Below are 144179 nucleotides of genomic sequence, written 5' to 3'. Positions count from 1 at the left end.
TGTTTATTAGATAAGTTATCTTGGCTGATAGAGCTGTAATGACGGGCTTGCCTCGGTTGCACTCAAACATCGTAGTTTGACGACGACTCTTCCCCTGCGCTACGTTAGTGCTTGGCCCGGCATCTTCCACATTAGCTAAGGGATGCTTTGCGTTTAGGTGTTATTTGAGACTGGAAGAAATCCTATAGTAAACAAATTCCGCATAGCACAAGGTGCAAACAACCTTAGTGTTTCTGAGGTTTCCATTGGGAAGCTTCTTAACCTTTAGATGAGTGAGTTCTAAATATTACAGACGCTTCCACCAGAGTGAGTATTTTTTCAAAACGAAAGCTAGCTAGCTTTAGTTAGCTTCCGTTACCTAGCAACCTAGCATAATACTCGTAGCAATGCTACTACCTGCTAGTGTTACTTGTTAGCCTCCTAATTGTACAATTTGAAGCCATACTATTGCGTTTGTCATATAGTTTTTGTCTATCGGAAAATAGTCGGTTGGAATGTTCAGAATCCCACTTGTGACGGTACTCTGTGGGGCCCGCTTTTGAACGATCACATATGTGTGACGCTACTAATTAACGGGTTAAAAATACATTTTCCCTGAAGCAAACCAGGCGGCTTGATAGCGTGTTAGCACGTCGTCACGTTTGATGTGATCATTTCATACACAAGGCATACACACAGGTTCGAAGACTCGTTCTCGCCCCCTACAGTGGTAGGTATACATCCGCGCAAAAATATCAAGGTGAAAGTCATCATAGCTTGCGTAGTATAGACCCAGCTCCAAACCCAATTTTGAGAATAGATTAACGGCAATATCTTTTTTTATCGCGCGATAAGTCTCAAGTTAACGCAGCACGTTAACGCCGATTCCATATATTGGAATTAATGGCAATAAACTGGAAATGTGCAATATAGCAGGTTAGCTATATTAGTTAACTGGAAATTATAATCACATCACTGTTAAACTAAATTCTCAAAGCCTAAAGGATAGAATTTTATGCATTAGGTACACTGAAGGAATGTAAAGGGTACAAAAAGCTCACATGATTCCTTGACCATTGCCACATGCTGTATCCTTCTCGTGCACTGACTGGATGTTAATGTAGAGATCCTTGATCTCTCTCCTGATGGTCCAAACTGCTGCGGTTGACATGTCCTTAGCCAGCTAGGAAATGGGGAATGTATTACTTATTTTAGTCTTAATTTTGAGACTTTTACCGAAACAATCCTACAATTGTTTTTTTTTACAATCACATGCAAATTTACCATCAATACAGAAGTTTCGCACTTAGTCCTTTTGCTCCAGGAATGTATGTGATGCAAAGCAGTTAATATTTAGATAAAAACGCACACAAAAAGTATCTTAGTAAGTTGTGGGGCCTTAGCATAGATTCTACAAGTGTCTGGAAGTCTACAGGAGAGATGTCACACCAATAGGTATTCCCCAACTAGGTGCTTTATGGTGATGGACAGTGCTGTCGAACACTAACTGTCCAAAATCGGAATGATCAACTTGTTTTGGATTTGATGACTGAAGGTTATAGCATGATTCATTTTCATTTAACCATTCAATGACGTCTTGTGCCCTGTGGATGGGGTATTGTAATCCAGGAAGAGATGACAAAGGTTTGAGCGTAGTTTAAAGGTAATTAGCTGTTAGCTACCTCCTAGGACAACAAATGGACCCAACACATGCCTGTAAACAGCCCTACAAAGCATAAGAGCTACCCAATATTAGTGCCATCCATGCCCTAATAACAAACCCTTTTTCAAAGTCACTTATACCCCTTTTCCACCAACGCATTTTGGGTGTCGGTGCTTAATCGCGAACCAGTTCTTTCTCTTTCGACAGACTGGGAACCGGAAAAGTGGTTCGTAAGTGGTTCGCAAATAGCACCACTTCACTTCGGAGCTGGGTCAGATTGGGAACCAAGTAAGAGCTGCTTGGGGCAGGGTTACCGTGACCAACAAGACGAACAGAATCCTTTGACCGCCATTGCTAAGTTTTTACAATTCATATTTCAGCTAAACGGTACTAGTAAATCAGCATCTGAATTAAAATGTAACGAAAGGTGGGCAGTGTAGTTGCTGAAAATGCTTATTTTATTGATGAAACTGCTAATTTGTAAATTTGCTCAGACTTTTCGATAACCTGGCTAGCATCACAGTGCAGTGCAGACATGGTTGCTGCGTTTTATCATGATCCTATGAAATAAGTGAAATTAAAAACAAATGTTATGAGAAGGCTCCGTTATTGAACCAGCTCCGAACTGGCTCTAGCACCAGCTCCGAACTAGCTCCCGGTTCACTTTGGTGGAAAGGGGGTATTAGATATTTTTTCTCTTGTGATCTTTATCCTAAATTGAGGCCAACTGGCCTGCTCAGCATTGAAGAAATGTTTGTAAAACAGTCAATCAACAATAGGCAATATTGACCCATGTGTTGGTTGGATGGCTTGTTAATGGCCTGTCACATCAATGATTAAACTAACTGTCACTGGGAACAGGAAATAAAAAAAGAATCAACATGTCAGAATTTGATCAAAGAGGTCAGGCTACTGCTGAAATCTTCCCTCAAGTTCTCCCTTTCTGCCAAGACAGCCGCCAAGAGAGGGCTACCGTGCCATGGGCGTCAAGGTGCACTATGCCTTATTTTCCACAGAGCCCATCGTTGGCAGACGGGCTGGATGAGTGATGTAACAATAAGCTTCACTTTACGCCACACGTAAATCTTGCCTTTTCCCAAAATACGGGCTCAAAACGAACCATGCCTAGTGAGAACATTAATATGCATCTTACTAAAGTCATACATTTAATATTTTCCTACTTGAGGACTTGCTTGACATTTCCTTACTTGGCTACATTTGTGTGACCTTAGACAATTCTCTGTCTTTCTTCCTTTTCCTTATGCAGTACAATAAATCATCAATCTACACATATTGCAAACATGTTGTACTTGAACCTGCTATACATTTGCTGTAACACGTGCACTAATGTTCTACGGCATAACTTGATCTTTTTGGCTTTGACACTGGTGCGTCTTTACTCCCCCTCAGGGTTGTGAGATGAAGCTATGTTCATATGCTCATTGGAACATTGATGGGATGAGCAGTCATACAAATGTAATTATATTAGTGGTGGGCATAGATTTTTTTTTTTAATCTAGATTAATCTCACTAATTTTGGCGTTAATCTAGATTAAAATTGCTCATTTGAATTCCACCGAAAGTATTCAGAATATGTGTGCTACCCAAATAATTACTAAAAGTAAGTCTTTGAGAACGGGTTTCTCAAACCAGGTGGCACATTAGACCAGGGGCTCATCTCCTGTTTCTAAAATGCATCACAAACTGCTTGAGAAAGCTGTTCTACTATGATAATTGGTGATGAAAATAAATTATGTTCAATTAGATGTACTTGTGTTTATTAACTGTTTATTCGATTAGTTAGCTTGGCTGATAGAGCTGTGCTGACGGGCTTGCCTCGGTTGCACTCAAACATAGTAGTTTGACGACGACTCTTCTCCTGCGCTACATCAGTGCTTGGCCCATTAGCTAAGGGATGCTTTGCGTTTAGGTGGCATTTGAGACTGGAAGAACTCCTACAGTAAACTAATTCCGCATAGCACAAGGTGCAAACAACCTTAGTCTTGTCGACGTTTCCATTGGTAAGCTTCTTAAAAATACATTTCCCCTGAAGCAAACCCGGCGGCTTCCTAGCTGCATCCATGTTAGCACGTCACGTTTGATGTGATAATTTCATACACACAGGTTCAAAGACTCGTTGATTGACTTGTCCTTGATCAAAAATATCAAGGTGAAAGTCATCATAGCTTGCGTAGTATAGATCCAGCTCCTAACCCAACTTTGAGAATAGATTAACAGCAATATTTTTTTATCTCGCGATAAGAGTCTCACATTAACGCAGCACGTTAACGCCGATAACGGACCACTACTAGATTACATTCATGTGCTTTTTGGTCCGTTCCAACCATTCCAAAACAATGATAAGACTTTTATCACAAGTTCAACATTACCTAAATTTAGTTTTTGCTTGTGATTATGTTGCAGAAAGTACAGCATATAAGGGTAAATACAAGATTAACACAAGCCGGCCAACTAAACTATACTCAACTAAAACTAGTTGAGTAGTAAATTAGCACCGAAAAATATATACCGCACAACTAAAAACATTGGCAGCCTCAATTGTTTTTGTATGGAAACCTTTTAGAAATGTAGACGAACCCTGTACCTTTTCTATAAAATATTAATGAATAAATTGTGAGAAGAATGAGAAGTGAAAAATATGCTAGCAAGAGATTTAACTAAACTAAAGCCATCAAGGCTGCAAAGGTGAGTGAGTTAAAACAATAAGAGTGACAGTTGTTTCATATGACATTATCTATTAAACCCAGTGAGTTACCGGCATGCAGTTGTGAGATCAAAGAAATGCTGAGAGATGCTGAATAAAAAAATATGCTTTTATATTAATAGCCACATTTGTAGTACAATAATCCTCAACTATTACATACCTTATAGGGCAACACTCCAGCAACAAAGGCTCTCCCATGTATCTTGGAGATGGTTCCTCGCTCAGTCATGCTGATTGGAGTCAGTTCTTTCACTGGATTTATTTTTACCATCACTTCACCCCCACCTTTAGGATAGTATCCCCTATTTGAAATGTTAACATATTTTCATACTGTGTATAAACACATGAACAAACAGCACTGTCTGTTGAATACAAAAATAGTTGCAAAACAAAAAAAGAACTTTGTCAAATATGATACGGCTCTATGTTAATAGAGCAATATAAGAATTTGAGACAGCTCACCTCATTTTTACATCACAGTCAAAGTGTACTCCAAATCTTTCCACAATAGGTTTAAAAACCTGAAATGTACATGAACATTAAAAAACATTACTCATAGTTTGTATCAACTGACATATTTAATTACTGTCAAGTTCAAGGAATACTTGGAACATGTTCAGAGCTTTCAGAATACTGCTTTTGATTTTAAATATCTGTTGGCCTTTACAGAAGGTCAACAGTAAGGGTAAAGATAATTTAAATAACTTAATATTCCATATTTTAACATTCCCCATTTACACATGTGTAAATACACTTGACGTTAACGACAAACATCTTAGATACTTTGTATACATTATGTTTAGTTGTGTCAAATATATATTTTTGGCATATCAGTCCACTTGGTTTCATCCAAATATGGTATGTGGAGATACATGTTGCATACATATTTATGGACGTAAGCTAGCTATATTTGTTTCCACATTATAAAAGGGCAAAGTCAACTTTCAAACAGAGAAATGTTCTGAAAAAATTAAGCACAATTTGAAAGGTGCTAAATGGGTAATGCTAAGTCTGATTGTGTTCCATCTGTATTTACATTTATAGGGGAGTCAGATGGCTGAGCGGTTAGGAAATCTAGTTATCGATTCCTGGCCATGCCAAATGACGTTGTGTTCTTGGGCAAGGCACTTCACCCTACTTGCCTCGGGGGGGAATGTCCTTGTACTTCCTGTAAGTCGCTCTGGATAAGAGCGTCTGCTAAATGACTAAATGTAATGCAAGATCTCTATTTGACTGATATTTAAACTATTTGTACTATTGGTGCATAAATACAACTGGACTGTTGCAAGTTAGTCATATACATTTTGTGTATGCCAGGGTTTAATCATTGAAAATGCAATAATTAAAAAAAGTTAAAATTGGCATGGGCATAGTCTGTCTTGTGTGCTTGTGGTTTGTTTCCAATAGTCTTCCTGGGACAAATATGGATCTTTGAAAGCATCAAACAAAATTACTGTATTTCTACAGTATCACTATACCTTAATAGTGTAGTCAATTTGTGGGGCCATCTCTGCATTGGTGCCCCCCTTCAGACAGAGATGTAAGGGACCATCTGCATACAGGCCACATGGTAAAGACACCTGCAACAGCAGCCCAATACTCCTAAACTCAACAGCAAAAATAGAGGGCAAAGAAATAAGAAGAGTTTAACAGAAGCCGATACAAATTTCAGCATTATTGTTGACGTTAAAATTTCTTCACAATGGGATAATCTTAACAAATCAGACTGTTTTCATGTTGTGTACTTAGCCAAACAGCTTTTGTCAATTTTGTTTATTTTCATATTTCTTAAAGTGGGTATATGTATTGGTAAAATTATAGTAATGAAACCATTTCTGGCTTACCCTGCGGTATGGGTGTCTGCAATGTGACTCCCAGCCTTGATTTTTCCTGGGGTGAACACTACTTCTGTTGATCCAACAGTGCCTCCCTCTAACCTGCCCCCACAAATGTCCCTCACCAATTCCAATCCAGACAGATGCTGTGGTCTGGTGAAATGAAGATGGTGGTTACATTAACATTACATTTAGTCATTTAGCAGACGCTACTATCCAGAGCGACTTACATTAAGACATTCCCCGAGGCAAGTAGGGGTGAAGTGCCTTGCCCATGGACACATGAACAACATCATTTGGCATGGCCCGGGAATCGAACTGGCAACCTTCAGATTACTAGCCCGATTCACTAACCGCTTAGCCTCCTGACTCCCATGGTTAACAGTTAAAAGGTTCGACCAGTGGGCAAAAAATGGGTTGAGCTTCACATGTAATACAAGCAGGATCTTTGGTCGTAGTCAGTCCTTCACTAACCAATCAGCATTCGTTAGCAGAATGCTAGCGTGTTATGGGCAACAACGACTTACCCTGTAAGAAATCGAAAGGACATAAGTACTCGTTCATTCAACTTTTGACCTGTAATCCATGTTGAACATGCAATAACTACAATCAAATCTGAGATTTATCAACAGGGAGGGGGGGGGGGGGAGTACACCCAATGGAATAGCCTGAGGAGAACTTTACTGGTAGGTTAACTTTGGCACACAAATACGGCACAAAGAAAATTAGCATTACAATGAAGCGACACTGAATTAAATGACTTAAAACGGTACAGAAACCGTACACATGTGGAAGGTTAAGCGGACACATTTTATACTTCTACATCATTATAATCCAATATGCATTATTTACCTTAATCCTGGCGTGCTTCTACCTGCGCGGATCTTGTTGATTGTAATCGACGTGCCACTGATGCAACTCAATGACGCTGATACTCTTACAACTTGTCCGCCCTAAAAACACAAGCAAATACAAATAAAATGGCTAAATACTTGAACATATATTTATTGTATACAAATAATTCTTCATTTGAAATGAACGATACATACACCCTCCATGATACTTCCGTCAATTTCAGCCATTCTTGAACAGAACGGTATGTAACTTTTATCGAACACCGTGCTAAAATGTGATGACGTTTGCACCCTTCGTACACCGGCTGGTCCCTGTCCTTTCAGCAAACTACTCTGCAGGATTGAAAAACACGAACTACTCCACAGTGAACACGCACTACGGAGACGCAAATGAAACGATTATTCCCCAAATCTAAACAATGCCGTAATGTGGTTGAAATCCAACAAGACCGTGTCAATTGTATTCTTCTTCTTCTTTCCAGTCGGAACCACCATTGAGAGGTGCACTACCGCCACCTACTGTTCGGGTGTCAAGGTACTAAACATATCAAATATTATGGTATGGAAGCACAATGCAATTTCGGAAATGCATTGGCATTTTCAATTTATGTAAGTGTTATTTGAGACAATATTAAAATGAAAAAGCTTTGGTATTTTCACATGATATGGGCGTTCTATGACAATATTAACATTAAAATGGAATAACGGTTTGACATTTAATTTTAAAAGATGAACCCCTGTTTACAGTGGACTATATTCAAATGTTAATGCAAATGTCAAATTCAAATGCAATATAACCAATGTTTGCATTGTACTGACATCTTACTGACATGACTCTTCCAATCCACTGTCAGATAATCTTCCAAAACCAGATCAAAATACAGCTGCAAGCAGCAATGGCGGACTCCTCCTAACATTTCGAACCATTGAAAAATGTGTATTCTTCACAAATTGTCACTGTATAGAAAAATCCATGCTGCAGACTTACCAGTGAGAATAAAGGCAAATGTGTGAGATGAACTGATGTGGAGCACAAATCATCCAAGAAGCAGTACTTCTCTTGAGTGTTTTTTATTCAGATGATTAATCATTGGATTCAGGTCAAAAGTATATCACTTGAACTGGTTTCATCACTTAAGACACTAAAAGTCAGCAGCTTGGGACATGGAAAGGATTTAACATGTTTACTTTCATCAAAATAAAAAATGCTGGTTTGTCCTTTTTCATCGATATCCTCAAAAAAGCAGTCTGCAGAGATACTGTGGGGTGACTTGTCTCTTGTCTCTGGAGGGCTGTCAGGCAGGGGCAAGCAGGGCCTGCAGGCAGGCAGTCAGGGCCTGCAGGCAGGCAGTCAGGGCCTGCAGGCAGGCAGTCAGGGCAGGCCAGCTAGATGAAGCTGTCCTGGGGTCAGGGCTGAAGAGAAGCTGTCCAGCTAGAGGGGGGTAGTCCAGCAAGGGGTCTGTTTTTCTCTCAGTATCCTCTGTTGAACTCTGTTGAGCAGGCCTCTGCATGACCCTCCAGACTTGTAAAAGTGAAGAAAGATTCCATGTCAGTTGTGAAACATTAAGCTTTTTACATCTACACTTGACAATCTACAGTTTTGACTGTGAAATGCAGTGGCATTACTTAAACTTGAATCCAAATGTGTTGACCTGATGGAGACCCGGCCATGCAAAGTCACTCAATACATGGGTTCGATTCCAGGCTCTGGCAAGAGTATTTAGCTCTTAACTGGTCAATATACACATCTGACACAAGATCAGCTCGACCTTTGCCTGTAAACAGTGATTCTGACTGTCAGAGACCTTTAAATAGGCTGACTAAGTTAAACTAGCCTGTAGGGCTGTCCCGACTAAGATTTTCTTTGGTCGACCAAAACTCGACTAAAACGTCTGAAAATCGACTAATCGAACTTTGAAACGCAACAAAAAACAAAAAAAACTACGTACAAACATTTTCGCGATCTGGACATTGCAGATTCAGCCGTTAATAGCCTACTAATAATAAGACTCGTATCACCAGTCCTGTTGTAACCGAATGCCGATGGTATTTAGTATCTCTTACAATGTACTACAAATTATAAATATTGTTTGTTTAACATGCAAATCATCAGAGCGCGCTTATCACTGCCTGAAAACTTACAGCATGCGAACTTACGTAGAGTGGGGAACGTTGCAACAGAGTACAGATTTTGTCTTGGCCGGAGAAGATAATGTCATTCGATTTGGATGTGATTCTTATAATAGGCATATTCCTTTTTCAACCCAGCGCATGAGTCAAGTAGGGCTAGACCAACTTACGTTTTTCAGGTGGTAGGCTACATCATTTTCAACGTCGAACTATGAAAAATAAACCGTTGTTGGCAGAGTTTGCATTCAACGTTTTTCGAGTCACCCCGTAAATGTACTTTAATGAAATGCCGCCATACCACAGATGTCTTTGCCATTTTGACTAATAACACCGACAAAGCAGGCTGGCAGAGTTTGTATTTCTGCAGCCAATTGTGCTTGTGTCGTGTGCAAAATACCAAAACAAAACAAAGCGCAGATTAACGAAAGGGAAAACAGTGACACCTTTTCTTTTAAATTATATTTTTTGAGTTGGTTTTTATGTCTTAAATAATATAATCTACAATTTCTGTTGAACATTTCGTTAATTCAGCAATGATGACACAAGCGGGAATCAGATCTCACACTGCCATGTGGCAGCTCGGCTAAAACATTCTTAGTCGACCAAGAGCATATCGACCAGAAAATCGACTAGTCGACCAAGTGGGGACAGCCCTACTAGCCTGGCTAACGTAGGTCGCTTTCTCACTTTCTCAAATGACGAATGAAATAGGCTTGTTTTGAAAGATCCTATATACTGCTATCTTCAGCAGGCTCTTGTCTACAAAAAGCAGCCCTCCCTGACGTATTAGGAGTATAATTGAGTGAAATAAATATTGTTTACACACTGCCAGTGAGCGAGCCGAGTCTGTCTCTGGACAGACTGGACGCAGTCTCACTCCACTTGCACGTTTTCCACAAATCACAAAAATAATCAAAGCATCTGGCTAAAAGCACAATTCCCACATCTCCTTAAGGCTGCCCTCCTTGACATTTTGTATTAATTATATCACCTTTTTGATGAATTTGCCGAGATGCTAAATGATTCACTAATTACACAGAGGGAAAAAGCTAGCTACTTTTCGGGTTCGGTTTTCCGTCACTTCAAACTCACGATCTAAAGGTCTCAAAGTGCTCAAACCTTCACCATAATTCAAGAGTAGTGTGCTTTCACGAACCCAATCATTGATCTATCTTAAAATGTGTAAAAATAGGACTTACCGAACATGGTTGTGTAACCAGGGTGAAACAGCGTTTTTTTAGTTGTGTTGAAATGTCACCAATGCTGATTTAAATGTACCAGTATATGTTTAGGTACATTTGGTAACCTGTTCCTTTGTTGATGTGTTTTTGTACCTGTACTGTAGCTTTAAGAGAAGTCCGTGTTTTGTGACGTGTGTGTGGCGCCAAAGCTCAGAAGGCTTTTTACTGTCTGAGCGGAGGTATGTTGTTGTGTTTCTCGTCATATTTTAGCATATAGGTCGTTTTGTGTACAATGAAAATGTTTAATGTGTAACTAAGTGTGTTGTGAATTAAGTGTGTGAACATGTTACAGCGCTGTTTTGTTAGCTAGCACTTAGTAAATGCACTTTTTGAGAGTTTTTGTTGTGTACATGTGCGTCCGGGTATTACAGTGTTTCCTCTTTATTTGTTTGCTAGGAGGGAATGTTGGTCCCGACTACGACCGTTTATACTATTGACACGTTGGTTTCTTTGGCTCATACAGGTATGAATGTTTTATGTTCTTTATATTATCGATGCTGGTTATGTTTGTGTATATGCAGTGAAGTGCATCTAGTATGTTATTCTATTTATTTTCATATTATTTTATACGTCGGCAGAAGGCTTTTTACTGTCTGAGCGGAGGAGGGAATGTTGGTCCCGACTACGACCGTTTATACTATTGACACGTTGGTTTCTTTGGCTCATACAGAAGCGAATAAATGAGAGAAAGCCAGCCTCCTTTGTGGTCCAGTCTCCCATCCTTCCATTCATCCAACATTCACACCCCCCCAGAACACAACGCAGACGATTACGCCGTTAACGGATGTGCACTTCTATATATTAACACAAGAACTGTTGCACACCCGTTACATTGGTGCCGTGACCTTTCAAGGATTGGTTTAAAGGACGACATCACCTCGTTCGCCGAGGAAGCTGCTGCCACTGGCCCTTTGTGGTACTGAGGTATTTCCGTGGAGAGTGCTCAGGGTTTTATTTTATTTTGAATGGACAATTTATTTTTTTATATAGGCCTATCCACATGTGTCGATGCTGAACGAAGTAGGTGTTTGCACATTGTGGACTTTTTGTACCATCTCAGTGAACTGATTGAGTGCTAAAAAAAAAAAAAAAAAAAAAAAAAAAAAAAAAAAAGGGCAGTTACAGCACGTTCGTCAATTGTGAAATGTAAAGTACTGATTTGATGCTGTATATATGTTTGCCAATTGATATGCTCTTTTAGTACTGTCATTTCGTGCTCCCAATTTATCCATTGTGATTTCATTGAACAGTTTTTTTTCTTCCATTGTGTTGATAAGGTGGCATTTAATATGGCAGAGGGCAGAACATACTCACTGGGTAGTGGGGGTGATGATGCTGAGCGCGTTTCTTTTGAGTGCCAGTTTGGTGTGGGGAGGGGATTTTTGAATCAGCCCTCAGAAACCAGAACACCAGGGCCTGGAGTCACGGCGTTGGGCACCCCCCAGTTGACCTCAACTCGGTATGTAGACCGTGCCATGCCGAGCCACTTAAATCAGAACCCAGACTTAGGTTCGCTCATTACACAGTTAGCTGAAAAGCTGGGTGAGTCCATTACAGCTCAGCTACAGGCTGATAGGAGCACAAACAGCACAAGTATTCCTCTGCCAACAGAGACAACACTGCCTAATGTCAGTGTAGTGCTGCAATCAGCCGCAAAGGAGCCTCCCTTATTCAGGGGTGATGGCTCAGATAAATTTACAGTTCACGAGTGGGAAAATCTCATGACCCTGTATTTAAAGAGACGTGCCATCCCAGTTCACGAGCAATCCCAAGAGATCCTGGCAAAGCTTATGGGCAAAGCAGGAGATGTGGTGAGAGTAAAGCTGCGTAACACATCTATCGATCACGCTACAAATCCACATGTGATTTTTGATACTCTGAAACAACATTTCAGTGAACTATCATACTCAAGCATGCCCCTGTCAGATTTCTATAACACGCTGCCCACACCAGGTGAAGATGCTATGGAGTATTGGGTTAGGCTAAATAAAACGGTGGATGTAGCTGACGAGTGCTTGAAAAGGCAGGGTCGTAGCATTGATGACCCGGGCCATGAGGTCAGCATGATGTTTATCAAACACTGCCCAGACCAGTCTCTCTACAGTGTTTTCAAGTTCAAGTCTGCTGACAAATGGTCGGCCTGTGAAATTCAAGATAGGCTCGATGAGCACATGCAGGATAAGAAATCAAGATCTGCAGCTGCAAGACCACTAAAGCCTAGTGTTGTAGAGCACAGAGCTAATTCGTGCCACGTACCTATACTTGAAGAGGCACCTCTCTTGAACACTGCTGCTCCACCGAGACAGCCTCCAGCCCCTTTGACCACTGCTGGTGTCGACAATGATTGCATGAAGAGTTTGGTAAACCTGTTGGACCGGCTGGTCACAGTGCATACCCAAGTGCCTTCCAACCCCGGCACCCAAGCTGCCATGCCACGCTCTTCCCAGAGAGTGTGCAGGGTCTGTGGGGCTCCTAATCATTCCACTTTGTCACACTGTAATCACGAGAACCTGTGTTTACAGTGCTTGTGTCCCGGTCACTGGAAGAGGGACTGTCCTCAACGGACGAACCAGCACCGCTTTCAGCACAATGGCCGTGCTGGTAACCACAACCAGCAGCCTAACCAGCGCCGCTCTCAGCCTGATGATAGCGCTGGTGGCCAGTCTCAGCAGTTAAACTGTTAAACCCACACCTTGAGGGGCCCGGTGTGGGTTACGTAAATGGAACCCCTTCTGAAACCTGTGACCTAGCTCAGTTATATGAAGAGAGCTGTGCCAATGCACCTAAGGGTACAAAAATAGCCATTCAAGCTACCCAGAGAATCAAAGCTTTCGGAGAGCTGTTTTATGCTCCAGTCCTCGTCAACCACAGTGTGCAGCTTAAAGGCATGTGGGACTCTGGCTCTATGGTATGTAGCATCAGTGAGGAAGCAGTAGAGAAGCTCAGATGTGCTGATGTTTTGCCAGAGAAGCGGTACCCCGAAGAGAACATTGTCTTGATTGGTTGTGGTGGTCTGAAGACCCAGCCTGAGGGCTTTTATGACTTGGAGATGCAGCTGTATGGTGTTCCATGTATTGTATCCACTTTGGTTGTGTCTGGCCAGCAGGATGATCTCATATTGGGCTCGAATATCATCAAATATGTCACTCATGTCCTGAAAGGTGGTGACGAGTACTGGGATCTTGCATCTTTTCATGACCATCAATCTGACCCCGAGATCGGTCACTTCTTGTCCATGTTCACAAATGTCGAGCGCTGGAAGGGGAGCGCAGTCCCTGAAAAGATAGGAACGGTTAAGCTCACCCAGGCTGTGACCCTCCTACCCAAGCATGAACACTTGGTTTGGGGCAGACTCCCTGCTAAGTCGCCTATGTCACCTGGCAGCACTGTTGTCGTGGAGCAGACCAACTCAAAAGCCATGCCACGAGGTGTCCTAGTGGGTCGTCTTGTCACACCTCTCTGGGGTGATAGATGGGTGCCAATGACTGTTGTGAACCCATCTGACAAAGCGATTACACTGAAGAGGAATTGCAAGTTGGCTGATGTGTTCCCGTGCTTGGCAGTCGAGGATCTTGATGTTTTCCAGGGCTCACAGGCAGCTTCGGAGAAAGAGCAACCTGACACTGAGAAACGACAGCATGATGCTTCTTCCGGTGCTAGTCTTTCATCCCAGTCCGGCAAAAGTCTGTCAGAGTTGGGTCTAAGCGACGTCGATGTAGCCTCATGTCAGGTTAGCGAAGCTTGTAGGTCCCAGCTCAAGCAACTGATAACTGACTATCAAGACATCTTCTCCAAGCACTCGCTTGACTGCGGTGAGGTCAAGGGTTACGCACACCGCATCCGTCTCACTGACGATCGCCCGTTTCGCCTACCATACAGGAGAGTCCCTCCAGCCCACTATCAGAAGTTGAGGCAGGCTCTCACTGATATGGAGGAAAAGGGAATCATCAGAAAGTCCACAAGCGAATATGCGTCTCCTTTGGTGATGGTGTGGAAAAAGGATGGTGGGTTGCGGGTTTGCAATGACTTCAGGTGGTTGAATGTCAGAACCATAAAGGATGCACATCCCCTGCCTCACCAGTCAGACTGTCTCGCTGCCCTTGGTGGCAACTGCTTCTTTAGCACGATGGACCTCACCTCTGGCTTCTTCAACATTCCGATGCATGAAGACGACAAGAAGTACACAGCTTTCACGACTCCTCTCGGGCTGCATGAATACAACCGCATGCCACAAGGTCTGTGTAATAGCCCTGCTTCCTTCATGAGGGTGATGACTGGTATCTTTGGGGACATGAACTTCACAAAGCTTCTGTGTTATCTTGATGACCTTCTTGTCTTTGCCCCAACGGAGGAAGAGGCTCTGTCCAGACTCGAAGCAGTGTTTCAGAGGTTGCGGGCGAACAACCTGAAACTGGCTCCTAAAAAGTGCCACCTTCTGCAGAAGCAAGTCCGGTTCCTTGGCCACATCATCAACGGTGGGGGTGTGTCCGTCGATCCAGCCAAGGTGGAAGTAATCAACAGCATGCAGGTACAAGACCTCATGGATACAGATGGATGCACGCCTTCTGTTCGAAGACTCAGATCATTCCTCGGCATGGTGTTCTACTATCAACACTTTATCCCCAACCTGTCTTCCACTGCTAAGCCGCTGTTCGCACTTACAGCTGGTCAGAAGAGGCGAGGGAAGTCAGCTAAGGGTAGAAAGCCCCAATCGGCCTACCGTAAACTCACTGCTGCGGATTGGACAGAGGAATGTGTGAGCGCTTTTGAGCACATGAAGGCCAGGCTGTTGGACTGCGTCATGCTGGCTCATCCGGACTTCGATGAACCATTTATCTTGTCAACAGATGCGTCTTTGGATGGACTTGGTGCGGTACTCTCCCAAGTGCCCCGAGGAGAATCCAAGGCCAGACCGATTGCTTTTGCGAGCAAGACCCTCAGCGCATCACAGCGGAAATATCCAGCTCACAGGCTGGAGTTCATGGCCCTGAAGTGGAGTGTGTGTGAAAAGTTTAGTCACTGGCTGAAGGGTCATAGCTTCACCATTTGGACTGATAATAATCCACTTACTTACCTTCTAACAAAGCCGAAGCTAGACGCATGTGAGATCCGCTGGGTGTCTAAGCTGGCGTCGTACACCTTTGATCTCAAACACTTACCTGGGAAGAAAAATGTGGTGGCAGATGCCTTGAGTCGCGATCCCTTTGCGAGAACCATTGGCCAGAGGCTGCTCAAGGAGCCATATTCCACTCTGACTCAGGAAGCCGATGAGGTGGAAGGGGATTCTGTGCAGGATGTTTTCAGGCTCAGCTGCCAGTCTCAAACCCTCAGACTGGAAAACCATCCACTACCCAGGACGGGGTACGACACAGCCGAGATCAGAGCTCTCTGTCAGGCCCACTGTGCCTGGAATGACACGGCAGAGTCCAGGGCACTCTTCTTGACACAAAAAGTCCAACAACGCTCAAGTGGTCAAGATGCACTGCCCATGTTCTCTGCCCAGGAGCTACAGCTGGCTCAAGAGCAAGATCCAGTTATCTCCAGGGTGTTGCCCTTTGTTTCTGCCAGGAGACGACCGTCTAGGCGAGAAAGGCATGGTGCTGACTCGAAGGTCCTCAGATTGTTGAAGCAATGGGAAAGGCTGGAAGTCCATGATGGAGTTCTGTATCGGGTCTCAAGAGATCCAGTTTCCAAGCAGCGACGATCCCAATATGTGTTGCCTCAGAGTCTAAAGGACAAAGCACTGTCCGGCATCCATGATCTGGCAGGTCATCAGGGCCAGGATCGTACTCTTTCGCTTGCAAGACAGCGTTTCTATTGGCCTGATATGGAAAAGGATGTGAGGGCACATGTAAAATGCTGTCAGAGATGTGTGTTTGGGAAGTCACCGGAACCAGCTGCTCGCGCTCCTCTGGAGAGCATCAAGAGCTCAGCTCCAATGGAGTTAGTGTGCATGGATTTCTGGACTGCCGAAGACAGCAAGCAGCGGTCCGTTGATGTTTTGGTGGTCACCGACCACTACACCAAACTCGCTCATGCCTTCCCTTGTGCCGATCAAACGGCAAAGCAGGTCGCAAGGAAGCTTTGGGATAATGTGTTCTGTGTTTATGGTTTCCCGGCGAGGATACATTCCGACCAGGGCGCCAATTTCGAGAGCAACCTGATTGCGGAGCTCCTCCGTTTGGCTGGTGTTGCAAAATCCCACACGACAGCTTACCATCCGATGGGCAATGGGGGTACCGAGCGATTCAACCGCACCTTGGGCAACATGCTCCGAGCCCTTCCCCTAAAAGAAAAACAGCAATGGCCACAACAAGTCCAGACCCTCACGTTCGCATACAACGCCACCGTCCACGAGACGACGGGTTACGCTCCATTCTTCCTCATGTTTGGGCGTGTCCCTAGGCTGCCGGTGGACGTCATGTTCAGGCGGGTTCTGGACGACCCTGAAGTTGCTGACTACGACACATATGCAAAATCCCTGCTTTCTTGCTTGAAAAGTGCTATGGAGATCGCTCAGAAACATACTTCCTCTGAGCAGCAGCACCAGACCCGACAATACAACAAACGAGCCAAGGGCACCTTCCTGTCAGTGGGAGATCGTGTGTTGGTGTCAAATAAAGGGGGACGAGGAAAGAGGAAGTTAGCCGACAAATGGGAAGATGGAGTGTACACAGTGGTTGGAGTGAATCCAAGTATCCATGTCTACAAAATACAGGATGCCGTGGGACACACAAGAGTTGTGCACAGGAATCTCTTACTGGAAGTGAACTTCTTGCCTCTCCCTGGATTGGACCAAGCCGAGTCTGCTGATGCAACTGATCAGTCGTGGGCTGAAGAGGAGTCTGATAAGGAAGATCGCGTCTCTGATGATGATGAAATGGCTTCAGTGTCTGGAGAATTGACTCAGGGTGAACATGCCCAGGACGTGTCAGATTCCAGAGATGAAGAGGAGCTCTCAATCTCATCACTTGACGACTCACCTGAGTCCGAGTTGGCTGTTGCAGAAGAGCATGCTCAGCCTAGTCCAGCACTCTGTCCTGCTGCTGTTATCAATGACTGTCCATCCATCTCAGTCGCTCCACACAGAGACACAAGGCCAGCCCAGCATGCTGACACCTCAGGTTGCACTGACTCTCATGCACACGCTGAGGATGATGGCATTGTCAGAACACGTGCTGGAAGATTGGTGAAATCAGTGAACAGATTGATAGAATCTATGGTTCAGAAACCATTGTTTGAAAGGTCCAAGTTTTTTATGGACGGCCGTTCCCAGCTGTTTTAAAAGTTGGGCGTGACTAAGTGTTGAAAGTGCTTATGTGATACATTTTCAAAAGGGGCCAACTATGAGGTTTTATAAACCTGCAAATGTCTATGGACTATGTATTTTGGGCCAAATGCTGTGTGACGTACGAGGCGTCACATCAAACTAAGGGGAATCTAGAGATTTGATCAACCTCTTTCTTTCCTGAACCTTGTGTTAAGGTAGCTTTCAAGTTGACTATGTGGACAAGGTCCATTGTTCATTTGTGCCAGGTTGTGTCAGTGCTAGACTTTTTGTACGCCTGTGAAGACATCCTTAAATCAGGATGTTGGTGAATTTCAGGAGGGGTGTATGTAACCAGGGTGAAACAGCGTTTTTTTAGTTGTGTTGAAATGTCACCAATGCTGATTTAAATGTACCAGTATATGTTTAGGTACATTTGGTAACCTGTTCCTTTGTTGATGTGTTTTTGTACCTGTACTGTAGCTTTAAGAGAAGTCCGTGTTTTGTGACGTGTGTGTGGCGCCAAAGCTCAGAAGGCTTTTTACTGTCTGAGCGGAGGTATGTTGTTGTGTTTCTCGTCATATTTTAGCATATAGGTCGTTTTGTGTACAATGAAAATGTTTAATGTGTAACTAAGTGTGTTGTGAATTAAGTGTGTGAACATGTTACAGCGCTGTTTTGTTAGCTAGCACTTAGTAAATGCACTTTTTGAGAGTTTTTGTTGTGTACATGTGCGTCCGGGTATTACAGTGTTTCCTCTTTATTTGTTTGCTAGGAGGGAATGTTGGTCCCGACTACGACCGTTTATACTATTGACACGTTGGTTTCTTTGGCTCATACAGGTATGAATGTTTTATGTTCTTTATATTATCGATGCTGGTTATGTTTGTGTATATGCAGTGAAGTGCATCTAGTATGTTATTCTATTTATTTTCATATTATTTTATACGTCGGCAGAAGGCTTTTTACTGTCTGAGCGGAGGAGGGAATGTTGGTCCCGACTACGACCGTTTATACTATTGACACGTTGGTTTCTTTGGCTCATACAGAAGCGAATAAATGAGAGAAAGCCAGCCTCCTTTGTGGTCCAGTCTCCCATCCTTCCATTCATCCAACATTCACACCCCCCCAGAACACAACGCAGACGATTACGCCGTTAACGGATGTGCACTTCTATATATTAACACAAGAACTGTTGCACACCCGTTACAGTTGCATGAAAACAACAATGGCCGCCGAAAAATAATTTATATTCGTAACGGCGAGCGATTGGAAGCGAAATGAAACAGGAGCTAAAGACCAAGGGTGGGGGCTTGGTCAGTACACCGTTTCCAGAAAGGGTGTGCGTGCGTCGCGCAAGGCAATGTGTACATTTACATAAATACACCACTTTCAGACGTTTTGTATTACATTTCTCATTTCACTAGGGTGACCAGACGTCCTCTTTTACCCGGACATGTCCTCTTTTCGAGACCTAAAAAATGCGTCCGGCAGGGATTCCAAAAACGTCCGGGATTTTGTCTCGTCGGATATTTGTGTTTCTCTGAGTCTTTCACAAACTATTATTAGGCCCTTACAAGTTTTGGAAAGTGTCTCTTAAGTTCCACCTTCTTGCGTGAGCTCTGACTGTAGAGAAAACTGTCATTGGTCGACCGCCTTCTCAGTGTTGCCTGATGCACGATATCCTCCAAATAGGATCATTTTGAGCCTTTGGTACGATACTTAGCCATTTCCAATCTGGCAACACTGAGCACCTTGCGCCACCAGTTGCATTATTTACAATAGCACATGACATCTGCAGCCATGCCAAAACATAAATGTGTCTTGATTTTCTTATTTTAATATGTCGCCAAAAATATGTTACATTTATTGCTATTACATTTATTGCTTTAATAAATGGACAAGACCCCCCCCCCCCCCCCCCCCCCCCCCTTTGTGTCCTCTTTTTCACAAACTCAAATCTGGTCACCCTAATTTCACCCTATATAAAAACACACCTGCCTGCACACTATCCCAATCCATGCCGTTTACCTCCCTCCCAGCACAAATAACGCCAATGCAGAAATTCTGTAGCGGACCGCTGCGGACGTATGAGGTTTGGATGTCGACCAAAAATTGCCTCCCTCGCTATACTGTTTCCAGAATTTCTAAATGATGGTTTGAAGACCGCTTTCCAGAACCACAGTCAATTTACAATTTGGCCCAGTGATACAACAGGTCCCTCACTATTGCCACACGGCTAGTGGCCCATGTACGCCATAGGTGGCGCCATATATATCTATGGGTGGCGCTGTCAGGCCAAATTGTGTCCTAGGGCCAAATAGTATCCTACCTGACGTCACAATGCCGTTCTGAAGCAAGGATACCAATGTCATGGTTGCTATACTGGTTACTAAGTAGGAAGTTTTGTATTTAGGCTCATTTAAACCAGTTTATTCTACTCTACTATTTAAAGTTTTCCCTCGTTCGATAGCTGGTGCTAGCTAACTAGTTGTTTTCGTCAAAAAAATTACTTATTTAGCATCAATTTTAACAGACCGGGAAGCAACACATATTGTATTCTACCTGCGTGCGTTGCTGTCTCGGCAATGTCGAACGAATGAAAACTTTAAATAGTAGAGTAGAAAAAACTGGTTTAAATAAGCCTAAATACAAAACTTCCTACCAAGTAACCAGTATAGCAACCATGACGGTTTCCTGCTAGCACACGTAGATATCTCAGGAATTTAAGGTCGGCATAGCGATGGACGTGTCCTTGCTTCGGAACAGCATTGTGACGTCAGGTAGGACACTATTTGGCCCTAGGACACTATTAGGCCTGACAGCGCAATAAAACACGCCCAAAGTCTACGTAATTTCCCCAGCGCCCCATTTGTCCAAAATGCCTGTAAATTGGTAGACATGGCTTATTTCTCATGTTGAACAAAAAAGCCTCAAGGACCCATAATGTCAGACTTATGAATTTTCTTGTACTTTCCAAATTTGGTACAACCCTTCTCCTCATGAACCATAGATCCAATCGACTTGAAATGTGTTACAGATGTGTAGAATACATGTTTTTACATAGGGTGACATGGAATAATAAATGCAATACAAAATGGCTGAAAGGGGTGTATTTATGTAAATGTCCACATTGCCTCAATATCTTTGTGTCAATAAATCAAATATAATTTTGACTGATTGTCTTTCAAACCTAATAGGGTTCAAGACGACATCACTCTGAAGTACCATAAACAATTTCATCTTGGTATGTCAATATATGATTGAATTCAATTTAATTCTTCCACAGCACGCGCGCTCCAAATTCTCACAGACTCATCCTGGTTGAGAGGCAGTTAGAACCGAAACTGTACCGTACTGTAGCTAGTGGTATGTGCGAGTGGAGCGAGTGGTACGTGCCAATGGATAGTTGTACGTGCCAGTTCATGTACTGGTGCCTAGTGGTATGTGCCAGTGGAGCTAGTGGTATGTTACAGTAGCTAGCGGTACATGCCAGTGCCTTCGCTGGTAAATGACAGTAGCTAGTGGTACGTGACAGCGCCTCTACTGGCACCTAGTGGTACATGCCAGTGAAGCTAGTGGTATGTGAAAGTAGCTAGTGGTACATGCCAGGGACTCCACTGGTACATGACAGTAGCTAGTGGTACGTGACAGCGCCTCCACTGGTACATGACAGTTACTGTTCTGTTGATAGTGGTATGCAAGTGTCTCGTGGCAGTTGCACTGGGTGTCTTGCAGCTTTTGTTTACTGTCATGTAGCTTAACTGCCACGTGGCCATTTTAGAATAGGAGAACAGGCTATACACTTTAATTTTTTTAATATGTGTGGTGGCCTGCGGAAACCCGTGGATCTCGCAGCCGCTCTTTGTTGGCTATAAGCCACATAAGATCAAAAATCATTTTGCTGTCAAAATTAAGATCTTTGATGTTCTAAACTTTATTGTAATGTACAAAAAGTATACGATTACTTTTGAAAAACTGTTAATTTCAACGGTTTTTGGACATGTCAGCTAGCAATATTTTCAAGCCATGTCAAATCAAATGCTTAATTTGCCTGCTCTATTGAGTGCTGCAGCAGCCCATAACAACCAGAGGTGTCAAGTACTTTGTTACCTTACTTAAGTAGAAATTTGGGGTATCTATACTTTACTGAAGTAATTATTTTTCAGACGACTTTCTACTTCTGCTCTTTACATTTCGTTACTCCAATTTCAGTTTGGCTTGTTTTCATTCCGGCTTGTCATCGTTCAAAAAAACAAACACTGAAAAATAACCTATCCAGATAAATCGCACCATCCAGATAGAGTGAATTTGATTGTGGTTGGCTGAGAAGCATAATACCAATTCTGACACCCTATTGGTTTGTACACAAACCTTCGCTCCTGCACATGATGCAAATCATGTCACACTCCAGCAGGAAAATAGCAGACTATGTAGCAAGGAGGTTGGTAGCCAGGAAGACCAGACAACCCTTCTACATCCCTGGCCGTAACTGAAATATTTTTTTTAAATGGTTGGATGAAAAAACAACTTCCGAATGCACTGCAAGCTCTGCGCACCCAAGTACCACAGCTAATGGCTTTCAAAAACTCACCGTCTAATTTGAATAAAGGCTATTGATAACATGCCTCTGAAGTTTGACCTTTTGCACCATTACAATACTTATAGGCAACTAGTCATCATATCTTTCGCTCCATGAAACACATGTACATTTTAAGTAGTACACATGGTTCTTTAATGTATTTGCACTGTACTAAAATGGTTCAGCCCAATTTTTTCAACATTAACATTTCAATATAATATTATACTATAATGTTATAGTCATTATGGCCTTTGGAAAAAACTTTTTTGCGGCTTAAGCTTGTCCTTAATGGCATTTTTTTCCCCTTACATTACTACTTTTACTTTTATACTCTAAGTAGTTTTGAAACCAGTACTTTTATACTTTTACTTGAGTAAAAAGCTTGATTTGATACTTCAACTTCTACAAAAGTATTTTTAAACCCAAGTATCTATACTTCAACTTGAGTAATGAATGTGAATACTTTTGACACCTCTGATAACAACTGATCAATGAAATAACTTGCTGAGAAGTTATTAATGTAGCCTATACTTAAACTGACATTTAAATTCACAACGTCATTACGAACAAAAGGATTTTCTCCCTTATCACTTTTAACACAGGTTGACTTTAAAATGATGTAACTTTAGTTGTGATAAAGATATCCGAGTGATTAAAACAGATTTGTATCCAGGAGAGTTTGTAGTTTCCAATATGTATGATCCCCAGAAAGTACATTTGCAATCATAGGGTGTCATTTATTAACATGGTTCTTCATATGAAAATAATGAACTATTATTAACAACTATATGTACTCAGAGTATCGAAATGCAAATGTAGGCTACCTATATTGACTTCAGTTATTACAATTAATAATGTACGCCACTAGGAGGCGCTGATAACAACATAACGATGTGCATTACAGACATGGGAGAGTCTACAACGGTGGCTCATGTGCACGCTTAAATTCAGTTACTCTGAGTAAAATAAGTTGTTACTAATTCATTACGTGTGTACAGGTCTGCTTTACATTACAGTCACACCATTACACTATATGCAATATAATGTCTGAATCGATTACTTTGTATGGTGAGCTTGTAGTGAGACATCAAAAGTATAGTTTGGAGTCTGTTAGCATGAACAGTTAAACTTGTCTTTTAAAATAAAAGTTTATAGCCTGTGTAAAATGGCCGCGGGGCAGTTACATGACAGAAAAACAAAAGCTGGACAATCACAAAAAGAAGACCCCCAATGCAACTGCCACGAGACACTTGCGTACCACTATCAACAGAACAGTAACTGTCATATACCAGTGGAGGCGCTGTCACCTACCACTAGCTACTGTCATGTACCAGCAGACACACTGGCATGTACCACTAGCTACTTTCACGTACCACTAGCTCCATTGGCACATACCACTAGGCTGTTCGATACAGCGCAAAGCGGGACAGGTGGTCACCCTACTTGACACACACGCGAGCTTGGCGAGACGCACACAAATCCTTTCTGGAAATGGTGTGCTGACCAAGATAAATAGATACAACAGGGTTGAGCACAGTATTAATAACATTAAACATGATTCTAGGATTTTTATGATTCTTATCTATAAGGGTAGTAAAATTATCTGATTTGGCTACTCTTAACTCATTCTGATATTTAAAAAGGAAGTCTCTCAGCATCTCAAAGGAGATCTGTAGTTTGTCCTTTTTCCATTTCCTCTCGGCCCTTCTACATGCCTGTCTCAGAGTCCTAGTAGTATTATTCACCCATTGCTCAGGGATTGATTTTTGGCGTTTTGTTTTCATTGGAGCAATATCATCTAAGATTGTACCACAGATAGAATTAAGATTATATAGTAATTCATCTGGACTGAGTTCCGGTGCAGCAAGTTCAAGAGAGTGAGAAACTTCCTTAAGCGCTGCAGAAAAGATAGCAGAGATATCAGCAGTGATTCTCCGCACTTTACGAGCAGTTTTATGGAGACTTATGGTATTTAGTGCTAACGGCACATTGAAAATAATGGGATTATGGTCTGAAAAACTTTGTTCGCATATCTCAATATCACTCAACAGTATCCCATGGGACAATATTAGATCAAGAGTGTGCCTCTTTATATGTGTTGGTCTTGTAACCAATTGCTCTAAATCAAAAACGTCCATTAAATTAATGAAATCCTTAGTAAAATGAATTTAGGGGGCAACATACATGAATATTAAAATCTCCCACAATTAAAAATCTCTCAAAGTTTGGCATGATACCCCCCAGAAAGTATGAGAATTCCATTGTGAAGTCTTTATGTGGCTTTGGAGGCCTATAGACCACAGCAACATCTAATGGAGTATTAGAGTCAAGCACAAACAACTGCAGTTCAAAGCTGTTGTATGTAGTTCTTTGTATAGTACGACCTTGAAAGCAGTCTTTAAAAATTGTAGCCAAGCCGCCCCCTCTTTTTGCAACGCGGGGGGAATTGAAATATTTACACTTGGGTGGTAACAGCTCTGAAAACGGAGTTGAATCTCCCTTCGAAAGCCACGTTTCCGTGATAAATAAAAAGTCCAACGATCGGGCAGTAAAGAAGTCTCTGAGGATAAAAGTCTTATTTACCACCGACCTCGCGTTGATCAGAGCCATCTTTATCTGCACAGGACCTTTGATCTGTCGCGATGCCTTGCGCAGTGGCCGAAGAAGATGTGCCGAAACACCTCTACGGTTGAGGCGAGGTGAGAAGTGTAGATGTTGATCTTCCCTACTAGGTAGAGTCGGTATATTCCAAGCATATGCATCCCGCCTTGAATGCCACACGTAGGAGCGGTTCCTATCACCTTCTTTTGTGAGTCGATCGAGCTTAGTGTTCCATTTACTGCTTGCCCGCAGCCGGATCTTGAGCTTGACGGCCACACCGCCACGCTTACCTCGTCTTTTCTGACGCTTGTTTACCGGGACATAGTACGGTGGGAGGTATAGCCACGCCGGTAGATCCGCCAGCAATGGGGAGGCGAATAGCGCAATGGTGTTTGATCCTGTAGTGCTTCGGTGGAAATTCGCAGGTTTAAAAGTATTTGACGGTCATATACTAAGTGTACGACCAGTGCCAGAGTTTGGTCCGCATTGCCGGTAGTAAGTCGAACTTGTTTCCGGTGAGGGTTGGACTCCGCCAGGGCTGCCCTATGTCACCGATTCTGTTCAACCAGTCAGAATGCTCTCGATAGTGCATCTGTAGAAGTTAGTGAGGATGAGTCCATACCAAACTTCTTCAGTCTCCTCAGGAAGAAAAGGCGCTTATGGGCCGCTTTGACCACCTTGTCCGTGTGAACAGACCAGGTGAGGTCATTGCTGATGTTCACCCCGAGGAACTTGAAGCAGCTGACCTTCTCCACTTCCGATCCATTGATGAGTAGGGATGAGTGCATGCTCCTCCTCCTGCCGCCTCCTATAGTCCACAATCATCTCCTTGGTCTTGCTGATGTTATAAGAGAGGTTATTGTCCTGACACCATGATGTCAGGGTGTCAACCTCCTCTCTGTAGGCTGACTCGTCACTGTCAGAGATGAGGCCCACGATGGTTGTGTCGTCAGCAAACTTAACAAGGAGGTTGGAGCTGTGCGTTGCCACACAGTCGTGGGTGAACAAGGAGAACAGGAGAGAGCTGAGCACACAGCCCTGTGGGGTGCCTGAGTTGGTGATCAGTACGGATGAGGTGCGGTCACCGATTCTCACCACCTGTGGCCTCCCCGTCAGGAAGTGGAAGATCCACTTGCAGAGGGAGGTGCTTAGTCCCAGGTCCACAAGCTTCGAGACCAGTCTGGAGGGGATGATGGTGTTGAATGTAGAGCTGTAGTCAATGAACAGCATCCTCACATATGTATTCCCCTTGTCCAGGTGGGAGAGAGCGGTGTGCATAGTCAGAGCGATGGCATCGTCTCTAGACCTCTTGGACCGGTATGCAAACTGCATAGGGTCCAGTGTGGGGGGCAGCGAGGAGCCGATGAATGATTTGACTAGCCGCTCGAAGCACTTCATGATGACAGAGGTCAGTGCTATCAGGCGATAGTCGTTCAGACATGTGACCTTGGTGTTCTTGGGCACAGGGATAATGGTGGTCCTCTTGAAGCAGGTGGGGAGTACAGACAGGTTAAGGGAGAGGTTGAAGATGTCACTGACCGGGTATGTCAAAATAGGATTGAAGTAGAGCAGTTTCAACGTTGGCTGAATCTAACAACGCTTACCACAGGATAAACAGCTAACTTTTTTATACAGTTACTGAACATTACACTATTAAACACTGAGAATAGCTCAATGGGCTGGGATGTTGACCTGTAAAGTTTTATTTAGGATTCCTCCGGTAGGAGGGAACCTATTGTTTTTGTTAGTATTCCTATTATTATTATTTTTCTTCTCCGTTAAATGGCTCAATAGCTCAAAAGGTCCTGGACACGATTTTTTCCAATTTGGCCCAATGATTCAACAGGTTATTGTTGAATCATTACTCCCAGATGGCTAGTGGCCCATGTACGCCCATAGGTGGGGCTGTAAAACACGCCAAAAGTCTACGTGATTTCCCCAGCGCCCCATTACTCCAAAATGCCTGAACATTTTTATACATGCCTTATTTCTCATGGGGAACAAAAAAGCCTCAAGAACCCATAAGGTCCGCCATGATACATTTTGCTGTACAGTCCAAATTTGGTACAACCTTCAAAACCCTTCTCCTCATGAACCATAGATCCAATCGATTTGAAATTTGTTACAGATGTGTAGAATACATGTTTTTATAAATGGTCGAATTGAATAAGAAATGCAATACAATCCTACTTGACACACGCGCAAGCTTGGCGAGACGCACACACATCCTTTCTGGAAATGGTGTGCTGACCAAGCCCCCACCCTTGGTGTTTAGCTCCTGTTTAATTTCGCTTCCAATCGCAGCTCGCCGTTACGAATATAAATTATTTTTCGGCAGCCATTGTTATTTTCAACTGGAATCGCCTGATAGGCATGTTGGAGGCAGCCACGTTCAGCAAGTCCTATTTTTACACATTTTAAGCTAAAATCAATGATAGGGATCGTGAAAGTAGACTACTCTTGAATTATGGTGAAGGTTTGAGCACTTTGAGACGTTCAGATCATGAGTTTGAAGTGACGGAAAACCGAACTCGAAAAGTAGCTAGCTTTTTCCCTCTTTGTAATTAGTGAATCATGTAGCATCTCGGCGAATTCATCAAAAAGGTAGAGGAGAGCAGCTTTTAGGAGAACAAGCGATTCCCCAAAGACCTGTCGGCTCAGAATTTAGATTTGGGTCGTGAAAGTCTTTTTAATAAAGGCCCTTGCACACTGACTGCGAAATTCGTATCCGAAATGTTGTACACGCTAAAAAATAAATACGACCTCATGTTATGTCAATCGCGCTTGCACACTGCCTCCGAAACTTTTTCAAGTTTTATAAAAAAAAAGTTCTGATCCATAGCCAGCATTTTGATAAGTGATTTGACAATTCAGAGCCACCGTACAAGCGAACGACAAAATCCAGAATGGCGTCTGACAAGTTGATACACTTGGTCTCTCAGCACAGAGCACTGTATGACAAGAAAAATGCAGATTATAAAGACTCTGACTATAAAAATAGATTAATTCGTTATCAAAAGTGATATGGTCGTCCCAACCAGGGTGTATTCAATCAGTTGCTAGCATACTTGGACTTTTAATAGAATACATGCAATGCCCTGGTCACATAAATGACTGCAATAATCTACATAACATAATATCTGTTAGTTCAAGTTCAAGTATTTTATTGTCAGGTACACAGAACAACACAAGGTTAGACTGGGCACTGAAATTCTTCAGACAAGACAACGCAAATGTTTGTCTTGGTCTCGATTGAGTTGGTTGAATTGGGATTTACGTTCCTTTGCACAGTTTAGGAGGTTACAACGTTTTTGTGGCGGCATAGTGCCTTTAGTCGACGAAGGGTAATCTGTGCTTGCTACGTCACCACGTCAACACACGTTAGCAACGACGCATGGATACAACGTGATACAGAACGTTCTAGCATGCAAATTGGAGCTTGGATTACGAGTGAAAAATCCTACCCCCAAAAAATCCCAACCATTTGGCTTTGTTGAGAAAGCAATTTCGAGTGGAACTGCGATCTCGGATTTGTTATTTAGGTCGTCAAAGTCTTTGTAATTTGAGTGAGTGCGGGTCGCCCGTGAGACCGCCTAGCTTTTAGGCGGCAGCCATGCTAGAAAGCGTCATAGTAGTATTTTCGTAGCTAATTTTATAATTCAATTTTACACAAAAAAACTAAGAGGGAAATTTTATGACGATATGACTATTGTGAAGACAGCCAGGTGGTGAGATTTTAATGTAGGTTGCTGTAAAAACTTTGATTTGTTTGCTACGTGAGAGCCCCGTCAGCCTCCATTGACGATTGCGGCAGCAACAACAGTGTTGTCAACGAGTGTTGACACTCGTCGACAACAGTGTTGTCGATCTGCGTTTGATGAGTATTTTCTTAATTTCGTACCAGGGTCAATTCTACATCCAAATGGAGAGCAGTGTTTTAAAGATATGGCGATTGTGAAGACAGCCAGCGGGTGAGCATATTTTTGTTATTTGTGTAAAACTTGGAATTTGAGTGAGACCGCGTCTTGTTTTGACGTTAGCCTCTGAGTCACTGACTCAGCTCGCCCACTGGCAGTGTGTAGTAGTAGGCTACAGTATTGCCTTCAATGCCACAGCTATGGCTAAACTTTATTATGTCTTATTACACGGCTGTTCTTAATGCTGTTGAATGCTCCATTCACTTGAATGCGGCTTCCCAACGTTCTGTGGTGAACAATTTTCTCATATTTGACCGCTGCTATGCATATTTGACCGCTGTCAAGGGAAGTGGCCTTTTTCCCTCGGATTCACGTCTTTCGTAGCACTCCGCAAGTAGTCCGGTAACTTTTCAACCCCGTACTCTGTTGCTTAGCGACGTCAGCTGATTTGAAGCCTAAAGAATGTTCAAAGTCTATGAAGTTCAACGTCTTTGGGGAACTATTTCTCTGCTGATCAACAATACTCAACTCAACTTTCAACTTTATTTATCCTTCAAAAGGAAATAAGTGTGCAGCAGGGGTCAGAAACACATACACAAACACAGAACAGCGCCAAATGCCAACAACATTACACCACACAGAACACACAATACAGACACACCTTCCCCCAAACATACGAATGGTAACACATACATTGTAAAAAGACACACTGTGTTAAGTTATTTTTGTTGGCAAGTAGCCGTGTAATAAGCAGAACGCCAGTCATTATCGGGAAAATAAGCCCCTTCAGGGCGAAACAAAGCCCCTTCGCTTCGCGTCGGGGTGCTGTTTGCCCTATCGGGGCTTATTTTCCCGATAATGACCGGCGTTCTATACATTATCCCTTACAAAAGAAACGTTCTCATTTCCGGCGCTTTCAAACAATCAGTGAAGTGTGGATAGCAACAGCAGCTAGCTTGCCTCTGGCAAACTGCTTTTGAATTAGCCATGTCCCCCTAAATTAATATCAAACTTATTGACGTTTTGGGGGGCTTATTTTCAGTTAGCAGACGGTACTATTTGAATCGCAATTCCATCTGAAATACTGCCAGTGACAACGTTGTTACAGTAGCTTGTTTCAAAGGGAGTTTCTTGTGTCAAAGGGTGTTATTAATGAATTATGCAATATGAGTAGGCTAAATAATGAAAATATCACTAGGTGGGAAAACGGACCCACCCGCAACCGACGCAAGCAAGCACATCCTACAATTTCCCCAGAAATTGTACCCTCTCTAGTTGGCTTTTAGATTACATCATTCTGAAGGAGTACCATGTGCAATTTCATGCAATTTGACATTGAAATGTAGACAGTTTCTTAACGTTTGTCCCAAAGCTGACCAAAGGTAATACTGTGCCCTTTCTTTTCATGAAATCTCAACAGTTGGTGTGTAGCAGAGAGGATAGAGAGACTGACTTGTAACCTTTTGCTCATGAGTTCAAATCCCCATTCAGCCTATTGTTGTTGGCCAAACATGAAGTTGTTTTGCTTCTACATTGTAATTTTTTTTAATATTTTGCCATTTTGCCGAGGAACCCGCATTGCTGCTTGCAGCTATATTTAAAAAGCTATTATTCTGAGCCAGGTTGTCCTTTCCTGGTTCAGCCAACCAATCTCAGACAAAATGTAATTTGCTTAGTTATACGCTGGGAGAGGATTTTAAGACTGCGATTTGATGTGCTTTAATACTTTATACATATTGCCATGTATACAGATACTAGGAATTGGATTTGGTATTCTCCATGCAGGCTATAGCATCACAAATAGAACAAATATAGCTGCAAGCAGCGATCCGGGTTCCTCCGCAAAATATTATAAACATGTACACTGCAGAAGATCGAGAGTTGGACAACAAGAGAGCAAAACTACTTCATGTTTGGCCAACAACAATAGGCTTAATGGGGATTTGAACTCATGAGCATAAGGTTACAAGTCAGTCTCTATCCTCTCTGCTACACACCAACTGTTGAGATTGTGTGAATAGAAAGGACAGAGTATTAACTTTGCTCAGCTTTGGGACAAAGGTTAGGAATTTCAAGGTGAAATTGCATGAATTTCTGCAGGGTATTTCAGAATTATGTCATCCTGTTTAACTAAACTGATAATCAAAATGATGACAGGCCAAAATATAATGGCTGTATTCCAACCTACTACTTTATACTTTACAGGTCACCATCCCAGCCCTTTGAGCTATTCTCAGTGTTGAATATTGTCATGTTCAGTTACTGTGTTAAAAAGTAAGCTGTTTCTCCTGTGGTGAGCGTTGTTAGATTCAGCCAACGTTGAAACTGCTCCAATTCAATCATATTTTGACATACCACGGTGAAATTGTTTGTGGGACTTCAGAATGATGTCATCCTATTGAACTAAACAGATAATCAAAATGATGACAGGCCAAAAGATAATGGCTGGATTCCAACCTCCGACCTTATACTTTACAGGTCAGCATCCCAGCCCATTGAGCTATTCTCAGTGTTGAATATGGTCATGTTCAGTTACTGTATTAAAAAGTAAGCTGTTTCTCCTGTGGTAAGCGTTGTTAGATTCAGCCAAAGTTGAAACTGCTTATACATTTCCTATCAAAATGGGACAACAGGATGACTGGGTTGCTGCTGTAAAGAATAACTTACTTATAGTTTTTATAAAAGATTGTTTGGAGTGCCATAATTTGTCATTGAAGGGAATTTCAAATCATGCCTAGCATCAGTGGGGATGTGTCCTGGCTTAGGTTACTGAAATGAATTTGTGCAACAGACAAGGGATCCACCTGAGCAATCAATTTACTTAATTAGAGATAACCATTAGCGTTATCTCTGCCATGCGTAGACTACAAGTACATTAAGTCATTTTAGTAGACGCTCTTATCCAGAGCGACTTACAGTAAGTACAGGGATATTCTCCCCGAGGCAAGTAGGATGAAGTGCCTTGCCCAAGGACACAACGTCATTTGGCACGGGCGGGAATTGAACCAACAACCTTCTGATTAATAGCCCGACTCCCTAACGGCTCAGCCATCTGACCTCCAGTAGCTAGCTACTGTGCAGTGGTTTTGCAGTGGTTTACACAGTCTCGCTAAACAGACGATTGGAGTGTTGTGATGGGCTCAAATAAACACGCATTGCTATGTTTTACAACCGGAGGATTTATCGGAAGACTAGAAACCGTTTTGTCTGAATAAAAAATAAAAAACTATGCCTCTGACTGGTTTTGAACCTACAACCCTTTGCTTACCAGCACAACATCTCAGCCAATTGAGCAATTCCTAGGCATGGAATACACAAAGTTCAATAACTGGATAATAAAAGAAAGCTGTTTCTCCAATGGCGAGCATTGTTAGATTTGGTCCAAGTTCAAACAGCTGTAATTCAGTCATATTTTGACATATCAAGGTAAACCTTGCATGGTACTTCAGAGGCATGTCACCTTAAAGCCTATTAGGTTTGAAGATCCTTAAAAAATACATTTGATTTAGTGACACAAACATATTGAGGCAATGTGGACATTTACATATATACACCCCTTTCAGCCATTTTGTACTTGATTCAATTGCTTTAAGTAACATTTCTAAATACGTCAATGATACATATCTGTACCAAATTTCAAGTCAATTAGACCTTTGTTTCAAGAGAAGAGGAATTTTGAAGGTTTTCCAAAATTATCACTGTACAGGGAAATCCATCATGGCGGACCTTATCGGTCTTTGAGGCTTTTTTGTTCCTCATGAAAAATGAATCATGCACACCAAGTTTCAGAAGAATTGGAGCAATGGGGTGGAAATGCAATCACTTAGAAAATTGGACTTTTGGGCATGGCCTGTGGCGCCCCCTATGATCCGATGTGGCCCATATTTGGTGTGGGGGTACCCACTTGGATGTAGTATCAATGTGCCAAATTAGAAAATTTATGACAAGGGACTTTTTGAGATATTGGGGCGCAAGGAGAAGAAAAATAATAACAAATATAGCTGCAAGCAGCGATGCAGGTTCCTCCGCAAAATATTTTAAACATGTACAATTTAGAAGATCGAGAGTTGGACAACAAAAGAGCAAAACTGCTTCATGTTTGGCCAACAACAGGCTGAATGGGGATTTGAACTCATGAGCATAAGGTTACAAGTCAGTCTCTCTATCCTCTCTGCTACACACCAACTGTTGAGATTGTACGAATAGAAAGGGCAGAGTATTAGCTTTGGTCAGCTTTGGGACAAAGGTTAAGAAACGGTTGACATTTCAAGGTGAAATTGCTTGAAATTGTGCATTGTATTTCAGAATGATGTCTGCCTGTTTAACTAAACAGATAATCAAAATGATGACAGGCCAAAAGATAATGGCTGGATTCAAACCTACTACCTTATACTTTACAGGTCACCATCCCAGCCCATTGAGCTATTCTCAGTGTTGAATAGTGTCATGTTCAGTAACTGTATTAAAAAGTAAGCTGTTTCTCCTGTGGTAAGCGTTGTTAGATTCAGCCAAAGTTGAAACTGCTTGTAAATTTCCTATAAAAATGGGACAACGGGATGACTGGGTTGCAGCTGTAAAGAATAACTTACTTACAGTTTTTTAAAAAGGTTGTTTGGAGTGCCATAACTTGTCATGGAAGGGAATTTTAAATCATGCCTAGCATCAGTGGGGATGTGTCCTGGCTTAGGTTACTGAAATAAATTTGTGCAACAGACAAGGGATCCACCTGAACAATCAATTTACTTCATTAGAGATAACCATTAGCATTATCTCTACCATGCGTAGACTACAAGTACATTAAGTCATTTTAGCAGACGCTCTTATCCAGAGCGACTTACAGTAAGTACAGGGATATTCTCCCCGAGGTAAGTAGGATGAAGTGCCTTTCCCAAGGACACAACGTCATTTGGCACGGGCGGTAATCGAACCAACAACCTTCTTATTAATAGCCCAACTCCCTAACGGCTCAGCCATCCGACCTCCAGTAGCTAGCTACTGTGGTGAACCTGGCTTGTTTTGCAGTGGTTTACACAGTCTCGCTAAACAGACGATTGGAGTGTTGTGATGGGCTCAAATAAACACGCATTGCTATGTTTTACAACCGGAGGATTTATCGGAAGACTAGAAACCGTTTTGTCAGAATGAAAAATAAAAAACTATGCCTCTGACTGGTTTTGAACCTACAACCCTTTGCATACCAGCACAACATCTCAGCCAATTGAGCAATTCCCAGGCATGGAATACACAAAGTTCAATAACTGGATAGTAAAAAAAGCTGTTTCTCCAATGGCGAGCATTGTTAGATTTGGTCCAAGTTCAAACAGCTGTAATTCAGTCATATTTTGACATATCAAGGTAAAACTTTTTATGGTACTTCAGAGGCATGTCACCTTAAAGCCTATTAGGTTTGAACCATCCTTCAAAAATACATTTGATTCAGTGACACAAACATATTGAGGCAATGTGGACATTTACATAAATACACCCCTTTCAGCCATTTTGTACTTGATTCAATTGCCTTAAATAACATTTCTCAATACGTCAATGATATATATCTGTACCAAATGTCAAGTCAATTAGACCTTTGGTTCAAGAGAAGAGGAATTTTGAATGTTTTCCATAATTATCACTGTACATGAAAATCCATCATGGCAGACCTTATGGGTCTTTGAGGCTTTTTTGTTCCTCATGAAAAATGAGGCATGCACACCAAGTTTCAGAAGAATTGGAGCAATGGGTAGAAATGCCATCACTTTGAAAATTTAACTTTTGGGCGTGGTCTGTGGCGCCCCCTATGGTCCGATGTGGCCCATATTTGGTGTGGGGGTACCCACTTGAATGTAGTATCAATGTACCAAATTAGAAAATGTATGGCATGGGACTTTTTGAGATATTGGGGCGCAAGGAGAAGAAAAATAATAAGAAAAACAAGAATACCAACAATAACAATAGGTTCCCTCCTACCGGAGGAACCTAATAAGAATACCAACAATAACAATAGGTTCCCTCCTACCGGAGGAACCTAGTAATAAGAATACCAACAATAACAATAGGTTCCCTCCTACCGGAGGAACCTAATAATAATAAAACTAAAGAAAACAATAGGTTTCCTCCTGACGGAGTTACCCTAATAATAATACCAACAATTACAATAGGTTCCCTCCTACCGGAGGAACCCTAACAAGACAAAACAACAATACAAGGACAGATAGTACCAGTATGAGCAAAAATAAGAATGGAGGTAGTGCAACAATAGTAATGTTAAATCAAGTTAAATAAAGTCCCATAAAGTTCATTTTTAGGATTTATTTAGGAGGGCTATTGCTTGGGGGCTTGTTTGAGGGCTATACGAACTGTCAGTTGTGAAAAAGAGAGAGTGTTGATAGAGAGTCAAAAGCAATATTCCTTTTCCATTCTTGAATGCTAGCCGGCGCTACACTGGTGTCAGAAGTGGGATAACCATGACAACGAAACGAACACTCGATGAAGAATTATGGAAGATGGAGGAAGATGTCCAGCGGCTGTGGAACGAGCTCCTAACTCTCCAGCTGGCGGGAGAAGACGGTACATCAACAGCCCGACCCAGCAAGTGAGGATCAGCGCCGGGAGAGTCCACCCAACGCTACGACCGGAACGGCCTGCCGCGGCATGAGAAGAGCGGAAGAAGATCCGGGGCGGGAGAGTCTGCTCCCCGTTACAATCTCCGGAGTGGTTATTGGCAGATAGAGTTGGCACCCGAGGACAAGCCAAAAACGGCATTCACTATTGGTCAAGGGCTCTGGCATTTCCGGGTTATGCCGTTTGGCCTCTGCAATGCCCTGCCACCTTTGAGAGGTTAATGGAGCGGGTCCTGACAGATGTTCCCCGGAGCCAGTGTGTGGTCTACCTCGACGACTTGCTGGTCCACGCCACTGACTTTGGGAAGGCAGTGGAGAACCTCCATCGGGTCTCCAAAGAGATCCGGGGAGCCAGACTGCGCCTCAGCCCAAAGAAGTGTGACCTCTTGCGGCGAGAGGTCAAGTTTTTGGGCCATGTTGTCAAGGAAGAGGGCGTGGCCACCGACCCGGCAAAGGTGGAAACAGTGAGAAACTGGCCAGTACCTCGACACGTTGGAGAGGTGCGCAGCTTCCTGGGACTCACCTCGTCTTACAGTACGCTTTGTCCAGGGGTTCGCATCCATCGCCAGTCCCCTCCACAGCCTCACCGACAAGGGGCAGGAATTCATCTGGGACGATGATTGTGCGCTGGCATTTGCTCAACTTCGCGCCGCCTTGAGGGATGCCCCTGTTTTAGCGCTGCCAGATCCCAAACATAAGTTTATTGTCGATACCGACGCAAGTGATGTGGGGATTGGGGCAGTGCTGTCCCAGGAGGGACATGGTGGAGAGAGAGCCGTGGCTTACTACAGTCGGGCTTTGAACCGCCCAGAACGTAAATACTGTGTTACCCGGAGAGAACTTCTGGCGGTGGTCTCGGCACTTCATCATTTTCGACCCTACCTCTACAGTCAATCCTTTCTGCTGCAAACTGATCATGCCTCTCTGACCTGGCTGCTCAACTTCAAGGAACCGGAAGGACAGTTAGCCAGGTGGATGGAGGCACTGCAGAGCTACGACATGGAGATGCAGCATCGGGCGGGACGGCTGCACAGCAACACGGACGCCCTCTCCCGCCGCCCCTGTGAAGAAGCAGACTGCCGTCATTGTCAGTGCCAAGAAGAACGGGATCGCCTAACTCCCCGGGTGGCCACGACTCGAACGGATGAGACAGTAGAAGGGTGTCTGTCCGCAGTGAGTGACCCAGAGTGGCAGGCAGCGCAAGCAGACGACCCATCTTAGCTGCAGTGGGACTCGGTTGACACTGGAGTGCGCCCTCCTTGGCAAGATGTCTCCGCCGCATCTGTTGAGATCAAGGCTTAGTACTCACAGTGGGCTTCCCTAGCCCGGCGAAACAGACTGCTCTACCGGATTTGGCGGGCCCCGGGTCTCGGGGGCAGCACATGGCAGCAATTGGTGCCCAAGAACTGGCATCAGCGGGTGCTGAGAGCCGTCTATGGTTCCATGGGAGCAGGCCACTTTGGAGTGGCAAAGAGCCCCAACCGACTGCGGCAGCGGTTCTACTGGGCGGGGCTCAGGCAGGACACTGAACTGTTTGTGCATTGTTGTGATGCTTGCACCGCCAGGAAAGGACCTTCCGGGCGGTCACATGCTCCCCCGCAGCAGTACCAAGTAGGGGCACCCATGGAACGGATTGGGGTGGACTTCCTTGGACCTTTCCCTACCACTGATGCCGGAAACCATTACATCCTGGTGGCAATGGACTACTTTACCAAGTGGCCTGAGGCATATGCAGTCCCCGACCAGAGCGCCATTACAACAGCGGAGAAGCTGGTGTGTGAGATGTTCTGCCGGTTTGGGGCTCCACAAGAGCTTCACAGCGATCAGGGGCGAAATTTCGAGGCACAGGTGTTCGGGGAGGTTGTCAGCGGATGGGGGTGAATAAGACCAGGACAACACCCCTCTACCCACAGAGCGATGGGCTCGTCAAATGCTTTAATAGAACGCTGGTTGCACAACTAGCTATCGTCACTTTCCAACACCAACGCGACTGGGATCACCACCTGCCGATGGTCCTGTGGGCATACCGATCAGCAGTACAAGAGAGCACTGGGTGCACACCAGCTGCATTGATGTTTGGGAGAGAGCTGCGGATGCCGGTGGACCTGGCTTTTGGAACGCCCCCCAACACTGAACTGCCCACAATACCTGGGTACGAGTATCTGCGGGACCTGCAACAGCGCCTGGCCGTGGCGCACGACTACACTTGACAGCACCAGGCCGAGGCGGGAGTGCCCGCTGTCACGTTCTCACCTGTAGAGAAGGTCTGGGTCTATCAGCCAATACCAAAGAAGGGTGTCTCTCCTAAGCTCACGAGCCAGTGGGTGGGGCCCTGTGAAGTGTTGGAGTAGATTTCAGATGTAGTGTACCAGGTGAAACTGAACATCAGGAAGCGGATAGTGGTGTTGTATCGGGATCGGTTGGCACCTTACCGCCTCCTGGCTGAACGACATACTGTTGGGTACCAGCCCTGCTCACCCGACGCAGCTTCACCACCACCTAACACCCTGCCCATCCTACCTGACTTTGCAATTGTTGGTGGTGGGCAACAGACTGTCACTCCACAGGCACCAAGACTGAGGGCACAGCTTCCCCGTCGCTTTACTAACTTTGTTCTGAGTTAGCGTTTAGTTGCTGTGGACAGGCAACACGCTAGAGGCGGCCATCTAGCAACCATGCTCTTGGCACCCAGAATGCACCGCGGCAGGCAGAAATGCTAAGAATTATAAGGTTTTAGCGTGGTTACATAAGCATTGTTTACAGTTCTATTGTTGTGTTTATTCTGTTTTGATGTGTATAACGTGTTAATCTGTGTTTTGGATAGGTTGAGTGCTAACTCTGATGGTGAATGTTGGCTAGTTTGAGGGCTATACGAACTGTCCAATATGAAAAGGAGAAAGTGTTGATAGAGAGTCAAGATCAATATTCCTTTTCCATTCTTGAATGCTAGCCGGCGCTACACTGGTGTCAGAAGTGGGATGACCATAACAACGAAACGAACACTCGATGAAGAATTATGGAAGATGGAGGAAGATGTCCAGCGGCTGCGGAACGAGCTCCTAACTCTCCAGCTGGCGAATAATAAAGCGTCAGGAGCAATATTCCTTCTCCATTCTTGAATGCCAGCCGGTACTACAGTATGCTCATGAATATATAGATGAGCTGCGCGCTGATTGGTTAGTTTACAACGAGTGACGCTGCGGAGCAAAGCGCAACATGGCCAACAGTACACAGTGAAACATCAAAGGTGGAGACTTAATATAAAAACGTACATATAAATCTATTGTGTCTACACAACACGGTTTTCAACAGATTGACTAGACATCATTCGAACAGTCATCATTCGACAGTCGTCTCACATTCGGAAGTCGCTACTTTGCAGCGCCGAGTTAGGGACCGGGTAAAAATAACCCATACAATTTTGAAAAATTATGACATTTATAATATTTGTATGACTATAAAACCTCAAACAAACAGCAGAGCATTCCAACAATGTCTGACCTACTTCCACACCCTTTACTTTTTCAATAAACTTTTTAAATGATAGAAAATCGCTAATCTCTGAAAATAGCATGACATCCTTGCAAATCTCAAAAACTTTTCCAGACTTGGGTCAAAAAATCTCAAATATACACCAGATTATTATAATAGTGTCTGGCCTACTTCCACATCCTTTACTTTTTCAATAATGTTTTTAAAAAAATGATAGTAAATCGCTAATCTCTGAAAATAGCATGAAATCATTGATAATCTCAATAACTTTTTCAAACTTGTTTCAAAAAATCTCAAATATACACCTGATTATTATAATAGTGTCTTGCCTACTTCCACATTATTTACTTTTTCAATAATGTTTTTAAAAAAATGATAGTAAATCGCAAATCTCTGAAAATAGCATGAAATCCTTGCTAATCTCAATATCTTTTCCAGACTTGGGTCAAAAAATCTCGAATATACACCCGATTATTCCAATAGTGTCTGTCCTACTTCCACACCCTTTACTTTTTTAATAAAACCTTTTAAAAAATGATAGAAAATCGCTAATCTCTGAAAATAGCATGAAATCCTTGCTAATCTCAATAACTTTTTCAAACTTGTTTCAAAAAATCTCAAATATACACCTGATTATTATAATAGTGTCTGGCCTACTTCCACACTCTTTACTTTTTCAATAATGTGTTTTTAAAAATGATAGAAAATCGCTAAACTCTGAAAATAGCATGAAAACCTTGCTAATCTCAATATCTTTTCCAGATTTGGGTCAAAAAATCTCAAATATACACCAGATTATTCTAAGAGTGTCTGGCCTACTTCCACACCGTTTACCTTTTCAATAATGTTTTTTAAAAAATGATAGTAAATCGCTAATCTCTGAAAAAAGCATGAAATCATTGATAATCTCAATAACTTTTTCAAACTTGTTTAAAAAAATCTCAAATATACACCTGATTATTATAATAGTGTCTTGCCTACTTCCACACCCTTTACTTTTTCAATAATGTTTTTAAAAAAATGATAGAAAATCGCTAATCTCTGAAAATAGCATGAAATCCTTGCTAATCTCAATATATTTTCCAGACTTGGGTCAAAAAATCTCGAATATACACCCGATTATTCTAATAGTGTCTGTCCTACTTCCGCACCCTTTACTTTTTTAATAAAACCTTTTAAAAAATAATAGAAAATCGCTAATCTCTGAAAATAGAATGAAATCCTTGCTAATCTCAATAACTTTTATGGAACCCCATATATATTATGATTACAGCCTTTGCTTATTTTCATTGCCTGTTTCTTTTTTATCTTAAGCGTGCATTTAAACACAGTGGCACAAGTTGTGGCAATGAGTTTTGCCAAACAAAGAAAACCAGATCTCTGACAATAAAGGACAACACAACACCAGGCTTAGGTCTCAATCATGTCTCTCTCAGCTCTGAAAGCCGGAGGACCATCTTTTATAGGGCACAAGAATGTAAACATAGATTATGACAGTCAGACAGTAATGACGTTACGACAGTCTCAGAGAAAGAGATTCACTGCTCCCAACACCATGACAACTCTCAGACTAGAGAGTTCATATGGAGCTCTACTTGTAGTCATGACAAGGAACGTTTAGCCAGTACTTTCTTCTGACCCCGAACATCTATTAATCCTGACACATAGACACAATCTACTCTTATTAATAGCAAGCTTACATGAGAACTTACTAACTAGTATCCAATGACTAGTTCTATTGATAAGTGAATAATGTAAGCACATAGGAAATCCCAATTTCTTCATAACTCTTCTTTCATTGGCTCCCTTGCATAGACCTTGCGCGCGTGTGTGTGAGTGTTTGCGTCATCAACCCTGGTTGACCATATAGGTGTCAAGAAAATGGTCACCAGAGTTTGCGTCTCCATCATGATTACTCGTCTTCTATAACATTTCAGAGGGATTTCATGCTATTTTCAGAGTTTAACGATTTTCTATCATTTTTAAAACACATTATTGAAAAAGTAAAGGGTGTGGAAGTAGGCCAGACACTATTAGAATAATCTGGTGTGTATTTGAGATTTTTCTCAACAATTCCGGAAAAGTTATTTAGATTTGCAAGGATTTCATGCTATTTTCAGAGTTTAGCGATTTTCTATCATTTTTAAAAACACATTATTGAAAAAATAAAAGGTGTGGAAGTAGGCCAGACACTATTAGAATAATCTGGTGTGTATTTGAGATCTTTCTCAATAAATCTGGAAAAGATATTGATATTAGCAAGGATTTCATGCTATTTTCAGAGATTAGCGATTTACTATCATTTAAAAAAAATATATTATTGAAAAAGTAAAGGGTGTGGAAGTAGGCCAGACACTATTAGAATAATCTGGTGTATATTTGAGATTTTTGGACCCAAATCTGGAAAAGATATTGAGATTAGCAAGGATTTCATGCTATTTTCAGAGATTAGCGATTTACTATCATTTAAAAAAAATATATTATTGAAAAAGTAAAGGGTGTGGAAGTAGGCCAGACACTATTAGAATAATCTGGTGTATATTTGAGATTTTTGGACCCAAATCTGGAAAAGATATTGAGATTAGCAAGGATTTCATGCTATTTTCAGAGTTAAGCGATTTTCTATCATTTTTAAAAACACATTATTGAAAAAGTCAAGGGTGTGGAAGTAGGCCAGACACTATTGGAATAATCTGGTGTGTATTTGAGATTTTTCTCCATAAGTCTGGAAAAGTTATTGAAATTTGCAAGGATTTCATGCTATTTTCAGAGATTTGCGATTTACTATCATTTTTTTTAAAAACATTATTGAAAAAGTAAAGAATGTGGAAGTAGGCAAGACACTATTATAATAATCAGGTGTATATTTGAGATTTTTTGAAACAAGTTTGAAAAACGTTATTGAGATTATCAATGATTTCATGCTATTTTCAGAGATTAGCGATTTACTATCATTTTTTTAAAAACATTATTGAAAAAGTAAAGGATGTGGAAGTAGGCCAGACACTATTAGAATAATCAGGTGTATATTCGAGATTTTTTTAAACAAGTTTGAAAAAGATATTGAGATTAGCAAGGATTTCATGCTATTTTCAGAGATTAGCGATTTCTATCATTTTTTTTTATGTTTTATTGAAAAAGTAAAGGGTGTGGAAGTAGGCCAGACACTATTATAATAATAAGGTGTATATTCGAGATTTTTTTAAACAAGTTTGAAAAAGATATTGAGATTAGCAAGGATTTCATGCTATTTTCAGAGATTTGCGATTTACTATCATTTTTTTAAAAACATTATTGAAAAAGTAAAGGGTGTGGAAGTAGGCCAGACACTATTAGAATAATATGGTGTATATTTGAGATTTTTTGACCCAAGTCTGGAAATATTATTATGATTAGCAAGGATTTCATGCTATTTTCAGAGATTAGCGATTTTCTATCATTTTTTTTAATGTTTCATTGAAAAAGTAAAGGGTGTGGAAGTAGGCCAGACACTATTAGAATAATCAGGTGTATATTTGAGATTTTTTGACCCAAGTCTGGAAAAGATATTGAGATTAGCAAGGATTTCATGCTATTTTCAGAGATTAGCGATTTTCTATCATTTTTAAAAAAAAATTATTGAAAAAGTAAAGGGTGTGGAAGTAGGCCAGGCACTATTAGAATAATATGGTGTATATTTGAGATTTTTTGACCCAAGTCTGGAAAAAATATTGAGATTAGCAAGGATTTCATGTTATTTTCAGAGATTAGCGATTTACTATCATTTAAAAAAAAAATATAATTGAAAAAGTAAAGGGTGTGGAAGTAAGCCAGACACTATTAAAATAATCTGGTGTATATTTGAGATTTTTTGACGCAAATCTGGAAAAGATATTGAGATTAGCAAGGATTTCATGCTATTTTCAGAGATTAGCGATTTTCTATAATTTAAAAAAAAACATTACTGAAAAAGTAAAGGGTGTGGAAGTAGGCCAAACACTATTAGAATAATATGGTTTATATTCGAGATTTTTTGACCCAAGTCTGGAAATATTATTGAGATTAGCAAGGATTTCTTGCTACTTTCAGAGATTAGCGATTTTCTATAATTTTTTTTAAAACATTATTGAAAAAGTAAAGGGTGTGGAAGTAGGCCAGACACTATTATAATAATCAGGTGTATATTCGAGATTTTTTTAAACAAGTTTGAAAAAGATATTGAGATTAGCAAGGATTTCATGCTATTTTCAGAGATTAGCGATTTTCTATCATTTTTTAAAAGGTTTTATTAAAAAAGTAAAGGGTGTGGAAGTAGGCCAGACACTATTATAATAATCAGGTGTATATTCGAGATTTTTTTAAACAAGTTTGAAAAAGATATTTAGATTAGCAAGGATTTCATGTTATTTTCAGAGATTTGCGATTTACTATCATTTTTTTAAAAACATTATTGAAAAAGTAAAGGGTGTGGAAGTAGGCCAGACACTATTAGAATAATCTGGTGTGTATTTGAGATTTTTCTCAACAATTCCGGAAAGGTTATTTAGATTTGCAAGGATTTCATGCTATTTTCAGAGTTTAGCGATTTTCTATCATTTTTAAAAACACATTATTGAAAAAATAAAAGGTGTGGAAGTAGGCCAGACACTATTAGAATAATCTGGTGTGTATTTGAGATCTTTCTCAATAAATCTGGAAAAGATATTGAGATTAGCAAGGATTTCATGCTATTTTCAGAGATTAGCGATTTACTATCATTTAAAAAAAATATATTATTGAAAAAGTAAAGGGTGTGGAAGTAGGCCAGACACTATTAGAATAATATGGTGTATATTTGAGATTTTTTGACCCAAGTCTGGAAATATTATTGAGATTAGCAAGGATTTCATGCTATTTTCAGAGATTAGCGATTTTCTATCATTTTTTTTAATGTTTCATTGAAAAAGTCAAGGGTGTGGAAGTAGGCCAGACACTATTAGAATAATCAGGTGTATATTCGAGATTTTTTGACCCAAGTCTGGAAAAGATATTGAGATTACCAAGGATTTCATGCTATTTTCAGAGATTAGCGATTTTCTATCATTTTTTTAAAAGAATTATTGAAAAAGTAAAGGGTGTGGAAGTAGGCCAGGCACTATTAGAATAATATGGTGTGTATTTGAGATCTTTCTCAATAAATCTGGAAAAGATATTGAGATTAGCAAGGATTTCATGCTATTTTCAGAGATTAGCGATTTTCTATCATTTTTTTAAAAACATTACTGAAAAAGTAAAGGGTGTGGAAGTAGGCAAGACACTATTATAATAATCAGGTGTATATTTGAGATTTTTTGAAACAAGTTTGAAAAACGTTATTGAGATTATCAATGATTTCATGCTATTTTCAGAGATTAGCGATTTACTATCATTTTTTTAAAAACATTATTGAAAAAGTAAAGGGTGTGGAAGTAGGCCAGACACTATTAGAATAATATGGTGTATATTTGAGATTTTTTGACCCAAGTCTGGAAATATTATTGAGATTAGCAAGGATTTCATGCTATTTTCAGAGATTAGCGATTTTCTATCATTTTTTTTAATGTTTCATTGAAAAAGTAAAGGGTGTGGAAGTAGGCCAGACACTATTAGAATAATCAGGTGTATATTTGAGATTTTTTGACCCAAGTCTGGAAAAGATATTGAGATTAGCAAGGATTTCATGCTATTTTCAGAGATTAGCGATTTTCTATCATTTTTTAAAAAAAATTATTGAAAAAGTAAAGGGTGTGGAAGTAGGCCAGGCACTATTAGAATAATATGGTGTATATTTGAGATTTTTTGACCCAAGTCTGGAAAAAATATTGAGATTAGCAAGGATTTCATGTTATTTTCAGAGATTAGCGATTTACTATCATTTAAAAAAAAAATATAATTGAAAAAGTAAAGGGTGTGGAAGTAAGCCAGACACTATTAAAATAATCTGGTGTATATTTGAGATTTTTTGACCCAAATCTGGAAAAGATATTGAGATTAGCAAGGATTTCATGCTATTTTCAGAGATTAGCGATTTTCTATAATTTAAAAAAAAACATTACTGAAAAAGTAAAGGGTGTGGAAGTAGGCCAAACACTATTAGAATAATATGGTTTATATTCGAGATTTTTTGACCCAAGTCTGGAAATATTATTGAGATTAGCAAGGATTTCTTGCTACTTTCAGAGATTAGCGATTTTCTATAATTTTTTTTAAAACATTATTGAAAAAGTAAAGGGTGTGGAAGTAGGCCAGACACTATTATAATAATCAGGTGTATATTCGAGATTTTTTTAAACAAGTTTGAAAAAGATATTGAGATTAGCAAGGATTTCATGCTATTTTCAGAGATTAGCGATTTTCTATAATTTTTTAAAAGGTTTTATTAAAAAAGTAAAGGGTGTGGAAGTAGGCCAGACACTATTATAATAATCAGGTGTATATTCGAGATTTTTTTAAACAAGTTTGAAAAAGATATTTAGATTAGCAAGGATTTCATGTTATTTTCAGAGATTTGCGATTTACTATCATTTTTTTTAAAACATTATTGAAAAAGTAAAGGGTGTGGAAGTAGGCCAGACACTATTAGAATAATCTGGTGTGTATTTGAGATTTTTCTCAACAATTCCGGAAAGGTTATTTAGATTTGCAAGGATTTCATGCTATTTTCAGAGTTTAGCGATTTTCTATCATTTTTAAAAACACATTATTGAAAAAATAAAAGGTGTGGAAGTAGGCCAGACACTATTAGAATAATCTGGTGTGTATTTGAGATCTTTCTCAATAAATCTGGAAAAGATATTGAGATTAGCAAGGATTTCATGCTATTTTCAGAGATTAGCGATTTACTATCATTTAAAAAAAATATATTATTGAAAAAGTAAAGGGTGTGGAAGTAGGCCAGACACTATTAGAATAATATGGTGTATATTTGAGATTTTTTGACCCAAGTCTGGAAATATTATTGAGATTAGCAAGGATTTCATGCTATTTTCAGAGATTAGCGATTTTCTATCATTTTTTTTAATGTTTCATTGAAAAAGTCAAGGGTGTGGAAGTAGGCCAGACACTATTAGAATAATCAGGTGTATATTCGAGATTTTTTGACCCAAGTTTGGAAAAGATATTGAGATTACCAAGGATTTCATGCTATTTTCAGAGATTAGCGATTTTCTATCATTTTTTTAAAAGAATTATTGAAAAAGTAAAGGGTGTGGAAGTAGGCCAGGCACTATTAGAATAATATGGTGTGTATTTGAGATCTTTCTCAATAAATCTGGAAAAGATATTGAGATTAGCAAGGATTTCATGCTATTTTCAGAGATTAGCGATTTTCTATCATTTTTTTAAAAACATTACTGAAAAAGTAAAGGGTGTGGAAGTAGGCCAAACACTATTAGAATAATCTGGTGTATATTTGACATTTTTTGACCCAAATCTGGAAAAGATATTGAGATTAGCAAGGATTTCATGCTATTTTCAGAGTTTAGCGATTTTCTATCATTTTTAAAAACACATTATTGAAAAAGTAAAGGGTGTGGAAGTAGGCAAGATACTAATAGAATAATCTGGTGTATATTTGAGATTTTTTGACCCAAGTCTGGAAAAGATATTGAGATTAGCAAGGATTTCATGCTATTTTCAGAGATTAGCGATTTTCTATCATTTTTTTTAATGTTTTATTGAAAAAGTAAAGGGTGTGGAAGTAGGCCAGACACTATTATAATAATCAGGTGTATATTCGAGATTTTTTTAAACAAGTTTGAAAAAGATATTTAGATTAGCAAGGATTTTATGCTATTTTCAGAGATTAGCGATTTACTATCATTTTTTTAAAAGCGCTATTGAAAAAGTAAAGGAGGTGGAAGTAGGCCAGACACTATTATAATAATCAGGTGTATATTCGAGATTTTTTTAAACAAGTTTGAAAAGGTTATTGAGATTATCAATGATTTCATGCTATTTTCAGAGACTAGCGATTTTCTATCATTTAAAAGTTTTATTGAAAAAGTAAAGGGTGTGGAAGTAGGTCAGAAATTGTTGGAATGCTCTGCTGTTTGTTTGAGGTTTTATAGTCATACAAATATTATAAATGTCATCATTTTTCAAAATTGTATGGGTAATTTTCACCCGGTCCCTAACTCGGCGCTACAAAGTAGCGTCTTCCGAATGTGAGACGAATGTCGAATGTCGAATATGAAACTAACTTCACCTCGCTCTGAAACATACCACCAGAGCCTGTTTAAAGGTCACATGATATGCTGTTTTTGGATGCTTTTATATAGGCCTTAGTGGTTCCCTATTACTGTATCTGAAGTATCTTTCCCCAAATTCAGCCTTGGTGCATAAATACACCATAGTTTTCATGTCATGTGACCTTTAATAGGCGTGTTGTCAGGAGTGGATGTACTTCGAGTTGATTTAACTCATTCATATCAGCTTTTCTGGACCCGAAAAATTGAGGTTTACCACTTTAGTGTAAATCAACTCAGAGTTTAGGGTTAGGTTCACAGTTTGTTGAACCCGCTTTCTGGAATACCTCCCTGGCTTCCTTCCAAAAGTATGTATCTCTTGACGGCTTTGTGTATTATATCTTATACCTATACCTTATATATCTATAGCGAAAATAAAATTAAGATACTGGTTGTGCAGAGGCTCAGATGAAGGAACTAAAAAAAAGACTTTTGTTTTGATTTGCACATCCAAACACAGAGCAACTATTATGCTTTGTTCGTTTGCTAGCCATGATGTATCTCCAGGAGAAAACGATATTGCACTTGCCTTTGCACGATCGTAGCTCAGTTTCTCATGGGCGGGCCAGATTATCTGGGCGGGCAAAGCAGAGAGAGGGGAGGTAACCTTCCTCCTTGTGACATCACAAGGAGGAGATTTTCAAACAAAGAACACCCAGGGCTTGGGCTGTGTTCGAAATGTCTTAAAATGCGTCCTTCCTTCCTTCCTTCCTTTTAAGACAGCGAGGTCTGTTTGAAATGTCTTAAATCTTCTCTTCCTGTCTAATAAGATACCTTAAAATACGTCACATAACGGTCATTTTTTAAGAGAGCATCTGAACTGCCTTGCTGTCTTAATGGCGGCACGTATTACCCATAACTCTGTGCGCAGGGTTACCGTGAGCAACAAGTTAAACAGAATACTTTGACCGCCATTGCTCTAAGTTTTTACAATTCATATTTCAACTAAACGGTACTTATAAATCAGCATCTGAATGAAAATGTATTGAGAAATGGGCAGTGTAGTTGCTGAAAATATACTTATTATTATTGATAACACTCCTATTTGTAAATTTGCTCCGACTTTTCGATAACGTAGAGTAGCTAGCATCGCAGTGCAGTGCAGACACTAGCTAGTTGCTGCGTTTTATCATAATCCTATCAAATGAGTGAAATACACACACAAATGTTATGAGCTATTGAGCCTATGTCTAACACAAGTTTAAATACAGCTTAACTTGACTTAGTGTGACAATAAACTCAATGCAATTGACTGCCGTCTGACAAAGCGCGCTAGTGCGAGCACATAAGTACACGCAGCGCGATGACGTACATCCTGTCTAAATAGGCTGTTCGAAAACACCGGTTTTTAAGATACCTTACCCCAAAGAGAGCTGTTTCGTTAGACACCTGTCTAGTAAGACATCAAGGATTAAGACAGCTGTCTAAGTTTTCGAACACAGCCTTGGTTTACACCTATCGAAAATTCTAGCCACTGGGGGACCAAAGGCATTCTATAGGGGAACTCATTAATGTTAAATAACCTCCTAAAGTGAAGATTTCATGTCATGTGACCTTTAATAGGCGTGTTGTCATGAGTGGATGTACTTCGAGTTGATTCAACTCATTCATATCAGCTTTTCTGGACCCGAAAAATTGAGGTTTCCCACTTTAGTGTAAATCAACTCAGAGTTTAGGGTTAGGTTCACAGTTTTTTGAACCCGCTTTCTGGAATACCTCCCTGGTTTCCTTCCAAAAGTATGTATCTCTTGACGGCTTTGTGTATTATATCTTATACCTATACCTTATATATCTATAAGGTAAATATTGCACCAATAATATATTATAAATACAATTGTGACAAACTATGATGAATGTATGAGAATCATAGTTCAAGGCTCAAGTAGTTGTACCAATTGTTTGTATAGGGTGATTTCAGGTAATCACAATCAACAATTTTATTTTCAATTAGTGGTTAAACCCCTTCATTATGCTGCGATAGTATGCATTGTAACTTAATTTCCAGCCTTATCATTGAGAAATAGAATAGCTGCTGAACTTTCAATGTTTTTTTTCTGTACGGACTTCCTGTCAAGCCAGATCACACATACTCAGATGATGTCAGAGAAATAAAAACCACTGCATAGTGACTAGAAGTGTTGTATTTACAAGTCAAGATCAGCTTTAATGATTGGATGTCGATTTTGCACATACTAAATCATCAAAATGCTTAACTGTCACACTTTACCTGATGTCCCACCTTACCTGAACTCACCCTACTGCATGCAACCAGCCTACTAGTCTAGTATCATGCTTCCTACTTTTTTAGGGCAGCTTGAGTGTGAATTACATTACTTCCAGGGTTTCATTAAGACCCTAAATTAATATTAATTAGATATAAATGTATAAACTGTGGTTAATTTCCTTTCTGTTGAGGCTTTTCAAACCACTCACCAAATAAACCTTTTTTGTTTTCATATTCAAACTTTTGAATAAAGAATCTTTTATTTTTTATTATTTTATACAATTTCAATACTATTATAGAAAAAGAAACATCGCTACATCACTAGTTACCAAGAAACAAATCATAACCACCACTTTTGTACAAAAAGTCACCCATTTCTTCTTGCGCTCCAATTGGTGATTGGAGGGGGCGTACGTTGTTGTTCACTTCCGGCTGACAAGTGAGAGCAAAGATGGCCGCGGTTACCAGATGTTCGTTCACATTGGTTCGCCGTTTGGTAGGTTCACTTAAGCTATTCTAAATATTCCTCAATTGAAGTTTGACAAGCAAACTGAGATGCTACGTACACCGCCTGAGTATTGTGTGTTCTCCTAATACTTTACAGTCGCCACCAGTCTACCTTGTTTGCTAGCAAGGTACTGCTGTAGGTTACCTAGCAAGCTAACTACTAGCTAGGTACTGTAGGTAACCTTTCTTAGGCAGGACGTACAGCCTTTTGTAAAGTTTAGGCTCCCGTTCTTAAGCTGTGTAGTTTAACTATTTATCAGGGGTAAGATGTAGCAAGATGTACAAAAAACTAGAAACGGTACTTTCGGGAAATTGAGGTTGCAGCAGGGGCAGTTCTTTTTTTATTTTTTTTTACTATATTGATTCCCAACCTATTGTTTAAACTAATATCAAACATTTGGAGAGTTTTCATGTGTAATTCAAGTTGACACCTGAGATTTCTGTATGTTTTGAATACGTATGCATACTTATTGCATGGATTAAAAAGCATACATTTGTTGCTGCTCTTTTACACTGAGTGGAGTGTAGAATTAAACGATTCTCTTCTCGTTTCCATTAGTCCAAAAGGGAATGGTGATGGGCAATATGGCAGCCTCACCAGTCAATGGTGGCTGCTGATCTTTCAAATGGGGGAAGCTCATTTTCGGCCTATGTCATATACATTTTCCATTTATTTTGCTAGTTCACTGGCTAGTTCACCCCTTCGACACTAGCATAGCCTAGTCTATTGTATGAATAAGTGAAGGAACGATCTAACAAAACAATATTAAACTTGAAGGGAATGTGGGAATTAAGTTAAACTGAAACAACTAGGCCTAATGTGGTGTATGAAATGTATGACCAAAATTGGCTTGCAATTTCGCCTAGAAAATACAAAGAAACAGGTGGTTGCAGTTTGTCTTTCAACGAGTTGCAAAATCTGCGATGGGACTGACCTTGAACAGCTATCGGTGACTTTGTATAGTACAAAATCGCTGTCAATCAAAAGGAGATGCAGTCTTTCGACAGACCCTCCAATCATCACGCGGAAGCCCAGCGTCGAGTAGTTCGGATCATTTTAGTGATTCGGTTCTTTGAATCTCGTTCAGTAAAATGAGATTTTATTTTTTTCAAGTCAATCGTATATTTCAATGGGGGGGGGGGGGGGGGCTATACGTCTACTGCAAACACATCATATTCTCATGTAGGTGCATGACATGTGCACCAGTAGATACTATTTCAAAACAGTTTGTATGATTTGGTCATGTATTATCACACTAGCATTTAATTATCACGCCAAACAATTACACTGCCCTAAACTGTAAGTGTAAATGTAAAGTGAAAATAAAAAAAATCGGTCAGTGTGATGACTTGAGCGAATATCATTCACGTCCTACTAAAACAGCTGCCACGCGAAAGAGAAAGAGGAACTGTTTCCTCTACCAAAAAATACAATGCGGGTCACGTGAAAAAAGGATCCAAAGACTCATGAACGAATCATTCGTTTCCTCTAGGGGTGGAACGGTACACTCAAGTCACGGTTCGGTTCGTACCGCGGTTCAGACATCACGGTTCGGTACGAGTTCGGTACAATGGGGGAAAGGCAAAACAAAAATGCAGAAGCAGGGCTCCAGACTAACTACTGTACATGCAAGTCTTAGCTAAATGTATGATGCGCTTGTCGATCAGTCCTCCTACACCACGAAACGATAGGCTACTAGCTGAGCAACAGCGCAAACACAGGCAGGGTACAGTAGCAGCAACGCCGGCCCTGGTCCCTTACATATACAACAAAACAGGGACGTTGATGGAGCGCGAGTTGTCAGCTGCACCCTCCGTTTCACTAACGACTGATGAATGGACTTCTCGTGATACCGAAAGCTACCTCACGGTGACTGCTCATTTTATTGACTGAGTGGGAAATGAAAGCGTCAGTTCTACAGACACGGCCCCTGTATGAGCAGCACACAAGCACTCACCTAGCTGAGAAGCTACAGAAGGTCGTGGCAGAGTAGAAACTAGAGAGGCCTGGAAATTTGGAATTTATTGGGTGTGCACAACATCAGCACACATTAGCAACAACTCATAGAGACTACGCTCTGGATAAAGGCGTCTGCTAGACTAAATGCACGTTTTAGTTAGACAGCAATATCAGCGAGCCCTCAGCATTAGTACCGCAGCTAAAAGTCTAGGAAAGTTTAGGCTATTTTTCGCTATACTTACACTACGAACATTCATATTTAGCACTAGCGTTGCATAGGCTACGTCTTTAGTGCTGCTGCTAGCTATCTCTGACTCACTCAGGCACACTCGACTACACAGGTGGCGGCGCCAATCTGTTTCAGAGGTAAGGCGGGGCTACAGATTGTCCCTAAAGAACACGAATATCTTACAGTAGTTCCGCATTACATTAATTAATTGGCACGCGAGTTTTATTAATTTTTATACCGTATATTCTCCGTGCAATTTCACGAGCCGAACTGTGACGCCCGTACGGTTCGGTACGAATACATGTACCGGTCCACCCCTAGTTTCCTCTAGCTACAGAGCCTATGCAGGTCACGTGAAAAATGATCCAAAGACTCAAACCCGAAGACCGAGTCGGGAAATGAACGAATCATTTCTGTTTACTTGGACGAGCCTATGCAACAGTCCCGATGCGCGGCCATGAGAAAATGGACGAATCACTCTTTGAGAGGACTCGTTACTCCCGAGTCTTTGTAAGGATTCGTTCAAAATGAACGAATCGTTCACGAACGACACGTCACTAGCGTCCAAGCCAGCCCACTCCTCCATTCAATCCCAGAGACGCTGAGCGTCCAGGGCGCGACATAATCGCATCATTTATCCAATGACCGTGTAGTTTCGAAGAATTGGAAAAAAACTGTTCAAAGCAGCCCCATTGAAGTCCATGGAAGCTGAGCTTCAACAGGGAAATGCACTGTGGCGCTACGGGAATGTATGAGAAGGAAATCAGTCAGTCGACCTGCTAATATATGTAGCTGATTCTGAACAAACTCGTCTTCGATATGAACGTGTTTTTAATGCATTTAAAATGTTGACACAATAGTACATATTTGACCATGATTTTTTTTTTTTATTTTAGGGGAGCTGAGCTTCCCTTGCAGTCTTAAAGGTCACATGAAATGCTGTTTTTGGATTTGCTTTTATATAGGCCTTAGTAGTCCCCTAATACTGTATCTGAAGTCTCTTTCCAGAAAATGAACGTTATCCACATAACAACGAAGCGTACAACACTGCGTTACAGAATGTGTATTCACACACATACTTGATGCTATCTACCTTTACATTAGTTACAGTACCTCAGCTGATAGCTGCACAGCTAATGTTACAGCCAGATTCTAAGGGTAGCAAGCTAGGTAACCATATAGTAAACAACAAAATGATATAGCGGTAGTTGACTTACTTGTCCGAGGTTTGTAGCTGGACCAAGGAGTACTGATCCAGAATTTAATTTCAGACGGTCAGCAAGGCCAACTTTGTATTGGCAAAGGTGGTGGCTGAAAGTTTGGCGCAGACATGCAAAACTGAGGTTGTGTCGGCGCATTTCCAGAGAAAATAAAATTAAGATAGGCTACTGTTTGTGCAGAGGCTCCTTGTGATGAAGGAGCAGATTTTCAAACAGCGTTTGAGCCTTCATTTTCTCAAGCGCGGAGAAGAACACCCGGGGCTTGGTTTACTCTATCGAAAATTCTATCCACTGGGGGACCAAAGGCAGGCTAGAGGAACGCATATTAATGTTAAATCACCTCCTAAAGTGAAGTTTTCATGTCTTTAAAGAAATCGCCAATGAGCCTCACATAGTTTAAACAGTTGCATCAAAACGCAGACATTAGGTAATCCTGTATCAGAATCAGAAAAGATTTTATTTGCCTGTTCTATCTGTTCTATGCTCCCTAATGCAACCCTGTGAAATAGCCCTAGAATGAGGGATTTCTCTCTTTGATGGTATGCTCATAAATATTTAGAAGAGCTGCGTGCTAATTGGTTGGTTTACAACAAGCGAAGCTGCAGTGCAAAAACAAAACATAGCCAAACATGCATCGTGAATTTTATATTTACATGACAACACAGGTTATTTATTCGAATGAAACACTCAGGAAAATGAAATAACGTTAGCTGACCTATGCTAGATACAGGAGACGTGAGCATTGCTAATCACTGTGGGCGTCAAAATCATACTTACAGCTTGGAGTTGTGATGAGCATACGGTCGGAACAGCACCTCTTTTCAGTAGGGCTGTCCCCACTTGGTCGACTAGTCGATTTTCTGGTCGATATGCTCTTGGTCGACTAAGATTGTTTTAGCCGAGCTGCCACATGGCAGTGTGAGATCTGATTCCCGCTTGTGTCATCATTGCTGAATTAACTAAATGTTCAACAAAAATTGTAGATTATTTTATCCAAGACAAATAAACCAATTCGAAAAATATGTAATTTAAAAGAAAAGGTGTTACTGTTTTCCCGTTTCATTAATCTGCACTTTGTTTTGGTTCGGTGTTTGCACACGGCATGAGCACAATTGGCTGCAGAGCTAAAAACTCTGCCATAGCCTACTTTGTCGGTGTTATTAGTCAAAATGGCAAAGAAATATGTGGTATGGCAGCATTTCATTTAAGTACATTTACAAAGTACCGGGTGACTCGAGAAACGATGAATGCAACTGCCATCAACGGTTTATTTTTCATAGTTCGACGTTGAATATGATGTAGCCTACCACCTGAAAAACGTAAGTTGGTCTAGCCGTACTTCGCTCATGCTAACGCGCTGGGTTGAAAAATCAACATGCCTATTAAAAGAATCACATCCAAATCGAATGACATTTTCTCCGGCCAAGACAACATCTTTCTGTATTGCACCGTTCTCCACTCAGCTTCTAAGTTCGCATGCTGCAAGTTTTCAGGCAGTAATAAGCGCGCTCTGATGATTTGCGTGGTAAACAAACAATATTTATAATTTTTTTTACATTGTATGAGATACTAAATACCATCGGCATTTGGTTACAACAGGACTGGTGATACGAGTCTTATTATTAGTAGGCTATTAGCGGCTGAATCTGCAATGTCCAGCAGCCATCGAGTCAGATCGCGAAAATGGTTGTAGGTTTTTTTTATTTTATTTTTTCAAGTGTTTCAAAGTTCGATTAGACGATTTTCAGACGTCTTAGTCGAGTCTTGGTTGAGCAAAGAAAATCTTAGCCAGCCCTACTTTTCAGCAACAGCAGCTTAGCAAATCCTACTTTAAATTGACCAAGGTTTTCAAAACTGGTGGATTGTAATTCCGTTGGAAGTACACAGAGCAGCGCGCAGCTAAACTATTGTCTGAGATGTATGCGAATCCTGAGATTGGGGCGTGACGGTACAGACCAGAGTGAAATAGGGTAGATTTTTTTAAACCGACCATTTACAGCAGTAGTTTCAAATTGTAAGATTTGCCTAGGAAAAAGAGGTGTCAATTAGCCTGACGTTTTCATACTCATAATTCTAGTCAGAATATGATTCTGAAAACTCTCCGTTGGGCTGTGACTATGGGGCGTGTTTCAACCGAACTCGTAAAACCAATGCCTCTTCGCTCAATTGGATAGACCTACAACCATGTCAGCGAATATGTTCTCAAGAGCATGTTTCAAATAGGCTACAGCCAAACCCTTGTTCTCTTTTGATCAATAGTAATCGAGTTGATAAGCGTGTCTTCTAGGGCTGCCACTAACGACTATTTTTCTATCGATTAATCGAAACGATTAATTTTCCTCCAATTTTCCTTTTTTTTTTTTTACCATTTCAGTTCATTTTATTTTGAAAACAACAAACTGTATATGTCATTGACAAACAAACAAAAGCTTACAAATTAAAGTGCAAAACTGTAGGTTTAAACTATCAAATCCAACGTTAATTAAAATATTTAGAAAAGGTACATAACATATCCCAATTAACACGAACACACACCCCTTTTAAACCCAAAATTCCAAGGTGCTGGTTCTGGGCTGGTGCTTAGTTCGGTAATGATTCGATAGCAATACTCGCCAATTATCTAAGAACCAGGTAGTGTACATTTACCACACACTAGAGCCGGAGTAGGGCTAACGTCTTTAAATCACTTCATACGCCTCTATTGTCCTAGCAACGCGTCATGGTTACGGTTAACAAGTTAGCTAAATCACAAGAGAAAGGAAACTTCCGGAGCCGGCGATTGTCATGGTAACGCTCATAAAGTCATTGCGGTAAGCAAATTCTGATGCGAAATAAAACATGTGGGAACACAGCCTGTTACACCTGAATCTGGACAATTTGATCATACCTCTGCCTTCTACTATCGAGGGATGAGAGGCCAAACAGAAAAAAAGGCCTCAAATAACGTAAACTAGCAATAACGTAAACTTTATTATGTCTGTTGCTACGGAGGGCGGGTGAAGCAATGAACAACCTGAAAAGCTCAGAGTCTAATCAGTAGCTAGCTACCTCCACAGCAATAAAGTTGGTTACGTTTTAATAAAGGAGGTGGGACACAACTTTGTCTACCTTAAAGCAGACATAGAGCCTAGTCAGAGCCTCAAAGTCCCACATCACCGGTCCTGGATTTTAGTTTCATCGTCAGGTGAAATAGAAACGACTGGGTGCTCTCATGTATTGCTGGACCAGGACACTACTCACCCACAAAAAATCCTATATGAACACTTGCATCCCACCTTTACTGGCAGTACTGCAACTAAATCTGTGGAGGTCTTTCGTAGCCCAAACACAAAGTAGGATGCGGATTTCCTCCGTCAGCTTTTTGTCCACAAAATGAAATGAGTACACATACAATAGTGTTTTGGGTGGTCTCTTCAAGGCTAGGTTTTTCAGCTACATTCTTTTGTAGTACTCATCTGTTGGCAGGCGATGGAAACTGTACCATTTGTCACAAGAACAATCCCTTTTTGTTGTGGGTGTGTGTTCAACACACTGTCTTTGAAGCTACAGATTTAGCTAAATCTGGTTGTTAGCTGTAGTAAAGCCGCGAACAGCGCAACAGATAGCCTACCAGAGCTCCGCAATGACATTTTAAAACAATAATAATAACAATCAAATGACAACATATGTTTTAAAAAAAACAAGTTTTAGTTAAATTATAGTTGAAATTACTTTACAAAATTACTGTTGATGGCTGGCTGGGACTAACGTATAGCAAACCGCAACTTCCGCTACTCACCAGAAGTTGCACCCATAATCATTTCTACAGTAGACCCCCTGAGAATAATGTGGATAATGAATTGAAGCGTTTTTTGTATTTTTTTATTAAAGCAATGTCAGTATGTTGCCAGTCGAAACGAAATTAGCTTGCATAACACATCTAATACAGGAAGTAAATGCCCAGGTCCAGGTTCCCAGGACCACACGGAGCCGCTCACAAGGAGTGAATAACATACCTGCAAACTTGTCACTTTTCAGAAAAAAGCAGTTTTGAATGAAAAAAATGTCATCCACGTAAATCGTGCAGATCCAGAGTTTTTATTGGGGGGGGGGTACAATTTCCCATAAACGGGAGTTTCAAAAACCTACTGCAGTGTTTCCCACAGATTAGAAATCTAATTGTGGCGGGGAGGGGTGGGGGTTGTCAGACCGGGGGGGGGGTCGTAATAATTCCTTCGTTTATAATTCGTTACACAGTTAATTTGTTAATAATTTGTTACATTAAATATTAATCCAAAATGATTCAAACCTTCACAAATTAACAACAACTAACATATAATTTCTGCATTATGCATGTAGCAACGCTAGTGCTAAACAACTATTTAACTGGTCGGCTCCATGACGCTGAGTAAGTAGCTAGCTCCTGAGACTTCTCACCAAAAGAACGAAGGGGAAACTTCGAGTACTGTAAGTCGCTCTGGATAAGAGCGTCTGCTAAATGACTAAATGTAAATGTGAGTAAGGTACCTAGCGAAAAGTAGCCTCAACTTTCCTCGACTTTTAGCTACGGCACTAATGCTGAAGGCTCGCTGATATAGCTGTCGGTCTTACTAGAACGGCATATGTATGCATTGTTGCTAACGTGTGCTGACGTTGTGACTGTGTGCATATGTGGGAAAGACGCATGAGACGGAGGGAGAGCAGGGGAAAGGAAATGCAGCTGAACGAATACGCTGCGTGTTTTAACCTAAATAGCGATAAAAAAAAATGTTTTACGAAACGCAATGTGTGGCGGCCGGTGTTGATTCTGTGGCGCACCGCCACAAATTAGTCTGTGTGGGAAACACTGCTACTGCAGTCTTCACAATAAAGCATCTTTGGTGACACGTCAGGTGAGTCATTTGGCCCATCGCAATCAAGTGAACTGCAGCGTCTTCTTTGAAAAGGCTACAGTAGTCAGCTTGTCGGCTAGTCAGCTTGTCGGCTAGTCAGCTTGTCAGCTAACGCAAGATCAGCGAAATGTGTTGCAGTAGCCTACCTACAATGTTAGAGGTATTTATATTTGAAGGATTTTTGGCAAGGCTATCTCCTCCACTGCATTAGTATTGTTATCTGATTTTTTTATCTATATATTGTTGTAAGATTTGAGCCAAATGAAAACTAACACGTAATGAAACAAGACCAATTGGTGTCTGGTTTAATGAGTGATCGAAACACCTGCTCTGGCGGATCATTTAACGTTGATTTAATGCAGTCTGAGTTAGGCCGAATCCCAATACTCCCCCTTACCCCTTCCCCTTAGTTTTGCACGTTCCCGTGAGAGCTAGTGGTGTCCCAATACTCTTTTTGAGCTAGGGGTAGGGCTAAGACTAAGGGGTATACACCCCTTAAAACCAAGTAAGATTGGGAGCTTACTTGAAACCTAGGGCAATGTGAATACTGCGAGACTGGCAACAATGGCGGCCAGATCATCCAGAAAGTCCGATAAATATAATATTTTGGGCTTAATTAATTGAAAAAAAAATTATGAAAGTCTTGTTTTGTATGATACTCAGTCCTGAACATATATATTAATACCCATTTTCTTAATTGAAACGTTTCTAAAAATCGCAAGTTTGGTACGCAAATGTTACAGTGCAGAATTGCACATCAGTCCCGCATTTCTCTGACAAATATGTGTACAGTTTTAAGTAAACTTGAATTTCGTTTAATATCAGTGCATAACACTACTTGCTTTGGAGATTTTGATACGTGCTAGATGACGTACCTATAATCAAGTGGCGTCCCATTTCTTAGCGATATGTAGCCCTTACCCCTCAGTTTTGAGGGCCAAGGGCTAGGGGTAAACTAGGGGGAAGGGGGAGTATTGGGATTCGGCCTTAGCTTTAAACGTTTATGATCATGAAAAAGTAGCTTTGGTCCAGCCGGAAAATATTCAGGCAGTATCGCATATGCGACCAAAATTTGAACGGTTGCGAGTAAACATTTTCTTAGGTCGCACCGGTGCACCTAACCTCCTTCCATCCGCTGCCTCTCCAGGAAGGAAGCGTTTGTTTCTTCTTTGACGGAACTCACACTCATGGTTGGATCATATCGTGGTCTAAACTAATCAGAGACAGAGATGGGGCGGGTCTTTGCCTTTAATTGGCTGTGGTCCAGATATTCCTGTAGGCCTACACTGCTCCGTGCTGTGTGATTGAAATTACGACCTGAGCACCCGAGAATCAGTTATGGCAGACCTGAGCATTGTACGGCCCGCAGGCCACAACCGGCCCACAGGCCACAACCGGCCCACAGGCCACAACCGGCCCACAGGCTGTCCCAATCTGGCCGCGCGTGAGGTAAATAAAAAAATTACAAATAAATACATGTGTTGAGCGCTAGTAAATATGTTGTCCTGAAAGACTAGTGATCAGGCGATTTACATATGTGCGCTTGCGCAACCTCACCAACAGGAGAGTTAGCTGTTGGTTAGCCCCCTCGAAAATGAAAAACGAAAGGTTGATACAGAATGTAGAGTTTTTAACAAGACATGGACTTCCAAGTATCTGTTTACTGAGGTCAAAGTCAAAGCTGTGTTCTTAGTTCGCTAAGGTCGCTGTGTAGAAGGATTATAATTTGAATCGGCACTAAGGGACTAAAGAAAAAAACTAACATGGAACTTGAGAACTTGACAACTTCAGTGGGCGCTAGTTAAATTGCAGACCCGGATCATCACCTGTCAGCTGTCCTTCGCATATCCACCTCAGACATTCAGCCAGATTTCGATGCACTTGTTCAAACCCACTGGAATCCTCTCACAGAACAAAATGAACTGAAAAATAAGTATTGCTTTTTGTATAAAGTTGATCAATTGCATATCTTTAACATACTACAAAACAACTTTTCAGTGTTTGTGAAGATTAACTATTTACAAATAAAATGTAATGATTATTTTACTTTTTAGTGTTACTTCGATAGTCTTTTCCTAGTTGACCAACATGTAAAATATTTACAGAATATCCTTATTCTTCTGATAACCAGTAGCAGCTAATCAAAATATATACTTTACTGCTTTTACAATGGGGGAAAATTAATAGTAAGCAGCATTAAGTTCAAGTTATTGTTGATGCGGCCCTCCAACACATTTCAAGTTTCTTATGTGGCACCTTGTCAAAATGTATTGTCCACCCCTGCATTATGAAGCTAGGATTTTGATGCTAGGGAGAGTGTGGCAAACTGGTTTAGCCAAGGCCAAAGGGCAAGAAAGCCAAATTACAGGGGTTGGCCATCTGAAGGGCATGCGACAGCAAGGGGGGACCCGCTATAAGACTTTGAGCCATGAAATGTTAGGTCAGTAGCACTTTCTATTTTGACATTTTTTATTTCGCTTGTAATGTTTTAGTTTAGCAGCTCAGTGTAGCACTTAAAATATATATTTTTTTATATACAGTTTAATTGTGCTTCAAATAAAACCAATATTTACCTACACCTTATTCTTGTTTAACATCATTTACATAATATATATGAATGTATATGGAGCGTGATAAAAAGGTGTCCTTGAAATTGTGGCGACACAAGTAAAAATGTGGGTGCACCTACATTTTGTGCTGGTGCACCTAAGTAAAAAGGTTAGGCGCACCAGTGCAACTAAGGGAAAAAGTTAGTCTGGAGCCTGGGGCTGGGCGATATGGGTAAAAAATTATCGATATAGATATTTATATTTACATTCGATAACGATAATTAAACGATATACCACAGATCTGTAGTAGCTAAATAAGTCTCCTCCTCAACTTTTTACCTACACTCGGCATAAGGTTTAGGCAGAGCAGTGTGAGAGAAATGTTTGCGGCCAGGGAGCACGTACCTGGGGTCAAGTAACTTGAGCTTTTTAAAACCTTGCTTTTTATCAATAGCCTACTTATCAATACCTTGGCGCAAACTCACACTTTCTGCATGTTCCAACGAGTGATTTTGCTTCAGGTGGTAAAAAAGGTTTCATATATATTAGTATTAATCACATTGTGATTAATACTAATCACATTAATTAATACTACACAGTACTAGTCACAATGTGTACTTCTGTTTTTGGCTACCTGCAATGCTTTGGGGCTATCTTGTTGTTATTATCAGTGACCTATGCACTGTAAAGCTCTCTCTTGGGAGTCGCTTTGGATAAAAGCGTCTGCTAAATGAATACATGTAATGTAAATGTAAATGTATTATAATTGGGACCAAAACGCTGTTCTTGTATGTCCAGAGACGTTATAAGAAATCCGCTAAAAAGATTTACGGACCAAGCAAGCGGTTGCCTTGGAGATGTTGACAACATGGCGTCTGCACCAGATTTGTCGTGTTTGATTTGGGATTTTCCTACATGTTGTTATATTATATAAAAAACGAAAATGGACTTTCGAAAGATCTACCAACACCTTTGTAAGCAGAGATTTGTTAAAACGTTTGTTAACCGAGACCGTAAGTCGAGGTCAACAAGAAGTCCACATTTGCAGTTTGTCGTATTACCAAACTTAACCACCTGTTTGTTTACTGCACCAATTTGCACCGAACATTGCTCTGCTCTTTGTCGGATTTCAAAAAGGCAAACAACTTCCAAATAACTGAACAAGACTAACCCTTTTTATCAACAACATCTTCATTGGAAGTTGCTCCCTTGCCATGGCTATCGCTGCCACTGTTTTCGGCAATAAGACTAATTTTCCGCGGTTAATATTAGCTACTCCACTCGACGTGCTCGGTATATTTTAGTGAGCGTAGGCTACGATTTCTCCGCAACTTCCTGCTGCATCACAGAAATTAAATGGACTGCTGTTCCTAATTATTCTCTATCGACATTATTGATGTTATTGAAAGTGAATTAATGTTACGATATCTTTATCGAGGGAAGTCATTACATCGATAGTTATTTTTATCGCCCAGCCCTACTGGAGCCCTGGTTTTCCAGAATGAGCGAGCTTAAAGAGAAGGATTACATTTTTTAAGGCTGTCCCCGACTAAGATCTTCTTTAGTCGACCAAGACTCGACTAAAACGTCTGAAAATCGACTAACTGAAATTTGAAACGCTTTTTTTTTTTCACCAAAAAAAAACGTACATTTTACGCAATCTGACTCAATGGCTGCTGGACATTGCAGATTCAGCCGCTAATAGCCTACAATATTAAGACTCGTATCACCAGTCCTGTTGTAACCGAATGCCGATGGTATTTAGTATCTCTTTGAATGTACTACAAATTATAAATATTGTTTGTTTAACATGCAAATCATCAGAGCGCACTTATCACTGCCTGAACTTGCAGCGTGCGAACTTACGTAAAAGCTGAGTGGGGAACGGTGCAACAGATAAACATTTTGTTGTCTCAGCCGGAGAAGATAATGTCATTCGATTTGGATGTGATTCTTATAATTAATAAATATTCATTTTTCAACCCAGCACGTTAGCATTAGCAAAGTAGGGTTAGGCAAAGTACACAGAGCACAGCTAAACTAGTGTCTGAGATCCAGGGCCAGAACACCAGAAGGCTGGTCTGTATGTAAATGTTAGGACGTGACAAAGGTGATGCAAAATTTGTGACATTACAAATTCCGCTTTTTCAAAACCGATTGTTTTACAGCTGCAGTTTCAAGTTGTGAGATTTAGATAGGAAAGACGTGTCGATGGACTTTGAGGTTCACTGTATGTCCGTTTTACCCACCGAAATGTCATTATTCAACTATGACAAGGTAAAATCGGTTTTGCAATCAATGTCTCCTTTAAAGGGGCGAATGATTGCAAAACCGATTTTACCTTGTGAACCTCAAAGTCCATTGACGCCTCTTTCCTACATAAATTTCACAATTTGTAACTGCTGCTGTCAAACGATAGCTTTCAAAAACATTTCCCGCTGTGATGTCCCAACGGGGCTCCACCTCTTTTGGCTCTTTGTCATGCCCCAACATTTACCTTCAGACCAGCCCACCGGTGTTCTGGCCCAGGAACATTATTGGAGCTCACGTAGATCTCAGACACAAGTTTATCGGCGCGCTGCTCTGTAGCCTACTTCCACAGGAATTTTAAGAAGAAACTTAAAGGTATTGAAAATGGACCAAGGTCGTAAATGTTCCAGGCTTTACAAGGAATGCTGACAGTCATAGTCTTCCCACGGAACCAAACACTTGACGGGCATGGCTGCTGTTTGTCTACGATAAGATCCCTGTGAAGTTCGACCCTAGGTTCTTCATTTGCTCGAACCATTTTACTAACAACAGTTTTGAAAACCTAGGACAATTTAGGGCAGGATTTGCAAAGAAGCTGTTGCTGAAAAGAGGTGCTGTTCCGACCATATGCTCATCGCAACCGCAAGCTGTAAGTATGATGTTTTCGCTAACAGTTATTGGCAATGCTAACGTCTCCTGAATATAGCATAGGTAGAATGCTAAATACGTTTCTAAACACATCAAATGACTCTAGCTAGACAAAGTGTAGTCTGCATTAGAAGGGAAGCTTCCGAAAAAATTGCCAGAAAACGAATAGCAGCCTGGCCTATTGCTAACACCTGTCTAGATTATCTATTTGAAAGAACTGGAGAAAGGCAAGTGCTAGATACAGGATACGTTAGCATTGCTAGTAATTGTTACTGACAAAATCATACTACAGTTTGCAGCTGTGATGAACGTAAGGTCGGAACGCACCTCTTTTCAGCAACAGCTTCATAGCAAATCCTGCTTGACATTGTCCCAGGTTTTCAAAACCGTCCTTGGTGAAATGGTTTGCACAAATGTGTTGAGGGTCGAACTGCACAGGGATCTTCTACGCTACGGTATAGACAAACATCAGCCATGCCCGTCTAGTCGATGTCTGCTAGACTCTAGCTCATCTGCTTTTTATTAACGCTGATTTGCAAGGACTGCAAGAACAGCTAAGTAGCGAAAACACCTAGACTGTAGGCATGTAGGCTAAACTAGTTTAGCTTGCTAACGCAAGAGCATAGGTAGTATGTGTGATAATTTAGCCTTGTTTATAGGCAATGGGGCTAACGTTGTTTCATGTTCCTGACTGTGTTTCATTCAAATAAATACCCTGTGTTATGTATATCTACAATTCACGATGCATGTTTGTTCAGATCATTGTCAGGTTATTTTTCAGCAAGATATCTAGAGCTAACTAACTGAAGCCAAGTTGAATCACAATATGGTTTGGTTGCTAAACTGTAGCCTAACGTTCTACCCACCTAAGTCAATCCAGTTTGCTTCGACAACAGAAGTGGAAACGAGTATTAACGTTATCATTTCAAATGATATGTAGTCAATCTGTTGAAAACAGTGTTGTGAAGAGACATAGATTTATTTGAGCGTTTTTATTTCAAGTCTCCACCTCCGGTGTTTCATTGAGTGCTGCTGTTGGCCGTGTTGCGTTTTTGCTCCCCAGCTTCACGCGTTGAAAACCAACCAATCAGCGCGCAGCTTATCTAAATATGAATGTGCATGCCATAAAAGGAGAAAAGCTAGAGTTTTTTCACTAGCTTTTCAGAGGATCTATCAGGGGTCATAGAACAGCACCCGGGCCATTTTCAACCCAACCAATGTTACATACCCTATTCGGAGACCTTAAGGAACAGTGTGAAATACCCAAAAAACCCAGTCAATCGCTCCTTTAAATAACAAGGGAAATGTTGCTATCACTCAGTCACCAATTAATTTAACTTTTGAGGTGGAGCAATAAGTTAATTGCCTGTACCTGTGATTTTTGTTGGGAATATATAGCCAAATATATATTTGTCATACTTTTAGGGGGGCAGGAGGTCGTCTTTTTGGGGGGGGGGGGGGCGCCCCTAAAAAAATGGTAGAGGAAACACTGCATTTGTTTGGTTAATATTAGCCGTCAGTCACTCAAATTGTAGTTGTAGTGCTCCTTCATATTGGGTGGGTGCAATTTGGTCGCAGTCTAGAGCCAGCTGTGCTCCGTTTTCCTCCTAGATTCAGACCGGTAAGTTGTCCAGCTGAGCTAGCTAACTACTAGACTACTGCTGTGTGGGAATCGCAGGAGCTAAACAGTTTAAGGGCATACACAAATACAGGGTCTTGATATTACAGCCTGGAAACATAGCTAGCTACATGTTATCACCCTGGCCTTTGCCTGTGGTGTTTCTGCAGCTGTCTTGCCGTTTTAGGTAGCGTCACTGTGTCCAATCCCGACCGCTGTAAACTACTATTGTCCAAACCCGAAGTTGGACACACCCAGTTTCCGGTCTTTTTGCAACCATTTTCTTTTGCAATCGCTAGCAAAGTGTAAGTAATATTATTTTAGGCATACCAAACAATCTACGTGTCAAATTTCATAAACATATATGGACGTTTACATGTATAAATAATTTTGGAAAGTTACATTGATGAGAGAAAGCCGAAAGACCACTCGGGCGACGCTTTTTACTCTGACATAAGAAGAGTTATCGCATAGTTGGAGATGTTGAAGCGTGATATCTTATTGTCCCCGGATATATTGACAGCATTATGGTCAGTTTGGTGACCCTGGATCAAGTTAATATCCCCAGAAAAACAGCAGCGGCAAGTGTTTACTACGAGGATAAGTGCGGTCGGGTTTGGACAAGGGTAGCGCACAGCTAATTTACCGGCGCCAGCGTCTTTGTACCGGCTTTAATAAAGGATAAGCTAACGCTTTTTTTTTTAACAATATTTAGCTCGAAGGTAAGAAGTTAAAGCTTAACGTGAAATCAGTAAATCAGCTGAAAACATCATACAATAATTTTTATCAATATTTGAAGTGGCATCAGAATGTTGGGTAAAAACCGGTCGGGTTTGGACACAGTGACGTTAGCTAGGTATCTCATGTGGGCCATATTTTGGTGTGGCAGTAACTAACAATTCTTGACAGAGGAATCGTAATACTTTAAAGTTTGATTTTAGTAGACCAATGATTGAAAATCTGTTATGTGATTGATAAAATAAATGCTGTTTCCATTTTCGTAACGCCAATATGAGGGTTACATTACATTACATTTACATTTAGTCATTTAGCAGACGCTCTTATCCAGAGCGACTTACAGTAAGTACAGCGACATTCCCCCGAGGCAAGTAGGGTGAAGTGCCTTGCCCAAGGACGCAACATCATTTGGCACAGCCTGGGAATCGAACCAGCAACCTTCTGATTACTAGCCCTAACCCTAACCGCTCACCCATCTGACCCCTAGTTAAAAAAAAAAGTTAATCACTTTTATAGGTTCATGGATGGTTAACAATTAGACTACAGACTACAGTATTCCACTGCATACTATTAGGTAGTTGTTCCTTCTGTAATTACACTGTAGCAGGGACGCTATGTTCACACTGTGAAATGTCATAATACACTAAAATATAGTCTATTAAGTTTGTATTAACCTTCCCTCCAATTTTAATTTTTTATAGGTGTTGACTATTACTGCATGAATTAGCAAATCAATTTAACATTATTGATGGCTTTAAACCTCGCTTATAGAGGAGGAAGAGACACTTGCTGTGAGATAAAGAGATGTATTCTGAATCTCTTAAAGTACTTTACAGCTTAAATTTTTTTACGTACACCTTAAGCCTTCTGCCAACGTAAGATGCTAATATTTAGTCTCCGCTGTTTGTCCAAAGCCAAATCTATTCTTGAGGTTCAAAAAAACGATTTGGATTTGAATGTGAGTAGTCGATCGCGTTATGTTCTGTCCCGCCGTTTGAAATAAATCTTTTAGCTCAGGCGTTAGTTTCCCATTATTTATCACGTCATGTTTCGATTGAAAGTCCAGTTTCCACGCTCTTGCACGCACCCTTCATTGAGGCAGAGGCACTGTTTGCCTCCCGTCTGCTTTTTCACTGCGGTTTTTCACTGCGGTTTTATGTCAGATCAGACTAATAGGTTATACACATACGTAAAATACATGTCCTATTCTATGGATAGAAAGGACATATAATAAAACATTTATAAAAAAAATATATATCCTCGCTCCCCTCGGCTTGCTACTACTTTCCAAAACACAATGTTGGCAGCTCTGCGAAGGGGAATTTTTTATAAAATACTGTTTTCAGAGAGTGTGTCATTTTTTCCTCTTACCAAAGTGTCTGTGTTCATTTCTCATTACAGCTCTCTCTCCAGTACAAACGTTGCTGCTCCAGATTTCAAATAACCACACCAGACTCCACTCCTTCCTACTCCTTACCAATGCACCATGCCTTTATCCCAAAACGATGCAGTGCACGGGGGTTTCACACCAACTTTGGTATGCAACTTCGGTCTTGTGCTGAACCTGGCCCAATTTTATAATTAACAGAAATTATTGAAAATACTTCTGAATCAGCAGTTTTAATATATTTACAGCTGCAGGAGGACCAATTCTTCAATTCAAACTCTCTGATATTGGGGAAGGCATCATGGAGGTGACGGTGAAGGAATGGTAGGCTTGTTTAAAAAAACATAGAATGTTCATTTCTGAAGAATGTGTGAATCTCTATAATCTCTGTGTTTGTGTGTCCCACGTTGATTTCCCATGATTATCTGGAGAACCGGGCACTCTACAAAGTTCGAAATGTCGCAGGTGCCCTCTCTATAATCGATTGTGGAACAATTGATGTTGTTCGGGTCAGGATTTGACATTTTTTTAAACAATCCCCATCTTTTATGTGCCTCCATGGGCATCATGGGAACTCATCCCAGTCCCTTTACTCTGATTGGTCCTCTGGTCATCCCTCACACTTCACCAGCAGGTGCACTAGGAGGCTATATCGGAGGCTGTATGATAACTAATTGAATTTAAGCGTGGAAAATAGGGAAATTCAGTTTTGTTATTTAGAAGATAATTCAGTTTTACAACCGATAATCAGCAGCTTTTAAAGGGGTTTGCTGGCTAGCTAACAGAACGACAATATAAAGTGGATATACTTTCAGAAAACATCAGTATTTCATTGCATGAAGTAATGTGTTTACTGATGTCAAAACTCCCTGCACATTGCAAATATATACAAGCGCTGTGTGGTGAATTAGTAGGGGTGGGAATCTTTTGGTACCTCACGATTCAATTTAAATAGATTTTTAATCAAATTTCGGTTCAATACATGCTTACTTTTGATTCCAGTTTGATGTTTACTGTTACTTGTTTATATTTGACTGTGATTTGTGTTGGAGAAAAATCCCACTGCATCAAAACCTTGACAGTTTAGTGAACTCATTGTTGTATAAAAAAAGTTTTTTGAAATTTGTTAATCGATATGAATGAATTATTAGGCCTACAATTTGACCAACTGGCTCAACCATTGTGCATGTAATGACTTCTGTAGACAAATGAAGGATAATTTGCATTAATGTAAGCTATCACAGCATTGGCAATTTGACTAGAATAGATGATGTGGAGGTTGAACATGTACTTCAAGAGAATTTAAATTGTGATCTGAGAAATATAGGTACAAAAACCACTGAAAAAAACGTTCATCATCAGCTGCATGACGGGCACTGCACTATCTATAATTCCAGACATCAGTGGGTGTCACTGACATAATTGTGGGCGTTGTACCCTGTCTATAGTTCCATGAATCTGTCTGTGTGCCACCAGTTGTGTCACTGGCACTATGCACTAGTGGGTTTAAATAAGAGGGCTGTTGGTAACAAAATGCAATTTGAGTTGGCAGGACACATTCATGTGGTTAAATCTTTGATCATTATCATTAGAAAACACCATTGGGAGGTCTGCTATGAAGTTACCCATTTCTGGGTTTTTCTAAATATCTACAAGCATGTAAGGATATTTATATTGATGACTTGATCGTAGGTACACACGCAGTTAAAACATTTGATACAGGCAGTTTATACACAAGCTTAGTTCACAAGCACTGATAATAAGCATAGATTGTGCAAATGACACAGACTGAAAGAAAACAAGGACCCTTATACTTGGGGTTGGGTATCACTTGGATTTTTACGATTCCGATGCCGAACCGGTACTTTGAATTGAAAATGATTTAAATGTAACAATATATTAACGTTTTAAAGTAGCCTACTTAAATATATATACCGTATTTTACAGAAAATAGGCCGCATTTTCTATAAGCCGCATTTTCTATAAGCCCTATCCCACCAGAATGGGAACTGGAGTCAATACAAAATATAAGCAATCTTACAGCATTGTGTAACACACTGTTGCTAACGTTAGTTTGCTAGCTGTATATAACATTTCTCTGGGTCTTGCAGCTGTTTGATTTACTGAAATTATTATGAAGTGTTATGTTGTACTAGCCATTTGCCTACTTTAGCAAGTCACTGTATTTCCAAGCCCGCATGTCAGTGTAACTTCCTCCTTTGCACGTAATCGCTTTGAAACATTTGTTGCATTTTGCGATGTTGGAATCCTTGGCTGTGAAATACAGCCACACTTTCGACCGCTTCGCTTAGGCATTTTAAATGCACTAAAAGCTAGCTAGCTAATGATAGTCTAGCAGAGCAAGTGTAATATGTTTATTAGCAATCACGTGCAGTGAATGGTTAATATGCCTTTACATCTGTTTTGGTAAGCCAAGAGGGAAAATATGGCATTTTGAAAGTAGCCTACATGTACGGTAGCTAGCTAACGGTAGACTATAGAGAAAGTGTGATATTTTTACATCCGTTTCGGAGCGACAGAGGGAAAATATTTCAGTCGACAACATTAAGTGGAACAGAAATGAGTTCTAATCCGGTCCGAATCCTACCGGTTGCATAAGAGCCGGTTCCATAGTCGAACTGGGTTTCTGTACCCAACCCTACTTATACTATGCTGTTCTCTGATCACACTTTCTTTACAATCAATCATAATATTGCCTCGGGCGCTGGGACTCCTGGGAGGTATTCCATCAACGTCGCAACGAAAGCCACGCTTACACAAAAAACTTAGACTTAACAGGGCTCTAGAGTGCGACCAAAATTTGTACGGGTGCAACAAAAATGTTTCCTTCTTCTTTGACGGAACTCACACTCATGGTTGGATCAGATCGTGGTTTAAACTAATCAGAGACAGAGATGGGGCGGGTCTTTGCCTCTGATTGGCTGTGGTCCAGCTATTCCTGTAGGCCTACACTGCTCCGTGCTGTGTGATTGAAATTACGACCTGAGCCCCAGAGAATCAGTTATGGCAGACCTGGGCATTGTACGGCCCGCGGGCCACAACCGGCTCACAGACTTTCCCAATCCGGCCCGCGTTAGGTAAATCAAAAAAATAAATGTGTTGAGCGGTAGTAAACAGGGTTTTTCCTACATAGAGAAAATGTTGGCGCGCGCCAAAGCCATTTTCCCGAGCGCCAATGACAAATCCCGAGCGCCAAAGGCAAAAAAAGTTGGCGACGAAGAAAATAAAAAACCTGTGTTCATCACGCGTGCAATGCATGTCAGCGAATATGTTCTCAATAGTATGTTTCAAGTAGGCTACAGCCGAACCCTCGTTCTGTTTTGATCAATAATAATCCAGTTGATAAGCGTGTCGTCTTGTCTGATCATTCGCAACTGTGATGTGCGCAAATGGACAGAGCGGCCACTAATCTGTCGTTCCGCTGCGAGGGCCAGCCCGACGTGCACGAATAGTACACTTGTAGCCTACAAATGCAAATTACATTTCCACTCAAAATGAAAAAAGTTTGATTTACGATTTCAAACGCAGCCTCCATTGGTATTCTTAACCTGGAATGATAACATATAGTGCAGTGTTTCCTCTATGGCTAAATTTCTGCCGCCACGGTATTAGAAATCAGGCTGCTCCGTATAGCCTATCAGCAGTGATTGTTAGAGTGCATGTCGGAGAATAGCACGGACACGCGCTTCACACCGCAGTTGGGATTCCGTGTGTGCGTCCTTAAGAACTGTAAATTGTATAACTTATGTTGTAAGTTCTTAAGCCCGTTATTGTATAAGTCTATAGTTCTTGCAAATTTAAATCAAGTTAACTGGTGATTTTCGTTGTTTGTCTTCTTCCCCTGCTAGCTAAATTGCACATGTCTGTTGATTTGATAGCGATTGCTGCCCTTTCTCAGGTATGTATTTTAGGGGCATTATTATGCTGAAGTAGTTTTAATTAATAAAAAGTGGGTTTATTGTTAATATTTGCTACAGAATGCTTAGCCTATCAAGATCAAATGAAGCAGGCAGTGTACATGCTTCAGAGTGGCGTACCTTAATCGATAGGCTAGGCTACTGACCATTTACAATAAGTTGTTACGTCAAGTATTAATTGGCATCATTTATGCCATTTTGAACATACTTTATAACTTAATTGCTTTAGGGGAAATAAGACGAAAATATGAATGCGTGTGTGTGGGGTGCAAAACACTTGGAAATAAATACATTGATTAGAAAAAAGAAAAAAAAGAAAATATATATATATATATATATATATATATATGCAAAAGGTTTTTACACTTTTCCATGGAATCCAAAATGGCGGCCACGTACATTAGAATTTTATGAAAAGTTATCAATAGTCAGGCTTGATATCTCACAAGACATCAACAGACAAATAAAATACTTTTATTAAGGTCAATACTTCAACAGTTATTAGCCAAAACGCGTTTATGTTTCCTTCCACGCCCAGTCACATGACCCCACTTAACTGTGGCTCCCCCTCTTTAATCAAACCCTTTTGGTCATCAGTGTCTGATCAGTTCCGGGTGTGCGGGAATGCCCCTCTTTGAGGGAGGGATGGAGATCCCGACTCCCCCAGCAGAGGGAACTACAGCTGCTCAGGGCTGCAGCCACCTCCGGGGAATGTAGCACGCCTCCAGGACCCAGCCTCTCGTGATGTCACACATGCCCCCCCTCGAGACCGACGTCCCCGTCGGGGAGAAGGAGGTAAAGAAGGCGTCACTGTTCGTTTCTCTGTTCCTGGCCATCCACTGCAGAGGGGCATGATCAGACACCACCGTAAAACGTCGGCCCAGAAGGTAGAACCGCAGGGATTCGAGGGCCCAGGTTACAGCAAGACATTCCTTTTCCACCGTGGAATAGTTCTTGTCTCTTGGAAGTAGCTTCCTGCTTATGTAGAGAATGGGATGTTCGTCACCGTCATGTGCCTGGGCGAGTACTGCACCCAGACCCACCTCTGAAGCATCCGCCTGGACAATGAATTATTTCTTGAAATCTGGCGCCACCAGTACCGGACTGGAGCACAGAGCTCGCTTCAGGTTGACGAAGACCGCCTCCGCCGCAGGGTTGCACCTCACCATTCGTGAGTGCCGTTTGGTTGTCAGCTCTGTTAAAGGTGTAGCTATGGTAGCAAAATCCGTAATAAAATGTCGGTAGTAGCCGGCTAAGCCTAAAAACAACCTCACCTGCTTCTTGGTGATGGGCTGGGGCCAGTCCTGTATGGCCCGCAACTTGGCTTCCTGAGGCTTGACCAACCCTCTCCCAATGGTGTACCCCAGGTAGTTTGTCTCGCCGAAGGCCAGCCTGCACTTCTTAGGGTTCGCTGTGAGCCCTGCTTCCCTGAGCGAATTAACCACAGCTTGGACTCGGGGTATGTGGCTGGCCCAATCTGGACTGTGTATGACCACATCATCCAGATATGCCGCCGCGTACTTCTTGTGGGGAAGCAAGGACTCGATCCATCAAGCGTTGGAACGTGGCAGGTGCCCCGTGGAGACCAAGGGGAGGCCGGGTATACTGGTAGAGCCCCTCCGGTGTGGCAAAGGCCGTCTTCTCCTTGGACGCCGGGGTCAGGGGCACCTGCCAGTAGCCTTTTGTAAGGTCAAGAGTGGTTACGAAGCGAGCACACCCTAACAGTGCGTTCACACTGCAGCGACGCAAACCGCTTGCCATCGCTCGCCTTCCCACAGTTTGGGGGCGTTTCAGACAGATTAATGTAGAATGTAGAGCTCTCAAGTCACTGTTGTAGTTGTAATGGCCAAGTGTGCAGACTTGGGTTTACGTACTTACAACATCTATCAAAATACAACTTGTATACAAAATACAAAACTGTTTAATAGACATACACGTTGACATGTGTAAAAAACGTTTTATTATATTACTCAAAGTCTCTGCTAATCTGTCGATACGATAGGGAGTTCCACCCGGGCTAGCTAGCTAGCTAGTTACCACAGAACGAAGTTACGTAATGTGACTAGACTGAAATTGAAAGTACAAGCACGAACAACTTTGGCAACCTTGCGCCATGCATCGTTTTTTAAATTAACATCTCTGTACGAATACAGCTATGTATCGTATATGACTGGGTGAGCAGCCACACAAACGATTAGTTTCTCCTCCACCTTGAAAGCTTGAAATGTTTACCATGGTTGCTACGTTACTAGAAACAATAAAAAAACACTGATTGGCCATTGCTAGCGATAATCGCTCCTCATTTGCATAAAGTTGAGAAAATCTCAACTCTGTCGCGTTGCCACCCACAATGAACCACGCAAGCGATTTGCCTGGCTCCTGTAAGGACTGTAAGGAGTCTATCAAATCATCGACACGAGGCATTGGGTATGCATCAAATTCAGACACCTCGTTCAATTTCCGAAAGTCATTACAAAACAGTACTGACCCATCTGGTTTGGGAGTTAGTACGATAGGACTTGCCCAGGCACTTTGGGACTCTTTGATCACTTCCAGCTCCAGCATCTTCCTTACCTCCTCCTGGATGGCCACTTTACGAGCCTCCGGCACGCGGTATGGGCGCTGGTTTACCGTTTTGCCAGGCACGGTGCGGATCTCGTATTGGATCACCTCCGTGTGCCCGAGGAGGGAGGACAAAACATCTTGGTTCCGATCCACCAGTTCCAGGGCCATCTGTCGTTAATGTGGGGACAGGCTTGGGCCCACCTGAACCTCTTCTCGCACTGGTTCCTGGGACTCTGTGGGGGGTAGACTACTGAACAGCATCTCCCTGGCGTGCCACTTCTTTAAGAGGTTAATGGGATAAATCTGCTCAGGTCTTCTTTTATCAGGTTGTCTCACCTTGTAGTTTACCTCTCCCACACGTTCAATGACCTCATATGGTCCTTGCCAGGTTGCCAGGAATTTACACTCCATGGTTGGCACCAGGACCAGCACTCTGTCCCCCGGCTTAAACTCCCTGGGTTGAGCAGATCTATTGTAGGAGGTTTGCTGTTGCCGTTGAGCGGTCTCCATGTGTTCCCGCATCATGGGATAGATGGCCTTCATCCTCTCCCTCTTGGCCCCGACATGCTCCATCAGGGTCCGCTGCTGGCATGGCTGCTCCTCCCAGGCCTCATTGGCAATGTCCAGCAGTCCCCTGGGCTTTAAGGAAAGCCAGAGCTCAAAGGGTGAAAAACCAGTTGAAGACTGAGGTACCTCTCACACCGCAAACAGTAGGTATGGTAGCAGCTGATCCCAGTTGCGCCCATCTTACCCAACCGCCTTCCGCAGCATGGATTTTAGCGTTTTGTTAAAACGTTCGACTAACCCATCCGTCTGGGGGTGGTAGACTGAGGTTCTCAGCTGTTTAATCTTTATTAAAGCACGGAGGTCCTTCATCACCCTGGACAAAAAACGGCGTCCTTTGGTCCATCAATATCTCCTTTGGGATGCCCAGACTAGTCGAAAGAAGGTACAGCTCCTTGGCGATGTGTCTGGATGTAGCCTTCCGAAGGGGAATAGTCTCAGGATAGCGGGACGCATAGTCCAGGATGACCAGAATGTACTGATGCCCCCTGGCACTTTTCGGTAAGGGCCCGACTATGTCCAGTCCAATCCTCTCAAAAGGAGTGTCGATAATCGGCAAGGGAACGTGCGGATTTCTATATGAGGGCTTTGGCGCCACCTGCTGACACTCAGGGCAACTACGTCAGTAATTTTCGATCTCTTTGCGTACTCCTGGCCAAAAAATTGGTCTTTTCTACCCCTAGGTGGGTCCCTAGGGGGTGCGAGTGTGCTAGGTGGAGTACACTGGCTCGATAGGGCTGTGGTACGAGGAGCTGTTCATGCACTTCATCATTTTTCTTAACTGCCTGATACACTATCGGTAGGGCTGGTCCTATCCCCTAGGAATACTCCCTCTAACACCTGCACGTTTCTTAGGGCATTAGTAAGAGTGGGATCTTGTAACTGGGCCGTACCATACTGGCCTGTGAGAGGGGGAAGTTCTTTGGTGCCTTGGATGTCTTCCTCACTGGAGATCGGAGCGCTTTCCTGGGCCACGTCCTCTTCTCCCATGTCTGGACCCATCTCTGTGTCAGCCTGGGCACCTGCCATCCCTGCAAGAGCGCAGGCTGGAGTGAGGGATTCTGAGGGTTGCACTTGAGTATTCTCAGGACGGGTCCTACCTCTCCGCTTCCGGGGTACTCGGACTAGCCTCTCCTGAGTTTCCCTCCACAGCGGGAAGGGAATCAACCACGCCCACCTCCGTGAGCATGGTTCCCCGGGTAGTGGTTATTGTGAGTTCAGTGAGGGGGTAATCTCTGGTGTCTCCATGGACACAGGAAACTGGGAGTACTTTCCCTAGACCCAAACATGATGGACCCACCAGGTCCTTGCGCACCAGGGTGGCCCGGCTACCTGAATCTAGCAATGCCTCCACGTCATGGTGATTCACAGTCACCGGGCAGGTGGGAGGTCGATCTGGGGTGCCATCGGTGAGTCCAAACGATGGCCGGGTGTTGCGCTGGAGGACTCAGTGGGCAGTGGGCATAGGCTCATCCGCCGGTTTCCCACACTGCCAGGAGATGTGTCCCATCTCCTCACACCGGTAACACTGTTGGGTTTCAGTTTCTTGGTTAATCCTCCCTGGGCCTGGCTGGTTTAGTTTATCATTTATTTTTTGTGTGTGTATGTCTCTATGTGATAGATAGAATTATTGTTTGATGCAAATAATTTCAGCTGGCTCAGCCAAAAAATATCAGATGGCGGCTCAATTTGGCTGACAAAATTATTAGCTGGCTTTGGCTGAAACTTAAATGGCGCCGCTTATCGGCGCTTGGCGGCGGCTTCGGGGTCTAGCTTCAACCCTTACAACAAACGGGCTCCTGGTCCATTTTACAATGACTTAATGACTGAATTTCAAAACTCAAGCACTTCTAGGGCCTGCCATAGGACCCCATGGCGGAATAATAATAATAACTATAATAAATAAAAATAATAAATATAGCTGCAAGCAGCAATGAAGGGGCCAAGCAGCATTCGATATGGAAATTCAGTAGCTAAAGAAGCAAAGCAAAACTTTTAATAAAAAAACATTTGCTTTTTTAAAATCGCATTATACTTTTTGGCAACGCGGTGGCGCTACCCCGAAACTTTCGATTACCTTCATGGTGTTGCGCAAAAGACGTATACCAAGTTTTGTAACAATGAACCGATGCGTTTGGTAAATATGTCATTTTGAGACAAAATGCGCTGGCTAGATGTAGCAGCGTTATATCTACAAAGCACAATAAATCGCTTCATCTTGACTATAAATCCCCGGACAATGAAACGTTATAGTTACCAAAATGATAATACTGCTAGACAACTACCGTGGGGTACATGGCTTCGCTAAACAGATAAACCGGTATCAAGACATGCTTGATGACTGTGGCTGGATTCGATCCCACGATCTTGTGTTTCAAAGAAGCCCGCCTTATCACAGTGAGCTATTGTCACTGTAAGGAAATGCTGTGTTAGGTTACTTTATTTAAAAAAAGTAAGCCGTTTCTCCCGTGGCGAGCGTTGACCCAGGTATAAACAGCTGTAATTCAGTCATATTTTGACATTATGTTGATTGTTGTAGGAAATTGATTAGATGACATGGTCGTGATGACATTTCCAAAGTTTCATCGCCATACGGTAAACCGTCGCAGAGACGAGGCCTCACGTCCGCTTTGGCGTGTGTATATATGTGATTCAGATATAATAATACAATTAACAATCTCTTTGTTTTTACTTGTGTTTGGCAATAAAAGTTAAATATCCCCATTGGCCAAAAAGTTAACATCCATATTGACCGATCACCCCCCTGTATCTGCATGATATGGTTTGTTCCTGCCTTAGCACACTTATCAGTGACGGTGTTAAGTTGCAGTCGCCAGAAATTGTGATCCAATGTTGCCTAGTAAACATAAATCAGGTTTTCAAAAAAGGTCAGAGAAAAAAGAGAGGAAAGACAAAGGAGAGGTTTTCAATCTGTAACCCAGTTTTTCACCAAGAAAGGTGGGTAGGTGGTAGTAACCTGTTGGCTTAATGTCCATAGTGAAATAAGATAGCTAGCTACAGACTAGTTAGCCTACATTTCATCAACATTTAATCAGTGCAGGTAAACGCTTAGCAAGATATACATATTAAATCATTGTCCCGACTCCCTGCCCCTTTCAGCAGACTTAACAGATGAGGCAGCAGTCAAGTAGAATTGACCCTGCTACGAAATTAAGAAAATACTCATCAGACGCAGATCGACAACAGCTGCCGCAATCGTCAACGGAGGCTGACGGGTGTAGGGGGTTAAATATTGGCCAAGCAACCAAAATGAATTCCCCTTTGGTTTAAAGGAAGATGGGAAACTGAACAGTGTAGCATGAACCAATAATGCCAATACCAATAGAATTCCAGGTATTTGACAATATGGGTTAAAGCAGAGCAAGAATGGTCAAAGTAGGTTAAATGAAATACGCATTTAATAACATTGCAAATGAATGAAATCAATTACAAGGCAAACATGTTACAAAATGAAGGCTTTAAATCTTACCCACTCTACCATGATCATTGTAAATCAGAGAGAAAGCAAGAGGTGAGCAAGGAGTAGGACAGTAGGACAAGGGAGAACTGAGGAGAAGGTCTCAGGAGATGAAGAATCCAAAGAACAATGCATTACAATTCCCTTTATACACAAGAACAACCAATCAGACCACATCTTGAATGGGGTGTGAGAGCCATCAAGTTGAGACCGTCCAGAAACTCCAGACTTTAGCATATGAAAGGTGGGGGCAGGTTTGACACCCAGCCTTACACAGGGCTCTCACGTAGCAAACAAAAAAAGCAAAGTTTTTACCGCAACCTACATCAAAATCTCACCACCTGGCTGTCTTCATAATAGTCATATCGTCATAACATTGCCCTCCTTGTGTTTTTTGGTGTACAATTGACCGAACTATAAAATTACGAAAATACTCTGGGCTTGACATTAAGGCTTGTTCGCTTGTCCGGGACAAGTAGATTTTTTTTGTAGGGCAAGTGTAAGAGAACTTTACTTGTCCCACTGGACAAGTTAAAACTCGAACTAAATAAAATGCTATGTTACTTCACGTTGTGTTCCAATCATTGCGTCTATTTTACTGATTTTATTTGACCAAAGTGTGCATTAGCAAAACACTAAATAAGTGGCTTCGTCCCAAGATTTCTACAGACCGTATCAAGCTATCTAAACTTATACTGTATCTAAAATAAGAGAAATAGCCCCGTGACGAGCTTTCACGGGTGTTCGCGTGTCTATGTTGCTTCACGCCGTGGGCCTGCACCTCGTCCATTACTGTTTACAACGTTAGCAGGACTACTTGGTTGGCATTGCCTTCTCAGCGTGAGAAGTACAAGGTTTGGCGTGAGAACGTGTGAGCAGGGGCGATTCTAGGATCAGACCTCTAGGGGTGCTCAGCCCCCAATTAGAATGTGGCATGAATACAGTGCCTTGCAAAAGTGCTAAACCCCCTTGCTACTATAAATCCCTAATTTCACTTGATAACAATTAATAGATAATGTATTATTATGCAAAATATTGAATGAATGAAAAAAACTAAGGATGTCCCTTCATGAACTACCAGCATCAAATGATAATAAAGAATAATATATATATATTTTAATAAAGACTCTAAAAAGGGTCTAAAATCGCCACTGGTGTATAGCCAGCAACTTTACAGTTGAAGATTAGCTGATATTTAACTACGTACATTTAACCGATACAAATGCTGCTAATGCTTGCTGGGTACACCACTGCCGACGCTAACTAGCTAGAAACGTCAACACCATTTAAAAATAAAAATTAAATGATAAATCTTTACCCGGACAAGTGACTTTTGTGTATGGACAAGTGAAACGTTAATGTACTTGTTCAAAGTACAAGTGCCTGAAAAAGTTCATGTTTAGCCCTGCGACGCAATCTAGCATGGCTGCTCCTAAGACTAGGCGGTCCCACGGGCGACCTGCACACGCTCAAATTACACGACTTTCACGACCTGAATAAAAAATCAGAGATCGCAGTTCCACTCACAATCGCTTTCTCAACAAAGCCCAATGGTTGGGATTTTTTTGGGGGGTGGCATTTTCACTCATAATCCAAGCTCCAATTGCGTGCTAGAACGTCTTTATCACGTCGTATCTAATGCATCATTGCTAAGGTGTGCCGACGTGAGGTAGGCTAGCACTGAGTACCCTTCGTTGTCATAAGGCACTTTTTGCCACAAAAACAGTGCAACCTCCTAAACTGTGCAACGGAACCTAAATAAAAATACAAGCAACTCAATCGCTAACAAGACAACTTTTGACACCTCCGTTGTCTATATAGTTCAGATATTGACGGATCCTTGGGGGCAAAAAGAAACAATAAAAATAATCATATGTAAGAGAACAATGGTTGTGCTCGCCAAAGGTGTGAGCACACCTGATAATGATACTAACAAATACAATAGGTGCCTCGCAGCTTCGCTGCTTGGCCCGTAATAATAATACTACCAATTATAAAAGGTGCCTCATAGCTTCGCTGCTTAGCCCCTAATAATACTACCAATTACAATAGGTGCCTCGCAGCTTCGGTGCTTGGCCCCTAATAATAATAAAACTAACAATAACAATAGGTCCTAATAAGTCATTCCTGGCTCTTACACTTACAAAAACATACTTTTAAAATGAATCCTTCATTATCTGCATCAGAGGACTCCTACAACATCATCTGACTTACAACATATTTTTTATTAGACATTGTCTTTATATTTGAGTCTTACAGGAGTTTCTAAAGTGTTTTTCTATATATATTTTAAAGAATGACAAAATCTATCTTGATAAATGATGCTGCACAGTGCATTACTTCTGTCTCTGAAGACCCTTGGGGCTAGTTGGATAAAGGCTATTTGTATAATCTGAGCACCTTCATCCACAGGGTTTAATATTCTTTTTATAGTTTTTTTTAAGTTTTTACGGCCCGCCTCGCAGACATCTCTGCCTGGATGACCAAGCACCACCTCCAGCTGAACCTCGCCAAAACAGAACTTCTCATCATCCTGGCTAAACCCTCCATCTCCCATGATCTGTCAGTCACCCTGGGATCTGCGACGGTGACCCCTTCATCCTCTGCCAGGAACCTTGGGGTTACCATGGATGACGAGCGCTCCCTCACGGCCCACATTGCCGCAGTCTCCCGGTCTTGTAGATTCACCCTCTACAACATCCGGAAGATCAGGAGATACCTGTCTGAGCACTCCACCCAGCTGCTAGTCCAAGCAATGGTCCTCTCCAAGTTGGACTACTGCAACTCGCTGCTCGCTGGTCTCCCAGCATGTGCAACCCGCCCTCTTCAGAGGATTCAGAACGCAGCAGCCCGCCTGGTCTACAATCTACCCAGACGCTCCCATGTTACCCCGCTCCTCATCTCTCTCCACTGGCTACCCATCAACGCCGTATCAGATTCAAGACCCTGGTACTGACCTTCCGAGCAGTGAACGGGACTGCAACCGACTACATCAAGTCTCTCCTGCAACCTTACACCCCCACCCGTCACCTACGGTCTTCCTCAGACAACCGCCTGGTGGTCCCACCGCTCAAGACTGCCAAGTCTCAACACAAGCTCTTCTCCTGCCTGGCCCCCCAATGGTGGAACCAGCTCCCCACCTCCATCAGGGACACCGACTGTCTCCCCACCTTCAAGAAAAGGCTCAAGACACACTTGTTCCGGGAGTACAACGGCTCTTAGGAATGCTTGGCTGTTGTTAGTTTCCTCCAGGATCACAATGACTCTTATTGAGTGACTTGTTGCTCTTGTAGGTTAGTTATAACGAAGTTAAGTACTCGCTGTGAAATATTTTACTATTGATTGTTCTTCCACAGGTACAGTCCTGCACTTATTTGTGGTTCATGTTGTTTTAATTTGTAAACTTGAATAACTGCATGCTCTTATGGGTCTTCCATTTTGGCACTTGTTTAGTTTTTTCACAATGTATGCTTCATGTTTTGGCTGCTTGCAATGTTTGGGACTACCTCTTTGTTATGTTTGTTGACCTATGCTCTTTTGTAAAGCTCTCTCTTGGAAGTCGCTTTGGATAAAAGCGTCTGCTAAATGCATAAATGTAAATGTGATAAAATTGGTGGCACACCAGTGGCGGCTGCTGGTCTTTCAAAAAGGGGAAGCTCATTTTCGGTCTTCATAATAAATAAATAAATACATTTATTTCGCTAGTTCACCCCTATGACAGTAGCCTAGCCTACTTTATGAATGAATGAACGAACAATCTAACAAAACAATATTTAACTCGATGGAGGAAATGAAGGAACTGAAACAAGGAATGTGGTGTATAATTGTATGAAAAAATGTGCTAGCAATTTCGCCAAGCAAATACCAAGAAATAGTTTGCAGCAGTTTGTGTTTCGACTACACTTGCAAAATCTGCGCTAGGACTGAACTCGAATAGCTTTGGCGACTTTTTATAGTACAAAATCGCTATACTCAAAATGAGATGCAGTCTTCGACAGACCCTCCATTTAGCAAGCAGAAGCCCGGCGTCCAGGCCAGCCCACTCCTCCATTCACCCCCAGAGATTCTGAGCATCCGTGGGCGGGACGTAATCGCAGCATTTATCCAATGACCGTATAGTTTTGAAGCACTGAAAAAAAAACTGTTCAAAGCAGACCCATTGAAGTCCATGGACGCAAGGCTTCAACAGGGAAATGCACTGTGACGCTATGTGAAAGTATGAGAAGGAAGTCGAATAAGTCGACCTGCTATATGAAGCTAATTCTGAACAAAATCGTCTTTGAGATGAACACGTTTTAACGCATTTAAAATGTTAACACAATCGTAAATATTGGACCATTTAATATGTAATTTTAGGAGAAGCCAAGCTTCCCTTGCAGTCTTAAAGAAATCGCCACTGTGGCACACATTTCTGGAATTATAGATGGATGCCTGTGATGCAGCTGGTGATCACAATTGAAATCCTTTTATCTCTGAAGTACTTGTTCATCCACATATTTTCTAGTCAAATTGCCAATGCTGTGGTAGCCCACATTCATGCGAATGATTATGTAGCCTTCATTTGTCTGCTGTTTCCTACATTATAAATTGCTTATGTTGATCAAAACTTCCTATTGGTTCTCTGTTAAATTGTCTTACCTGCACAAACATCTAAACATTAAGCTCATAACAGAAGTCATTAAATGCACAATGGTTGAGCCAGTTGTTATGTGTAGGCTAAATTCACCTTACAGCCCTATTTGCAAAGTGCTAGCAGTTTTGACATCAGTAAACATATTAATTTGTAACAATTCATTGATCTTGAAAGTATATCCACTTTATATTGTCGTTCTGTTCGCTCGCTAGCCCCTTTGAAAGCAGCTGAAGATGGGTTGAATAAGCTAAGTTCCTGTTTTCCTTGCTCAGTTTCTTTTTGAATGCCTTTGTTAATCGCATTAGTTCAATTGTGGTCAAAACTGCCCAAGTAGCCTTCATCAGTAAACACATTCATGTAACAAGTATTCACTTTATATTGTCGTTCTAGTTAGCCAACTCCTTTAAAAGCAGCTAAATATCGGTTGTAGCCTAAAAAGTGAATGAGGAGGAGACAAGACTAATCGCTGCAGACTAGAGGACCAATCAGAGTGCAAGGGGCTGTGACGTGAAGAGAGGAAGCCAAGCTCCTGACATTTTTTTCTCTCCATTATCTGATGGCGAAATTCTTATCCAAACAACCTCAATCCCGGCACTGCACTCCGTTGTTTTATAAAGAGGACGTATGCAAAATAGGCACTTTACAGTGTCCGGTTCTTTAGTTGAGTGTGGGAAACTAACCCTACTCTAATTTGCACACACACACACACACACACACACACTGATTTATGTAATTAGAGAGATGGTCATACAAAGTGGGCTTCTGTCTTACCGCTGTCTTTGAACATGTTGCTATGGGCCGATGTGAACGAGAAGACACGTAAAAATAGCCCTTTATTATCAACTGGTGTCGCTAACGACGGCTATCCTGGCTAGTTATGTGTCCTTTTGTGCTGGGATATTTCCGCTTTAAATGCACGTTGTGCTGCCATAATAGACAAGTTCCGCCCTACATGTATTACACATGACAGCAAGTTTCCCCCACACTGCTAGTTTGGCTTTGTTTGCACTCCGACATTCTCATAAGCACCGTGTCGTCTCATCTTCTATTGGATTGCAGGAGTTTTACAATCTAGCGCTACAGCACTCCACTGATCAAATCGTACTATTGCAGGCCCATTGGTCATATCATAACAAAATTATATTCAAAATTAAATTTGCAATAAAAAATGCAGTGCGTACAGACAGGCATATCTTCCTTTCAGGTGGTAATTACACAGAAGAGTTTTCAAGCTCTGGTTGATTACAAATGGGTGTATTTTGGTCTAAAAGAAGTATTATGCAAAAAAAGGTTGACATGATTCCTTAAATTAGTTTGTCTTTTAAAGATTGGTGCTTATTTGTCAAGTTTGGCAATTTGAATAAAAGCACCTTTATTTTTTAACCCTAAATGTACAATGGAAGTTCAACAATTACCCATTGACAGCAATAAGTAGCAACAAGAGAAAGTTAACTCTCACACACAACTAAATACTTTGGTTTGGCTGATCATTGCAATAAATTCCCACCCGTTTTATTTTGTTGCCTTTCTACCTGGAGGAAATGGTGTGCTTCCATGTTTCTTTGGCTTGTGTGTGCATGTGGGTGGGTGTCTCTGAATTATCAAGTCAATTGGTCTCAATATTCTGTAGTATCAACTTGTGTATCCTTTTTTTAGTCCATCATAAAATCCTGTATGAGCATTATCATAATGCATACTTTTTCACAATAAACAAAGCTGCTTTTACTGTTTGGTTGGCATACTGCTATGTCTCCCCAAGTAATGTTTGTCTATTCTGTTAGGTATGTAAAGGAAGGAGACAAGGTGTCACAATTTGACAGCATCTGTGAGGTACAGAGTGACAAGGCCTCTGTCACCATAACGAGCCGCTATGATGGAGTGATCCGCAAGCTTTACTATGAGGTGGATTCTACAGCTTTAGTTGGCACACCCCTAGTTGATATTGAGACGGAGTCAGGTCCAGGTGAGTATGCCTGAAGCTACAGGTGAAGCACGGAACTTGCATGCATGCACAAATATAGTGCTGATAAGTTTCAACGTCAATGCTCTACTGTATAAGTCATATGCAGACATGAATAATTAAGTATATATTGATTTAAGAGTTTTTACAATTGATCTTAATTTAATTCAGTATAACTATAAAGCCTCTGTAAATAAAATTCAAAATCAATTTAAATTCTTCTCAATTCATATTAGTACTGTTTGAACTGTTCTGCAAACACTAAGATTACACACATTTAGTGAACACATTAAAAGTTTTTTTTACACATATGTAATATTATATTACACCTGAAGTCTTGTACTCACAACCATTGGAACCCCAGACATAAATCTCGTACCTATTCAGTACATTTCAACGTTGCATTGCCAAATATTCAAAATATGTTGAGGTTATATTATATTTAGTTTATATTATATTTATTAGTTGCATGACAACACTTGCAATTTCAGTTTATTACAATATGTTGAGAATTAATCAGCGAGGAGGATTATTTTTGTATCTTCGCACCCGATCAAATTCCAGGACCCTGCTTTCTTGACTTTTCTTAGATATGTTTTATCACCCAGTATTTTCTTTTCTTTCCAAATCACACCGGAAAAAAACGAATCTAAGGCTATTTCACTCATTTACTGTTAAATTGCTGCCAGATGCATACTTAATTAATATATAAATATGTGAAAAGGATAACAAGAATTTAATTATAAGTGCATTTGTTTCACAAACTTTTGTGTGTAGACAATGATAAGAGCAATTCTTATGTCACATTATTTTAGAGGCAACAGTAATTTACAATGGTAGATTGCAAATAAGCTATGTTTTGTAAAACAGAAACACAACATAAACATATTTTTGCATGTATTCAAACATGGGTCAAAGGAATCATCAGTCAATAAAATTACCAATGAAAATTGAAATCACAATCTGTGTTTAAATTACAACCTCTGAAATACATTCTTTACTCTAAAGCCTGTATTTTATAGCAAATTAACAAACAAGCAACAATAAATGTACCTAATGCTGATAGGAAGTAGGCACACTAGGGATGTGCATCTCCATCACTGAGGATGATGCGATACACATCTCGATGCACTGCCCACAATCCAATACATTAAAGATACATAAAAGCAACTATTAATGCGATACGATTCACCCCTATTGCGATGCAGTGCGATTCAACACAATGCGATTTAAAAAGATGCGATGCATAAGAATATGATGCTATGCAATTTAATATGGTACATAATGATTTATTTCCTTGTTAGACAGCAAATCATAAATTCAAAAAAAAGTGAAAGTTTTACTTCACATATTAAACAGTCTCTGACAAAAGATAAAACAAAATCAGGCCTGGACCTTGCTTTAAACCAGTCCTTCTCACCCCCAAATAAAGTTTGTAAAAAAAATAAATAATAAAGTTTAATGCCCTTTAAACGGTGGCAGGTAACTAGGGCTGCAACTAACGATTATTTTAGTAATAGATTAATCTGTCGATTCTTATCTTTTTACCAAAAGCATTCATTGCAACGGACACTGCAAATTCACAGTGCAAATAATCTTCGGAATGTGCACAAACAGGCACACTATTCTGAAAAAGTTAATAATATTAGCGTGGATTTAATGCTATTTTCAGAGATCAGCAATTTAGTTGAGTTTTGTTTAAAACATTTTTGAAAATTGAAAGGTTGTGGAAGTAGGCCAGATTTTATACGAATAATCTGGTGTGTATGTAAGATTGTTTTACACAATTTTGAAAAAAAGTTCAGATTTGCGAGGATTAAGCTATTTTTAAAGATTAGTGATTTTCTATCATTTTATTTGAAACTTCATTGAAAAAGTAAAGGCTGTGGAAGTATACCAGACATTGTTAAGATACTCTGGTGTCTGTTTGAGGTTTTATATTCATAAAAATATTCTAAAAGTCTAAATTTTTCAAAATGGTATGGCTAGCTTTCACCCGGTCCCTAACGCAACGCTGCAAAGTAGCGCCTTCCGAATTTGAGACGAATGTCCAATATGAAACTAACTTCACCTCAGTCAATTAACACACCTTTTCGACGTATTTAGTGTGAAATGCTCTCACACATTGGATGACTTAGGTCGTACTGATTTATCCGCCATGTGTTTCAGAATGTTACTCAACAACGTCTCTCCGATGGCCTTTCCTCTACCTCCGTTCTGCTCCGCGCTCAACTAAACTTTTTTTTCAAATACTCAAACATCTCTGTGACTTATTGAGTGGAGTAATAATCGTGCAACACAATTAATCGATAATGACATTTGTTGCCAACGCTTTTAATAATTGATTTTAATCGATTTAATCGATTCGTTGTTGCAGCCCTACAGGTAACCATCATTCATTTAATTAATTAATCTGACATATGTTTTGAATCAAAGTAAAAGATTCATCTTATAAAAGTAAATCTATAAAACTTTTTACTAGTGTGCAGGATTCTAGAAATTGTGTGTATGTGATCAAGGAATGCACAGAGTATAAATTCAACTGAATTTACCCGGTTGTACCCCCGGCCGTGCCTAATGTTGTGTTCTTGGGCAAGACACTTCACCCTACTTGCCTCGGGGGAATGTCCCTGTACTTACTGTAAGTCGCTCTGGATAACAGCGTCTGCTAAATGACTAAATGTAATTGTAATGTAATGAATTGTATTAAATCAGGTTGTTATAACCAAGAGTATGCTGCAAGATGTTTTTTCTTTGCTCAATTACATTTAAGTTCCTTGTTATAGGCTGACCTGCAGTTGCAAATTTCCAGTTTATCCCCATGGAAGGTTTCCAACTGCAATTTTGAAACCTAACCCCAAAATATACAGTGTGTAGACAAGGCTATATGCAGCCAGCCTCCGTTAACTAAATACACAGCCTTTATTGTGCAATTTCATTCATTGCATCAAAAAGTAGCCAACAAATATTGAGTGACCTGCTGTTTGTCCAGCAGCTGATACTTTTGGAATCTTCTTTCAGAGGTGGCCCAAGAAGAAGATGTTGTAGAGACACCAGCAATGTCACACGATGAGCACACACACCAGGAAATCAAGGGGCATAAGACTCAAGCTACACCTGCAGTACGGCGGTTAGCCATGGAGAACAATGTAAGTTATGAATACACCCACACAATGCTAAAATGTTGGTTGTCAAATGGCTAATAACTAAAGCTGTCAAACATACAGTTTGTCTCTAAACAAAGGAAGCTGTCTTTTTCTCCACATTGAAATATTTTAAATTAATCTGTGCCACATTTGGACTATTTATGGAATATGTATACATACATTTACATGATACAAGTAGCATACCTAATGTCATTATTGGGCAATACATCTCGACTGCCTGACATAAACGAAAGAAAACAATACAGTAGTGACAGATTCTGGTAGTAATATTTGCAATACTCCACATATTTGCAGTCCTCAAATCCCGCTATTATTATTATTTTTAACGCTTAAAACAGATCCGTTTTTATAATAATTTGTGAGCATTTCCACTGTGACCATGGAAATGACAAAGCTATGTAACATATTGAGCTACGTGAAGTTGGCATTTCACCCAACAAAAGACCTAGAGAAAATCCTGAAACAATTGTTTGTGCTCCGGTTGTGCAGTAAAAAAAGAATTTTGCTGCTGTCATTTGTTGTTCTGAAACACATGGCAGAGAAATCAGTACGAGCTAAGTCATCCAAGGTGTGCAGCATTTCACACTAAATACGTCGAAAAGGTGTGTTAATTGACCGTGAAGTTAGTTTCATATTCGACATTCGTCTCACATTTGGAAGACGCTACTTTGCAGCGTCGCGTTAGGGACCGGGTGAAAACTACCCATTCATTCACTTCACTCATTCTCCTGGTTAACCTGCCATATGGCCTTCAATGCTTTTTAGGGTTCCTCCGGTTGCTTTTGTTAGTTTTATTTATAGGATTCCTCAGTCAGGAGGAAACCTATTTTTATTGTTAGTTTTATTATTGGGGTGTGCTTGCCTTCGGCGAGCACAAAACATTGTTATCTCACATATATATTTATTGTGAGAATGCTGTTAAGCAGTTCTTCCCCCGTTTTTTGGCCTTTTAATAGTCCTGCATACTTTCACCGATTCCTACAATTTTTGTATCAAAACGTTCAGCTCCTTCAGGGGATGTTGGATTTGACTTTTGTTATTTCTCACTTTTTTATACTTTTTAAGACATTAAGGTTTTTGTGCAAATTATTCTCCCATTAAAAAGTAATGGTAAATCCTTTCAAATCATTAAAAAGCTTCCTCCTCTTTCAAACGTAACTACTTCAGCATACTTTCAGCTAGAGACACCATTCAACCTTTAAAATGTTCATAAGACATTCAGCTATTCCCAAATGATTCAGCTTTTTCAAATATATTCTGCCAATTTTGAATTGACAGTTTGAAATACATAAAAATGTTTGCTCCTTCTTGATTTTTATGAATGAGCACTCTGCTTGCTGTTCTTTTTCTGATATTCAACTAAATTGTCAAACAAATTCCTCTAACGTTCATATAGTTTAACTTACAGAAACAAGTTATACCTTAAAATGTAGGAAAATGTGTCCTCTTTCAGCCAATGTTACTACTAAAGAGCTCACATTTACAGATCTTCAGCCATGAGCCTTGAAGCGAGAGCAGCCTTTCAAATGATCTCACTAACTTCAATGGAGAGGTGGGTAAAATTCGTCAGAGAAATTCATAAGTAGACGTTTTTTTTAACTGCCGAGAGTCGTATTTCTGACGGCACAGACATATAAAGGACACATGCTAGGTAAATGTTGGTTATTCTCTCTGCCCAGCTCGTTAGCAATCACAGCTGCGCCATCACCGTGGCAACCAAACAGACACGCACCATGAAAGCAGAATTGGGTGAACGTTTTGGAAACGGCCAAAAGAGTTGTATTTCTGACCGCACAGACACAAAGAATATCTATGGTTTCGGCAGAGTCTTGGGTTTTGGAAAATATCCTTATTTTTTGGATTGGACGTACAGTTTTCTAAGTTAACTTGTTTGAGGTGTGGATTCTAGCTACATTTCTGTTATTCTCATAAACGAGCTAGTGCGATGGCTCTCCAAAACTAAAACGGTTAGACTTTTTTTCCACTATCGACCAAATATGTACATTGAGCTTAAAGTGTACATAATCTAGCTAGATCGTTTTTATTTTAGCAAGTTTTACAGAAATCTGCAAAAATCGAGGCTCGACTGTCATAGCTGACCGTCACGAACAGCCAAACCAGGGCTGGGGTAAGTGTTTGCTGCAGCTGGCGTTAATCCTACATACAAACGCTTCGTAACTGGAAAGTTTTTACTTTTAATTGACGATATTGAACACAGATGTAAAGTAACATCTCAGATGTAAAGTCTTTACTTTAAATATCTTCTCCGTTGCATTCCTTCCATTGCATCCTCTCTCTAGCTTCACGCCTTCGGTTATTATTCAAGCCTAGGGTGTTAATACATACCACTTTGACACACTTGCAAGAAATGATCCGCTGGTTAGATGTAGCATGATCTTGTTATTTACTATTAAAAAAACTCACCAGGCAACATCGGCAACCCTGCACTATGAATTATTATTTTGATGTAATCTTAAATTAAGTGTCTGAACAGGACTGGGTGTGCAGGCACGCATGATTAGCTTCTCCTCCGTCTTGAACCTGAAACCTAGATTCTAGGTTAGACATTTTGCCAATGACCAACGGTTGCTAAGTTTTTCCAGCAAGTTCAAGTCATTCCAGTGTTGTCTTTTTACCTTCAAATTCGTTCAACCCAGACTTCAGCAACTGGTTTTCTGCTCAATTTTCACATATTCCTGCAGCTTATGTTTCTGAAATGTTCCCCTTTTTGTTTAGCATTCTTCTTCTTCTTTTCTTCTGTTTTCTGCCTTCATCTTGCTCCAGGTCCTTTCAAAAATACCTTTCACAGCAGTATCTTCCAACTGGCAGTACTTTTTGCATTTTTTTTCTATTTTCTGTACTTTTCTGCCTTTATCTTGCTGCAGGTCCTTTCTAACATACATTTCAGGCCTTGAGAACATCTCAACACAATCGCGTTGCGTCGCTACCCACAATGTACCACGCAAGCGATTCGCCTAGCTCCATAGAAAATGAATGGAAAACATGTTGTCGCTCGCATCGCGTTGCTGCAGTGTAAACGCACCGTTAGTATTTGAGTTGTAAATGAGCAGAAAAAAATTATGCTTTTAAATCTATGTAATCTTTATAAATAATAAGTAGGCTATGCATTTTTTATATAAAATATAGCCTACAGAAATATCAGGTTCTGTTGCACGGACCCCTGTGCAACCGATGCAAGCAAGCACACCCTACAATTTCCCCAGAAACTGTACGCTCTCTAGTTATTATTAGGATTCCTCCGTAATAATAACTAGCATCAGCTTCTGTGAGGACTGCTGTACACCAACACGCACCAGGGTGAGCTACAATAACGACAAACCCTGGTTTACAGCTAAACTCAGAAGGCTGAGGCTGGACAAAGAGCCCGCATTTAGGAGTGGGGACAGGGACAGATTCAAGGAGTCGAAGAACAGGTTTAGCAAAGCGGTGAGAGAGGCTAAACGACTGTACTCGCAGAGACTAGAACATCAATTCTCAGCTAACGACTCTGCTTCTGTCTGGAGAGGCCTCAGGCAGATCACCAACTTCAAGCCTAGAGCCCCCCACTACACTAACGACTCCCGCCTGGCCAACGACCTGAATGAGTTCTACTGTAGATTTGAAAGACAATTGGACAGTCCTGAACAACCCCTTTCCACCCGTGAGGCCTCCCACCTCCCCCCGTCTACAGTGACGACCCTCTCCATTCAGGAGAGAGAAGTGAACAAACTGTTCAAGAGACTGAACCCCGCAAAGCAGCTGGGCCAGACTTTGTTTCTCCAGCCACCCTCAAGAACTGCGCTGACCAGCTGTCTCCGGTGTTTACCTACATCTTCAACACCTCCCTGGAGACATGCCATGTGCCAGCCTGTCTCAAGTCGTCCACGATCATCCCTGTGCCCAAAAAGCCCAGGCCAACTGGACATAATGACTACAGACCCGTCGCCCTGACCTCTGTAGTAATGAAGTCTTTTGAGCGCCTGGTGCTGGCACACCTAAAATCCATCACAGACCCTCTACTGGACCCCCTGCAGTTTGTCTACAGAGCCAACAGGTCTGTGGACGATGTAGTTAATATGGCCCTCCACTTCACCCTACAGCACCTGGACTCCCCAGCATCCTACGCCAGGATCCTGTTTGTGGACTTCAGCTCTGCCTTTAATAACATCATCCCCGATCTGCTTCAGGACAAGCTCTCCCAGCTGAATGTGCCTGACTCCACCTGCAGGTGGATCACAGACTTCCTGTCTGACAGGCAGCGTTAAACACTTCTCCCTGTACACCAACAGCTGCACCTCCAGTCATCCGTCCGTCAAACTCCTGAAGTTTGCAGACGACACCACCCTCATTGGGCTCATCTCTGGTGGAGACGAGTCTGATTATAGGTGGGAAGCGGACAACCTGGTGACCTGGTGCAGCCAAAATAACCTAGAGCTCAATGCTCTCAAGACAGTGGAGATGGTTGTGGACTTCAGGAAGAACACAGCCCCACTCACCCCCATCACCCTGTGTGACTCCCCAGTCAACATTGTGGAGTCCTTCCGCTTCCTGGGCACTATCCTCTCCCAGGACCTCAAGTGGGAACTGAACATCAGCTCCCTCACCAAGAAAGCACAACAGAGGATGTACTTCCTGCGGCAGCTAAAGAAATTCAACCTGCCAAAGTCGATGATGGTGCACTTCTACACAGCCATCATTTGAGTCCATCCTCACCTCCTCCATCACCATCTGGTACACTGCTGCCACTGCCAAGGACAAGAGCAGGCTGCAGCGTATCATCCGCTCTGCGGAGAAGGTGATTGGCTGCAATCTGCCTTCCCTCGAAGACCTGCACACCTCGAGGACCCTGAGGCGAGCGAAGAAGATTGTGGCCGACTCCTCCCACCCGGGACACTCTCTGTTTTAGTCACTCCCCTCCGGCAGAAGGCTGCAGTCCATCAGGACCAAAACCTCACGCCACACAGTTTCTTCAGTTTCTTCCCTTCCGCTGTTGGCCTCCTCAACAAAGCCAAGAGTTCACACTGACTTTAATGAATTCATGTCTTAAAACAATGGATTTTGCTCTACTTCACAATTTGTGTAATATTAGTATTTTATATTGTATTTTATACTGTAAATTGAAAAAACTCAAGCTTGTGCGTCGCTGTCTTCAATGCCACAGCCTAAACTTTAGGTCAAAAGAAATGTTTCTCATTTCCGGCGCATTCAAACAATCCACTCTGTGAAGTTTGGCTAGCAACAACAGCTAGCTTGCTCGTAGCAAACTTCTTTTGAATTAGCCATTTCCACCCAAAAAAATGTGAAGCTTAAGCTTTTACGTTTTTGGGGGCATCTTTTCAGTTAGCAGATGTTACTGTTTGAATCGCAATTCCATCTGAAATTCTGCCGGTGACAACGTTGTTACAGTAGCTTGGTTCAAAGGGGGTTCTTAATGAGTCATGCAATATGAGTAGGGTAAATGCTTGAAAAATGTCACTAGAAGAAAAAAACGAAAGGGGGCCGACCCACCTGCAACCGACGCCAGCGAGCACACCCTACAATTTCCCCAGAATTGTACACTCTCTAGTTATTGGGTGTGCTCATGCCTTCGGCGAGCACAACCATTGTTCTGTCACATATATTATTATTGTTTATTTTCGCCCCCCTAAGGATCAGTCAATATTTGGACTACACAGACGCCTATGTCAAAATGTTCGTCTTGGTCTCGATTGCGTTGTTTGTATTTTTATTTACGTTCCGTTGCACGGTTTAGGAGGTTACGTTTTTGTGGCAAAAAGTGCCTTTAGTCAACGAAGGGTACTCAGTGCTAGCTACGTCACCACGTCAGCAACGACGCATGGATTGATGTGCTGTTGCACAGCGAGTATCGTGCCGCGGTGTACGTCTACTAGCAGCATCATACATGTACATTTAAGCAAATCAAGACTTGCATGTACAGTAAGTAATGTCACATTAAAGAATGTATGTCAAGTTTAAACTCAAGTTTGTGTGGTGTGTCGCTGGCTTCAGTGCCACAGCCTAAACTTAATGTCAAAAGAAACATTCTAATTTCCGACACTTAAAAACAATCCCCTCAATCAGTGAAGTTTGGCTAGCCACTGCAACTAGCTTGCTCATAGCAAAATTCTTTTGAATTAGCCATTTCTCCCTAAATAGATGTAAATCTTATTTACGTTTTTGGGGGCATATTTTCAGTTAGCAGATGGTAGCCTACTGTTCGAATCGCGATTCCATCTGAAATATTGCTGGTGACAACGTTGTTACAGTAGCTTGTTTCAAAGTTGTTGTTTTTTATAGGCTAAATGGGCGTCAGATGGCTGAGCGGTGAGGGAGTCGGGCTAGAAATCAGAAGGTTGCCGGATCGATTCCCTGCCGTGCAACATGATGTTGTGTCCTTGGGCAAGGCACTTCACCCTACTTGCCTCGGGGGGAATGTCCCTGTAATTACTGTAAGTCGCTCTGGATAAGAGTGTCTGCTAAATTACTAAATGTAAATGCTTGAAAATATCACTAGATGGGGAAAAACTTATGGGGACGGACCCACCTGCAACCAACGCAAGCGAGCACAACCTACAATTTCCCCAGAATCTGTACCCTCTCTAGTTTTTATTCTTGTGCAATGGGAGTCAATGGAAGCCCCTAGAACCATATAGTAATTTTTGGTTAAATTTGGCACACTTATTAAGCACAGTCCCTTCTCCAAGTTTCATGAATCCCATTAGACCACTCTAGCTCCACCAATGGGTCAAAGTTAGACTTGTGTTTACACACGCAACTTTTAAACTGTATGACTGATTTTCAAAAATGCGGTACTATTGGATTCCCTGGATGGAAGTTCAACACACCTTATGACGTCAATTTCCGGTTATATAAATTTTCCGCCATTTCCAGTTTTCTCAAAAATCTTTGAAAGCCTACTCCTCCTACAATTTTTTAACAATCTTCCCCAGAATTGGCACACATCATTGTCAGAGCAACCCTCACTCAGTCATTATTTATATCTGCTCCCAAACAACTTGTGTGTCCTTATAAAGCAGAAGTGCCGGGAAATAATTTCTCTGCGTTCTCAGGACTGTGTCATGCTATCTGTACCTTATGCCGTACGGAAATTGGAAAGAGGGCTTTTCTGTACTCCGCACCCTTGGCATGGAATATGTTCCAAAATGTCTTGAAACTAAAGGAATTAATCTCGCTTAATGCCTTTAAATTCAAAATGAAATAGCTAGAGACAGATTCCTTAAAATGTAAATGTTTTTATGTACCTGGCTACTACACTAACTCCTATATTTTCTCTTCTTTTGTATTTCTGTAACTATATTTGTATGTATGCTGCTGCCTGTCTTGACCAGGTCTTCTTTGAAAAAGAGATTCTTAATCTCAATGGGTCTCTCCTGGTTAAGTAAACGTTATAATAATAATACAATTCTGGTCTAATCTTCCCCAGAATTGGCACGTATCATCGTCAGAGCAACCCTCACTGAATTCTTAAACAGATTTGATTTTCAAAACCGTTTGTCCGGTACAGCCAATCGAAATCGTCAACCAAGCAACCAATCAGCAAATTTGAGATATCAACACCAAACTTGGTATGATGACTCGGAACACTCTTCTGAGGATGTCCAAATTTTTGTGTCATGTCATGATTGGGCGTGGCCGCAGGAAGCAAAAATGTGTTTTGGCCAGTAACTGTTGATTTGTTTGCCTTTAATGATTCCTTTGTCTCATATCTTGGGACATCCCGTGTGTGACACATGATAACTTCAAAATGAACTTCCATTTTGAATTATTTGAAAAACGTTTTTTCTCTACTCCTCCTACACATGTTGTCCAATCTTCACCAAATTTGGCATAGATTATCTTCAGACCAAGCCTCACAAAAGCTATCACATGGTCTTCTGATTTTCGAAACCGTTTGCCCGGTACAGGCAATCAACATGTGCCATTAAGCCAGCAAACAGGAAGTTGGGTCGTATCTCAGCAAATCTTTGATGGATTTGCTGCGTGTACTCGTTACCCTCTTCTGAGGATGTCTAAAATGTTTTCTGGGTCATTTGACTGCTTGGCCACCTCATTGCTGCTTGCAGCTATATTTGGATTTGGTCAGATTTGGTATCCCATTGGTATGTCTGCAGCATGGATTTTTCTATACAGTGACAATTTGTGAAGAATATACATTTTTCAATGGTTCTCAATGTTTTTGGAAGAATCTGCCATTGCTGCTTTCAGCTATATTTAGGATTATTCTGGTAGGAGGGAACCTATTGTTTTTGTTAGTATTCTTATTATTATATTTCTCTGTTAAATGGCTCAATAGCTCAAAAAGTCCTTGACCCGATTTTTTTCAAATTTGGCCCAATGATAGAACAGGTCACTCATTACTCCCGGCTAGTGGCCCATGTACGCCCATAGGTGGCGCTATAAAACACGCCCAAAGTCTACGTGATTTCCCCAGTGCCCCATTACTCCAAAATGCCTGAAAATGTGTATACATTCACGGAATCCTGGCTAACAGAGCAGGACTTCGACAACGACTTATGTATTGATGGATTTGGTATTCCATTTTGCACGGATAGGAGCGGAGAGATCACAGGTAAATCCGGCGGTGGGGGTGTGTGCCTCTGTTAATAGGCGCTATTGTACTGCGGTGACTATCCGGGAGAAAATCTGTACACCCAATATTGAGCTATTGTCAGTATCCTTTCGTCCATTTTATTTGCCACAGGAATTTCCACAAGTTTTTATAACTGTTGTGTACATTCATCCGAAAGCTAACAACGTCAAGGCAACAAATATTGGATCCGATGTTGTTCACGGACTTAAGAACATTTCTCCAGAAGCGCCAAATTTTATTTTGGGAGACTTTAATGATGTGTCACTCAATGTCCTGTCAAACTTCCACCGATACATTATATGCCCAACGAGACACAGGGCTCCAGACTGCGACCAAATGGTCGCATTTTGCCACCAGTTTTTGAGACAGTGCAAGCATTTTTTACAAGCACTCGCGCATGTGCGACCTACAAATTTGGAATTTATTGGATGTGCACAACATCAGCACACGTTAGCAATAGACACAACGTTCTAGTAAGACAGCGATATCAGCGAGCCCTCAGCATTAGTACCATAGCTAAAAGTCTAGGAAAGTTTAGACTATTTTTCGCTAGGCACCTATAAACCTAGCTAAAAGTCGTGGAAAGTTTAGGCTATTTTTCGCTAGGTTCCTACGAACATGTCTTAATCTGCCAGACAAGTGGATTCTCCTTCGTTCTTTTGGTGAGCAGTTTCACAAGACCTTCTTACCCGGCGTCATGGAGCCGAGCAGCTAAATACTTATTTAGTACTAGCGTTGCTACTGTATCCCTGTCTGTTTGCGCTGTTGCGTTGTTATACTCAGCAAGTATTGTGTTGTGATGTCGGGGGAGGACTGATGGAAAAGTGCATCATACATTTAAGTCATTTAGCTAAGACTTGCATGTGCAGTGCGTAATGTCACATAAAATGTATTTAAACTCAAGCTTATGTGGTGGGTCGTTGTATATCAGTTGTAAAAGTGTCAGTAAAAAAACTGACCCATCTGCAACCGACGCAAGCACACCCTACAAATTGGTGATTCTAGGATCAGACCTTAAGGGGTGCTCAGCCCCCAATGAGAATGTGACGTGAATACAGTCCCTTGAAAATGATCTAAACCCCCTTGCTAATATAAATCCCTAATTTACTGGATAACAATTACACAATTACAATAATGACATTGCAGGTTAATATAAGGTGTGCCCCTAAATTTTCCTCTTGCGCTCCTAACATTTTCAGTCAGGGGCTACTGTGCTCCTAGTAAAAAAAGTTAGTCTGGAGCCCTGGAGACATATCAAGATGCTGGACCTCTGTTATGGGAATCTAAAAGGGGAATTACCATTGTCAGCATTAGGATGTGCCGAACACAATTGTGTGCAGCTCCTTCCGATGTATAAACCTTTATTTAAAAGGGAAAAACCTCAGATGAGAGAAGTTACAATTTGTTCTGAAGACTCTATCGCCCGTCTGGGAGACGTTTAAAGACTCAGTTGAACAAATTGATGAATTGACTGATGTTGTATGTTCATATATAACCGTTTGTGAGGATTTGATTGTGCCTACACATAAAATTTTGTTTTTTCCAAATAGTAAACCGTGGATGTCAAATTCAGTCAAAAATAGTTTGCAGAATAAGAAGCTAGCCTACAAGCAGTGGGAAGGTTCAGAGAAAGGCATTGCAAGGAGAGAAGTCAGAACAGAGATTTTTAAAGCTAAACAAGCATATAAAGTTAAGTTAGAGAAAAATTTGGCAGACAATATTTTAGGCTCAGCTTGGTCTAGCATGAAGAAAATTGTGGGATTACAGCACAATGTAAATAAGGGCACTGTACGTATAGACGGTTTTAAATCCAATGTCGATCTTTCTAATGCTCTTAACAGGTTTTATTCAAGATTTGAATGTTTTATATTAAAGATGAAATAGATGAATTGTGATGCCTGTGTAAAGATGATGATTCCCACTTAGTTGTGGAACAAGCAGCAGTAGAGAAAATGTTTTCTCTCCACTAAGGTGAACAAGAACCCGGGTCCAGACTACATATGTGGTACAACCTTAAAGCACTGTGCAAAGCAATTAAGTTACATTTTTTAATTTGTCATTACAGACACAAAAGGTACCTAGCCTGTGGAAAGAGGAAATTATTACTCCTGTCCCTAAACGTAATAATCCTAAAGTGCTTAATGATCTGAGATCAGTCGCCCTCAACTCCTTTGTTGTGAAATCATTTGAGGAACTTGTGAAAACGGAGTTATTGAGTAAGACTAGACATGTCCTCGATCCCATGCAATTTGCATATAGAGCAGAGAGAAGTGTTGAGGATGCTTCACTTGTTTTATTAAATTTACTGACTAAGCACTTGGAGGGAAAGAATACACATGCAAGACTGTTGTTCATTGATTTTTCTTCTGCTTCTAATACTATTCAACCCCACATCCTAGCAAGAAGACTGCTTGAGTATTACGAGCTGAACCATGATTTAGTGGTATGGCTATTGGACTTGTATTAGGTGTATCTACTGGATCCCCACAAGGTTGTGTTCTTTCACCGGCTTTATTATACATTTTGTATACTAACTTGTGTCAAACCAGTTTGCTGATGATACAGTCATAGTGAGCCTGTTAGTGTTAGGAAGTTCGGATCATTTTACTGATTCGGTTCTTTGAATCTCGTTCAGTAAAATAAACAAATCTTTTTTCCAGTCATTCGTTCATTTCAACAGGGGGGGGGGGGGGGGGGCGGGGGGCTATCCGTCCACTGCAAACACGTATCATATTCTTATGTAGGTTAGTGCATGACATGTGCACCAGCAGATACTATTTCAAAATAAATTCCTGCATTAAAATAATGTGTCATGACAGTTTGTATGATTGGGTTTATTATCACACTAGCATTCAATTATCACGGCAAACAATTACACTGCACCAAACAGTAAGTGTAAATGTAAAGTGAAAATAACAAAACCAGTCAGTATGATGACTTGAGCGAATATCATTCACGTCTTACTAAAACAGCGGCCACGCGAAATAGAATGAGGAAACTGTTTCCTCTACTACAAAATAGCCTACAATGTCACATGAAAAAAGGATCCAAAGACTCGTAGAACGACCGAGTTGGGAAATGAACAAATCGTTCCTCTAGCTACCAGCACAGAGCCTATGCAGGTCACGTGAAAAATGATCCAAAAACTCGTAGAAAGACCGAGTCGGGAAATGAACGAATCATTTCTGTTTACTTAGACGAGGCTATGCAACAATCCCGATGCGCTGCCATGAGAAAATTAACGAATCACTCTTTGAAAGGACTTGTTACTCCCGAGTCCTTGTAAGGATTCGTTCAAAATGAACGAATCGTTCATGAACGACACATCACTAGAGCCTGTTACAAGGGGATGAGTCTGGCCATGGTTGAGTTGTGTGACTTGGTGTGATGATTCTTATCTGCAGTTATATACTACTAAAACAAAAGATATGATTATTGATTTTATAACTTCTACTGCAGATCACGTTACCACAACTACTAAAAGACAGGTTGTGGATCGTGTGGAGAGTTACAAATACCTAGGTCTAGTCATTGATTTCAAACTGGCATTTGATTTGAATTGTGAAAGGGTATGTAAGAAAGGTCATCAGCGTCTGAGTTGCTTTAGGAAGCTTGCCAAATTTCACATTGACAGACACATGCTGTCATTGTTTTATTTAGCTTTTATTGAATCTACTATGTCATTTTCCATTGTGGTGTGGTATGGGAGTCAGTCAGTGAAGAACAAAAACTCCTTATACCAAATTGTCAAGCGGGCGAGTAAGATAAGAGGATTTAATCAACGGACTCCAGAATACATTTATAAAACTCAGTTGTACAGGAAGGCAAGTATTTTTTTAAGTGATGAGCTGCATCCCTTAAGTAACAGGTTTCAGTTACTTCCCTCGGGTTGCCGGTTTGTGGTCCCGAGATGGAAAACAAAATGCTAAAGGAATACTTTTGTTCCTGCGGCATTTGAGGTTTTAAATAATAATAAGAGGAGAAATGTTTTAGTATGCAATAGTTGGTTAAATACAAGAAAGGATATGCATGTGTTTGGTACAGCCTGTCATGATTTTATTAACCGGCATATTTGTTGTCTTGTATGTGTTTTTTCTGGATAGCAAAATTCTATTTATCTGTAAAAATAAATTACCTACGGGTACGAAATAAAGCTACCTTGACCGTTAGCCTATTAGCAATGCTAACGTCTCCTGTATCTAGTATAGGTAGAATGCGAAATATGTTTCTAAACACATCAACATACCTTACTTGGCAAATGACTCTAACTAGACTAGCTGTAGTCGGCATAAGAAGGGAAGCTTCCGAAAAATAGCCAGAAAACGAATAGCAGTTTAGCCTATTGCTAACGCCTGTCTAGATTATCTATTTGAAAGAACTCGAGAAAGGCAGGTGCTAGATACAGGATACGTTAGCATTGCTAATAACTGTTACCGACAAAATCATACGACAGCTTGCGGTTGTGATGAACATAAGGTCGGATTGCACCTCTTTTCAGCAACAGCTTCATAGAAAATCCTGCTTTAAATTGTCCCAGGTTTTCAAAACCGTCCTTGGTTGGGAAATGGATCGCGCAAATGTGTCGAGGGTTGAACTGCACAGGGATCTTCTACGCTACGGTATACAAACATCAACCATGCCCGTCGAGTCAATTTTAGCTAGACTCTAACTCATCTGCTTTTTATTAACGCTGATTTGCAAGGAATGCAAGATAGCGAAAACAGACTGTAGACATGTAAACTAGTCTTTGCTAACGCAAGAGCATAGGTAGAATGTGTGATGATTTAGCCTAGTTTATTGGCAGTGGGGCTAACGTCATTTCATCTTCCTGACTATGTTTCATTCAAATTAATAACCCGTGTTGTCATGTAAATCTACAATTCAAGATGCATGTTTGTCCAGATCTATTTTTCAGCAAGATAGCTAGCTAACTGAAGCTGATTTGAATCACGAGAGTTTGTTTGCTAAGCTGCAGTGCTAACGTTACCCACCTAAGGCGATCCTGTTTGCTTCGACAACAGAAGTGTAAACAACTAATGTAATCATTTCAAATGATACCTAGTCAATCTGTTGAAAACAGTGTTGTGGAGACAAAATAGATTTATTTGTACGTTTTTATTTCAAGTCTCCACTTTCGTAGTTTCAGTGAGTGCTGATGGCCGTGTTGGGTCTTTGTTCCGCAGCTTCACTCATTGTAAACAAACCAATCAGCGCGCAGCTCATCTATATATTCACGAGAATACGATAAAAGGAGAAAACCAAGCGTTTTTCCCGGGAAAAATTCACTGGATGTATCAGGGGGCATCGAACAGCACCCGTGCCATTTCCAGCCCAACCAATGTTACATACCTTATTCGGAGGCCTTAAGGAAGGTGTGAAAAAAAAAACGTCAATCACCCCTTTAAACTTTGACCCAAAGCTGACCAAAGCTAATGCTCTGCCCTTTCTATTCATAAAATCTGAACTGTTGATGCGTAGCAGAGAGGATAGAGAGGCTGACTTGCAACCTCAAGCTCCTGAGTTCGAATCTCCATTCACCTTGTTGTTTTTTGCCAAACATGAAGTAATTTTGCTCTCTTGTTGTCCAACTCTTGATCTTCTACAATGTTTTTTTTTTTTTTTTTTACCATTTACCTATTGTTATCGTTGGTATTTGTTATTAGGTTCCTCCGGTAGGAGGGAACCTATTGTTATTGTTGGTATTCTTCTTCTTATTATTTTTCTTCTCCTTGCGCCCCAATATCTCAAAAAGTCCCTTGTCATAAATTTTCTAATTTGGCACATTTATACTACATTCAAGTGGGTACCCCCACACCAAATATGGGCCACATCGGACCATAGGGGGCACCACAGGCCACGCCCAAAAGTCCAATTTTCAAAGTGATGTCATTTCCACCCCATTGATCCAATTCTTCTGAAACTTGGTGTGCATGCCTCATTTGTCATGAGGAACAAAAAAGCCTCAAAGACCCATAAGGTCCGCCATGATGGATTTTCCTGTACAGTGATAATTTTGGAAAACCTTTAAAATTCCTATTCTCTTGAACCAAAGGTCTAATTGACTTGAAATTTGGTTCAGATATGTATCCTTGACGTATTGAGAAATGTTACTTAAGGCAATTGAATCAAGTGAAAAATGGCTGAAAGGGGTGTATTTATGTAAATGTCCACTTTGCCTCAATATGTTTGTGTCACTAAATCAAATGTATTTTTGAAGGATGGTTCAAACCTAATAGGCTTTAAGGTGACATGCCTCTGAAGTACCATGAAAAGTTTTACCTTGATATGTCAACATATGACTGAATTACAGCTGTTTGAACTTGGACCAAATCTAACAATGCTCGCCATCGGAGAAACAGCTTTTTTTATTATCCAGTTATTGAACTTTGTGTATTCCATGCTTGGGAATTGCTCAATTGGCTGAGATGTTGTGCTGGTAAGCAAAGGGTTGTAGGTTCAAAACCAGTCAGAGGCATAGTTTTTTATTTTTCATTCTGACAAAACCAAATGACGTTGTGTCTTTGGGCAAGGCACTTCATCCTACTTGCCTCGGGGAGAATATCCCTGTACTTACTGTAAGTCGCTCTGGATAAGAGCGTCTGCTAAAATGACTAAATGTACTTGTAGTCTACGCATGGTAGAGATAACGCTAATGGTTATCTCTATGAAGTAAATTGATTGTTCAGGTGGATCCCTTGTCTGTTGCACAAATTCATTTCAGTAACCTAAGCCAGGACACATCCCCAATGATGTTAGGCATGATTTGAAATTTGAAACAGTAACTGAACATGACAATATTCAACACTGAGAATAGCTCAATGGGCTAGGATGGTGACCTGTAAAGTATAAGGTCGTAGGTTGGAATCCAGCCATTATCTTTTGGCCTGTCATCATTTTGATTATCTGTTTAGTTCAATAGGATGACATCATTCTGAAGTCCCACAAACAATTTCACCTTGGTATGTCAAAATATGATTGAATTGGATCAGTTTCAACGTTGGCTGAATCTAACAACGCTCACCACAGGAGAAACGACTTACTTTTTAATACAGTAACTGAACATGACAATATTCAACACTGAGAATAGCTCAATGGGCTTGGATGGTGACCTGTAAAGTATAAGGTCGTAGGTTGGAATCTAGCCATAATCTTATGGCCGTTCATAATTTTGATTATCTGTTTAGTTCAATGGGATGACATCATTCTGAAGTACCACAAACAATTTCACCTTGGTATGTCAAAATATGATTGAATTAGAGCAGTTTCAACGTTGGCTGAATCTAACAACGCTTACCACAGGAGAAACGGCTTACTTTTTTATACAGTTACTGAACATGACACTACTCAACACTGATAATAGCTCAATGGGCTGGGATGGTGACCTGTAAAGTATAAAGTATTAGGTTGGAATCCAGCCATTATATTTTGGCCTGTCATCATTTTGATTATCTGTTTAGTTAAACAGGATGACATCATTCTGAAATACCCTGCACAAATTCATGCAATTTCACCTTGAAATTCCTAACCTTTGACGCAAAGCTGACCAAAGCTAATACTCTGCCCCATTGCTCCATTTCTTCTGACTCTTGGTGTGCATGCCTCATTTTTCATGAGGAACAAAAAAGCCTCAAAGACCCATAAGGTCCGCCATGATGGATTTTCCTGTACAGTGATAATTTTGGAAAACCTTCAAAATTCCTCTTCTCTTGAACCAAAGGTCTAATTGACTTTACATTTGGTACATATATGTATCATTGGCGTATTGAGGAATGTTACTTAAGGCAATTGAATCAAGTACAAAATGAATGTGAAAGGGGTGTATTTATGTAAATGTCCACATTGCCTCAATATGTTTGTGTACTAAATCAAATGTATTTTTGAAGGATGGTTCAAACCTAATAGGCTTTAAGGTGGCATGCCTCTGAAGTACCATGCAAAGTTTTACCTTGATATGTCAAAAGATCATTGAATTACAGCTGTTTAAACTTTGGCCGAATCAAACAATCCGTGCTACAGGAGAAATTTCTTCCTTTTTTTGTACAGTAACTGACCACTTATTCTCATCCTTACCCACCTGTTGTACTGCCAACTCCACTACCCTTAAACCAGTAATGTCTCTTTATAAACAGGCTCTCAAAATACTTGACAAAAAACCTAAATCACACCATCACTGTTCAGTCCTCCATAAATACAGACTTTTAAGTTGGGACAACATGATCACACTCAAGAACTGCTGTTTAATGTTCAAAATCCGGTTTAACCTGGCCCCCCCACCACTATGCAGCCTAGTCAAGTTTAGAACACCAGCAACCAGTGCTACTCGAGGGGCAGCAAGAGGAGACTGTGTTATTTCTTTAAAAAAAAGTGTATTTTGACAGTCGGTTTTCTCAATTAGGTCAGCCCGGGAATGAAACCATCTCCCTCAAAACATTAGAGAATCAACCTCATCCAACTGTTTTAAAAGTAATCTCAAAACATGGTTGATAAATAACCAAAAATTTGATCACGAGTGGGTAATCAGTAGAACTTGTATACTGGGATAGTATAAAAAAAATTCTTAAACAAAAAACAAAAAAAAGAAGGTATTTATTGTCAATGTTATGTTTGATATGTTATGCTTGATACGTTAATGCCTTTTTTAGGTTGGATAACCTTTTTCCCTCTGGCAGAGGGACTGCCAATGGAAATCAGCCTTTTGGCTATACTTGGGAGCATTTACATTTTAATGTTTATGAATGTACACTGTCCCTCTTGATCAAATAAACAAAGGCCAGGCAGGAGAAGAGCTTGTGTTGGGACCGGGCGGTTTTGAGCGGTGGGACCACCAGACAGTTGTCAGAAGAAGACTTTGGTCATTACATGGTAGTGACATGGTACATGGTAGTGACCAAAAGAATGATATCGCAGATGCAAGCGGCCAAGTTTCCTCCGCAGTGTGGCTGGGCTCAGCCTTAGAGATAAGGTAAGGAGCTTGGACATTCGGAAGGAGCTTGGAGTAAAGTTGATAGTCCTTTGTGTCTAAAGGAGTCAGTTGAAGTAGTTTGGGCGTCTGAAATACCTCCTGGGTGCCTTCCTTTGGAGGTTTTCCTGTTATGTCCAACTTGAAGGAGACCCTGGGGTAGACCCAGAACTCACTGGAGGCAGTATATATCTCATCTGGCCCGGGAATGCCTCGGGATCCCAGAAGAGGAGCTAGAAAGCTTTGCAGGGGAGAGAGACATCTGGAATACCCTGCTGCCACCGCAACCCGGCCCCAGATAAGCAGAAGACAACGGATGGATGGAAGGGTGGATGGATGGACTGTAACTGTCGAACAAGAGCATATGAGATAGTCACACAGAGGAGATGAGCCCTGGCTTTTGTCCCGTACTCAATGCTTTATGGTTTAAATACACTTTTTATATTGTCCCTGCAATGTCTGCCTCTAAAAACACATTTTTTGAAGAGTAATTTTGAACAATACTTTTAAGTTTATAAATCTGCTTCTCTAACCATTGTGAGACATAGCGGATTAATTATGCCAGTCCCTGAACAATAGAAAAAAACACGCCAGAGCATTGAAATCCTGTTTCTGCCTACTGCACGCAACTTTTGGGGCAAACAAACAAAACCCAGTTGTTTTTTTGTTTCGTTTTTTTTAGAAAGAGACAGAAGTTTCCAATGCTGCAAACATAAATAATAATAGTAATTTGTGCAAATTGGTGCCCCTACCTCTTTTTTCTGTACTGTATATTCGACTAACCAACATGGATTTTTTTCTTAAATTTTGAATGATTTAAAATGACATAAAATACTCATGTGGAAAACTAAATGTGTAAACTTACAAAAGTTTCGTATTTTTAGGTGTACAGGGTTTTTGAAAGTGTAAACCCAAAAACAAAAGAATGTGTATTGTAGTGCCACCTGTGATTCAATCCTGTTCATTGTGGCATAATAATGAGTGTTGTGTGTATCGTGTGTGCTAAATGCTATCATTTTTGGTACAGTAGTTAGGGAGTTATTTAGCACCATAGGGCACCAAATGAATAATAGCCATTTCACAACATAATGATTATATGCCAAAAATATGGATCTTCTGTGATCTCCCTTTGTCATTGTGCTTTAGGTTTATATTTTACTTCTCACCTGATAAGTGTTTTACACAACAATTGTCGGTAAATTGACTGCAATTAACATATCTTCTGTTTTCCTTTAATATTTTAAGATCAAGCTGAGTGAAGTGGTTGGAACTGGAAAAGATGGACGCATTCTTAAAGAGGATATCCTCAACTTCCTGGCTAAGCAGACAGGGGCCATCTTACCCCCCACTCCATTCCTTGAAATCCAGACCTCTGCAGCCATACCCTCTGCCACCAAACCTATGGATAAGGTGGCACCACGGAGTGCTCCTAGCCATGTCATGCCCAAACCTGTCGTCAATGGGAAAGATGTCACAGAGCCCTTAAAGGGTAATGGCTAAAAAGTCAACTACAGTTTATTTATTTGCGGGTAGCCGAAACATGAAGCATACATTGTGAAAAGCAAAGTGCAAAAGTGCAAGTCTTCCTATTGGCAAAGTGCCAATAGGAAGAAACACTAGAGCATGTAGTAAAACAAATTACAATTAAACAACATGATCCTCGAAAGTACTAATGTACCTGGAGGAAATCAAGCAACAAATATAACTGCAAGCAGCAATGGGGTGGCCAAGCAGGTCAGATGACCCAGAAGAAACTTTCGACATCCTCAGAAGAGGGTTCCGAGTACACGCATCAAGTTTGGTGGTTTTGAAAATCTAAAATAATTTTGATAGTTTGTGTGAGGACTGCATTGACTATATACAGCTTGACTACAGGTAGCCAACGTCTGCGGTGTACCTGGCTTCCTTAGCAATGGTTTACAGTCTTGCTAAACAGAGAATGACAAGCTCGTATTTTTATATTTCACAAGTCTCTTTTTGATGTGGGCTGTTTTTGATTGATGAATAGATTGATTGCCTAAACCTCGAAAGAATAAATATATATTATTAATTGCAATTACACTAACCCTAACCCAAGGCCTAATAATTTGCACACCTACCTTAACCTCTTAGTGTTCCACGATTGTTAAAATCCCTTTAAAGTGACCAAATGTCTTTTTAGGTTTTCACACCACAGAAAAATGTGTTCCTAACTACCAAGTCTAATTTCAAAGATTAACTCAAATGAGTCTTGAAATCTAGAAAAATTAGTAGTTTTCTCAGATCTCAAACGCTGGGGGCGTTTCCACTGAGGTCGCTGAAACCACACCCACTTGCGGCAAAGCTGCTCCTCTCTCAATTGTCAAATACCGATACAACAAAAGGGTTAGACAAAAAACATAAAAAATTGAATGCTCCTAGTAGGATTGGCTTTACACAGCCATATAAGTTTGAGCCTACAGAGACAGAATAAAATTCAGAGGTTATGGACTGGCTTCCCTGGGAATCAATCTTGTCCTTCTTAGGGAGCAACCGAATGTTAATGTTTATCTCCCTGTTATCCAAGTTAGCAAGTTAGAGTACAGTAGCACGATATCGATATGTAACTAGCATGACATAGCATGACAAATAACGTTAAGGCTATCAACAAATAAGTTCATTTGTTTTAATAACAGCTAATGCGCTCTAGTTACTAGAGTGTTAGGGGAGGGGCTATGCTCTGTGCCTCTTTGGAGGCATGGTTTCAGCATCTGCAAAAATAAATAATTTTTAAGTAATTCACTTTACAGGGACAATGCGACAGTCCAAATATTTTCTTTTAGATTGATATACATGCCATATACTGTTGGAAAGCTACGATTCTTGTGATTCTATCGAATTCTATCTAATTAAACAATTTCTCGATTGAGTCGCAAAAGCAGGTACAATCAACATCTTTGTCCGACCACGAACATGAAAACAAGAAAACAGAGACTACTCACCTATCGAGGCTCAGAGTTGTAAAGTTATACAAAACATCCCAACACAAATGGTCCCTTTACATTCTCAAAGGTCCAAATGATCCAATCAAGTAAAATATTTTGTCCAAAACAATGTGTTACATCCATAAATACCCATGGACTCTGGATTGTTCCATCATTATAAAGTGGTCGCCTGTTGCTCTACAGTCATTCACAAACTCTGTTCTAACTTCAGTTCAGATGTAAACATCCCTAAAATCTTGGTCTCAAAATGACCAATGCACTCTGCCATTTCGATTGACACCTCATTTGATCCAATAGGAGCTTCCATGTTCTGTCCATAGCAATTTCTCACACATAGAATAATTTGTGGCGGTGCGACACAGAATTAACACCGCCCGCCACATATTGCATTCCGTTACTCTTTTTTTGCAAACATGCAAATAAATTAAAGTACATCCAACTCAAGTACATAGATTTAACACACCCATTATCAATTGTATTAGCTGTGGTTGTGTTGCTTACATAATACCAATGTCAACTAGGCATTTTTTTTGTTGAAAAAATAGCGAACTCACTTGTGGTCTGGTGTTCATTTGCACTTTAATATTAAAAGTGCAGTGGTTGAGATGGATGGTGATGCAGTATGTGGCACACTGAATGTTATGTACTGAAAAGTTATAAAAAATAAATCAGCAGACAATACTGTAAGCAAGTTATACACTTAAATTGCTTTTGGTTTGTGCCAAAGTGCAGGGCCCAGTTGTTCAAACAGTTGAATCTGAATCATATTTATCTGGATTATGGGATCAAGTGTTGTTAGTGAGACTACCGTATTTTTCGGACATAAAAATGAGTTTTTTAACCCGATTTTACATTTTTCTTGTGGTGTTGCGGTTTATATTTCGAAGTGGCTTATAGAGGCTTTTTATAACAAAACAACAGTAAAAACACTTTTTGTGAATATTATTTAATCCGTTAAGGAGTTGCGTCGCACATATGTGATTGTTTGAATGCGGGTCTCACACAGACCCCCACCCCTAGTCCCTCGGCTTGAAGCAACGGCCCTGGTGGATGTAGGTGGTATTGCATTTCTTGTTAGACTTCCGGCTCTTCCGGTCGTTTTATTCGTTTTTTATTCAATTTTTTTGTAAATGTTGACTGGAGAGTCAACATTTTCAAAACAATCTCCCCCAATTATTTTTGTTCGATTCTCAAACCTGGCTCATACTACTAGCTTTTTCATAGAATACGTTTTCCAGATTTTTGCTAAATTTGAAACCAATCCGAAATTGGTACACACCCCATTTATTTGCTTACGTCAAAAAAAGTTGCCTGCAAATGTGCTCGCGGATACGAACAGGGCACGAGCAGAAATGTTCACATTGGCCGATTGCCGATTTACCTGGAGCTGAATGAGACGTAGACTTATATTTGATGTGCACAGGGAGAAATGGCTTGAGTTGCACGTAGCAAGTTTAGCAGATGGTTGTCACACATACATGAAATGTTGTTAATATAGTTTATTCCCGTTATTTTAAAACTGATTATTTTTCATGATAACCTGATGGCAAATATTATATTATGTTAAGCGTGAGCATAGTGTTGGCATGTGTATCTGGAGCAAAGACGAAGATTAAGGCCGAATCCCAATACTCCTCCTTACCCCTTCTTAACTACAATTAAAATCTGACAATTTATATATGACAGTACCTTCCTCTGTTAAGTTTCCTTATTTAAAATATATGTAAAAGCAAATGTAAAACTACAAAAACAGGGATTTCTGGGGAAATCGTCTGGGGAAATTGTGGGTTGTGCTTGCATCGGATGCATGTTTCCAGGCTGTGAATATCAACACCCTGTATTTTTGAACGCCCTTCGACTGGTTAGCTCCTGCGATTCCCACACAACAGAAGTCTAGTAGTTGGCTAACTCTACAATTTACCGGGGCTAGGTCTGAATCGAGGAGCAAAACGGAGCACAGCTTCCAGCTGTGGGTATATGCAGGTAGCAACGCTAGTGCTAAATATCTATTTAGCTGGTCGGCTCCGGCACAACGCTAGTGCTAAATAACTATTTAGCTTGTCGGCTCCATGACGCCAGGTAAACGTGTTGTGACGTTAGCTAGCACTGAGGTCCCTTGGTGCACACAACACTTTTTGCCACAAAAACGTTGTAAGCTCCTAAACCGTGCAACAGAACGTAAATAAAAATACGAATGCAATTGCTACCAAGACGAACCTTTTGACACTAACGTTGTCTATGTAGTCCAAATATTGAGGGATCCTTAGGGGTGGGGAAATAAATAATAATAATAACAATAAATATATATGAGAGAGAACAATGGTTGTGCTCGCCGAAGGCATGCACACCCAATTATACATAAAATGAAGAGGAACCTGTAACAATATAATGATTCAAGACCAAATTAGCTATGTTTTGACATTTCTCAAGAGTTTTGGTACAGATGCAGCTTGTTATTGTTAGCTAGTATAAAATATCCTAGCATGCTAGTGCAGTATAAAACTGAACAATAAAACCCGAAAACGATGCTCTACTCCATCTGTGCAATACTGATTATGAGGATGCAGAGGATTGCTTGCGATATTTGCGTTAAAGTTTCGCACATTGGGTTGTGACATCCTATTTATGGAAAGCTCTACTGCGGTTAGCACGGTATCGTCAAAATTCATATTGAAGGCCAAATTCATATTGGTATATTCCTGTACCGTTAATGCCGTCCACCCCTAGTTTGTAGTTTTGCTGACTCATCCTATTCTCTCATTGTGAGCTTCAGTGTGAAAGACTAGTTTGAATGTGTCAAGAAATTCATTCAAAAGTTGTGAAACGTGGCAGTCATTGGGGACAGGATATAGGATGTATTGGATTTAATGAAAAAGCTAACATTTTCACTGCCACAAAAGTTGTCCAATCTTCCCCAAAATTGGCATGGATTATCAGATGGATTTTACATTTTTTAAACGGTTCGTCTGTTATGGCTAATCAAATTGAGCAGCTAAGCCGCCAAATAGGAAGTCAGGTGATTTCTCAGCAACTCTTTGATGCATTGACCCCAAACTTGCTATTTGTAGTCAACCCTATTCTGAAGATTTCCATAAAGTTTTTTGTGTCATTTGACCTGCTGGGCATCTTGGCATTCATCGCTGCTTGCAGCAATATTTGTAGTATGGTGTTATAGTTTGTAGAGATTTACCTGAGTACATTCCCCATAAATGTATGCCGAACACTGAAGGCATGCTTCAAAGTTGACACAACTATTTGTGAAACATTATATTTAAGGGTATTTGACTCTAGACCAAATCTGCAGATTCACTACTTGATTAGGAGTCGGGATCGGATCGTACTTTGTACAGACAAACATAACAGCTAGTACCACCGTGCTAGCATAAGTAGCCTAGGGAAAAACCGGCTGCACTGTTTAGGCAAATCACATCACGCATGACACGTCCACGACTGGAAGCTTAGGTAAACAAGAACAAATTGAGTATTTAGTGATCCTATACATGTTGTTTATTTTATGGCTTCTTCAACACTTTAATTTTTGAAATATGGAGGAAAACGACTTCTAGCGTAGGCTACAATGCATAATGCCGACAAGAACCCCTTTTCATTGCAGTGTGTCACATATGAGAGGCAAGTGTAGCTTGAAATTCTAAATTTTCTTCTGAAATGTATTCTTTACTGTAACAGTTTGACTCTAGTTCCCAGTTTGGAGTGTGGGCTACAGCGCATTGGGTGCAAACTAAATTTGCATTTGAAAAAGCTGCAATGTTTCGTATGTAGGCGATGTATTGAATGCGATATCCCATTACCCCTCCTAATCACCAAGTAATGAATAGGCAGATCTGTCTCAAGTCAACTACCGTCCTACAGGGTTTTGTGAAGATGTAAAACTTTTCAGCCTTCATACAGGGACTAAATGGTTGCGAACAACTGGTTAACTACACCCCCAACCACTCCCCCCTAAAAATGTACCTGCCACTTATCTGTAGGGCTTTCATCTGTCTGACGTGATTGCTAAATACACATTAAAATAAACTTTAATCCAAAATGTGCATAAAGTCTGTAAAAGATAACTCTACAATTGTGATGTGATTAATGAAAAAGGATATACATTCTTTGTAATTTATTAAAATTATAAAAAGTATTAGATGCTTTTCAAAGAGAGAACATTAGCGTTCAACAGAATTCAACTCGTATGTCTCTATTCTATATGATAGCAAGCAAAGGAAGTCTGTCAACCCTGAAACTGATACAGTGACATTCACATTAGACTAGCTACTGTAGCCAAGATTAAAACGTTAGCCGAAAAGGCAGAGATTCAGCAAAGAAGAATTGAGATGGAAACACAACCAAAATGATCAGATGTGTTTATAGGTAACAGCAAGTATTGGACTGATGAAACAGTGCACAAGACATATGTATGATGTGTATGATAAAAAAAATTGTATGATTGAGTGTCTAATGTTAGCATTAGTCCCTAGTAAATAACCACCACTTCCTTGCTTACGTAGCTCCACTGACTGCCTTTTAATATAATTTGATGCACTTCCTGTGTTGTTTTTCTTTTTAAATAGGGTTCCATAAAGCAATGGTGAGGACCATGACTTCAGCCTTAAAGATACCACACTTTGGATATTGTGATGAGGTGGACCTTACACGGCTAGTAGAGCTGCGAGCAGAGCTGAAGAGTTTGTCTGAGTCCCGAGGGGTCAAGCTCAGCTACATGCCCTTCTTTATCAAGGTGTCCATTTTATAATTAACCCCTTTTATGAAATAAGTAATGTATTTACATGGCACGTCTATTGATGATGACAAAGCTACATGATATATGAATGTTGTTGACTCAAACTTGTAACAATCTCTCCTCACTATTGTCTTTGTGTGTATGCAGGCAGCCTCACTTGGCCTGTTGCATTTCCCAATTCTCAATGCCTCGGTAGATGAATTCTGCCAGAATATCACCTACAAGGTAAAACTGAAGTTATCCTTATCAATTGGTGGCGTTTTGAAGTTCAATACGTTTTCTCTAAATTAGCCTTTTTTGTGCCTCTTGGATGCAAGGACTCGCATTTTAGATGTTTTTTTTGGGTGTGGTGTCTCAGAGAGCGCAACAATAAATAACAGATAAATGTGAAAACGTAATTTATCAAGCTCCATCACCACAGCAGTCACCATCCGTGTAGACAATTTTGGTCTCACTCGAGCTAGATAGGGTCGCTATGGACTATCACAGGGGTGGCCAACCCTGGTCCTCGAGAGCCTCAGTCCTGCATGTTTTAGTTGTTTCCCTGCTCCAGCACACCTGATTCAAATGAACGGTCATTTTCAGGCTTGGATAACGACCATTCATTTGAATCAGGTGTGCTGGAGCAGGGAAACATCTAAAACATGCAGGACTGAGGCTCTCGAGGACCAGGGTTGGCCACCCCTGGACTATCACTTTGTATCAATTGGTTGTCTGTTAGTAACCATTTAGTAGCTGGATGATGCAGTGAAAAAGGAGACCAAGGCAATGGTAAGGTGTACGAAACCATGGTGGTGTTTATTCAAACAAACCGCTACAGCAGTTCAAGCATGGCAGTAACACAGGTATTGAAACCCAACCAGCAACACGGACAGATAGACACTGGTGCCTTTTATACCAATTCACTGGTATACACCATTGGATGCTTCCATTCACCTCTCAACAATCCTGTAAAATTCATACCCAAAGTAAATTGAAAGCTGTTCTTGAACAATTTGGAAAACATGCATTACATTTAGTAATTTAGCAGACGCTCTTATCCAGAGCGACTTACAGTAAGTACAGGGGCATTCCCCCGAGGCGAGTAGGGTGAAGTGCCAAGGACCCAACGTCATTTCGCACGGCCGGGAATCGAACCGGCAACATTCTGATTAATAGCCCGATTCCCTTACCGCTCAGCAATCTGACTCCCTACATGCATGGTTGTAGTCTATTTTGAAAGGTGACATTCTGAAGTTAATTCCTGTTTTCAGAATCCCTCTAAGTGCTACTGGTTTTGAGTAATAGAAGCTTGAAATAGAAATGAAATAGACAGTTTTTATTTGCGCCTACATTTTGTTTTGGATACAGAGGCCTGCAGATCCCTTTAGGTTGGTGGTATTAGTTGGAAGACACAATGGGACCACAGCATGAAGCCTTACCTAATCCAAGTCAAAAGTCGAAAATAAGGACCCTTGGTAAACCATGTTTATATTAGTTTGGATAAAATGTATTACTTTTCATACAGAACGCACAGATGTTGGGTGCCACCTGGTTGGCTTTAGACGTCTATGGACAGGTCATTAAAGCTCCTATTGGGTCACATGAGGTGTCAATTGAAAGGTCAGAGTGCAGTGGCTATTTTGACACCACAAACTATGGAAAATTGTTTACAGAGTTATTACAGTGTGAATGAGTAACCGGACGCTTCAGTCCGCAAACGTTGCATGATACATCCAGAGTTCATGGTTATTTATGGATGTAATACATTGTTTTGGATGAAATGCTTTAGATCAGGGGTGTCGAGCTCCGGTCCTCGAGGGCCGCTGTCCTGCATGTTTTAGATGTTTCCCTGATCCAGCTCACCTGATTCGAATGAATGGTCGTTATAACAACCCTTTTAATTGAATCAGGTGTGTTGGAGCAGGGAAACATCTAAAACATGCAGGACAGCGGCCCTCGAGGACCGGAGTTCGACACCCCTGCTTTAGATAGTCAGATAGTTTGGACCTTCAGGAATGTAACCAGATAGTTTTTGTTGCGATGTTTTGCATAACTGGACAACTCTGAGCCTTGTTAGGTGAGTAGTCTCTGTTTACATCCACGTTGTTGACACATTCGTGGTCGGACGAAGACGTTTATTGTACCTGCTTTAGCAACTCGATCTTGAAATGGTTTACATCAATAGAATCACAAGGGGGGGGGGATTGTGGGGGGGGGGTGAGAACACTGGTGTTTTCAAAATATTTTGCAAAGGTCCAATTTTGCAGGTATTCATTTCAGAACCCAAGAGAGTGCAGGGCCGTGCAATCGACGTTGTTTGGGTGAGCGCTTTGAGATCCCCCATTTTTTTTTGTGCTTTCGCGATGGATCTCTTTTAGCCATGTTGAGCTGGCACTATAGCGTTGAGCTACACTATAGGCTACACAGCGTTTAGCTTAACTCCTCTAACCTCTTGAAAAACAGGGTTGTCTTTTCAGAAGAAATGCTGGCAATGCTGGTTTTGGTACCTATATTTCTCAGATCACAATTTCTGTCATCACTGAAGTACTTGTTCAACCGCCACATCTATTCTAGTCAAATGGACAATGCTGCGGTAGCCTACATTAATGCAAATGATTATGTAGTCTTCATTTGTCAGTTGTTTCCTACGTTATAAATAGCTTTTGTTATGTTTATCAAAATGTACTATAGTGATTCTGTTAAATTGTCTTACCAGCACAAACATCTGAACGTTTATTTCATACCAGAAGTCATTACATGCACAATGGTGGAGCCCAGTTGTCATTGGCCTAATTCACCATACAGTGCTTATACATTTGCAATGTACTGGCAGTTTTAACAGCACATCAGTAATCACATACATTTATGTAACAATTTACTGATCTACAGCTCTGGAAAAAAAATTAAAGGCAATTTTGAGTGAGGAACAGAAAGGTAAAATGTAAGGGGCCACTGCAAATTTTACTCTTCTGTTCTAAAAATGTAAGAAAATGGTTTTCCAGAGCTGTATATATCTGAAAGGGTATCCACTTAATATTGTCGTTCTGTTCACTAGCCAGCCCCTTTGAAAGCAGCTGAATATCGGTTATAGCCTAAATGTGTTTTCGCTTCTACATAACTAAACTGAATTTCCCTATTTTTCTACCCGGTAAATTTTCCCGGGCAATTTTATTGAGAATGCCTTTGTTAACCACATTAGTTCCATCTCAGAAGCCTACTGGACTTGGATTATAAAAAGGGAAATATTAACTTTGCAGAGTGCCCGGTTCTCGAAATATCAGACCAGACTTGCTCAGACCTAAGGACCAAACAGTGAAGGGACTGTGACGTGGAGAAAGCCAAGATGCAGCAAATAATGTTTTCATTATTTCTCATTATTGATCATAATAGCCCCCGCCCATGCCGTTATCTCCTTATATTAATAAATGGTTTAGCCTACCATTTGCAAAATAGTTACAAACTAGCACATATAATATGATGTTTCGCTCGTGTGAATATGCAAAATGCATTTTTTATTTTAATGTTTATCCGCTTTACAAAACATATTTGCATTTTACGATTACGACGACACACGAACGCCCATGTGCAGCTAATGCACTTTATATAATTCACTTAAATTTGAGCCAAATAGCCTAATTAGCTTTCCCTAGTGTGATTTTGAAAACTTTAAAACACTTATCTAGGAAAAGTCTAGAAGGCACCCTGCCTTGGAATTAGATTGTAGTGTGAAGATACTATTTTATTTTTCTTCGCCGGGGTCAAATGAACCCTGCTCGGCTCTTCTAGTGTTAAATGAAGAGACAGAGGCATGGATGCCAAAATACCATATCGCAAAGTTGTATATGTGTCCCAATGGGTGGTGACATAACACTTATTAACCTCTCTTTTTGCTTGTATCTACCCTTGACTCCTTTTACAGGCAGCCCACAACATTGGCTTAGCAATGGATACAAACCAGGGTCTGCTGGTTCCAAACGTGAAGAATGTACAAGTGCTAAGTGTGTTTGACATTGCTGTAGAGCTCAATCGACTACAGACACTCGGTGCAAATGGGCAGCTGGGAACCGCTGACCTCATGGGGGGCACTTTCAGTCTCTCCAACATTGGCTCAGTAAGTGCAGAAGGGACCTAAGTCGTACAGTTGAGTTCCATAGATACTAAAATTAGAAATGTATAGTACTGGCATAGTCAACTTTCTTATGAAAAACGTAATTGTAAAAAAAAATTGCTTATTCATATTCATCATTTCCATCACAGTGAGGGACTGTATATGATCATTAGGATCGTGTGGATAAATGATCACTTCTGGAGTTTTACACAGCACTAAAAAGAAATATTCATGAAATGTCCCCATTCACAACTTTTCACCAGAAAGCACTAGAAAACTTTCAAGGACTAACACCTGGGGCACACTGGCTTCGAAGCACTGCGATTAGCTGTGAAGCACCCTAAAGCGCCGCCTTTTTGTTTACGGCGCCCATGTTATCAAATTGGACCGGCCACATGGGCTGCGAAGCACTGCGTTTGCTCGTGCTCTACAGCGATCATTTCGGCAGTTGGTCGAAATTTTTCGCGAGGCGCTTAAGGAATCGGCTGCAGGATGATAAAATACACCATATTAGTTTATATATTTGAATAAAAAAACATGTTCTTAACATTTTACTGTGTTAATTGTAGACTATGATGAAGTTGTAGACTTTATAATTATTTTTTTTATATTACTTAGGCCTAGGTACTTTACCATTATTCACCCTATATAAAACCTAACTACACAATGTTGGTAACGAACGGCCGTTCTATGTTGTTACCCTGATAAAAAACGAATGAAAATAAACGGATTGATCTGTTGAGCCAGCATGCCCGTAGTTGTTTTGTTTGAGATAAACAAATTGTCACGCGTTGCACACAACACACACGCCTGCAGACATAGCCTACCAAGAGAGAACCCCCAAGTCGATTTTGAAAATCTGCAAGAAATTTAAGGAGATGGACAACATCAAATTAATTCTCGAAGTTGAAAAGCACAGGGAGTTGTATGACCCCCAGCACCAATTGTACAAGGACAACATACAGAAGGATCAATGCTGGGATGCTGTTGGAATAACACTTTTCCTAAATATAACCTATGCCATGTTTATGTACCATGTCAGCATTACATGTTAAAAAGGAAAGCTCAGAGTAGCTGAAAGGCTTGGTGACCGGCGCAGATAAATCCGCGTCTGGTGTGAACAGCCTTGAGCCAGTCGTAGTCGATCTTGACGCTTCCGGGCATTTCCAAGCCAGAGTCCCAGGCGTTAGGCTGAAATTATGGTTCTTTAGTAAAATAATTCTGCTTTTGCATTTACTGTTGAAGAAATAATGGCTTTGCTTTAGGATTATCTGTAATTGTTTTCCCACGTCCTCTCTCACTTGTTTCCTCTTACTTACATTTCCAAGAGGAGATGAAGGGATAAAACAGGAGGAAAGAGGACAAACTTTTTGGACACCTCTCCTGGTTGTTGACGTGTCTCAAAATGCTTATCCCTTAAGTGTAAATGAATGACAAGAACTTTATTATAATTTTTGAGTGTGTTTAGTGGTCATTAAGGAAATTGCTTTGACTTAAAATGTTGACATCCTAAAAAAATATCTAATGTTGTACTTTAATGTTTGTGTTTAACTCAGATTGGAGGCACATATGCAAAGCCTGTGATTCTGCCCCCAGAGGTGGCCATTGGTGCACTGGGAAAGATTCAGGTTTGTGGATAATTACTGAATCAATAAAGTGAAATGTTAATAGCCTTATTATATCAAGAACATGGTGTGTTAATCCCTAAAATATATAGCTAGGCTTGGGAATTTACAAGAAACACAAATAAATGAATAATGTGGACAGTGAACACTTTACATTAGATTACAATAACTACAATGTAACCACAAAACAATACCTATTGCAAAGTTGTAGTTACATAGATTTAGTAACACTTTACGGTTTAGTAGTACATATTATTATTACGGGAGAGGTTGGGTTTCCCAGGGGTAAGTGGGTGTCAACATTTATCTTGCTTTGGTAACCAAACTCTCAACTGCCCCTTACACCCATCCCCATACTGTGCCTTCTTAGTCTTTTATAATTGGGTGTGCTTGCCTTTGCACAAAGCTGCATTAGCATACATAACAGAAAGTGTTTCATTCTGTATACATTTTGTAAATGTTTTAGTTAGTTATATTCTCTGAGGAGAATAAGTGGAGTTGAAGCGTCCTGGTGAGTTGCAGTCATTCGCCATAGTTCTAGTACTAATCTGAGGCTATTCTCTATAGATATCTATATTAGGCTAGTTGTAGAAGATAGGCCGCTTACTTGATTGATCAAATACAACTTTCGGTTTACACATATGCGCTACTGCTCTTGCGTAACCCGCCATCCACACTTGGATCTGGAGTCCCAATGTTGGCCTAAAGAAAACCACAATAGACATTCTCCACCAGTGTATTATTCATTGCCTATTATTCACGACCTGCCTTAAGGCATTTAAAAGCACTGAAGCCTACCGCTACTTCACCTCAGGATAGGTTAATGATCCCAAAATGTATCATCTGGAGATGAAGAAAATGTTCTTGATCACAGAAAGGGTAAATGGCCTGTTAATATGGTCTGTTAATCAAGCAATATTAACATTACACAAATAGCGTTTATCACTGAACTGAATTGCCATCAGATTATGTTATAATATCAGTCACATCAGGACACCAAATGAAAAGTAGTTTAGCATACTAATGCCACTCCAACAAGTAGCAACATAATGACCATAATTCAACCAAATAACTGTTACTAATGTAAATATAGCTAATGCTAGCTATAATGGCTAAGCCTAAAACTTACAGCCAGTGAGGGGCTGCTATCTGGACTTAAAACAAACAGTCTATGGCTAGTAAACTAGCTGACGGGCTCTTTTCTAACTTTCACCGCACCGTATCTGGCTGTAGAAAGCAGACTCCAATAGTAGACCCCGAACCATTTGTTTTGAGAATAATGGCTGGCTGATGAAGTTATTGGCTGGCTAGCCAGCTCAGCCAAAACCTAAATGGCTGCTGCAGCCGCCAAAATGTTAATAGCTACAAATGGCTGAAGCTGCCACTTCATGTCTACAGATGTGTATGTTATACTGATTTACTAGAGCTCAATATTTCCAAGTTCTAAAAGAGTACAAAAATATCAATTAAACACTAGTCCTGACACAACGACAAACTGCATTCTAGTCCTGACAAAACGGCATTCTTACTTAAAAAAACTGAAGATCTAACAAAAGTCTTGAGTATCCAACGTAGAAATTAGGAACGTATGTGAGAACAACACAATTACCTTTTCTAGTTGTTTCTGCCATTTCAGCTCAGCGTGAGAGAAAAAAGCATTGCTTCTTTTACTGTCTATGTCTATGATCATCCCTATCGGAAAACGCGCAATTTTAATTGGTCATCAATTCACTGTGAGTCCTGTGTATCACAGGAACGAGCACGAGACTGTGGCAAATCCGGTGTGAAAAATTGATTTAGTAAAATGTTTGTGTGTGAATGTCTCTATGTGATAGATACAATTATTGTTTGATGCAAATAATTTCAGCAGGCTCAGCCAAAAAATATCAGACGGCGGCTCAATTTGGCTGACAAAACTATTAGCTGGCATGGCTGAAACTCAAATGGCGCCGCTTGGCAGCGGCTTCGGGGTCTATCCAATAGTCATCGTTGCGTTTGATGGTCATTTATTGTTCACACTGTTCTTCCAATGAACTTGCAAGTCCATGTGTCCATTAAGCTCCAACAAACAAACATTTTCAACCACTAGAGCGTTTAACGTGTGTAGCGATTTGAAGCAGTCAAAAACTATTTGTGCTCCTCCCTCCCATAACAGCACTCCCTGTTACCTGTTGAAAGGCCTTGTTAGTACTCCAGACTTTGTCTACAGACGCACTGAGCGAACAATCCATTTTTTTCCTGGAAAGCCTCCAACACTCTTCTTAGTGTCAGGTTCCACATCTCCTGATTTGAGGTTTCTCTTTGTTTGATTCAATTGTTGTCTTTCCTGCAGCAAAGGTAGATATTCACGTATCCAACGTTTCCAGAAAAGAACAGAAATGTACTGAACTTGCTTCCATCTTCGCTTTACATACAGATCATGAGATTCAAACAATTCAGGTGGCAATGGGTTAGGGTTTCCCTTTCATTAGAAGAAAATGGTTGGGAGTGAGTGGCTAAAGATCCCGTGGATCATCCTTTAAGAGGATAATTGGATGCTTAATTTCCTTTAATGACCTCCCAAAGTTCCAACATCTTGGGTTTGTTGCTTCCAATCAACAGGTCCACATTAGCCTTAATGCTGGGGATTTGAACTTTTGACAGATATGGCAAAGTCTATTCAGGGGTCCTGGAGAGGAGGGTCCGTCGGATTGTCGAACCTCGGATTCAGGAGGAGCAATGTGGTTTTCGTCCTGGCCGTGGAATAGTGGACCAGCTTTATACCCTCCGCGGAGTCCTGGAGGGTACATGGGAGTTCGCCCAACCAGTCTACACATGTTTTGTGGATTTGGAAAAGGCGTTCGACCGTGTCCCTCGGGGGCTCATGTGGGGGGTGCTCCGAGAGTACGGGGTACCGGATTTCCTGATCGGGGCTGTCCGGTCCCTGTACGACCGGTGCCAGAGTTTGGTCCGCATTGCCGGTAGTAAGTCGAACTTGTTTCCGGTGAGGGTTGGACTCCGCCAGGGCTGCCCTATGTCACCGATTCTGTTCATTACCTATATGGACAGAATTTCTAGGCGCAGCCAGGGTGTTGAGGGGGTCCGGTTTGGTGACCTCAGGATCGGGTCGCTGCTTTTTGCGGATGATGTGGTCCTGTTGGCTTCATCGGGCCGTGACCTTCAGCTCTCACTGGAGCGGTTCGCAACCGAATGTGAAGCGGCTGGGATGCGAATCAGCACCTCCAAATCTGAGGCCATGGTAATCGACCGGAAAAGGGTGGAGTGCCATCTCCGGGTCGGGGAGGAGATCCTGAACCAAGCGGAGGAGTTCAAGTATCTCGGGGTCTTGTTCACGAGTGAGGGAAGAATGGAGCGCGAGGTCGACAGGCGGATCGGTGCGGCGTCCGCAGTGATGCGGGCTCTGCATCGGTCCGTCGTGGTGAAGAAGGAGCTGAGTCGAAAGGCGAAGCTCTCTATTTACCAGTCGATCTACGTTCCTACCCTCACCTATGGTCACGAACTATGGGTAGTGACCGAAAGAACGAGATCGCAAATACAAGCGGCCGAAATGAGCTTTCTCCGTAGGGTGTCCGGGCTCTCCCTTAGAGATAGGGTGAGAAGCTCGGTCATCCGGGAGGGGCTCAGAGTAGAACCGCTGCTCCTCCGCGTCGAGAGGAGCCAGCTGAGGTGGCTCGGGCATCTGATTAGGATGCCTCCTGGACGCCTTCCTGGTGAGGTGTTCCGGGCACGTCCCACTGGGAAGAGGCCCCGGGGAAGACCCAGGACACGCTGGAGGGACTATGTCTCTCAGCTGGCCTGGGAACGCCTTGGGGTCCCCCAGGAAGAGCTGGCGGAAGTGGCCGGGGGGAGGGAAGTCTGGGCCTCCCTGCTTAGGTCGCTGCCCCCGCGACCCGATCCCCGGACAAGCGGCAGATGACGACGACGACGACGACGACAGATATGGCCATTTTGCCAAATCTCCTTCAGTCACAAAGTTATCTGTACTGACAGGCATTTTCTGTTGGCTGAGGACTTCTGGTAGATTATAGAAGAGGTTTCGCTCCAACCCATACGCTCACTGCGGTCACGACTCCTATGCCCTGCACATAAGCAACCAAAGTAGAGCTCTTTATCCCCCAGAAAGTCTTTAATCTCTATGCTCCTTCTTTTTGAACCTTTGACAGTCTACTACTAAAGAGTGAACTTGAGAACAACAAACACAAATAGACTCAACTGTAGAGACATATGAGACCGCCTTTAAGTCTCTGTGGCTCTCATTTGATGACACAGGTGCAACGGTGGCTGCAAAGCTATTTCCCTTAACTGTATTCCCTGTGTGTGGTTTTAACCTGTTAACAATCTTGATCCTGAATTTCCTGACGACGTGTCCTGAATGTCACCAAATTAAGGGTCTGAGAGGACTTTTACATGTTTTTCGATGAATGAAACCAAATTCTTAAACAGAGCTCTGCGGTTGGATTTTTCCAGAATGTCATGTGCAAAAGTTCTCCATCGCTCTCTTTACCTAAATGGTATCTTAGACATCACTGCTCTCATGTTGCTCGTCCAACTCTTGCATGTACTGCAACTTATCCATGACAACATGAACGCAGGAACAAAGAGTAGGCTTGTGTAGGGGGTTAAATATTGGCCAAGCAACCAAAACGAATTCCCCTATGGTTTAAAGGAAGATGGGAAACTGAACAGTGTAATAGCATGAACCAATAATGCCAAAACCAATAGAATTCCAGGTATTTGACAATATGGGTTAAAGCAGAGCAAGAATGGTCAAAGAAGGTTAAATGAAATACACATTTAATAACATTGCAAATGAATGAAATCAATTACAAGGCAAACATGTTACAAAATGAAGGCTTTAATTCTTACCCACTCTACCGTGATCATTGTAAATCAGAGAGAAAGCAAGAGGTGAGCAAGGAGTAGGACAAGGGAGAACTGAGGAGAAAGTCTCAGGAGATGTAGAATCCAAAGAACAATGCATTACAATTCCCTTTATACACAAGAACAACCAATCAGACCACATCTTGAATGGGGTGTGAGAGCCATCAAGTTGAGACCGTCCAGAAACTCCAGACTTTAGCATATGAGAGGTGGGGGCAGGTTTGACACCCAGCCTTACACTTGTAATGCATTCACTCTTCTGATTTTATTGAATGCCAAGCCAAAGCCTTTTCCATGAATGCAGCAGCTTGTTTATATTCATTTCCAAAGTGTTCATGCAACAGCCTTTTTGCATGAGCATAACCTTGTGCAGGTTCAATATGTTGGCAACTGTGTACCAGCTCCCTTGGCTGCCCTCTAGTAAACTGCTCCAGGTAATATAAGCAGTCACCAGTTGCTGACCTTTTCCTCCACACCTTGTTCGAATGCTCTTTTAAATTAGATATATTGAAGAGCATGCCCATCAAATAGAGGAATATCTCTGGCAGGCAATACCATTAAACGTTGCTGTTGAACAAGGGCATTTGTGATCTAATTTTGCCTTTGCATAATGGTGAAAATATTTCCAAGATGCCTATCATCAACTGGTTTAGCATTGAACGGATAGGGCTGACTTTCCTCCTCTAGCTGCGGGTTACGCCAAGTAGGATGCCTTTTATCTGCTGGCTGAGCATGAAGCAAAGAGGGTTGTAACTGTGGATCCGTGTAACTGTACTGTTGTGAGTTGCTAGGTCTTGTGGTTCAGTCCACTCCCTTGGTCAAGTCATTTGTTGCCACCTAGCCTCCTGTGGCTCCTTAACATTTAGTGTTGGGTTAGTTCCTGGCAATGACCAATTCTTTATTGATTGCGGTTTGTTTTGCTGAACTGGCTGGTACTCCTTTGCCATTGCACTCGGCTCACTTGCTTCTTTGTACCCTTTTCGGGTAGAAATTCATTGCGTTTGATGATGCCCTCGAAACACAATGAACGTCTGAGGCCTGTAAAACTGCTAATTTAGCAGTGGAAGCTTCGAGCTCCAGCTGTTCCTTTTGCCTTTTAAGCTTTTGCTGTTGCTCTTCCTGCCTGTATTTTCTTTAAAGCTTCCACACAAACGAGCAGTGCTGCTCTGTCGGCCTCTTCCTTGACTCTGGCAGAGGAAGCAGTGGTGGATTTTCCAGTGCACACACTATTTTTACTTGTGTGCATTCTTGAAATGCACACAAGCACACATTCTTGAAACGCTGTCCTCTTGATTTACATTATTATCATCAACCTCATCATTGTCAACCTTATTTCCATGCTGTTCAAAATCTGTTAACCACATTTTCACATTGGAAACTAGAGGGTACAATTTATGGGGAAATTGTCGGGTGTGCTTGCTTGCGTTGGTTGGAGATGGGTCCGTCCCCTAAAGTTTTTCCCTTCTAGTGATATTTTCAAGCATTTAGCCTACTCATCTTGCATTAATTCATTAAGAACCCCCTTTGAAACAAGCTTAACCCCCTTTGGAACAAGCGATTGTAACAACGTTGTCACCGGCAGTATTTCAGATGGAATCGCAAATCAAACAGCACCGTCTGCTAACAAAAGATTTGCCCCCTCAAAACTTAAATAAACTTGACATTTATTTAGGGGGAAATGGCTAATTCAAAAGAAGTTTGCAGGAAGCGATCATTGTCAGTGTAGCTAACAATACCAAATGCGACCATTTGGCTTCAGTCTAGAGCCCTGCGTGGAGAAGCTGACCCTGGTAAATTGTGCTACGCGCAAGCTAGCCTAGCTACTGTTGTTTGCCAAACTTCACTGAGCAGCACTTGTGCTAGCTGCCGCATCATACCAGTGGAGAGAAAATGACGTTTCCTTCTGTAGTTTCAGTTTTGCAACTACTTGTTTACTCTCCTCTTTTGTCTTTATCCTTTGTGCTCCGTTCAGGGAGTCGCGTTTCATTTAGCAATTTTTTGGGGGATTCAATTCACTCTTCTACTGTCTCATATTAAACCAACTGATATGATGTGCTTAGCTGCAATCGATGGAATACTCCACAGTGGTATCGGATGGGAGGGGAAGCCTGCGTTGACACAAATAGAATAAACGCTCTGTTGGTATCTTTGTTGATTCTTTTGGGGAAAGTTATGACTTTTAATCGATTTGTATTATTATAGTTATTATTGATCATATAGTGTTTTTATGGAGTCTTTCAGGGCCCCTTGAAAGTCGCGGTTGCCTACTGTGCCTAATGGGTAAGTCCGCCCCTGCTTACTGTACATGCAAGTCTTGATTTGCATGTATGATGCTTGCTAGTACACCACGGCACGATACAATACTCGCTATGCAACAGCACATCTATGCACGTCGTATCCATGCGTCGTTGCTAACGTGTGCTGATGTTGTGACGTTGGCATTGAGTTCCCTTTTTGAACACAAAGAACTTTTTGCCACAAAAACATTGTAACCTCTAAACCGTGCAACGGAACGTAAATCCCAATAGAAGCAACGCAATCGGGACCAAGATGAACATTTTGACACTGACGTTGTGTATGTAGTCCAAATATTGAGGGATCCTTAGGGGTGGGAAAATAATAATAATATATATGTGAGAGAACAATGGTTGTGCTCGCCGAAGGCGCGAGCACACCCAATAAGATCATCAGGGGCAGATTGGGGGGAAAAAGTGGCCCGGGAGTTATACTGTCAGACCGGCCCACTCAATACACGGCGCGTTGCCCACTCAATGCATCGTACGTATCGACCAGTCATTGGCCTTCTTGGAAAAATACCCATACACTTAACATTATTTTAGATGATTACAAAGAAATGAAATTCCGAAGTCCGTAAGAACACAATTCAGAAGACACTTTCAGAACATTTTCGAAAAATAGGCACCATGAGTGTGAATACAGATCGCGAGGAGGAGTATAAATCTCAGTCAGTGATTGGAGCCTACTAAAGATCTTGGAGCAAAATTTGTTATCAAGCTGTGTAATACGGAATAGTATGAGATGCTAGCGATGTCAGAGGGAAGGTTAGTGAAAGAAGTGGGCCAATATTTTGGACCATCCCAACCCCGTCGGCCCACCGGGGATTCCCCCAGTATCCCCGATGGCCAGTCCGCCCCTGAAGATCATTATTACAGAAAATGTTTGCTTGAAACGGTACTTTATGGTTTTCCCTTTCATCATCAGGTAGCAAACCCATTAAAGAACCATGAATACAGTTTGCTTCGTCACACAATTTTACCAGATCATCAAGAGCACATTTTACCTCCGATTTAGTATCACCTGTTTGTTTAAGCTGTTGTATCTTTTTCCTCAAATTGCTAGCCTTATTTAGCTTAGCTTTCCTGTCACTCTGTAACCTTTTCAGCCTTTCAATAAGTGCTTTAGCAGTTAATTTCACAACACGTTTTTCCCTTTTGTTCTTTTGTGTATCAGTCATTCGCACTAAATTTCAGCCGACTGTGCAATAGCCACGGGCTCGGGTTTCACGCGTATCCATAGTTTAGTTCAATCCAGTAGTTCACAAAGCCAATTGTCATTTGCCTTTGACCACCAATGCATTGGATTTATGACTAGTGTGCACACAAACCAAAAATGGATTGATAGTGTAGCGCTACTCATACCTAGGGTGACCAGACGTCCGGATTTTGTCCGGACAGTCCGGTTTTCCAGCCATTTGTCCGGACCACTGTTGCGTGTCCTCCTTTTCGCCCTTTTGTCCTCTTTTTTGACCCTTCCTGCCCACCGTCGCAATTTACCACTCGCGTAGGCTTTCAGATGCCAAAAAGAAAGACCTCCTTGAATCCTACGTGGAGTTCAGAACTCCACTTTGCCACTAAGAGCAGCAAAGATCAATATAATGCCTTCTGTAAACTCTGTCGCATTGATATAGGACATTTCAGCCTGACGTCACAACAACAAATATCTTGCTTCCGGGTGGATAACGTCGATCTTGGCTGGCGATAGTTAACCTTAACAAGCCTTTGAAGCCAACAAGATTTTCCATGTCATTTAACCACAAACACGTTTTATGATTATTATGATTATAACACGTTTCATGATTATGCTTGTGAACTGAAAAACTAGACGTTCCCGATGTGTGTTGATATTGTTAGCGAATGATGGTAATATTGTAACGGTTTATCAAACTCGTAGTGACTGAGATCGCTAGCTACTGCTGTAGCTACAATATCCAACTTAACGATTAAAGATTTTCTGAACTGCGTGAGCTTTCTAGCTATCTGTCTGGACACAATAATTTTCCTTCGCGGGTTAATTAAGTACCTACTGATTGTTTCATATAGTAGGTATAAGTGTGTATATAGCACATATATATATTGTTTTCATATAGTTCAAGTCTTTTATTGTCCGATGCACATTCTTAAGACAAATCAAGCACCTGGCATTTACATAGGCCTAACATAAGTACACATAACATAAATTACATCTATGCTAAGCTTAAATAAGTAAACCTCCTAAATATACAGAAATCTATAAATAATACAATACAAATTACTGTAAATACTGTGTTTACTGTGTGTACTGTACTTACTGTAAATACTGTGTTTACTGTGTGTGTACTGTACACATTACTGTAAATAATGAAACATTTGTATTTTGGTTTCATGGCCATTTTATAATAGTGTTTGGCCTAGCTAAATTTGAGCTGCTTTCTCCCCTTGAGGAATGAAGGCATGACCAGTGTGGCACCACATAGCCACTGCTTCAACAATCAAAAAACCCCTGTCTGCCATAACCTGATCTCCTGAATTGATGTTACTGTATAAGTCAGACTGTGCACTGATCTCCTTGTCGAATATTCTTCCTCCCCACATTTTGGAAAAAATGATATTGAGCCAAAGGGCTTGATACCTATTAGAGCCTTGAGTGTGTTATGATGTTTGTAGTTTGACCTGAGGTCTAGGCCCTAGGCCTGATACTGAATGGCCTGTAAATGAAAAACTACAGCCAGATCACGCCACTGTGTGTGGTTTGTTTATTTACATCAACTGGACTAGTACTCTCACGCTAGCAAGCTTGCACGATATGCTACCCAACATTATGCTACCCAACAGCGACCCAACAAAAACGTTTTATAAATGATCTGTGAGGAAATGTCTTCCTTAAATCCGGTCATGAGTGGTTGGTTGCCAGCCTGTCCATTGGTACCGTTAGATCAGGGGTGTCGAACTCCGGTCCTCGAGGGCCGCTGTCCTGCATGTTTTAGATGTTTCCCTGCTCCAACACACCTGATTCAATTAAAAGGGTTGTTATAACGACCATTCATTCGAATCAGGTGAGCTGGATCAGGGAAACATCTAAAACATGCAGGACAGCGGCCCTCAAGGACCGGAGCTCGACACCCCTGCGTTAGATGCAGGGAGACAACCCGGTAAAGGTAGACTAGGCTGCTATAGCTGGATCTGTGCTAACGTTATCCACAGGTTCCGTTGGGTCGATTTAACCGTGGTAAAACGGAAAAAGCCTTATCCTTTACATGCCTTTGAACATTTGACATTACAACCCCAAACACAACAAGATTTCGGCATGACGTTAATCTTTTCGATCTTTGAAAATGAACTACTATGAACTACTATGCAATGCTACCATACTAACTGCTGTTGACAGGATGACAGTTATCCACCCGGAAGTGTCTTGGCAACCTTTGTTTACAAACATTCTGATTACGTCTATAGACATGAGTAGTAGAGGGAAAGGGGCTTTAGAGCGGCATGCCTGCGCTACGGCACAAGGATAATGCTAGTTCTGCCAGGCACTCTTCCTTAACATAATTTTTTTCTCCGAACACAACAACAGCGGATGATAAAACAACCGCTGCTGAGCTGACCAAATTATATATTTTTTATTTCTATTACAATTGAAATAGTTTGGGGAATGGTACTGTCTCATTTTCTTATTTATCTTTTGACTAAACTTGCCAAAACAAACATTCACTGTCCCAATACTTTTCAATGCACTGTAAAATGTTACGTTATATATAATATTGTGACCTGATTTTATACCCCTTCTAGATCCTTCCAAGGTTCAACTCAGCAGGTGATGTAGCAAAAGCCCACATCATGAATGTCAGTTGGTCAGCGGACCACCGGATCATTGACGGGGCTACCATGAGTCGCTTCTCTAACCTATGGAGGTCTTACTTGGAGAACCCTTCCACCATGGTCCTTGATTTGAAATAAACAAACCTCACTACCACGCGTAGTCATGCAAAAACAGTCACCATGTATGATTGACTGTCTTGTTTTGTATCATCAGCTAAGTTGTATGTGTTTCTTTACCGCTGTTACCCATATTTCCCTTCATTATACAGTATCATTAATGGCGATACATAACTTGGACCCAGGTCATATTTCAGAATTTATAATAAATCAAGAGCACACACAGATGATTAAGTCCATCTGTTATTGAAGCAATGGCTCAATCCTGAGGACCTAAATGCTGGGAGACAAATGTTAGTATCATATTTCTAAGGAGAATCCAAGAAGCAAATATGTGTGCGTTTGTGATGTGGAATTGCTCATTGGGTATTGAGATGAGTTATCAACTAAAATTTATGGTCAAAGAGCACTCAGTTTAAGGCTAGTTTGGTGTAAGTGCTGTTCCTAGAATGTTCTGTTTTCTTGAAAATTAACACTGTTTTGATAGAACTATAAAGGTATGAATTGAAAAAAATGTAGGTCCATTTTATTTGTATTTCTGATTTTATGGGCGTGTGTGTGTGGGGAGGGGGGGGCATTGACCACTAGACACAAATAATAGTATTAACCTGACTTGCCGGTTGCCTCGATAACTTCAACTGAGTTACAAAATATTATTTACTTCATAGAACCTTTTTCTTTTGCACAATATGCACCCAAAATGTCCAGTAGCACACTGCTGATGTTGAATGACACATCTTAATGTGATTAGTTGTTTTTTATGAACACTTTATATTGTATTTGTGGTTGTTATCTTGATAATGCTCAGATTTAAACTGTAGATAGCTAATGTTGGTACTGTCCATGTGTGACGGTGTGCTTCTTGTAGCACCTCAGATTTTTGTTGCTTCCACGTACGATCCCAGGCAACTGAATGATTTGAAGGACACTTTATTTCTGTAACACATTAGTGAGTCACAGTAAGATGACTGGGTGGCTATTCGAGACATCCCACATCACTCCAAACAAGTGAGCAAAACACATTTACAATAGGACAGAAAATGAGCTGTATATAGTTGCCTTCGGCAAGGGCATGACCTTTGTTCTCTCATATAAATGTATTATTTATCATTTTTTTCCCACCCCTAAAGCTCCCTTAATATTTGGACTACATAGACAACTTCGGTGTCAAAATGTTCGTCTTGGTCACGATTAAGTTGCTTGTTTTGGGATTTACGTTCGGTTGCACAGTTTAGAAGAATGCACTGTTTTTGTAGCAAAAAGTGCCTTGAATGCTAGCTAGTTTGCTAGCCTAACATCACAACGTCAGCACACGTTAGCGACGACTCATAGATATGACATTATGAAATGCCAACTGTGCCAAAACGTCTGAATTGTCGTTCGTGTACAGACGTGACATTTTAACGTCAATTTTTTACGTCTGTACACGTTTTGACGTCTGTACACAGCCGTTTTTAACGTCTGTACAAGTTTAAAATTGGGTGCTACCACTTCATTTGTTTCTGAGGGGAAACCAGGTAACGATCATTGCAAGAGAGAGAACCTGTCAACACTCAACCAATCTTGATTGAATTAGATTAAGAAATAGGTTCATATAAATTGCCAGTGCCATTATCAACAACTGTAGGCTAGTTTAAGCTACTGATAAAAAAAATAATTACGTATGTATACTATATAATATTCACATTTCGAAAAGGGTATACATTTAAGTTAGCTTAAGTGCCCACTAGATGGCAGTGTGAGAGCAGTGTAAGGGCAGAGCCTCTGGTCAATGTGATGGGTATACCCAAGGATAAATTGTGGCGTAACAGCAAGCAAAATAACATGACAATAAAAAAGGTTAGGAATACACAGCGTTGAAGATAGCTGGACAGTACACCGAGTAGCCTTATTCAAGATATAAGACACGTAATACCCATGGCAATAAACAAGTGATATCCAACACAAGGAATGTACAAAATACTTTTAATGTCATTGAGAGTAAATGAAAATGTCCAGGGTCTGTTTTTTCCCCCCTGGATAGGGATGGAAACCTATCAGTAGTGGTATTGGTTCCCAACCCTGGTCCTCAGAGCACCCCTGTCCTGCATGTTTGAGATGTTTCCCTGCTCCAACACACCTGATTCAAATGAATAGTTATAACCAGGGTTCTGCAGAGCTGGATAACGACCCATTCATTTGAATCAGGTGTGTTGGAGCAGGGAAACATCTCAAACATGCAGGACAGGTCTATAGAGGATAGAGACCTGTGTTATGCCGGGTACACACAAAACATTTTTTAAAATCTTTTAAGATTTTTTAAATGTGAGAGACCACAAACATGAGGACAAAAAAATCCTAGATTGAACCTTTTTGATCCTATAGTGTGTTGTGATTGTCCTCGGGGTTTCCTCCACACATCATGATATCTGAGCGGCTCCGACGTTTTTCCAAGCAAGTTTGGTCACTCTTAACACACCTCACATCAAGGGAAAATCTGATAAAATAATCTGTAGATAATCGGGACATAACCTAGGATTGTTTGGACATTACCTAGGATTGTCAGAAGGGGGAAATTGGCCCAAAATCAGCCCGATTCTGTTGTGTGTACCCAGCATTAGTCAGAGCATGTTTGAAAGGAATTGTAAATTAGTGGGGCAAGGAACCACCAAGGAGTGCCATTAATTAAACCTGAGCAAGGAGCGCACATTATTAATGGCCCAGTTTCCCAGACATAGATTAAACCTGTAGTCCTAGTCCAAAAGTAAGAGAAAAATGACTAGGCTTATCCATGCCTGGGAAACTGGGCCATATCGGCTGTAAGAACAAATACATTATGTAACAAATCTAAACAGATTTAATATCCATGCTGCCATGTTGCATTGCCTGAGCAGCACCTTTGTCCAGATATCTGGTGCATTCTTTTGCCTAGGCTATTGAATGTTTGAATCCCCTCTGACCATACATGGGGCATAGTGCACAGAATCAGAAAGGGATTTATTCGCCATGAAAGTTTGCACAGACAAGGAATTTGCTTTGGCAGGAAGGTGCATACAATTAACATATAGGAATCTTAAATTTAAATATGTGGTCTAACTATACTAAGGATACATAAACCAGCCATACTAAGTGGAATACAATGAAAATAAAATGTACAATAAAATAAAATATAAGTTGCCATAAAATAAAATAAGTTGCCAATTTACAATATAAAATACAAATATTACAGGAATTGGAATGTAGTGCAAAATGCAAATTGTTGTAAGACATGAAGTCATTAACGTCAGTGTGAACTCTTGGCCTTGTTGAGGAGGCCAACAGCAGAAGGGAAGAAACTGTTTTTGTGGCGTGAGGTTTTGGTCCTGATGGACCGCAGCCTTCTACCGGAGGGGTGTGACTGAAACAGGTAGTGTCCAGGGTGGGAGGAGTCGGCCACAATCTTCTTCGCTCGCCTCAGGGTCCTCGAGGTGTGCATGTCCTCGAGGGAAAGCAGATTGCACCTCCGCAGTGCGGATGATACAGATCCAGCCTGCTCTTGTCCTTGGCAGTGGCAGCAGCGTACCAGATGGTGATGGAGGAGGTGAGGATGGACTCAAATGATGGCTGTGTAGAAGTGCACCATCATTGTCACACATTTATTTTTTCACTCACACTTTGGTGGTTGTAAAGTTTCAGCATAATACTTTTTCATGCCAAAACTCATCTTAAATAAATGTGTATTAGGGCTGTCAAAATTGCTAAAAAATTACGTTAGAACATTCCCTTAAAAAAAACATGTATTCGAAAATATTCGAATTTCTGGTTGCGCATTAGGTACGTCAATAACAGGACAAATTGATACAACGAAACACAACTACGTGTACACTGTAGGTAGGTAGGCCTAATTTATTCAAGTTTAAACATAATTGACAAATTACCTATACAAAAATAAGTAAATTAACTAATGGCCAAGATCGCAGACCTTCGGCCTCTCGCTCGCCACACGCACTCTGTCTTCTCTCTCTCTCTCTCTCTCTCTCTCTCTCTCTCTCTCTCTCTCTCTCTCTCTCTCTCTCTCTCTCCCACACCGTCGCGCTCTCTGCGCATAGCGGTGTAAAATGAACAACAGCAATAAACAAATGCTGAGTTCTGAGCAAGCAACTTAAGGTCGCATTTCTTGTCCCAAATATGGCAGTGATTGAAACAAATATTATTAACATTACAGTTTTACAGTATAGAACCGACATTGAACGCTCCAAGCGAGCTGTGCTGTGGTAAACATGGAGATGTATCCTCAAGTTGCTAGTTGTTGAATGGTAAGCTAACTCCAGTTTACACACTACTTTAGCTGTAGGCTCAACAAGTTTACCATCAACTGACCAAAATCCGAAATATTTCCAGACATCACTCTTACGGAGACCCCTAAAGGGGCATGGAGAAGAAGAAAAAACAAATCTGGTGCGCACGAGAAACTTCTGGTGCGCATGAGATAGGCCTACCTGTTTGATCAATGTTTATTTTCTTTGCACGTTCCTTTCTTTTTCAGCAAACACCGTGAAAATGAATGCCTTATTTAAGTAACAGTTTTTTGTTAAGTTATACCCACTGATAAAGGCCTCCACTGAAAATCAGTCAAATGTATTTATTAACATGCATTCAGTGCAGATACTTAATTTTCATAGCCAAAGCTCAAAAGGTTATGCCATTTGGAGCAGGTCTGTGTTAACTGGCTGTCTACTCTTTCCACAAACATCTGTAAAGAAAAACAAATATCAAGGTTTTAGGGCGGTCCCTTTTGTTGACCCTTTTGTTTCAACTTTGTGATAATTTATGTAATTTGTTAACTCAATATAATGATTGCCTTTCATCTAGTCTTAGGATGCATTAACACTGACCAAGATTATACTTACATTTAGAGACAATAGGTATGCCAACTTCTCCTTTTTTTTTGTAAAATGTTCGCTCCATTTCCTGTTTCCTATCTGTGATCCAGGGTTAGGGACGGATTTGGACATCCCAATCTGCAGGTATCAGGACCACTCTGATCCAATCCGGCAAAAGTTGAAATACCGGGATAGATCAGGTTGATCCATGGTTGACGACAGGGGGATTTGGTTATCTGGATCATTCTGATCTGGGTTACAAATTTTAAATACTGGGCCCAGGTGGATCATCTACTGAGATCTTCCGATTCTGATTCAGCACCCAGTGTTTCAACAGAGAGAAACAATGAAAGAGTTAGCTTTGATGGAAATAGTTTTCACAGGCCCAATCTGCTATACATATGTATATACACACACATATACAGTAATAAATATACATTTTTGCTTAACAGACAGGAGAACCAATGAGTAATTCAAGACCAACCCCTCCTCAGATGACTAACGCAGAGGTCCTCAACTCACCATCTTACGATGATGTTGGGATTCATTCTGGCCAGTCCATGAGTAGGCTTGGATCCGAAGAAGACTATGTAATGACTGGGTCATATCAAGATGCAGAGGAGTTGCCCTGCGAAGACTCAGATTTCCGTCTCGCCTTTGACATCCAGGAAACACTTGGACCCATTTCTGATTATGATGGTGATGATCAAGACTCCACTCTTCCCTGGACTCCACATGACTTCACCACCACGCAGGTATATTGTAATAGTGGAGTTGTTTCTAATGAAGCTGCAAAAACGTTTGACAGCATCCTGTCTGGCAATTGCTTTGAAATGAATATTTTGTAATGGATGGACGGGATCTTAAACACTTCTATGTCCACCTTCTAAGTTACATTATGTATCTGATGGCAGTGTCCGGATCCTTTGCATAGAGTCTAAAATATTCATTTCAAAGCAATTGCCAGACAGGATGCTGTCAAACGTCATGCCATAGACCATTGCTATTAGTTTAACATTGTCAGCACTGTCATTGCCGCAAGTACAATTGTCTTCAGAGGTCATTACAAGAATACTTACTTTCTAAGTTTCATTCATAAAATAGTAATCTTTCATATAGAAATTGCAAAACTTGAGCAAGTGACTTTGATATTTCATCGACATCTGTAGACCCCACTGTAAGTAAGTGAAAGAATGTGTGGTGACATCCTTTATTTGATTGGAGGTTCTTTTGGGATAAAACCTTGATTTTGTTTTGCACCAATGATTTTGTTTTGCACCAATGATTTCGTTTTGAACCAATGATTTCATTTTGAACCAATTATTTTATTTTGCACCAAATAAGAGGTACTGAAAATATGTTTTTGGATTAAGCTGATGTTCGTATAGAATGTCTAACAAAACAGCAGATTATTGTCATTATGATCATAGTATTACCACCAAGAAAACATTGCATTACATCAGGGGTGGGGAACGTCCGGCCCGCGGGCCGTATGCCCCCCCAGAAATGTTCACTGCTAACATCACAAACCTCACAAAGAGAAGCAATTCTAGCCATCACATTAGGGGTGAGTTAATTAAATGTTTGACCAAATATAGCAGGCACATTTTTAAGTTTATAATTCTGTACGGCCCCCGAATGATTTTATAAATATCCAAATGGCCCTTTGCAGAAAAAAGGTTCCCCACCCCTGGTCTAGTGGATACAGGAGTCCTGATAGAAGCAGAAAGCTCTTGTAATACACCCATCTTTCCAATAAAGAAGCCACACTCTAATGATTATCAATTGGTACATGATCTGCGGGCTATTAACTCCACTGGAGACTTTCCAAACGCGATTGTTCTTGATCCACACACTTACCACATTCCGCCAGGCACAAAATGGTAAACAGTTGTTGACCTGTGCTCTGCATTTTTTGTTTCAGTACATCCAGACTCACAATACCTGTTTTCTTTCACCTTTGAAGGTAAACACAGTACTTAAACCCTATTACCCCAGGGATTCCTGGAGTAAATCAAATCAGCACCTTTGCGAGCCCTTACTAGGGTTGCAGGGCAGACAAGTAATGCTGCTACATTGCAGTGGATCGAAGAGGTGGAGGGAGCTTTTTTGGGGCTCTCAAAAGTGACATGCAATCCACCCCTGTCCTTGGCAATCCCAATTACTCAAAACCATTTAATCTATATGTTGCAGAACGATCCGGATATACTACTGCTGTATTTTTACAGGACACGCCCATGGGGAAACAACCTTAGCCTATTACAGTACATAACTAGATAATGTAGAGGCAGGACTTCCACCCTGCTATCAGGGACTGGCAGCTGCTGTTCTTGCTTTCAAACAAGCATCATCACTGACAATGGGACATTCAGTAACTTTCTGCACATCCCATCAACGATATGCCTTACTCACAAACCCACATTTTGGCTGATGGTAAGTTAAACTGGGTACAGACCTCCCGCCGACACTAATGGTAATGCGCCCAAGTACCAACCGCCTGAGTACTAACCTGAAGACGGTTACACCTGGAGCTTGGGTCTACCTTAAGGTGACAATCCCAACCGGCTGAATGACCAACAACCCAGACTGCCGGCAGAGACCCATCTCCACCAGCCCCACTGGTCCAAGCCCGGTGTGGCCACCACCTTTCAGTTCACTAGGACCATCACACCAGATCCAGCGGCTCGATGAACCAGGAACCACCAGGCTACGATCCAATGACCAACCATCACCTCCAGGAGTCCAGACCATGGAAGTTGAAGCAGAGGATCCAATGGGAGGAGAATCCCAGATGGACACACGACGAGCTGCTCAGCGGGCCCTGGACCGCTGAGACCACACGGCGGATGGGAGATATGTCACTGGCTAAGTTTAAGAGTCTCTAGAGACGAGTGTCCACAAAGATATCACAACGTTTCAATACCGCACTAATGAGAGGACGCGCACTTCTGTGCTGGAGGTGTTGTTACAAGGAAAAAGAACGTCAGTGAGATGAAGTGATCGTATTTCAGCACCAGAACCAGGTGCTGACTCTCGAGAATGAGAGGCTGAGGATGACGGTGGATACCTTGCAGCAACGTTGGGGTGAATATCAACCCGTGCACCCAACAGTTCCACCAGCACAAGCTTATTATGAGTATGAGTGATTGTATTCCTAAGGAGATGCCTTGACTGTGGAGGATGTCACCCGACCACTTGGTCTGTCCCACCCTGGACTATTCTGTTCCCCCATTGGATAAACTGCCCACCCTTGGACGCCCTGACGGAGACCAAGCCCCTTTCCCTGAACATCATCAGACACCAGCCCCCTTTCCCTAAATATCATCAGACGTTCACCTTCACCACTTAGTATTAGTCACAATGTTTCACAGTCACGCACCGTTATTATTCAAATTCAAATATATGCCATCTCCATGTTCCTGTTCCCCTGTTTTGTTTTGCTGTCATTGCAGCATTTTTGTAGTAATGTCATTGTTTGTTTTGTTTGTCTTGTAAACTGTTCAGAGATGCCCAGTGTTTCCCACACATAGACTAATTTGTGGCGGTGCGCCACAGAATCAACACCGGCCGCCACATATTGCGTTTCGTAAAACATTTTTTTTATCGCTATTTAGGTTAAAACATGCAACGTATTCGTTCAGCTGCATTTCCTTTCCCCTGCTCTCCCTCCGTCTCTCTGTCACTCATGCGTCTTTCTCACATATGCACACAGTCACATCATCCGCACACGTTAGCAACAATGCATACATATGCCGTTCTAGTAAGACCGACAGCTATATCAGCGAGCCTTCAGCATTAGTGCCGTAGCTAAAAGTCGAGGAAAGTTGAGGCTACTTTTCGCTAGGTACCTTACTCACATTTACATTTGGTCATTTAGCTGACGCTCTTATCCAGAGCGACTTACAGTACTCGAAGTTTCCCCTTCGTTCTTTTGGTGAGAAGTCTCAAGTGCTAGCTACTTACCCGGCGTCAAGTCCAGAGCCGACCAGTTAAATAGTTGTTTAGCACTAGCGTTGCTACATGCATAATGCAGAAATGATATGTTGTTAATTTTGTGAAGGTGTGAATCATTTTGGATTAATATTTAATGTAACAAATTATTAACAAATTAACTGTGTAACGAATTATTAACGAAAGGAATTATTAGGACCCCCCCCCCCCCCCCCCCCCCCCCCCCACCGGTCTGACAACCCCCACCCCCCTCCCCGCCACAATTAGATTTCTAATCTATGGGAAACACTGGATGCCCTTAAAGTTTAGGCCCTCAGCACAAGGATACAGGGTTATGTGGGATGGGTAGAGGTGTTATTATTAACTGCAACTTACTTCTGCAGGGTACAGTAACGATACAAGACCCTGTTGCTCACAAGCCCATCGTATGACCAACAGACTTTGTGTGAGAGATATTTGCAGTCATAATGAAACGTAACAAACACTTATAATAATGAAACAGACCCATTTTAATATGAGTATTAGGACCTCAGTGCTAAGCTACTCATTGTGGATGGTGGATGGCTAGTCACCCCAAACCCTCTTACTTAACACCCCGCTATGCGTTGCAATAAGCTGATAGCTTAATCAAGTATTGGAAAGTAGGAAAGTCCACCACGTCACCACGGTTGAGCTGCGCACATAATGACATTTATGTATAAGATTTAAATTAATAATACCCTGTTCTGTATTTTTTACGGTTCTACTGTTACAATGCATACTTGGGGAAGTGTATGATTTAGTTGCCTAAGGTGTTTTTGAAAGTGTTTTTATTCCATCAGAACTTATGTTCTTCCAGTTTTGTTTCTTTTGAATAATGACAGTAGTGTTTCCAGTATGGGTTGTGATGGGACTTTGTAAGTCCCACAGGGGGAAATGTTGAAGAAAAAACATCACACTGTTGTTATTATGAAGATGGAGAATGATTATGGATTATATGATTGAAAATGAACCTCTTAATCACCTTTTTTACTTTTATATGCTATATTACGGAAAACTAAATGCAAAGTTGTTGACTGATTAGTATTGCCACTAATATGTAAAAGATATCAAGCCCCTAGTGCAAATCTGGACAATTAGGGGCTGGGTGTGAGTATAGGCTTCTTCCATAAGAAAACTACAAGGTCCAGCTATCATGAGGCAAATTTACAGCCCTATGCCAAGGAACCCAGTGCACCTGGCCTTCAAGGTCAGAGCAGGCCTAAAAAATAGCAACTGTAATCTGAAGCCCTTAGAGTAAGAGACCAATGGTGTGGGAAATGATAATGCATCTGTGACAAATAATATTGTACCAATAGCAAAATTACAAAAGTGATAAGGTTTTGATATATAAGAGGAATATCCGGAGAAATATTTCAGTCTGCTCCCAGGAAGACACTCACATGTTGGATACTCTGTCCAATACACCTTTGCATCAAACTCTGAGTTCCAGTGTGCCTGTTTGGTTTTAGGATCCAGCCCTACAGGACACTTAGAATCATTCTTCAATTTTGATACTTGATCAAAAAACGTACGTAGTACATATTCTGGAACTAGTCAGTAATATCATGTTTACTTCAGTGCCACACATGACATGACAGTGCTTATATGTCAGCCTAAAACAGGTCAAACTGACTCAAATCAACTGTACTTCATCCTATCCACATATTACTGACCAGATTTTGGCATCAGAATCCGTTTTGAAGACTCCGTTTTTTATTGCCTTAAAGTGCTTTACAGCTCCTGAATAGCATTTTCAATGCACTTGCATTGTTTTGTTTGAAACTTCTGGGTGAATAGTCATAGTCGATGGGAAACCATTCTGACAAGTTAATCTTGGTGGTTTATACATGGAAAAAGGGTTTTAGCATTGAAAATGTGCGTTACTTGTCAGTAATATCATGTTTACTTCAGTGGCACACATGACATGATAGCGCTTATAAACAAACAAACAAAAAGTTTGGAAACGTTATTTCGGTCGATTATTACTCCACTTCAATAATACCAATTGGTATTGTATTTTATATTGTTGGAAAGCCTGATTAGTCACCTTTACAACGAGGTACAACTTGTAAGGATTGTGCATTCGTGGAACAAGCAACACAGCTAATTGTGTGGGTAGTGATCCCCAAAAAATTGCCCAAATCTCCTGCAATATTCTTCTGTTGGTATTCACTCTCGTTTTGAGTTGGTTGGTGGATTGGATGATTGCTCTCTCCCACAGTAATAAGGAAAAAACACATACAGTGGTATGAAAAAGTATCTGAACCATTTGGAATTTCTCACATTTCTGCATAAAATCACCATCAAATGTGATCTGATCTTTGTCAAAATCACACAGATGAAAAAACATTGTCTGCTTTAACTAAAACCACCCAAACATTTATAGGTTTTCATATTTTAAAGAGGATAGCATGCAAACAATGACAGAAGGGGGAGGAATAAGTAACTGAACCATCACATTGAATATTTTGTGGCCCCCCCTTTGGCAGCAATAACTTCAACCAGACGCTTCCTGTTGCTGCAGATCAGTCTGGCACAACGATCAGGACTAATCTTGGCCCATTCTTCTTTACAAAACTGCTGTAGTTCGGTCAGATTCCTGGGATGTCTGGCATGAATCGCTGTCTTGAGGTCATGCCACAGCATCAAAACGTGTATTTTGTTCTTCTGAAACCATTCTGAAGTTGATTTACTTGTGTGTTTTGGATCATTGTCTTGTTGCAGCATCCATCCTCTTTTTAGCTTCAATTGTGACAGACGGCCTCAGGTTTTCCTGCAAAATATACCGATAAACTTTTAAATTCATTTTTCCATTAATGATTGCAAGTTGTCCAGGCCCTGAGGCAGCAAAACAGCCCCAAACCATGATGCACCCTCCACCATGCTTCACGGTGGGGATGAAGTGTTGATGTTGGTGGGCTGTTCCATTTTTCCTCCACACATGATGTTGTGTGTTCCTCCCAAACAATTCAACTTTGTTTTCATCAGTCCACAACATATTTTGCCAAAACTTCTGTGGAGTGTCCAAGTGCCTTTTAGCGAACATTAAACGAGCGACAATGTTTTTTTTTTGACAGCAGTGGCTTCCTCCGTGGAGTCCTCCCATGAACACCATTCTTGGCCATTGTTTTACATATAGTTGATGTGTGCACAGAGATATTGGACGGTGCCAGTGATTTCTGTAAGTCTTTAGCCGACACTCTAGGGTTCTTTTTTACCTCTCTGAGTATTCTGCGCTGAACTCTTGGCGTCATCTTTGGTGGACGGCCACTCCTTGGGAGAGAAGCAACAGTGCCAAACTCTCCATTTGTAGACAACTTCTCTGACTGTCGATTGATGAACATCCAGACTTTTAGAGATGGTTTTGTATCCTTTCCCAGCTTTATACAGGTCAACAATTCTTGATCGCAGGTCTTCAGACAGCTCTTTTGAGCGAACCATGGTTCACATCAGACAATGCTTCTCATCAAGACAATTCTTACCAGATGTGTGTTTTATAGTGGGCAGGGCAGCTTTAAGCCACTCATCAGTGATTGGGCACACACCTAACTTAAAATGTTTGGTAAAAATTGGTTTCTATTGCTCTTTAAGAGTCCTTAGGCAGAGGGTTCAATTACTTTTCCCTCCCCCTTCTGTCATTGTTTGCATGCTATCCTCATTAAAATATGAAAACCTATAAATGTTTGGGTGGTTTTAGTTAAAGCAGACACTGTTTTTTCATCTGTGTGATTTTGACAAAGATCAGATCACATTTGATGGTGATTTTATGCAGAAATGTGAGAAATTCCAAAAGGTTAAGATACTTTTTCATACCACTGTATTGGCAACTTTTACACTTCATTTTACATTGCAGGGACCTCAGTATCGTCAAATGGCACCTCCTCCTCATGCTGGTCACCAACCTGGTCACACACCGCTGTGGGATGGCATCCCATTCCTCAACCAGGGGGGTGTTCAATCAACGTCGCTAACGCAAGTCGCGCGAATAAGCCTCACTTGGGTAAACGTCAACTTAGACTTAAGCCTCAAGTACGGTGGCCCTGAAGTGCAAATGACACCCCCTAATATGAGTACATCCCCCAAATGAAAATACTCCCCCCCAATACGAGTCAACTCCCCCCAAATCGGATGACTTGTTCACCTCCCCCCAATACAAAAACGCGCTCCCCCCCAATACGAGTCAACTCCCCCCAAATCGGATGACTTGTTCACCTCCCCCCAATACAAAAACGCTCTCCCCCAAATGGAAAACGACATTACATTAACTCAAAAACACATTACATTAACTCTGAACGGAAAGGGTAGGTACTACACTTTAGCGCTGATTGGATGCAGTAGGCTAACTGACAAGAAATAAGAAATTGATTGACAACAGTACAAAATGCAATAGCTTGACAGAGTTACGTGCACCAGAACATTTATTTGGGTATCAAAGCATGTAGCATAGGCTATGTATGCAAAAGCATAAATTGCAGTGTTAAACATAAACATCGATAGCCAAACAACTAGTCCAAGTAACTCTGTCATTATCATGAACTTAATCGTTTTGATTGGAAGGAAAGAGGAAACATTAATGTTTACAATTCAGAGTCATTACACTACTCTTTATTTTAATCCGGGTAATTCTTATGAAATAATCTTAGATCTGCTGTTAACGTTTCACAATATGTATGCACACGCTAAAAACGCAGTTGAAGGAAGCAGGACTTTTCAGAAGAAAAAACTAATAGTTCACTACAGAAGAATGAAATAACACAATGACAGAGTAACGTGGACCAGGATAGTTGTTTGGCTATCGATTTTTACATTTAACTCGAAATACTTTTGCCTAAGTAGCCTACTATTTGCTACATTCTTCTATGGCCAAACACATGTTCTTGTGCACGTAACTCTGCCAGGCTATTGCATTTTGTACTTCTGTCGATCAATTTCTTATTTCTTGTTAGTTAGCCTACTGCATCCAATCAGCGCTAAAGTGTAGTACCTACCCTTTCCATTCAGAGTTAATGTAATGTGTTTTTGAGTTAATGTAATGTCGTTTTCCATTTGGGGGAGCGCATTTTTGTATTGGGGGGAGGTGAACAAATCATCCGATTTGGGGGGAGTTGACTCGTATTGGGGGGGAGCGCGTTTTTGTATTGGGGGGAGGTGAACAAGTCATCCGATTTGGGGGGAGTTGACTCTATTGGGGGGGAGCAGGTTTTTGTATTGGGGGGAGGTGAACAAGTCATCCGTTTTGGGGGGAGTTGACTCGTATTGGGGGGAGTATTTTGATTTGGGGGATGTACTCATATTAGGGGGTGTGGTTTGCACTTCAGGGCCACCGTACTCAAGCCATTCCACTAACGTTCCGTTCCACTAACAGGCAACGCTAATTCAAGCTAGACCTCAATAAGCTTATACTGTGCAGCCCAGATCAGGCGATCGTCGAAAAGAGGAGTTATGTCGCAAAAAGTAAAGCGTAAAGCAGCAGAGGGGTGTTGTTTCAGCAGCGTACATTGTTTTTTTGGGAGTTGTCCCCAAAAAGGGCAATGTTACCGCAATTAACATGGCAAGGGAGACAACTTGTCAAACCATTTAGACCGTTAACATGCGTAAATTGTAGACCTACCAAATCGACTTAACA

The 144179-nt window shown here is 41.1% G+C and overlaps 2 protein-coding genes and 1 long non-coding RNA gene across 5 annotated transcripts in view; 2 read left to right on the top strand and 1 right to left on the bottom strand.

Annotated features, from left to right (window-relative positions):
• rtca (RNA 3'-terminal phosphate cyclase) overlaps positions 1-7531 on the bottom strand; it is a 19700-nt gene extending 12169 nt beyond the window's left edge. The window contains exons 1-7 of the mRNA XM_047050102.1: positions 7252-7531; positions 7055-7155; positions 6212-6355; positions 5846-5969; positions 4830-4888; positions 4528-4669; positions 1041-1162 (exon numbers count right to left, since the gene is read on the bottom strand). Of these exons, the coding sequence (XP_046906058.1) occupies positions 1041-1162; positions 4528-4669; positions 4830-4888; positions 5846-5969; positions 6212-6355; positions 7055-7155; positions 7252-7284 (725 nt within the window). The 5' untranslated portion in view covers positions 7285-7531. The remainder of the gene's footprint in view (positions 1-1040; positions 1163-4527; positions 4670-4829; positions 4889-5845; positions 5970-6211; positions 6356-7054; positions 7156-7251) is intronic.
• Positions 7532-10426: 2895 nt separating this feature from the next.
• On the top strand, positions 10427-18772 carry LOC124487776. Of its 2 annotated transcripts, XR_006958531.1 has the most exons (4): positions 10427-10606; positions 10824-10890; positions 11098-11351; positions 18178-18772. It is a non-coding gene; the product is annotated as an uncharacterized LOC124487776 (long non-coding RNA). The 2 variants fall into 2 exon arrangements; XR_006958530.1 differs by having other exon boundaries at positions 10427-10890.
• Positions 18773-49774: 31002 nt separating this feature from the next.
• On the top strand, positions 49775-130269 carry dbt (dihydrolipoamide branched chain transacylase E2). 2 transcript variants are annotated; one of them, XM_047050082.1, is made up of 11 exons: positions 49775-49866; positions 67362-67497; positions 67596-67671; positions 84307-84488; positions 87507-87634; positions 106468-106711; positions 112760-112926; positions 113077-113154; positions 116831-117022; positions 118576-118647; positions 129594-130268. In XM_047050082.1, exons 1-11 carry the CDS (start codon positions 49822-49824, stop codon positions 129759-129761), a joined length of 1488 nt encoding a protein of 495 aa, XP_046906038.1. In that variant the 5' UTR covers positions 49775-49821; the 3' UTR covers positions 129762-130268. The 2 variants fall into 2 exon arrangements, with proteins under 2 accessions (XP_046906038.1, XP_046906039.1); XM_047050083.1 differs by lacking the exons at positions 67362-67497; positions 67596-67671; positions 84307-84488 and having other exon boundaries at positions 49801-49866; positions 129594-130269.
• The last annotated feature ends 13910 nt before the right edge of the window (positions 130270-144179 follow it).

Source organism: Hypomesus transpacificus, unplaced genomic scaffold (genome assembly GCF_021917145.1).
Source record: "Hypomesus transpacificus isolate Combined female unplaced genomic scaffold, fHypTra1 scaffold_100, whole genome shotgun sequence".
NCBI classification, from domain to species: Eukaryota; Metazoa; Chordata; class Actinopteri; order Osmeriformes; family Osmeridae; genus Hypomesus; species Hypomesus transpacificus.
Note: the sequence above shows the minus strand (reverse complement) of the source record. Positions and strands in the feature narration are given on the sequence as shown.

What these genes read in the sequence shown, in the direction of transcription:
- dbt (XM_047050082.1), top strand. Translation starts at nt 49,822, where the DNA reads ATGGCCGCGGTTACCAGATGTTCGTTCACATTGGTTCGCCGTTTG. An exon ending in GGGGTTTCACACCAACTTTG is followed by an intron (nt 67,498 to 67,595) that starts GTATGCAACTTC and finishes ATATATTTACAG; the next exon opens with CTGCAGGAGGACCAATTCTT. An exon ending in GCCAGAATATCACCTACAAG is followed by an intron (nt 113,155 to 116,830) that starts GTAAAACTGAAG and finishes CTCCTTTTACAG; the next exon opens with GCAGCCCACAACATTGGCTT.